Here is a 144,179-nt window from a genome sequence, read left to right as displayed (position 1 = left end):
AGGTCATGCAGGTAAACAGAATATACTTTGTGGAGTGTGCTTCACCATGCTTGAATTCATTTTGGCCAAAAGTATGGGTGAGGAGTTGGTCAACCTGACTCAGTTTTGGAGGAGTACTTTGCTTGTACCAGATTTCTCCACAACTTTATTCATGAAATGTCTTTTCTATTTGATGATGTAAATCTGGTGGTGGTTCATCCCTCCATCACAACCTAGAGGAAAATTACACCATCATCCCTTGTCTTGTCCCATCACAACATTGTTGCAGGAAGTTATCTGGCCAGGAAATTATCAATCCTTAGGGGGAAAAAAAAAATCTTAAGCACATGTTCTCAATATTGGAACCTACCATGTGTACATTTGATCTGTTTTTCACTCCTTGTGCTGGGCTACAGTCTTTATTTTCCAGACAAGATTTGGGGTGGAGCCAAGGTAACTGAAAAATCACCTAAAGCTCTCAAATGATGACTAATGGGTGATAGTATTATGCTTCAGACACAAGGGCAGTTTTATGACAGAGGTAAACCTTGTCTGTGCAGGAGACACAACTCTTTAGGGGCGTCTGCAGGACTATCAATTAAGCTACCACATGAAATAATGGCCTTTGCAAATACCGCCACTTTCTTCTACAGCTGCATGTGATCAATGTTAATCATTTCATTTAATGTAGTGCTGGAAGGTGAAGGGGAGAACAGGAGCTGAGATAGAATTTAAGCCTCAATTTGTCTATATCAGTGGTTGGCTTAGAATATAGTCTTAATGTATTTGTGTCAGTTAATAAATTGCTATAAAAATTTACAATAAAATTGAGTTAACGTTGATGGCATATATCTGAAATCTATACTAAGACATATTCTTACACTGTTAAAAATTAAAACTGTATAGGAAATAGTTTAATCATCATGAAAAAGGTCAAGATTTTATAATCTCTTCCCACACCAAATCAAGAAAAAAATTAAGATCTCAAGAATATGCAGTACAATACAGCTCAATTTAAACAATTAATTCAATGGCATAATAAATTTCAACAATGAACTTATTTAAAAGGTTTAACTTAAACATTCAATTGAAAAATTATCAACTAATGAAATTATTGGTTCTATTGTTTTATAGACAGAGCTTTGTTTTGCAATTTTTTAAACTGTCAATTTCTTGCCAAAACAGAATCTTCCACAGGAAGTGGTTGTGCTCGAAAATCATGCTCAACAAAGACCTCTATGTTTTTCTGCCCAAAACTACTATACACAATATAGTCAAAATAGAGCTTAGAAGTATGACATGTACATAAATAAAAAATGCTAAACATTAGTTCTAAAACCCAAACATCAGCTATGGACAACAGAGGAACCAAATCAACTAATTACTGGTCTATGATGTCCAGTGAAATGATGAAAAAACCCCAGCTCATGACTGAGGCATTCGTCTGGCTCTTCACCTTCAGTGGAATATTTATTAAAAGTAATTACTCCCCAGAAAACATGAAAGTGACTTTTTCTTCCTCTTTCTGGTGAAACAGGAGCCCATGTGGCTGAAGCGTCTATGCTAGACTTCCTCACCACTCCGTACCCTTTCTGCATATCCCCAACACGTGCTCTCTTCTGCCGCAGATACTCTCTCATACTCAGCTCCTCTCAGCACTCCCTGTTTAAATGCACACCTACATCGCCACTCTTCCTTATCCTGTGCTTCTTACCTCTGCTACTGTTTGAACTATCAGTAAAAAACACAGAGCTGAAACTTGCTTTCATTAAAAGCGGGTGCTTTTTCCTAGTGAAAAAAAGAATTATTCCCTTTCAAAATGGCTGCTGCTTCCCACTGCCTCTAGCAACACTGATGCTAAGATATGTATAAAGACAGAGGCTTCCTACCCTGAAAGAGGAAAGGGTTCTTGGAATGATGTTCGTAAAAAGGAATTAGATGTTGAAATGTGTATCTGCTCAGATAAGTGTAGTCATAGATTTATCCTGGCTGTACTCCAAGCTAGGAAGCTGTGCGTGTGCTTTGACTTGGCAGCCAGAGAGGCAAATTAGAAGAGTGTTAACACACTCTGCTTTTCAGCTTTCTGCTCCAGGTACAGCTCTAGACCAGGCTGACTCATATTTGGGAAACTCAGAAAGAAAGATGTGAGAATAGTAGGAGTATCTGGTACAGTTGACCCTCGGCTATGAACAAAAAGATGTCAAGAAACAAGTTCCAGAATTAAAAAAAGCCCCTGATCTGGAAGGAAATTTATGGCAAACCTCACTGTAATGCACTTATTCATAAGAAGCAGCATATTAGCATTCATAAGTAGTATCACGTTACTATTCATAAACAGCATCATGTCATCTTAAAAGTAATTAAAGGAATTTAAGTGGTGAAATTCTTAGAGTTTTAACATGTTAGCTGTTAGACAACTTAATGATAGCAAGAACTGTGGCCCAGCTTTGATTGTCAAGTTGTAAGATAGTGAAGATCTCACTGCACATGCAAATGGGGACATGGGTGGGACGTGACTTCAGAGGTGACAAACAGCAGCCTCAGAGTGACCAGTCCTCTTAATAACATCCAAGATAACCCCACAGAGACCCATCCTGCATCTAACTTACCTGGGTGGCCCTCAGCTTGATCATCCTCTCCTCTCCCAGTCCTTACTACGAGACATGGAGATCTGGGAGGCCTTAGATCACTATTCCTCAACTATTCCTTGCACATTCTCTTTTCCTCTGCTACATTAGTTTCCATGGACATAGAGAATAACCAGCAACTCTTTACATATTTGAAGTTTATAATCATGTCCTTTTCCTGTCTCTTTTCCTTATGGAAAATATCTCATGATGCAGTCTTGCCTGGAACTTGAGGTGTTTCAAAATCTGGATTACATTCATTCTTGTGCTTTTGCACCTAGAACTGAACTCAGTCCACCATCTAATACCTTGTTTCATTAAAGATACTGCAGTTTTCCTGCACAGCAAGTATGTGCAGCAAGATTTCAGTTCCCCCCATACCCCCCTTCCTTTATTTATTTTTTTTAAATTCCTTTGATTAATACATTTAGAGCTCATGGTGTTTAAAAAGAAAAGGACTAATTCTGTGCAATGGAACTCTAAATACAACTTTCCCTTATTTAAAACTCAGGCTTGGGTTCTCTGGGAGTGATGGCCTCTTGTGTTGTTTCCAGTTGGGATGCTTAACCTACCTCCTACTTCTAAGATTAAGAGGCAGCCAAAGGTACACCCACTACCTGGATGAAGCAGTATGATGAGCAACTGTAAGCATTGCTCAGTTTAATCCTCTTGACCTAAGGCTGTCACTATATCACTGCAGTTACACCTAGCTAAATAAAGCACATTGCAGAAGCTTAGTTTCTTTTTCCCAGAGCAGAACTGGGTGCAAGCTGGTTTACCAAGCATTGAAAGCAGACTAAGAGGTAGCTAAGAGGAAACGTGGGTATATGCCTAACCTTTTATCTTTTTCTTGCTTTTCTGTGTTCTGTGAGTGTATGAATCCATGAATGAATGAATGCATGAATGCATGAATGAATGCCTAAAACTGAGTAATTTTTACCAAGTGTGCTGATCATAGGCTCTTTGATAGGGAAATTTTTGCTTTTGCTGGGTATAAGTAGATCCATAATGCCAACACTGCTGAGAATACAGAGCTATGGGACTTCAAGGCTTCATCTTCTGTGATGGCTGAGGGAAAACAAGCCTGTCACTTAATGGATATCCTAGCAGGATCTAAAGCACAGTTTGTCATGCAACCATACCAAAATGCTTGGATTTTCTGTGCCAGACACTTAAAAGAAAGCTGGGCTAGTTCGTATGTAGTCCATAAATATCAGATTTCGCAGGAAATGCATAAACATCTTTCTGAGAGCTACTTGCCAGTGTGGTTTTGAATAATACAAATATTCAGGTTAAGCACATCAGATGCAAAAACCTTCATGGCAGAGAGATAATGGTGAGATATGAGAGCAGTGTCAGTGCTGACTCAGAGCTGCATGCAGTATGCAGCATCACTGGGTACTCCACAGAAGCAGATTAGCTGGTAGAGGCACCACGCTCCCTTCTCTGGATAACACACACAACTGAGACTGTCTAATGCAAGAAATTGAGCCCTTCCATCCCCTCGGCAACCTTCCCTAGAGATTGTACATCTCATGTTTCCCACTGAAAACAGATTACCTCCTCAAGTCCCCTTCCTTCATGTAATATTAGAACTTTTCAGGCCGTGTCAACATATAAATGCATCACTAGAAAGAAAAAAGATAAATAGAAAAAGTTATTATGCTTACCTACCTGATCTCCGAACATTAACAGTTTTGGTTTTGCAGTTTTCTTTTCCCAGAAAAACACAAAATTCAGTTTTTACAGTTGCTTCTGTGGGTGGAAGGATGCAAAAACATGAGTAAAACTGGCTTTCTAACAAATGTTCTTGAGTTTGGGTGTATTTTAATGTCTTTTAGGAGTTAGACATTCTCCTAAATTTTACTTTGTTGTTGAGCAATTCATGTTTTCTTCAGTACAAGATGTACAGAAAAATAGTCTTTAGAGCTGAGCTTCACTGCCTCAGCCATCTTGAGGGATGCTGTTTTATTTGCCTTTTTAATATATTAAACCTTAAAGGATTATTATTTCTAGTAGCACTATAAACATGACAATTTCTCTGTAATGCAGTTTTATTAGTAGAAAATATGAAGACGGTTTTGGCAATGGTTGAGCAGCATGTGACTGGACAGCCAGTACAGAGAAGTCTATGATATATTGGCAACAACCAGAACAGCAAAATGGACACTGAAGCATCGATGGTAAAAAACTGTCTAAGCAAATAAATCTTCCATGAAACAATTATCATTAAGTTCAGACATTAAAAAATCAAAAATTTAAGAAAAATGTCTGGATTTGATATTTTTTAAAATGAAATCTTATTGCTGCTCTGATTAGAAATTAATTTCTGTATTGAAAAACATGACTTGTGAAACTTGAAGAGATCACATTATGGACCATGTGAGAATATATTGGAAGTAGAAAGGAGAATAATTTTGCTGTTCATCCTGCCTCAAGTCTAGAAAGAAAGAGTGTCTATTTTTGATCCAGTTGTTTACTGTTTACAACTAATGTTTTTTGTAAAATTGTACTGTATAACAGAAAACTAGAAGAGATGTGAGACTGTGTGCTTGTACGGAGGCAATATTGGCTTTCTTTAAAGACAAATCCTGTGACTTCGTTACCTTTACAACTTTAAAAAGTAACACAAATTGACAAGTTTCTAGACTCTACATTTCTCGCCTTCAGACCATGCTTTCCACATTATAGCTCCAGCTTAAACATTTACATTTGCTGCATACGTGTCAACAAAATCCCTGACAAGTCTGGTGATGAGATGGGAAGAATGATTCAAAGGGAGACTTCAGTGTTTTGAAGGTGCTAGTATTTACTGTTAGCTTCTCAATTAGAAAAAGACATATTTCAGTCAAATTGTGAAAATCAATTTAATCGTTTTGTCATTATAACATCTGTTTCTCCTCTATGATGGAAATCTGTCCTCTATTCCAGTTTTGTGAACAACGAGAAACAGGAATTTTAACAGCTTTTACACTTGCATTAAATAGCAGGTATCTGGAGTGAAGATGGAAGAGATACTGAAGATCTAACAGGCTCACATGTAACTTAAAGAGCTGAGATTAAAGTGGCCTATTTAACATAAATTTTACAACAAAGTAATACAAAATTGTAGCAGAGGTTTTCAAGATTCTTTATGGGTGTTCTTCTGTGTTTATTCTCTTAGCCACCAAAAGCTTTTTATATGGATTTATATGTAAGTTGTTTTTTTTAAATAAAAGTTTTTATGGCAATTCCAAGTTGTCTGTTTTTATTTAAACCTCATCAGAGTGTTCCAAAAATAACTGTAATGTAAGTACTTATCAGAACTCCAACAACATAATTCAACATTTATTTCAAGTACTATGTAATAGTGGACAGCCGGAAAGTCCTGTATTAAGTCTTATTATTACTCTAACATTTTTAAAATTTGGGATTTATGAAATTTGAGAATACACAGGACATCATCTACTCAATTAACAGAGCCACCTTTTCTTGGTTGTCTTAACAGGTTTGTTCAACCATAACATCTCCTGTAGTATCAGTCTTAACAGGTCAAAACTTATCATCCAGAGATACTCTTGAAAATAGAATCAACATAGTCCCTGTTCACCATCCTTCTTGAAGATGAAGAATAACTTCCTACTTTCACTCCCACTGTGCAGTATGAAGATTCTTCTTTGTTTACACAGTGCCCAGAACAAAAAGGCCCTAAACTCAGCAGGAGCCTGGTAAGCAGTGTCAGTAATAAAGGCATGTCAAAAGGCATTTTGGAAAGTTCATTATTAAGCTGCACTTATGTCCCACCTTCCATGGAGATTTTGTATAGTCTTTTATAACTTTTGTATATAAAGAAGAGTGGGAAGAGGGGAAATCAGCCCACAATTTTATTTGTTGTTTTATCTAATGCTGAGTTATTTTGGTTTAAGTATCTTGAGATTTCACTGCACTGCAAATACAGTGTAGGAAATAGAGAAAGATGGAGAAAAAACTGTGCAGAGAAGACAACGATGAGAGAGAGTGAACACAAAACATTTACTGAATATGAGCTTTTTTTCTATTAAATTGTGACCAATTTTTAGACTTGAATCAGACTGAAGAACTAATTTGGCTATGAACACATAGATACACAGACAGCATAAAGTGAGGCAATGGCTTCTTTCCTTGAAGTATCCTCAGACTAAATAAAGTTCAGTTTGGTAACAATAGAACAGTACAAGAAAGCTTATACTTCTCCCCTGAAGAATTAAGCAGTTCAGAAAAAAGAATCCAGGATGCCTGAAGAGACCCCAAGTCTAGGTACTAAAAGAAAAACCTCCATTAACATTTTAATTTCTGTTTCTTAATCTAAGAGGCAAAGTTGGAGGAAAGGCTGGAGGTCAGAACAGAAGCTCTTTCAGGCTTACAGCATCCACAACAAGAATATACAAGTTTGGAAATGCACAAAAAAAGATAGGTTTTCCCCTTGCTTCTTTTTTTAACCTGTTAATGAAAAGGTGTCCCAGTTTGAGACAAATTTGAGAGGAAACTGATTTTTTTTTCTCTCAGAATGAGATTGCAGATCTGCATCACTGCAAGTTATTGCTTGAACGTGAGTAAGACCTCTTGAAATAAAACCCAACATTTCAGCTAAGCAGCTTGTTCAGTTTTGGTCCACACGTTGCTTATAACACTACTTAACCTTGGTTTTAATGCAAAGCTAGAATATATTGCCTACTTTTATCAAAAGCCAAAAATAACACAGCACTCTGTATTTTTCTGTGCAAATATTGTTAAAGCTGGGAGAAGAAGGGAAATAAAATTGACCTGAGCAGAATGAAAAATTGTGCTGCAATTAAAAAGACTCTGCTGTGGTAGAGAGAAAAAATAAGAAAAGGAAAAAATACAGCAGCATGTAAGAAATAAGCAGCAATTAGTGAATGAGACTATTGCTGCTTAAAATTGGTATTTAAAACTTGGAAGAAGATCAAGCAACTTTCTTGTAGCATTCCTACATTAACATGTACAATGAAACTTCATATCAGCAAATTGCAGCATAAAGACGTTAACGTGTTATGCTACCATAAAATAGCATGAAAAAGTCTTAGAGGGAAAAAGAAAGGAATCTGGGGGAGAAAGGTTTCTACAGTTACACAAAATTATTTATTTTGTCTCATGTGTATTTGGCAATGAAGATTTAAAACTTAACAAGGACTGCTAGTATTGCAGCTAATCTTCTAAGCAGAGGTACTTATATTACTTAGGTTTCTTCTTATTAATGTTAGAATTCTGTTATTACATAGAAAGAGACAGACAAATCCTGTAGAATAACAATATGTTTCCTTAAAAAGTATATTTCTGGTAAAACAAGAATGCTACTCTAAGTGTACTTCATTGACTTTTAAAGTGTTAAAAGTGTTCTCTCTTTCAGAGCTAGAAGTTATATTAATATTAATCTAAAATCTTCCCAATATTTCTTTTGCTTAAAACAACAAAAGTTGGAAGAGTTCAGTTACTGTAATGCATAATAATACACCTGTCTTCAAAATGTCTTTCAAAAATGTTATTCTTTGAGCTGGCAAAGCCCCCACTCTCTCTGGAAATTGTTTCAAACCCCATCCTATGTGAAGGCCAGCTTTAGCTGACATTTATGTGATTTCCTTCATGGACATTGTAGGGAGGTCACAGACCAAAATCCAAGTGTTTGTTTTTCATTCCTAATAGCAGAAAGATTTTAAACATGAAGCAATTACTCTCTTCTTCAAGAAAGGTAATTTATCTCTTCCCTTAGCACAGTCAGATTCTGGAGACTTGCCACTTCAATTCTCTCAGATTTTATAACCCACACTACAATATTCAAATAAAATTTTATTGTATTGTGAAAAGGGGAGGGAAGAAGAAAAACTGTGTTAGCACTGATTGAAGCTGAAACTTCAATCTGTGAAGGTCAGGGAATTCAAAATAGCTTCTTATATTATCTTTATCCAGCTTCAGTGTGTGAACATATAAAAGTTTATTTTAAGACAGCTGTGTGTTCATGGAACAAAATTCCTTTTTAAGTAGTCTGAAAATAGACTATTTTCAAGGTGATCAGGATTTCACTTTCAAAAAAAGTATGTAAAATGTGATTGACTTTTCCTTATAGATCATTATGGTAAAGCTGTGTGCTCCTTGCCCGTGTTGTTTGATAGGGAAAATTGGTGATGCCCAAAATAACTGACTCAAGAAAACTTAGACTTGTTACTAAAGGTATTAACAGTATGATTTCCAGTAAAGCCTGTAGAAGCCAAGATTGTGAAATCCAGACAACTTATTTAAAATGCACCCTTTTTTCAACTGTCAGCCATCGATTTGAAAGGTAGCTAAACTATCTATTAAGTCATCAAAGCAAATCGAATGCCTCCTGTCTTAGCAGTTCCAGTGTCTTCCCTAAAATTAAACTTTTGTACATTCTTTAAAGACCACAGTAATCATGTCATTGCTTTTGGACATAATGTCCAAAGCTGAGCATGTTTTAAAAATTAATCCTATTATTCTGTCAGACATCTCTCTCCTTTCATCAGTTGAAAAAATGGCCCCCCATAGAGAGTCAAACCTTTTTTTATTTTATCATTTCAGTGCTAGCTACAATTAACTTTGTTATTTTAAAGAACTTACCCTCTTACTGAAGAGACCTGAAGAAAAAAAGTCTTCAGTTAAAAGGACACCTACTGTCAGCATTGTTAGTCTTTTATGAAAATTGCCTCATGTTGTGCCTTTTCAATTTAATTTATTTTTTGTGAATACAGTATGTAATTCATACACACACATGTGAGTGGCTGGATCACTGAATAATAAATATTAGACTATTTTCTGCTGTAAACAAATTGATTGCCTATAGCAACATGTCGCTTCTCGACTGATTAAGAAAAAAAATAACCACAGGAATCTTTAACACAGAAACTTCAACACCAGCCAGCTGTCCAAGTCTAATCACCTTGGCTACATGTAATAATGTAGGAGAGAGTTCCTCATGCTCCATTTGCTCAGAATGTAAGAGATACTTTCAATGGAGTTGAATGAAAATTAGGCTGAATTTAAGGAATTAGGATAAATCCTGGCCATAGAGGATTAAGGCAAGTGAAGGAGCATCTAAAGGGTAACTAAAGTACAGTACAGTAGAGGTCATATTATTCATTCCTTGCACTTGGGGTCAGAGAAATGGCAGATTCTCAGGTTGTGACCAATTTAAGAAAGACATTTAATGGAAGTCCATGGACCCACTCCTAGCAGTAAATGTTACTCGAGCTTCACCAAGGAGAAGCAGGGTTCAAATGTGACCATTTGAGTATATGCTCAAAATATTCACATCTCCTTTTTTTTCTGGTGACCTGTGGGTTTTATTAGCCAGTTCATCCTAACAGCAGGATTTAAAATTTCTGATCTTTTTTTTCTCTATACAGTGCCTGATTAAACACAAAAGGAAACTTAAAGGTTTTATAATCGAGTATTACCAATTGAAAAAATTTGGTCATAAAGGTAACAATGTAATCGAGGTGCAGATTCCCTTATCCAAGATTGAGACCTTCCCAGCTTCAAGGTTATTAATTTTTATGGTGATTACAGGAGCAGTTTTGTTAGTTCTATGTTGGCAAGACACTTAAAAAGACATTGCTTAATGCTTGTAGTGTAACATAAACAATTTTTTTTTTTTTTTTTTTTCTTTTTGGGAATTTATTTTAAGATTTATTTGCTGTATAAGGATTAATATCTTAATCTCTTTTCCATGTACTTCTCCACCAATAAAGGGTAACAGAACTGATTGTTACATAGAGATCTATAAAACTATTATGGTTGTGTAGACAGATGACTGTATTGGCTGGCCAGAGTCCTATTTCTGATTCTTCCATCCAACACAAACAGAGAGTAAATGGGTTTGGTTCGTTTCTTTTTTTTTTTTTTTTTCTTTTTTTTTTCTTTTTTTTTGGCAGGGGGGGAAGAAATGTTTGGTTTTGGTCTTTTTTTTGTTTTATTTTGGATTTAGATGAATCATTACCTGGGTGGAGTGCCTCAAGGTAATAGTATTATTATTTCATTTCCGTTTGGTTTGAAACAAACAAAATCCTTCATTTCCTTCATTGATATCATATTCAATATTTTGCATTAGGTGTTTTCTTCAGACCCAGCATGACATCAAGAAAATGAATGCTGTCCTTCAGTTGACACTGGCAATATTTAAATTTTTTGCTAGGATTGTGCAAAGCATTCTTAAAATGTATTGGCACCATATTCCATCATGACTTCATATAGCTAGGATAATGTACATTATTTTGCACTAAACACTGACATAATTCTAGTCAATGGGATTTTGCCTTGTAACAGTACTTAATTGGTGTAAAACCACACTGACTCCAACTGCTTAAATGATCTCACTAAGTGGCATTGAGGTTAATTTTAATCTTGATTCTGTACTTCTGTGGTTTATGGGGCTGTGCCCAGTTTTTAGAAAAGAATGAGCTAGGGGAGAGCCACAGCAGTCAATAAAATAAACTTTCTCAGTACTATAATAATACTTCCTGGTACAGGTTTTAGCAAACTATAGTGGGTAAAAATCATCTGAAGAAATGCTTCACATACACCTTTGCTGCACCTGTACCTGACCGTACACAAGATAAAAACCATAAATCAGCTTCAGCACAGCAATTTAGCAATATCAAACCCAAGTGGGTCTGTGTCACTTTAGGCACCAGCTGAGAATAGTCTCACAGTAATGAGACTATTTTAATGTTAACTATCTTTTCAATTGTGCCAGTCTGCAGTCTGAGAAAATGCACCATGGTACAATGTTCCACCACATACCTCTATCCTGCATGTTTGGGTTCCCAGCACATGACAGTCCCGGAAGAAAAGAATTCCAAACTTTGATTCAGACTTACACTCTCCTTGTTTTTTTTGATCTCCATTACTTTTGCCATTTCTGTTTATGAATTGCTTTCAGGACACTTGACAAAATCTTGAATAATGCTGAGAATAAAAATCTTATTTATACAAATAGGCTGTGCCTTTGAAACAGGAATTTAATAGCAGATGGATACCACCATGCAGTGTACCTTCAGATGTCATGGTCATCCGGCTCATGGAAGAGGTGCAACAGGCTCCCTATGAATTGCATTGTATAGTTGCATTCCCAATATCATCAGGACTTGTAGAGGGATGTATACGACTAACTTTTACAAGGTTTCAAGCCTTCATCTTTCAAAATCTTGATCTACAGGACAAAATATTTTTTCGTGTTGCCATAGGACCTCATTATTAAGGAAGGTCCCCTAATAATAATGTGGAAACATCAACATTTCCAGGAACTGGGGTTCATCTTCAACAGTGTTCAAAGGAAAATCTGTTCTCTGGATAATCTAGATATTAATGTCGCTGAGAATTCACACCTCACTAGGGAATATCTGATTTATTTTCAGTTCTCCAGCATATGGTGCTTTCTCTGTGTTCCACAGACAGCAAAAAATAATAGTTTGGCTTAATTTTGCTTACTTTAAAATTGGAAAATGCTTTTGGCCCACTTATGGTTAAATGCTGTATTTTTCCGAAGGATATGTGGAAAGGACTGTTTTATTCAGAAGAAAGGAAAGGAGGATTAAGTGATTGCTGTGGGAAGGTCCTATAGTCAATACTTGAAAAGGTGCTCCCCACAGTGACAGCAGCAAAGCTTGGGGCCATTCTGCCCAGCCTTTTGCTGAAGATTTCCATTGGCACAATTTTCCACTTATTTTCTTTATTTTGACCCTTCCTGACTCTTTTTATCCAGTTTGATTCCTTGGTCCTAGCGTAAGAATCTATTTGCTTCCCAGTTGTCTCTTTATAGCTTTCTTAGAGCAAATATAATAATCCCCCAAACAGATCATTTATTCTTTCTTTCTTTTCCTGTAGAGATGTCTGCTTCTCAATGGAGAAAAGGTACCTCCTTTATGCAAGCAGCAGCATGAAAGAAACATCCCAGGAACTTGGAGACCCCTCTCTATAGTATCAGTGCCAACAACATAAAACAATCCTTTTCCCCTTCCCCCACAGTTTTTGGGGAGCCATTCCCAGCTAGTTATCTACCTTAGCTTCTCATTTGACATCCCTTGAGAGGCTGAACTATATTGGAAATAATTTTCTTCTTCCTAAAGCCTCTGTGACAGCAGCTGGTTGTTTAACCAGGAATGTGTTAGACTGGGGACTAGGCAAAAAAAAAAAAAAAAAAAAAAAAGTAAAAAACAGCCCTCAATTTCCTCAATTTGAGGGTTGCTACTACCCTTAAAGCTGTTTTTACTTTTTAGGATGTTACCCAGAGACAAGACTTTCCTGACAGATAGAAGGATCTTATTCAAGACAGACAGTGGATAAACTGGAAAGATGAACAAGGGTGCTCTTTATCTTTTCCTCATCTTACTCTCAACCATAGATCTTTTCCTCATCTTACTCTCAACCATAGATGCACTCTAGCTGCTGGAAGAGTAAAGGCAAATACCAAATATCTGAACAAGCTCAGAAGATTTTTTCTTCCTTGGAGTCTTTGTCCTTAGTTTTCAGTTCTTTTTTACTATACCTGCAAATAATTAGCAAATACACTGTAGAATTAATAGCATTCTACGATAGCTGTTTAAAGCCAAGCAATTTTCCATGTCATACGTGTCTGGATTTTCTCTGTAATGTGATTTTGGCTTTATGTTATGGAGCAGATCACCTTGAGTGCCACCATGCAGCACATACAGGACAACCAGGAGACCAGGCCCTGCCCATCTGAGCTCATGAGAGCCAGGTGCTGCTCGACTGGCCTGATCTCCTTTTGTGACAGAGTGAACCGCTCAGTGGAGGAGTGGAAGGCTGTAGACATTGTCTACCTTGACTTTAGAAAAGCCTCCGACACTGATTACCACAGTATTCTCCTGGAGAAACTGCCTGCTCACGGCTTGGGCGGGTGCAGTGTTCACTGGGTGAAAACACCAAAACTGTTTGGATGGCCAGCCCCAGGGAGTGGTGGTGAATGGAGTTGCATCCAGCTGGCAGCTGGACTCAGAGCTGGGGCCAGTCCTGTTTAACATCTTTATCGGGACTGAGTGAATCCTCAGTCAGACTTAAACAATTCTATGATCCTATTAAAATACTGTCTCCAGCAGCAAATGTATTGCCAGACTTTTGTTTCCCTAGCACTCTTTGAGAAGAGCCAGTACTGTGAGTAGGGGTGTTGAGTCATTATATGGATGTGTATGGAAAGTGGGAAAAAGCCACTGAAAGAATTAACCATTTCCAAAAGTTCTATGTTGCTGCAGTCCAGGCTGAAGTTTATGGTGTTTACACAGCATCCTGACTCTAGGGAAGTAACAGCAGTGAGAAGGAACAGATGTAAAGCAAACTAATATGCACAAACAAATCTCCAAGCCAACCCAAGGCCTGTAATTTTGTGCAAAGTTACAGCCAAGGATCATATCAATTGTGGTTTTGATGGATAACTAAACAGTACATAACTCTGGTTTGACACAACTAAGATCCAGACTCCTCACAACTGTGGTACATTCATCATCATAAGTCCTCTTCTGTTTTTCTCATCCTTCAGTTCTTTTGCTGCCATCTCTTAGCCACTGACACAAGAACTCGTATTTGAGGGATTTCGTCACTAGTTCTGAATGCCTTTATATGTTTACAATTTACTGACTCATCTCCAGGTGGGATTAGACATTCTTCTCTTCAGAAGCTTAAGATATGTTCAAGCAGAATCAAAAGGGACATGGCTGCTTTAACGGATATGGAAACTCAACATTATTTATCAGCACTCCTGGCTTCCCAAGGATATTTATTTGCAAAGGCAATCTGGTGATGACTCCAAATCAGTGTCAGGAGAGAATACGGAGAGATATAAAGTGATGAGCGTGGGATGGAAGTGGAAGACTGCCAGGAATGGAACTGCAAAGAATGTATTTACAAAAGCTTCAGTGCAAAGGAAAATGAGGGTTCTTCCTGGCCCAAGAGCAAATACTGAAGGGTGTGTTTCTCAGCAAAGGATATTATTCTGGGAAACTGGTTCTGATGGGGGGTCACCTGGTAACCAAAGCAAGGGTGTGATGCAAGGGTTAATATGATCACTGTATCTGCTAACATGGGAGCACTGAGTAGGAGTCTGGTACATGTATTACTTCTGTTTTTCAAATTACTACAGCTGGTGGTAAAATACAGCACGCAGTTCTAGTACCAGCATTTCAAGCAGCAGGTTAAAAATTAGAGGGTCAGGGGAGAACTGGAACGTTTATTAAATTATTGGGAACTATGTATTTAATGAAAGACTCAAAGACTTTGATTTAGTTAGCTTAATGAGGAAAAGCTTCATCTTATCAAAGATAACTGGTCTGTTCCAATACAGTGAAAAGACACATGAAAAAGTTAACTCTTTCAGTGCTAAAAAAAGTAACAAGAGTGAATGCCTAGAAATTACACAAGTTAGATAAACATAGCTTACTCATTAGTTCCCTGGAAGGGTTTAAGGCCAGGTTGGATGGAGCTCTGATCAATCCGGTCTAGTGAAAGGAGTCCCTGACCACTGCAATGGTGTTGAAACTAGATGACCTTTAATGTCCCTTTCAACCCAAAGCATTCTATGATTCTATGACATTCACCTGTGACATTTTTAAAGAGTAACCATCCACTTAGTACAGGCAACATTAGACTTTGCAACACCAGCAATTTTTAAATGAAAATTTGAATTTTTTGTAGAAAATAATAAATGTCTAATTAGGCAGTAACTTCTGCTTTGTTTCCAAAGTAACAATTTGAAGGCAAATCACAAGCATGCAGGAAGAATGCCTGACAACAAATTATGTGAGGCATTTTCAGTATTTATTTTTCTCCAAAAACTATTCTTGGCTATGCAATAGCCGTGGTACAACGTAGATACCACGGCAGTAGCACAAAGCTCAGTGCTGGATGCAAAATCCTTCTGCAAATCAAAGTGAACACAGGGGTGTTTAGTCTGTGCTGAGCTCCCTGCTGCTGCCTGCAGCTCAGGAGCTGTGAACAGATGAGGCTGTAGCACCAGCTCATAGTGCACCCTCTCTACAGTGGTTCAAAGAAAGGCCTAGGTGGAAAAAATGTCTGTCCCTGACTTGTGAAGTAAGACTTCTCACAGAAGAACCACATTTCACTAGGAAAATATAACTAGCAAGGCTTGCCACTCTAAATCAAGCTTCTGTGTCTGCCTCAAAAACATCCCCTTGCTCTACACAAGTTCTTGGCCTTGTTAGGAAAACTACTAGGTAATATTTTTAAGCCTGTGCTTTGATGAAGTCCAAATAAATTATTTAAATGGCCCCTTCTGACTTCAGAAAATATATAAAAAAAACAATGAATATGATCCATTAGCAGCGGAGAAAAAGAGATTTTATGTTTAAAGCCAAAGAACTAAAGTCATAGATTTTTTTGATTAGCTAGTTAGCTGTTTTCAGAATCTGCACGTGTATTGAATTGTGATCTTTAACACAAAAAATAAATTAGGGCTACAGTTAAAAAAAAAAAAAAATCAATTCTTAACTTCAATGCCAAAATACTTCTTTTGAGACTCTCGGAAAAAAACCGGACCAACTTTCAAACTTGAGAAGCCCTGAGGAACTCCCACTGACCCTGAGGTGAGAAGCAGCAGAGGGGCGTTTATAAGCAGGAAGAACACAGATTTAGGGTTCTGACAAAGGAGCCCTGGCCCATCTTGCCACGGCAGTTGTTAACACCTTAACCCAAACAACGCTCCCACTCCGCAGCCTCAGAGTCACCATGCCACTGTCTAATGCACCGGGGGCACCGCTCAGCTCTTCAGCTCATGTCGCTGCTGGAGCATCTCAGCCAAGAAAATGGTGAAGAGGCAGACAAGCACATGCTCCCCGCTTCTCTTCCCAGCTCTGACGATGGAGACCTCTTGGGAAGAGACACGGTGGGCAGCTGTCAACAGTAGCAAACCATGGTGCCACAGGAAAAAAACCCTTTATTTTTTGTGGTTTTGTTCGCTTTTGTTTCAAGTTGCAGACATAGCTTTGCCTGCAGAGATCAGACTTTTCACAGGATATACCTGGCACTGTGAGGACAAAAACCCAAGTCTCCAGGCTGCCAGGGATCTAATGTAACCAAGGCAGAATACTCTTCCCCTAGGAATAAATCTTTAGAGACTTCCTAAAGTTCAGGTTAATGACATGGTCTTGTAAACTCAGATAGCATTTGGGGATGGTTTAGGCTTCCATTGCTGCAAAATATATAGAAGATCTGCAAAATTTCATTTTCAAGATGAAAGCCGTTTTTGAGTCATACTAATGTAAAAATTATTCAAAAAGTAGGAGGATTTTTTTAAAAATCGTCAGATTTTTCTGCAAGTATGCAAAATATTTCTCCATGGCTACTTCACTGCATGTCTAATTTTAACTTGGACTGAATTTTTGCAGACAAATTGTAAATGCTCTTAATAAGAGAACTACTATTATTAATATGCTTATTGATAAAAACAATTTTTCAGATGCTTGAATCCACGATTCCCTAACCTTCTAATTGTTCTAAACTTCTGAATCCTTCTGCAATTTTTGAGAACATTCTCTGAAAGGGGAGCAACAAACTCATGAATATAGACAACCCCTACTCTCTCTCCCATGCTTAATCCAACAGGAAGTATTGGAAATCTCAGAGCATCTCTTCCATACTCAAAATAAAGGACACTGACTTGTGTTATGAAGATGGCTTGTTTGGAGAATCATTGCAAAACAGCAGTTGTTGGGGGAATAGGAGGTATATTGGATGCAGTCGGGTCTGTCAGGGGATACGGCTGTGAAACTCTTCTGAACTGTAACAACATAATTTTCAGATCTGTAAAAATGCCAGATTTTGGCCAACTTCAACAGCAACTGAAAAAGGCACAACCTCAATGTAAGAATCATGCTCCACCCAAAGTTAAGCTCTCTGCTTCAGAGCCTGGAGTAAAATACCTGAAATGGCAGCAAGAATTTTTCAACAAAAATAAAATTACACATTTTCCCTGATCTCATTCTTCTAAAAAAGACAAAGAATTTTTCTGAAGTTTTCAAAAAGCACTTGGCTTGAAACAGAATTAAAACTTATTAACTAAAATAAAGAAAATACTACAGTAAATGAAAATAAGATTTGGTGGAAAATATTAGACATATTTAAACACAGGTGTTTAAAATTCTATTTAATAATGAAAGTGACAATCCACATGACAGATCTTACAATTTTATTAAAGCAAATTATTAAAATTTCATTAAATTAAATTATTTTTTGTCCATGCTGGCTTACTACAAACAACGTGGGTTACACTTTCTTAATTTTTATTACCAAGAAGTCAGGAGCAGTAGTATTTATCTTTTGTAAATTTCTTTGTTTCTTATTGTAGGTGTTACATATATACCTCTTCACAGAAGTCAACAGCTTCATTCACACCCGTGAATTCTGGTTATGGCTAAAGAGGGAGTCTGGGACTCTGCAGACTGCATAAATCAGAAAAAAGTCTAGACCTCTGATCCCAAGACAATAAAATTATTACTTGATATCATTGGAAAGCCAACCAAGAAAAAGGAAATACTTAATATCATAAATAATTTTAAAAGTATTTACTGAAGCTAGCCTTTTAAGAAGCAAGAACCCACTGGCCTGATCAATATGAAGCAGCTCTGTGAAACTCTAAAACTTTTTTTTTTTGTAGAGATTAGAAATCATCATATGCCCTTGTTAGAAGTCATCATCCTTTCAGTCGATCATCAGTTACAAGTCGATCATCCTTTCTCACACCATATGATTAAAGCCTTGTTCTGGAAAAGATTTTTTCTTTTTTTTAAGATATCCCACTGAATAGAGATGCTATGCTGATCCAAAGGTCTCTATCTTGATTTTCAATAGAAACTCTCCATGCCAAACAGCTTGAAGGCAGTGGGCAGTGATGCTGAATGAGATTCCTGGAAGAAAGTAGCACAAGCAATCAGCTTGAGTATGTTGATCCCAGATCTTCACACTAAGGGTATAAACATGAAGCCAATTACACAATATGCAAATATATTGTATCACATCTGGATTACATATGCTCAGCTTCTTCTCCGTAGAGAAATCCTTTACAAAATTCATTAGTAATTAACAGAAATATAACTATGGTGACAGATACAATTTAGCTACCAGAAAATGGAAAAGAAAACCCTTTTCTACAAATCATATATATATATATATATGTATGTATGTGTATGTGTATACACACACACACACTTATGTATATCTCAATAAAAAGCAATTAATGCTGCTGAGGCTTGCTAAAGCAGAAACAGATCTGTTGTATGCTACATTTTTCTATCCTAACCCAGCTGATTTTCAAATGTGAGCATAACAGCACACTAATGCTGCAGTTGTAGTTACCTTTCCATGTCTTTCATTGCCTTGATGTAAGAAAAAACTGGAAAAATATATAGAGCTATGCATCTTAAGTAATGAAGGGCTAGAAAAGCCCACCAGGATAAACTGTTCAAGTTCTGTAAGGAATTACAAGATACAATAAAATAAATATTACTTACTTACTGCTAAGACCACCTTTTTTCCCATCTTTCTGAGAATACCTACCTAAATAAAATGACAATTAGAACTTTTTGAGGTTTTAGTTCACATAGGTGATCAACATGAAAAAGCATATTAAAAAACCTGAACACTCAGACTGAATAATTCAGTGTCATACTTATTTTACTAAAGTTAGAGAAAGACAGCAGCACTAACAATAGCATTTAAATTATTCTAATTTTTAAACCATTTAAGCTATTTTAGTTTCTGTGACACTAGGGTTTTTTTACCCACTTGATGCTATCTATATAAAACTTCATTCTTCTTGACCATACATGATTATTTACATCCTAAAGCAATAAATCATTTTCATGTGGTGCCAACAACTAACAATCTTACTATTGAGAAAAATCTCCCTCCCCTTAGGAATTTCACATGTGTGAAGTTGCTACGGAGAATATACAAATATGCTCTTTCCCCACTGCCTGTCACAGACTACTCAAAAAAAATCTGGAGACTTAGGATGACAACAGCATCGAAGTTTAAAACCACTGTTTAAAAAACTTGGATTTTTGTTTTTATCGGTACTTTTTTCTTTTAGAAGAATTTATCTGGATTAGCTGATGGTGTATGCAGCCTTTGCGTCATAGTAAACTACATTCATTGCATTTTCCACCATTGTGATAAAACTCATTAATAAGCATTGGATGTCCTCAGACCCATTGATTGTGTGATTTGGTATTGAGGTTTTTTTTAAACAAATAAAAGTATTTCTTCATATGCCATGAAGAATACAAGAAAACTGGACAAGAACTATTATGCCCTTAGTACTTTTGCTCAATGCATTTACACTTCCATCTTGTAAATATGTAGACATAGGAACAGGGGTTTGCATGTGTGCAGTGTAACTCACTAAAATCACATGCATAAATGTCAGATAAGAATTTAAACTGTCAGTAAAGTACTTAATTTGTACAATTTGAGTTGAGATGAGTAGTAGTGGCAGTACCTGGCAGATTAAATGTAAAACTAGATCCACAAGGGAAAGGGTCTCCTTTTCCAAAATATTTGAAGCCATAAGCAATCTAGTATGTTCCAAATTGAAAGCATTCATTTTTTTTTACAGAATTTTTATGAACCTTAGGAATGAAAATTAATTTGGACAAGTTGAAAGAGAAACTCAACTCCATGACTAACATGGGAATTACCCTAATCCTCTCTTCAACTCAATCATGGAATTTTAACAAGGTTTTTCTGGAAGCCCTTGAGATCTCCTAGCTTGAACATTAACTTGTGTCCACTATTTTCATGCTAGTTAAAACACATAAATGCAATCTGAGGCTGAATTAGGAGATCAACCCTCTGAGTTCTAAATCACTTGTTTGAATCTTAGCCAGAAATTGCCAGCTTGCTGGCTTTTGCATGATATACATGAAAAAAGTTGATGATCTCATCTTAGCAGCAGTACGAACTCTGAATTTCCAGCTATGATTACTTAATGCTAGATTATTTCTGTGTGGGAAAAAAAAATAAAAAGGTGTTCTCTTGGGTTTTTGCTACAATTAAGAATTCCCTGATGAGTCATTCATGTTGGGAAGCAACACACAAGATTCTCCTCTGCTCTGCTCTCCCAAACAAATGCCTCTCACCATAAAGAGATGTGGTGCAGAGATTATACCTCAAAAGGTACTACACACCCTGGCTCTCTTACCTCTTTATCGCAATACCCAGAAGTAGGGAACTATGAGACAGAGGAAACTTTTGGTTTTAAGTAAATGAGGGAAGCCCACTGCTTTATTCAAACTTGTTCAAGGCTAGAAGATTCAGTAAAATGATGTTGGTGAGAGCAATTTTTCTGCCAGTGTTACTAATCCTGCCAAGTAAATTTAAAGGCAGCAGTAGAACCATAAGAAGCATCAGCCAGAGCTCAGAGCTGGTAACTTTCCAGATATGCTGCAGAGCCTTTAGTTTTTCAGGCCTTTAGGGATGGATGGGTTGAAGGATGTGAGGGGCCAGGCTCATTTAGGTGACAGGTAATTATTCTCATCGGACAGCTGGTTTATGGAGTAGTTTATAATGTGTGCTTTGCATTCTGTAAAACACTTGTAAAAGTGAATAAATGCTCAAATACAGCCATTAGCAAATGCTAATATTTTGCCTACCTATCAGAAAATACAAACAGGAATCCGTTACTCGGGGAAAGTTACTGTTTCATAAGCAAATCCAAGCATTTCTCCTTAGAATTGCTAAAAAGACCGAACACGTGCTCCGTCAGGTGCAAAACCGGGAAACTCGTCCTTGTTACAGGATATAAACATCAGCTGTGCCCTTCTTGCTTATTTTCCCTCAGGCTTTGGCTAAATTTTAATCCAGAAAACTCATGACCAGCCGTAGTTTCCTCCTCTCCTTGTTCTTCACAACTCTTGGGATCGGTACAATTGCACGGGCTACAACTTTAAAGGGGGCGCGGGCAGGGAAGGGAGGGAGGTGGCGGCGGGGGGGTGGCTGCTGTGCTAGTTGAGGCTGCCTCTTCTCGGCTGAGTGTCATTTGGTGTTTAAGCCTTGCAGGTGGCGTCTGGCTCTGCGGGTGCCCGGGCTCTGCTCTGCCCCGCGGAGGCGGCGGGCGGTGCGGCTGCGGCTGCAGGCAGCGGCGAGCGCGCAGCAGCGCCGCGGCTCCGGGGCCTTCTCTCCCTCTCCCCTGCCTTGGGTGCGCAGCTGCATCGCAGCTCGCGAGTGACCGCTACTTTCAATCCCCAGGCTAATGAAATCAGCATCGTGAAAGCACGTACTTACCCCGCCTTTCCCCGACAAAAATACAAAGGCAAATCCGCTGTTTCCTTTCAAAACATTGAGCGTGACAGTTTGCATTATTCTCTAACGGGGGGTGGGGGGGATGTTGGGAAGAGTATTTTTCTTGCAAGTTCGGGTGTAAAGATGCTTTAAAATAAATAATGCACCATTTTGAATGAACGCTTCATGAGATTGCCTATGGGCCAATGTCTACGAATCCTCCCCCTACTATGTCCCAGGATGAAAGCTATGATGCATAGACAGAAAACAACTTCGCCAACTATGGGCGAGCGAAAATCCGTGCCAGCTCGGCAAATGACCCAGCACTTGGTACTTGCTTCTGTAACTGTTCGCTCAGCAGCACTCCCCAGCTCCGTTCCGCACGCTGACATTTATTTTTGGACCCGCGGACTGCGGACCCAGCCACGCTTTTGAAAACATTCGCTAATAAAATTCAGCAGGTAGTTTAGAAAAAGAAATACGGAATGAGGGGGACGGAAGGTGGCTAAAGGGGAAAAAAAAAGAAAAACAATAGGAAAAAAAAAAAAAAGAGGAAAGCTAAGCAGTAACAGCTGAGCGGAACTTGCCGAGCCTACAGCACCGGGCGGCGGGCAGGGCCGTCCCACGGCCCCCGGGCTGGGCACCAGCGGCGCCCCCGCAGCTTCTCGCTGCACCGACTGTGCCCTACCGAGCAAGGCAGGGACGGGTCTTCCTTCCCCAGAAAGTTCTCGCCCCCCAAACCATTGCAGTACACCAAGTGTGTGGGTTGGAATTTATTTCTTTCCACCGCTCTTTAGCTGTTGGTGCTGCACGGTCAACGGGCGCTGCCGGCTGCCCCGCTGCCCACAGCGCCCGCTCTCCGGGGACCGAGGAGGGGCAGCACTATTCGCAGGCACAGCGGCGAATTTCCCCGGCGCTCACTGTGCCGTGCCGTTCCCATTGGCCGTGCGGCCGGCAGGGAGCGACGGGAGGCGGAGAGGGAGCTGCCAGCAGCAGACAGGCAGGCAGGCAGGCACCGGGCGAGCGCGTAGACAGGCGCACGGCAGGCAGAGGCTGCTGGGGTATTGTTATCATTGTGCTTCGACGGAGGGCTTTGCCTGCAGGGGGAGGGGTGGAGGGAGGAGAAGAAAGAGGGAGAGAGAAAGTGCGGGGCGAGCATGCAGCAGGGCTGGGGCCGGCGAAGCGGCGGTGCTGGCGTGCCTGGGCTGAGGCGCTGAGAGGAGCCGCCTGCCCGAGCTCGCTGGGGGGCACCGGCGGGAGGAGCGAGGCGGGCACGATCCAGGCTTGGGGAAGGCTGCCAGGCGAAGGGAGCCGCCGCCGCACCGGCCTCGCAGCAGCAGCAGCGACTACTTCTTTCTTATCTCCCAGCCTTTTGTTTGCCCATCCTCCTCCTCCTCCTCTTCCCTGCCCACCCTCTGCACCGCGGAGGGGGCTCGGCCGAGAGACAAGCAGGCTGACCCAGAGCTGAGTTTCACCCATCCTCCGCCCCCCGCTCTCTCTCCCTCCGCTGCATCGCTGCCCATGAGCTAGAGCGGCAGCCGGCTCCGGCAGGCGGGGGCAGACGCCGACCGCAGCTCCCGGCAGCTGCCGCTGCCCGACCCTCCCCGCCGCTCCCCTCGCCCCGCTCCGCGGGCTCCAGCCGCGCTCCGGAACTGCTGGGGGCCGCCCTGCCGCCGCCCCTCCTCGCCTCCATGTGCCGGGTAGCGGGAGCGCCGCCGCGGATCCTGCCGCCGCTGGCGCTGATGCTGCTGGCGGCCCTGCAGCAGGTAAGCACCGCCGGCGGGGAGCGGGCCGGGCTGCGGCTCTTTGTTCCCCTGCGGGCGGCGATGCCCGGGGAAGGCGGGAGAGCCGGGGGGAGAAGGGGGGGGGGAAGACCAGGCAGGTTGCAATTCGTGGTGGGGGTCTCGGGGAGGGGGTAGGGGAAAGCGGACCCGCCGCCGGGGTGCCCCGGGGTGGCTCGTGGCCGATCGTGCAGAGCCACCTGCTCGGGGCAGCCCCGCCACCGGGCTCCGCGCCGCCGAGAGAGAGAGAGAGAGGAGGGAGCCCCCTGCCCGGGGCCGGTTGAGAGGGAGAGGGTGTTCCCGAGACGCGAGAGGTGATGGGGGCAGTGATCCCCCCTCATTCCCGGGAGAGCAGGTGCCGCGGGACGTGGGGGGCAGCTGGCCGGTACCCTCGCGCCTGGCAGGAGCACAGGAGCTCGGCCCCGCCGCCGGCGCGGGGGACAAACTACCGGAGTGGGGGACGGAGCGAGCATTCCCCACTCCGTCCCGCGTCATGAAAGGTGTGATGAAGTGCTAGAGAGGTGCGGGGCAGAGAGCAGCCCCCGCGCCTCGGCTACCCCCGGCTCCCTCGCCCGCTAATCCTTTCCCCGGGAAGAATTTAATCAGCCTTCGCCTGGGCGCTGGGCTTCCCCACCCCCTGTCGCTAACGGGAATTTCCACTGGGACGGGCTCGGGCCCCGAAGTGTTCAGTTTATTATTATGAAAGTCCTGCTGCTGCCTCCCCCCGGCGGCCTTGCCGGGGCGCTCCGGGAGGGTGACGGACGGGGTCCCGGGCAGGTGGTCGCGGGGCAGCGCTGGGCACCGCCAGTCGCGGTGTGCTCCCAGTGGGGCGCAGAAAGTGGAGGTCTGGGGCGAGATAGGAGTAACCGGGCGGGTGTGGGGAGGACGGGGAAATGACAAAATGGATCCCATAGGGGCAGCAGGGGCAGTGCCCGCGGGGTGATGGTTGGGCTCCCCTCGGGCGGCGAGGAGTGTGCGGAACGGGAGCGGAGCCGGGGCACCCGGTGGGTTCCCCGTTCGTTTTCTGCTGGCTGAGCTCGTATTCGGCGTGGCGCCGGGGGTGGAGAGGGCGGTAAGTCCGAGGACAGATGGCGCAGATCATCGCCTCTTAATGGTATTTACGATTGGGGCATTTCTGTCGGGCCGGGGGAGCGGGTTGAGGCGAGGCCGGCGGCGGGGCCGGGGTGCCGGGGCGGGCAGGGCGCCCTCCCGCCGCGCCCGCAGCGGCTGGCGCAGGGCAGGGGGAGGCGGCAGGCGCAGCCACTGTCCATGGTGCGGCCCCGCTGCCTCCGCCGCACCGGGGGCGGGAGGAGCCCGCCCGGCCTCCCGTCTCCTCTCCGCTTCTCCGTCTCTCCGACACTCCTGTCCCCTCACGGGGTCCCCGGGTAGTTGAGTCCTTCACGCAGTTTCTGAGGCGCTCTCAGGGACTGATGACTTGCACCAGGCGAGCAAGGTGCTGAAACGCTGCTCCGCTGCAGCCGGGGATTTTCCCTTGAGTCCTAGGAGGACGCGCGGCCGGGTGGCTGGCGTGACACGGGAGTGTCCGGCTGGGCATGAGCGGCTGCGTGTGATAGCAGACACCCTGTTCAGAAACTTGTGTGTGCCACTTACCGGCTGTTGTTGTTTTGGGTTGGTTTTTTCGTGTGGCTTTTTTTTTTAAGTCCTTATGTGCTGTTTACTGTATGTGCTTTCAGTTCTGTTTAGTCTTCCTATCTCAATAAATCTTTAAAGCACAAAATCTGCAGTAAGCTTTTATTCCATCTTTTTTTTTTTTTTCTTACCCAAGACCGGTTTGAAATTGAAGCACAGGCTATGAATTAAGGACAGGAACTAGCCGTGTTGCTTTTACGTATCACTCAGTGTCACTGGCACGTTATGGTTGGGGAATCCAATTTCCCCCTTGTTTGGGTATCCATTAAATCAGGTTAGGGTTGATTTTTAATAGGGTGTAACAAAATCGGAACTTGAGTATGAAATCAGATATATAGACCTGTGTCTGTACAACACGTTCATTTTAAGAGCTCTTTTTTCCTCCCCCCTTCTTCCATCATGCATAATGAAAGAGCCTTCACCAGCTAGATGCATTGCTAACTTTTGTCCCCTATTGTCACACCTTCTGCTTTTGGTTTGTAGGAGGTTATTTGTATCGGGTTCTTCTGAAATGTTGAACCTTTTCACTCAGTTTTTCCTCTCTGCACCACAATCTATCTGCCTTTATTTTCTAGAGTTATTAATCAGTTTGTTATTTGTTAGTGGTGTAGAAAAGCTGTCATTATGGAATTACTTGAAAGATCGTAACTGGAGCCAGATTTTAAGGGCAGGTCTGTGGATGTTGTTTATGCACAGGAAATACGGTTTAAGAGTTTTGGCAGTGTGTAACCTGCACAAGAAGGAAGGGAGTAAAAACTGCACTCCGTTTTTCTGGTTAGCATATCAGTATGAGTCTGGGAGTACTACATGAAAAAAATCCTGACAGAAGATAGGATGGAAGAAGTGAATCTTGTTTTTCTGGCTAAATCCACAATTCCAATCCAACGAAGGAATGGGAAAGCCAGTATGAGTTTACAGGAATGAAACTACTATTAGGAATAAACTGGAACACAAATTAGAAATCAAGTGCTCAAAAAGGAAATATATTTATTCAAGTAATCTGATTGAGTCACTACATGGATGTTGTCTGTTTCTAAATCAAAAGCAAGTAAACAATAAAGCAGTTATTGGAGCCTTTTGAGCTTAGGCGACTGGTTTGAATTCGAATTACGATGACAGAGGACGTAAGTTATTACCCTCTGCAGGCAGTTCTGGTCTTATTCCAGGTCTTAGCGAGTGTATCCAGGTGATAAAGCTACTACCCTAAATGACACTCCTGTCAAGCTGCCTCAGCTGAGAATCCGACAATGGCATTGCCTGCTCTACCTCTCTAGTAATTACCCCCAGCAGCAGTAGTCTCTGGCAGAACTGGGGTGAGGAATATTAGCGTAGTTTTGTGTAGAAACAAGCAAGATCCCCTATTGTGGGTAAATCTTCTGTCTCTCACAATATAGCTGTGTCTTAGATTTATTTTTTTTATCTGTGTAAGCATGAATTTTACAGCGTCTCTGATAAATGACTCCATTAACAGACACCAACACCACTAACTCCTTTCAAAGTACACTGAATGTAGTGAATTGAGTGCCTTTTGTAACACGTTCATAAACCCCTGACCAGAGTAGTTATGTGGAGTATCTCAGGCTTTTTCAATGTAGATCTTCATGTTCTGGTTTTGTTTTGTCTTCAGAGGCTCCATTGGAAAAGTTAAATGTGTGCAGCAGAGAGCTCGCCAATCCTTGTCTGTCTTGTCTAAGTGATAGTAATAACACTGACACATCCTCAAAATTCAGATAATTGCTGAGCTGAATTTCCCTGGATATTAAACTGAATGTATTATTTAAATATATTTTGTTAAAATACATTTGAAAAAACTCCTTTTTACATCTAATATAGGACAGATAAGGTTGTGTAATTCAGTGAGTTTTTTGAATTTAAGTCATTGGTTGACAGAACAGAAGATAATCAGATTTTTTTTAATACATAGAATTATCTGGGCAGGTATTCTAGCAAGCTCAGAAATACATATTCTGCTTATGAACCAGAAGGCATATATTCTTATGTTGTCAATCTATGTATTTTTAATAAAGGTGTGTTTTCTAGAGAGCCTTCTACTGCTCTCTCTCTTCCTGGGTAGTACTGCTACCTAGGCGTGCAGCTCAGTGTGCTGGAAAGATGAATGTATAGTCTTGGTACCAGCTTTTAAAATATTGCCCAGAATTACCATATTTTTGTACTACATCTAGTCAAGAGTGTGTAATTCAAAAACTTCCTGTTATTTTCCTTTCTGTTTCTAGAAGGTGAAAGACTTCCCAGAAGCATCATTGGAAGAACCCTGTCGTGTTCTATCTTTGCTGGGTTTCATTGATGCTTTTATATCAATAATACAATTTATTACTTCTTTTAATAACTGAGTACTAACACATGAGACAGTTTAGTTGTGACAGAATTGCATGTTTATGTTTAAAAATAGCTTGAGGAAGCTGTGAGTAAAGTTATTTTTACTCAATACAGACAGTATTGTGTAAGGGACTTGTCATGTGGTAAGGAATAGGAATTTTTGAATGGCTTTTCCTGCTTAACAAAGTCATTTACCAGTTAAACTCTCTGTTTCTCATTGGTTTTGTAAGTGCTTTTTTCGGGCAACAAAAAAGTTCAGAAAGCTTGCAGTAGTTTCAGTAGTTACCAGCATGCCCATTAGGATGAGAGTGTAACTTATTTCAGACAATGTACACACACAAAACCAAGTCTGTTCCCAAAGGCTGTGCAATGTCTAACGTTCCCTGGAATTTTTATTTTAAATTCTTGTTGTAAAGGGTAGGAGGAGCCCACAGTGGCTTTACGGAGTAGCCTGTGTGCTTCTGTTAACCCAGTAGCCCCAGCTGTGCGTAAGGTTCAGTGAGACAGATCAGTCGGATCTACAGAATAAGCTGATGATCTGACAAGGATCATTGAGTCCAGCTCCTGGCCATGCACAGCACTGTCCCCAAGAGTCTCACCATGTGCCTGAGAGCATTGTCCAAACTTTGTGTGGAGAGTAATGAAGGCAAAAAGAATACTTGACATCCTTTGCAGGAGCGGTGGTAAAGCACTTCTCTCTTGCCACTGACTGAGACTCTCTCGTTGGCCAACAGTGGCATACAATGAGGTGAATCCTTGGCCAACTGTGGCATACAGTGAGGTGAGGAAAGAAACATACATTATTGCAGGATTAGTTTAAGGAAGATCTGTATTTTCCTCAAGTGCATTTGTAGTTTGTGATTGAGCTGAGAGGGACCTTTTTCACCTGGGTGTTGGACCATGTTGCTGTTCACCTTGAGAGGTATATAATCCAAGTGTGCATGATTCATCATTTGATTTGATCCTGCACTTCTTGCTGAAAGATCATGGGAGCTCTGTCTGAATAAAGAAGTGAAATTAGGCTTTCTATTTTTAAATGACTTATGAAAACAGATAGCGTATCAGCAGCTTCCAAGATGGAACGTGATTCACTGCCAAATCTTTTCAGCATTTCACTTAAAGTATTTGGTTTTAGTCACTATTTGTATATTTAATTAAATACCATGTTTCCAAAAAGTGTGTTTATCCTCTCCTTTAGGCGCTCCTTGACATATTTAAAAAATATATTTTTACCAACAGACTCCTCTAGGGACTCTCCCCTTCCTTATAATTAGCATATAATTATCACCCAGCAGCTGAAGACATAGTTAAAATTTCGCCATCTCCCCAAAGAGGCCTTTCAAGGCCTCCCCCAAAGGTCAGAAAAATGCAGCATCCTCCTGTATGGAATAGCAGCAGTTTTATGGGCTGAGATATTCAGTGTGAGCAATACAATGGCTATTACCAAATCAGAGAGATGTCATTTCTTGTAGAGAAATTAGAATGCATGGTCAAATACAGGATCAATTTTTTTAAAGTTATTATTAAAACAATTATTAAAACATAGACACACAGAAATTTTAAGATATCCTTCTCTGAGCTGTGGCTTACCTGAAGAACCATGTGTTTTGGAAGATGCAGCCTCTCCTATGTTCTCCTAGTTGAGGGAGGGGGAAAATCCAAACTTCGATCAGGAGTTTGAGCTATGTAGGGTATGCTAAATAATTGTTGTAATATTTAGTAGAGCAAATGAATATTATCTCTCATTGGGGGTTTACAGGATAGGCTGTGAACGTGGTTTGTAAAGCTGGGCTTGGAACAGATGCCGAGCCGGGCTTGGTGGTGCTGGTGGATGAGAGGCTGGACATGACCAGAGAGAGAGACTTTTTACATGGGCATGTAGAGATAGGATAAGTAGGAATGGCTACAGACTGAAATCCAGGACGTTGAGATTAGTTACTCTTCACTGGGGGCATGGTAAGGCAGTGGAACCAGTTGCCTTGAACACTTCCAGGGATGTGGCATCTACAGAGATGTTGTAGATGCCCTGTCCCTGGACGTGTTCAAGGCCAGGTTGGATGGGGCTTTGAGCAAGTCCCACTGGTTTAGTGGAAGGTGTCCCTGCCCATGGACAGGAAGGATGGAAATTTATGACTTACATGGCCCTTTCCAACTCAAGGCGTTGTATGATTCTGTGAACCTTTGGTGGTTTAAGGCAAGTTACTTTAAACCAGATAGTAGCATAAAAGCTGTAGATTCTCTTACTTGGGGAAGGTGCTTGAGAGCTCTGAGTGTTGGTTTAAAAAATAGGATTTTCTGATCTAAAACCTTGTTCACAAAGTAGATCACTGATTAGAAGTGAAGATGGTGTAACGAAAGCCCTTTCTGCTGTAACTGAATGACCTCTGGGAGGATGTGGCCTGGCACCCACTTTGGAAGCTTTTGGCTTCCAGAACAATTTGAATGAAAGGCACTTTTATTTTTCTCTAGTTGCACTCTATGGTTGAAAACAAATTGTACTTGACTACTTTTGCTGAAGTACTGAGTACTGTGAGAGTATAAACTGTTGGCAGCTTTGTTTGCGGCAAGTTGAGGATTTAAGAGACTTGCTGAACATTTTGAATTCTAGTATGCTAAAGCTTTTTGGAGATGTTTCTGTCATCCAGGGTATCTTTCTTACTTATGGCAGTAAATAGAAACTCGTTACTAAATAATACTACCTTGTACAGCATATCCCATTGTGTCAGATAATGTCTGTACACAAAACTAAAAATGGACAGAACAATCTCTAAAGTTTCTGGAGTTCTCTAGAATCTAAATTGCAAGTGAGTGTTGGGTATCATCCTGGCTTTTGAATTAATGGAGAAACACCCAGTCTTTAAACAGAGTCTCAAATGTTTCTATAATCTGTGCTTAAGTTGAATATTACTGTGGTAGTTGTAAATGAATGTTGGCTATTAAGGAGGAAGAGCTCAAACACCCCATTCTTGCTTCATCATACATATAATTATGTCAGACATTGTTTTGAACTTCACACAATAATGTCCTGTGAATTGGCTAGACTTGGCAATTGGTAACTGTACTGTGTTCAATTACACTGCGTAGTATGATATTTTCTTTGATACATACCCCGCTTGGTTTCTCATTTTACTACCTAGGCTTCTTTTCCTATGGGACTAAGTTACAATGATTACAAAAGAAAGCAGTCTTCCAAAAACAACTTGCCTTGCATTTTGGTACAATTGTTGTTAAGAAATCTTGTGTAGTAGTACATGTAGATGCAAAGCAGTAGATGCAAAGTAGAAGAGACTTGGATATTTCAGAATGGTAGCTACTACTAATGCCAGTGGTGTATGGCATATGCTGAGGAGGTGGTGAGATTACATTTTGAAATACATGTTTCTTTAAATGGATATTTACAGATATTTGGAATTTTAAATTTGTCTACTTTTTTTAAAAACAATGGAAATTGGTTATGAGTCCAGATCTGTCAGTACTAGTGAAGAAATTCTGCCTGGCTCAATGCTTGTTTTAGTTAGAAACTTGTCAAAACTTTGAGGCCTGTATTGTTAGAAGACTTTTACTGGTGGTATTTTGAAAAATATGTAAATGCAAATCCCTTAGAATTATACACTTGAGATTGTAAACAGGTTGTTAATGGTATTTTTGGTTTCAGGGGGTTTTTTCGGTGGGTTGTGGTTTGTTTTGTTTGTTTGTTTGTGTTTTTGTGGGGGTTTTTTTTGTTTGTTTGTTTTTTGTTTTGTTTTTTGTTTTTTTCCTTTTTTTAAATCAAGCTGGAATACAGCTTTGGAATTAAACCACAGTTTTCATATCTAGAGATGAAACTAAAGTAACAGAGGAGCAGGATGTCAAAACTGCAGGCTTAACTGCCTAACTATATCAAAATGGTGAATTCTTTTAATTGATTGAATAAAACAGTTTTGACAGAAGACTTCTAATTTACATCATGTTGTTTCATAATTGTCGTTTTCCTGTTGCATTTATATCTGAGATCTACAGTACTGAGTTTATATGCATGATCTGATACCATGTGTGACTATCTCTCTAGCATCTGGAGATGGTAATGCTTATCACTCATTTAGCAGTTAAAAATGGCTAAACAAGTCCTAAAGCATGAGGAAAGCAGAATAGTTTTTTTAGAAGTAGTTTTATTTTGCTGTCACAAAGTCTGATAGTACTTGAGAGGAGAATTTTCCAAGTGCTGAGCTTGTTTAAAGCTTTGTGACTCCACTGAGCAGGTTTTATGTGGGTACAAGCTAAGGTAATTGCTTTCTGTCTTAGAAAGATGGGTTTTTTTAAAGTAGTGGCCTTCTGCAGATGAATCTACAAGTAATACTATCTTAAATTTGAAAGTGTCTTGGGAATTGTACTAATCACACAAAATCCTGTAAATTATAATAATGTGTGCCATAATCTTCACTAGCTTTTGCCTTTTGCCCCAGATAAGGGGATAAAAATATTTCAGCATCCTTCTTTTCTTAGTTAAAATGGTTTAAGTCATGCAGTACGCTTAGGCTGAACTTAATGTGACCCAGTGTGTCTGAAGTTGCAACTTCTACTTAATTCAGAATGCTTAACACAGGGTGATTAAGAATTGCTGAAAGTTTGAATTCTTCCTTCCCTTGTGTTTTTATTCTGAAACAATCTTTACAAAGGGCTGTTTTTGGAGAGCAGAGTAGAGTCTTTTGTTTCTGGATAAAATTGATGGCTGCAAATGAAAGAATAAAGAAGGCTCTCTATTCATGTTCCCCAGCCTTTGTTTCAGTAAGCATTGTTTCAGCTTATAAGAACTGTTTAGTACATATAGATTACTGGAAAGGCTGAAAGATTCCCAAACACATTGGTGCAGTCTTGTTAAAAATCCTGCTATCTCGTCAGCTGCCCAACCAGTACCTTTTTGTTTCAAAGATACCATGGAAGATTTTATTTCCTTTTCCATCACATTACTATGAAGTCACCTTTTGTGTAGTAGTTTAAATGAATCTTACTGTTTTTCTTTCACATTATGGAAACCTTACCAATCCTGTGATTTGAGTTCTAAAGCTGAGGAAACTGGCTGGTTGAAATTTTAGTTATTTTTGATTTGCCATCTTTTTATCTTAAAAACTCAGTATATAAATAGACTGCTGGCACATGGCTACAGATCTTGGTTCCAGTTTTGTAGGGAACATGGTTCCGTGGTAGCTAAACTGTTGCTTCATTTGCTTTCTCTTTAGGGTCTCCATATAAACGTAAAAAAACTAGTTAAGCAATTGTACACAGGTGAGATACCCATGTAGATCTTAAATCACAACAGTTTAAGTTAATCTGAAAATTGATAATTACAAATTCTCTTACTGAGCGCATACCTGGATGGTGCATTAACTTGCGAGTTAGTAAATTTTAAGGTTTTTTTGGTTTTGCTAGTGTCAGTGTTGAGCTGCACAGTTAGGATACTGTTGGTGTAAATGCAGTGCAGTGGGTTACAAATGCCTCCTTGTATTAATGATAAAACTGTTCAGCAGGGGTTGACATGCTGAGTTTGGCCATGTTTGTCAGAGGAGAGATTACACTTCCACCTAGTCCCTTTCCCCTGAGGAAGCCCTTGTTGTTTGAGGTGCTCCTGTTAAAGCATCTCTGCTTCAATGCTCTATTTCCCTGAGGTTACTAGGGTGAATGGGTGTAACACCATTATCTCCCCTTTCTCCCTCCCTTTTTTATTTTTTCCTGCAGGGCTTTCTTTGCAAGATGCAGGGATACTTATATGGCCTTGAGTAGGTTTGCTTGATGGACGCCTATCTGGAAAGCAAACAGGAAAATCTAATTTAAGTCTTGATCAGATTTAAGTATGATATAATCACACAGTTGCTTGCGCTGCCCAAGACCATATACTACATCTGGGCATGCATGTGGATAGGCCTTTGTTTGGCATGTAGAGGTGTTTGAGATTGTGTGGGAGTGGTTGTGATTTCTTGGCTGTGTCTCAGCCCAGGCTGCAGTGGGAGCTGACCTCTCTGCTGTGTACCGTGTGAAAGGGGTTTGCCAGTATACAGTCATGTGGCCACATGTAAGGTGTTCCATTGTCTTGTGCAGTACTAAAATGAGACAAAACCAATCCACTGAAAAGAAATCTTAGTCCTTTGCCACAGAAAGTGGTGGGTTGTTTTTTCTTTTCTTTTGTTTTGTTTTTTTTGTTTTTTTTTTTTTCCTCCAAACAGGCAACTAGCAGTCCTGGAAAATAGCTTTCCTACCAGAATTATCTTCTGAACATGGAAGACTACAGTACAAACAAGTTTCCAAATGCTGTGGTATATTTCTTAATGGAAAAGCATTTATGCAGCTCTTTTAAGAATTTGATTTGAGGGTAAACTTTTTTAATAAGTGAGAGAACAAACAGTTTCAGTGGCTCAGCTCTTCCATTGTGCAAATTTAATGAGCTACTCTCCTTTTAACTTAATGTCCCTTTGAAATAGGAGTTGCATTGGAAGCATTTGGCTTTATATGGTATCTGAACGCCAACAAAAATGTAAGTTCTGTTAAGCTATTGCAAATGTAAGATTTTGTCTTAGTTTACTTGTTCTGGTGCAGCCTCACATAGAAATATTCTGTGTAAAGCATTTTACACCAGTGGTTGAAGTGATCCCTTTCAAGCAGTCTGGCTGTGAAAAAGTTGAGATGTGTTTTGTGCAACATTTATTTCCAGAGGAAGGAATGTTTTTGTTCCCTTTATGATTCCCCTTCAGTCTAGATGTCTGGTTTAGTGGAAATGTTCAGTTGTCAGAAAAATCAAGATGGTGTATTATTTAGATCTTACCAGACAAGTGGGATTTGTTCCTTCCATTCCAGTTATCAGAAAGATTAACCCTTTGCCCTCGCAGTCTTAATTGCAGTCGTTCAGAAACAAAGATTCTGCTTGTACAAAACAGCAGTAAAGTGTAGTATCTGCCAACTGGAATGTTTCTCTGGTGAATGTGGGTTGCAAGTATTACATACATTTTGTCTTGTGTTTCAGGCACCGATAAAAGCAACCTGTGAAGATTTGACATGCAAGACTGGATTTCCTGAAGATGTTCACAGTGCAGTAGTGTCAAGGAGTGTACATGGAGGACAGCCTCTTCTCAATGGTATTGTTAGAAAACATATTTTGAACTTTTTTGTTTCTTCTAGTTGTAGCCATAAGTCACTCTGGAGCATTTTCATCCTTAAGTAGGACACAAACTCTTTCAGGAGAGAACGTCAGCTGCTCTGTGATTATTTCTTGATCACTGTCATAGGACTTGGAAAATCAGTTGGCATTGGTGGCAGCACATGCACCTCTGACTGTAATTTGAGAACACTGAGTGTTGCAGAACTTCCCATTATTATCCTCTAATTCTCAGTACAGCATTCACACTGACATTTCTTACTACCACTGACAATATGTATGCCATTAGTCTGTACTTACAGCCCATGTATGTAAGGTAAGGTAAGGAAAACTTCCTTTTTGCTTTACCTCTCATAGAAGAACTGCAGTTACAGCCAGTGCTAGTGCTCGTGTTAGTGCAGAGATAGTTCTCTTACTGCTTTTTCATGGCAATCTGAGGAGAGACACCTATAGGAAGCAAGTAGTGGGATGGGCAGCAGCATGAGACAGTGGTTGTCTGTGAGCCCCGGTCAGTGACCACAGCGCTGCAGGCTCTGTAAGGAGGCGTGCCAGGAGAGGCAGGATGGTGTCAGGGCTGTCTCAGGGACAGTGCACTGTTCTCTCACCCTGGCACCTACCTTCATCCAAATGGCACGGTGCCCAGGCTGGGGATGACCTGCTCGATGAGCACAAGCCCTTTCCTCCACCAGGGATGCCCTGCAGTCAGTACACCTGCCCAGGTTTGTCCAGGTTGGGAATTCAGTTCGCTGTTCCTTTTGTGTCTCTATTTTGCAGGGATAGAGTGGGACAAAGAGGCAGATCCTCTGAATACTTCCTAGATTTCCCAGCCAGTTAAGTTTCAGTATACAAGCTTGCAGAAATACAACGTTTTTTAAAAATCTGCATTAATTTATCTGTTTTCTGAACCGCTAACATAATTTTTTAAATCTAATTTGGAAATCGTGGAACTAAGAACATCAGTTTTAGACAGTTTCAAATACAGCTTAAATAAGGACTAATTTAATTTAATTTGTTGTTTCTTTCACATATAAATTTGGCTACACAGTTCGAGACATTTAAATGAAAAAAATTCTAATGAGACTGCAAAACAAATGAAGTAAAAGCTGTAGTCTTGATTTTACATGCTCTATGTAGCAGTCTCTCGTTAATTATATTTTACAGACCTGTTTTGTGCTTTCTTAGAAGTATAATGGAAACTTGAATGCAGGATGAATTGATTAGCTTTAGTGTATTTAAACTTGAGTTATTAAAGCTTTCTCTATTCAGTTTCAAGAAAGTATATTCTACCAGCACAGACTTTTCTTTTATGAAAAGATGGCTTAGAAATTTATGTATTGAAGTAAATGTTCTGCCAATTGAGAAAATAATAAAGAGGAAAGAGAATATTCCTCACTTTTCCACCAAATGGGAGTTAATAGATGGCTCTTCTATATACTTCTGTAATAGACATCAGCATGAGAATTTCTTGGTATGTGATGAACAAACACAGGCAGGGTGCAGAAACTGGGATGCAGAACACAGTAGCCAAATGCTTTCTAAGGGCTCTGCCTTGAAACCACCAAATGTTTGTTACAGGTTCACTGTCATACCATCAGTTCTCTTGAAATGGAGATCACACAAATTTTGAGATCTACCCTGTTCTGTGGAAGTTCTCTTTACTTTCTATGGAATCAAGGCTGTTTCTGCAGTTTTTCCCATTTCCCACCAGTTAGGAGCCACAGCAGACTGGGCATTAATTGTCTGTTGTCGTTGCTCATGGAAACCTGATGATAATGTCTGATCAGCTTTAACTGAGTCTGAACTAGTAACACAGGATGACAAACTGACTTCCTGTCTCATTATTCATCCCAGTCCCACAGTCCATTCCCTTGCTTCTCAGAAGTGAGTGAAGCATGACTGTTGGTTTGTCCTTGAATGGTATTAAAATGCATAACATTTTAGGGAAGTAGGAATTGGAAACACTGTATGAGGCAAACGGTATGTATCACATCATATCAGCTGGTTGAAAAATGACCTGGGGGAGTCTTTTTCCTACTGCTGTTTCCTCAACTGAATTACTGCAGTGGTTAATTCTTTTGAAAATTTTGACATGCTTAAAAGCATATAATTTGCTGGTTACACATAAACATACAGTCCATCATTGCATAGCTTTGACTTAAATTTAATTACACTGTCATTTTGAAATACTATTGTTGTCAAAAGCCTATTTTCTGGTTATTAAACTAGATTCAGATGATGCTGGAAGTTAAGTATAGTTGCATGACATTTGCTTCGTAGGGATAATCATGTGCCTGATTCAGATCTCGGCCGCCTCGCCTATCTAAATGCATGGAATTATTTAAGTTGGAAAAGACCTCTAAAACCATAAAGTCAATCCATTTATCCAGCACTGCCAAGTTTACCACTAAACTACGTCCCTACGCACTACATCTGCATGTCCTTTAAATACCTCCTAAGATGGTGACTCCAACAATGTCCTGGGCAGGCTGTTCCAATGCTTGCCAACCCTTTTGCTGGAGAAATTCTTGCTAATATCCAATCTAAACCTCCCCGATGGATGGTGATGCCATTTTCTTTTGTCCTATCACTTGTTTCCTGAAGAAACGACCAACCCCCACCTCATTACAACCTGCTTTCAGGTAGCTGTAGAGAACAATAAGGTCATATAATTGGCCGTGGCTCACTGATCCTCTGTATTACTTGCCTGCCCTCCAGCAGATCAGCATTCCTGCCCAGCTGAGGTGCACTTAATCCCCTCATCCCGATCATCCAATCATCGATAAAGATATTGAACAGGACTGGCCCCAGCAGTGAGTCCTGGGGAACACCACTGGTGGCCAGCTGCCAGCTGGATGTAACTCCATTCACCACCACTCCCTGGGCCTGGCTGTCTGGACAATTTTTGGGTTTTTACCCAGTGAACTCTGCACCTATCCAAGCTGTGAGCAGGCAGTTTCTCCAGGAGAATACTGTGGTAATCAGTGTCGGAGGCTTTTCTAAAGTGTTGGTGGACAGCATCTACAGCCTTCTACTCCTCCACTGAGCGGTTCACTCTGTCACAAAAGGAGATCAGGCCAGTCGAGCAGCACCTGGCTCTCATGAACTCAGATGGGCAGGGCCTGGTCTCCTGGTTGTCCTGTATGTGCTGCATGGTGGCACTCAAGGTGATCTGCTCCATGTCCTTCCCCAGCCCCTAAATTAGGCTGACGGTCTTGTAGCTCCGCAGATCCTCCTTCCAGCCTCTTGTAGCTGTGCATCGAATTTACTCACCTCTGGTCAGCTGTGACCTCCCTGGTCATCCAGGACTGCTGATAAACAATGGAAAGTGGCTCGCTGAGCACTTCTGCTGGTTCCTTCAGCACCTTTGTGTGGATCCCATCTGGCTCCATAGACTTGTGTGTGTCTAAGTGATGCAGCGAGTCACTGAGAATTTCTCCTTGTGTTATGGGGGCTTTACTCTGCTCTCTGTTCCAGTCTTCTAGCTCAGGGGCAGGATACCCAGAGAACAACTGGGTTTTTATGAGTGAACCCTGGCAAAGAAGGCACCAAGTACCTCAACCTTTTCCTCATCCTTGGTCCCTATGTTTGTACTCATATTTGATAAAGGATGGAGGTTCTTCTTAGCCCTCCTTTTTCCTAGAAGGATTGTTTTTAAAAATTGTCTTTTAATAGTAATCTGTCACCAGATTATGTTCTACTTGGGTTTTGGCACTTCTAATTTTCTCCCTGTATAACCTTGCAATATCCTTGTAGATACTTACACTAGTTTCTGTATGTTTTAGAGATGAAGGCTTTCATTTTCTTTGGTTTTGTACATTGGTACCACCAACACAGAGGCTTTATGGACATCTCAGATATCTACAGAGTAATTTGACCCTAACTTGATGCTTTCTTGGCATCTCCTGCCTTGTTTACTTGCTTTTGCCTAGTACATTGGGGACAGGCTTCTCCTAAGTTCTTTGGCCGCTGTCTTACCAAAACTTAAATAAAATTAGAATTATCGTATGACTTGTTGGTCTCTGCATTCCATTTGTTACGGTAACATAGGATATCTGGCTTTTAAAACACTACTACAAGGAATTTTCTTGCACTGCACTATACTGTATGTTTTTTGAGGAGGTTTTTTTTTCATTCTGTGTTCAGGTGGTACTTGTTTTTGATGGAGGATCAGACTTGTTCCCATTGCATTTAAGAATAATTCATAATGGCTTTGTTCGTTCCTTTGGCTAGGACATTATGACAGCATCTACTGATTTTTAACTTTTGTGCATGAGGGCATGAGAGGCAACTACAAGGTTCTTGTCCAGGTGATCAGTTATCCCAGTATGTGGAAAAATTGGTGAAGCAATGTATATCCAGAATAGCTTAAATTGGAAAAAGGAAAAAATGCTCCACATTTATTAATGGGGGGGTGGGGGGTTGAGGAAGAGAACAAGAGCTGCCCTTGTTGCCCTTGGTTTCAGGATGAGGAAATGGAGAAGATGATTGTAGTTGAGAGGTCACAGAAGCTGGAAGCTTCTCCTTTTGTAGGCTGTGACTGAGCTGTGTGGGAGGTGACCTGCACCGTATAGACTGGCCCCTGTTGCCTCCTTCTGGCATAGTGTCACAGTTCCCCATGGTCCTGTGTTCCCCTGGAACAGACTTTACTGGTCATACCCTTGGAGGCTCTTTGAAGCTGTTACTTTACAATTTGTCTTGTACAATATCTGGCAGGTCTCACTTCAAGATACAATACTCTCAGGTCACTAGATACATTTAAGATAAGTCCTATAGGCCTAATATTAAATTGATTTACTAGGTTTGACATGTTATTTCACTTGATACCAGTAGCTTCATTGAAATAACAGTGATTTTTACCGAGGAACTAGGTGACCTCAGAACTACTATCTTAATTTCTGTAAAGGAGAAAAAAATAATTTCAGAAGCAGAATTAAGAGAAAGTTCACTCATTGCTAAAAATTGTCTTTGGACAACCATGGAACTACTTGAGCCCCCAGCTCTTTTAAAATGTAATATACTTTGAAATGTTTTAGGACTTAAATCCTCCCAACATTTAAAAAAGAAAATAAGTAATATGCAAATAAGTCTCCAGTCATCAGCTAATAGAAGTAGATATCTAACCCAAATTGAGAGCACAGTACTTAAGACTGGTTTCTGTAAATACAATGTGATTACTGTTTGGAGAGCCATAAATAAGATGTAGTATTTGTAGAAGAAGAGGTTAAGTCAAAAGGGAGTTCCATTTAATATATTAAATGCCCTTGGTTGCGCTGGTTTTATCACATTTTTGTAGTTCATCCAGGGAAAAGTACTTGTGGCAGTTTGATATGTCCAGCATGTTTATCTAATCTTTGTTCTATATCCTGCAAATTTCAAGATACAAATAAAGCTTTTTCAGCTAAAATAATTCACCTCAAAAGGTTACTTGAATGGTTTGCAGAATCATTTTGTAGAGATTATTATGCTGATAATTACTGGAGCAGTTTCTTATCTCTCAGATATGTTATTTTAACATTGTCTGTCCTGTTACTAAATGCATGGTTTTAGTTTTCTGCTAAGAAAATTCATTCCTAAACCATTCCTTTGAATGCTATATAGCTATAAAATATTTCTAAGGTCTTTGTGTTGCACAGTGATAAAGAAAAAAAATAATATGGTGTTGTTGATCACAGAGATAAGCAGTGATTATGGATGATAAACACTGCAGTTCATTTAAGCCACAGTAAGCATCAACTCTGCCAAAAAAGGCATGCTTATGCCTTCCCTCCTTTGTGAGCCTGGTACCAAGTGCTCATGAAACCATTAAATGAGCGGGGTTAGCCAATTTATCTGGGGTAAACTTTCACTCCCACTCCTTTAGACTATTTTTCTGAGTGACCTTGTAGGCTCAGGCAGAGCCATGGTGTCCCTGCTGCCTTCTCTCCTCTAGCAGTGAAATGCTTAGAGAATAGTGTTTGTTTTGATGCTTTCAAAGTGAGTGGCAAAACTTGGTTTTTTGCATTCCCACAGACTTATTTTGTAGTTTACCACTGAAGATACCAATTGGGCTCAACCCAGAAATGTGTTGTTGTTGGTAGTGTGGCCCTCAGGCATGGCCTGGTGGCTCAAGAGTAACTTGACATTTTTTCATGATGTAGTGGAGGGTTACATGGATGCTGTCTGTCCCAGGTGAATCTGCTTGGCTTTGTTGCTAGTGTTGTTTTATTATTCTCCATATACAAATGTCTACTATCAGTTAAGAATAAAATTCCTTTTTAAAAAAGTCATAATGCTTAAAACTGAAGACAACAGCACATCTTTTAAGGTGAATTAACTGTAGAGCCAAGGAAACTGTTCTTAGAAGAATTATATTTTCCAAGAGGGAAATTAGTCTTTACCCAGGAAAAAAATGTTGGCTTTTTCTTTTTTCTTCTATTAAAAAAAAAAAAAAAAAAAAAAAGTAACCGCTTTGTTTGAAGTCTCCTTGCCTTAAGCAAAAAGACAAGTTGACAAGTTCCTTCCAGGCAGACAGCCAAACAGTCTCAGATAGATGGGGTCTCTCTATGAGCTGCTGGCAAACTGGGGAAAAATTGTTTCAATTCTTCCCAAATGTATTGTTTTCTGAAATTCTTTTCCTGTACTCGTCACCCTGCCCCCTCTTGCAGAAAAAGAAAGAAAGAAACCACTACAACCTACCATCCCCTTCTAGTTACTCTTTTAAGCCTTAGTGGGAGTGAATTTTTTTTCCAGAAGCTTCTGTTGTTAAGATCTTTTTTCCCTCTTGAGTTATGCTTAAGAATTTGTAGGTTTAATTTGTCCTCTTTGAGAAGCAGAGTAAATTCTATTGCTGTTACTTGGTGATGCTGTGCCTTGTTGTTTTATTGTCTGTTACAGTTGCATTCCAGTTCTTGGTTTCTTGTCGTTTTAATCCTTTTCATCTTCTTTTCTCAAACAGTTTTCCCGTTTGTACTCTTTCCATAACCCACAGCATCCTAAATTCTCCAGTGTCAGTTTTGAGCTTGCTGTCCTGGATTGGAAGAGCTGCTTTTGTTTGCTTTCACTATGCTAGCACAGTACCTGTTTTGTGATACCAGTTGTCTGTTCATGTACCAAGCTCTTAATCTATTCTTAGATACTTGTCCCCTGAAAATTAGAGCTTTCTTTTGCTGAAGCAAGAGACTGCTTTTCTTGAGATGTTGTTTCCTTATTCCCTTTCACCAGCTACTCAAACATGGGTTATATTCCAGAGTATATAAATCATATATCCACCTTGCTGAACAGTGGCAGTATTCCTATTTGAATGGTGACTTCTTTTTTCTTTTTTTGCCTGACTTGTATGTAATACCTGATTTTATTTTTGAGTATTATACTACTGACTGTAAGTTGGTATCATCTCATTTCAAGCTTGTATGTTGAATGTTACATACATATAAATGGAAAATAAGCATAAATAATGAAATGCAGTGATGTTACGAATGTGTACAAAGGACTGTTTCAGAGACATAATTCTGTTATCCCTTGGTGGACTGTAAAGCTATTGTGGACTTGTATGTAGTATGTGAATCAATTTGTATATACAGTATCAAAGAATTTATGACTCAAGTTCTAGGTAAAAAGGAATTCTAAAAAAATCTTATAGAAATGTACTAAACAAAACTTCTACTTTTCATGGAATATTTTTAATACAGGTGAAAATACAGTTTATAGTTCAATCCTAAATAAACTACTCTGTCCAGTTTTTCCAAAGAAGAGACATGATTCTCCCTTATTCCCTGGAAAAGTAGTGCTACTTCTGTTTCTCGTGTAGATTCTTGTAACTCCATCTTGGTAAAGAGAAAAATACACCTACAGAGAAATTATATAAATCTTGAATGGTTGCAGTGTTCTGGGATCTGTAAATTGCTGTTTTAGGTAATTAGTCCAGTTCAGATAGTAATTTCTGTCTGTAGTGCATTTACTTGGAATGCTCTGAATTAATTAGTACTTATTCCCTTTTCCTATATTCAGCTAGTTACTTGTGAGGGTCTCAAATGTAGTGTCCTTTCTGTGCAGAAATCTCAATTACAACAGCAGAATTGGTGGCTGCCTCACTAAGCTCTGAGTGTGACTCAATGAAGGATAGCAAAGGGGATGTTTCTTTCTGCCCTCTGAAGCTGGGTCTAGCATTATAGTCTTTCTAACACCATTTAGTGTAGCTTTAGTTCAATTTTAAGCTATACCATCTGGCTTTGATTCCCAAGGGGCCATTATTTTTCTTGGAATCATTGTAGTTAGAGTGTTCTTCAGTGCTGACCAGTGCTCTAGGGAAGGCTGGGAGGAATAGTGGCTGCAAAGCTGTGCAGAAAACCTCCCCAGACTAGGGGAGGTTTTCTGCAAAGGTGCCCCTAGGTATGGGTGATTTATTTAGTAACAGAAGGAAGTTGCTGTTGCATGCAAGAGCTGCATGGGGAAAAAAAAAAAAAGATTTTTTGTGTGGTACATTGGTATATGGAATACATGGAACAGAAACTCAGGTGAAGCTTTCTATGTTAGTATACATAATAGGAGAAAATGGTATTCATAATTAGGAATTCAAATTGTCACTTAGGACTACAGTACATCTTCTGTTGACTTGTCATTTTTCTAACTATCCAAAACACGAATTTACAAGAGCTTCCTACTGAACTGATATTACAGGAAATATCCTTTATTGCAAAACATATTGCCATACTAAATACAGATAAACTCCTCTAGTATTTAAACACTTAAAAACCAAATTAAATAAAATACTACTGCCTTGAAGACTTGGATGTCAGTCAACAAATCCCAAGTATGGTTTGAACTGCTCTGATTTTGATTGAATGCAGTGAAGTAGATTTATTGCTTTTGGTTGAACTTGGGACACTCAGTGTGAGGGCCCTTTTTTTTCTGGAAATGATAACTTTTGGAAGAGTTCACTTCCAAGCTTTCACAGTATGTCCTATCCATCAGAGCTAGCTTTGCTAAATAAACTCAGGACAAAGGAGGAGCAGAAGGAAGGTGCAAAAAAACAGGGTCAGATTTTGGATGGAAAGGAAATTTGCTGGACTTGATAGTATCTTCTAATTAGACTGTAGAAGGAGCAACTGGCCTTTGGTACCCTGTAAATCTTTCCAATTTAACACAGCACAGATGGTTTTCTACTCATTTCCATATGCCCTCACGGGTTGATGAGTCCTCCAGAGGGTGGGGAAAATAATGTTGGGGGATAAATGGAGTGAAACACTGGAGTGCGAAATGGAACTGAGGAAAGGATGGAAGCAGAAGAATCCAGGTGATGAGGGATGATGAATGGAGGGTGGAGTTATGAAGCTGGGTGTTATTCAAGGGGGAAGGGAAAGCAGAGGTTTTCCACAACCCTAGGAAGAGCAGAGAAACTTCACATTAGTTGGAAGAGGAGGCAGAAGCAACCCAAGGTAAAAAGGAAAATATCTTGGAATTCTTTCAGATTTCCTCATGGCATCCATTTTGAGCTGGCCATGGACATCCGATACCCACCCTAAGGGCAATGCTGAGGACCCAGTAGAGCTCACCAGTATGAAATAAGTGAGCATGTAGTGCTGGGGAGCTTTTCTAGGAGAAACCACCAGGCCTTCTTTACACCAAAATGGCAGCACGGTATCCCACATCTTCCTTTTTTTTTTTTTTATTTTAAGCTAAAAAACATAATTATGCCAAAATGGCAGCACAGTATCCCACATCTTCCATTTTTTTTTTATTTTAAGCTAAAAAACATAATTATCTGAGTATTCAGCCAAGATCAGAACATGCACAAGGAAGAGCCTTTTGAGGATAAACTGATCTTACAGCCAGAACATTAGGTTAGCTAGAGTACCTACAGCTGCACATCATGACTTGTCCACTGTTTTGGAGGAAACATTGAGTTTGAGCTCTAAGGGTCTATCAGTGTCTGTGAAGTGGTATTAAAACCCACTGCTGCTTTTTTGTTACAGCTGATTTGGTACCACCAATTTTTTTTTCATTTTTTTCTCACCTTGTGTATCTATACATGCAGTTTAAGTGCATATGAAAACACCAGCCTTAATTAAAGCTAGGAGAGGAGATACCCAAAATGTAAATCTTTCCTGTTACTGCAAATGCATTACAATGGTGTGGCTGCAGGATGAGTGAGTTTGATCAGCAAGTTAGTGCATCACAAAACTGTTCCTTCTTTTTCTGGGTTCATCTCTTCTGGGTCAGGTTAGTTGTTGATTTGCTGGGATCTGCTGTGGAAAAGGAGATAAATTAGCGAGAAAAGATGTGTGTCAGTGGTGATGAGATAAAAGGAGGTCATAACTGAATTAAGCTCCACTGTGTTAAATTCTCTGGTAGGTTTTTTTCCACCCTCTTTCCTCTCTGCAGTGCTTTCTTCCTGCTGTTTTAATATATTCCAGGATTGGGCAGTGAGGATCCCTTGCCCTTGATGGCTGCTGCATCCCAGCGCTACCCAGGCACAGTAGTGAATTGTGACGACGGTTCTTAGCTGGGTTGCAGATGACAGTGAGCAATCCCATTAACCTACCAGCCTGGCTGCAGATAATCCCGGAGAACCAGGGCGCCCAGTGCTGCCCACGGCTGCCATCCCTCGCCCTGCTGGCTGCAGCTCCTGCCTGTAGGCACTGATGCTCTGGGAAGAGGAGCAACATGGCTCAGGTGCATCTTCTCCTCCTCTGAGCTGCCTGCAGAGCTCAAAAACTGGCCCGATTTATTTTTTTTTTCTTCTTTTTTACCGTCTGCTGTGTTTTGGCAGACCTGTGAGCTGTGGCAAATATTATGATCGTGTCTGCTTGCCTGCAGCTCTTTCTTGCACACTGTGCTGCTTTTTAAGAAGTACATTTTGTTTGGTTTTGAAAGTTAATGGCATATGCCTCTCAGGTTGTAGAGAGAAGGAATTATTTAAGGCCCTCTGTGAGTTCCAGTTTAACATTCTTTTAAATAGGAAAGTCAGAATCCCTAAAAGCACAATTTATAATATAAAAGCTATCAAAATAGCAGTGCAGTCTGTTAAAGTGTTTAAAAATTTGATTCGCTGCAGTTTAAAATGTGAAATAAATGTACATTAATTGTTTTGAATGGAGATGAAGATGGTGTTTGAAGCCAGTTTTTAAAGGAATTAGTGAGATAGCACTGCAGTTAATGGTGAAGCACTATTTTCCTGTAATGGGCTAAGCAATGTTCTCTAATTAGCTTGCAAATTGATATTCAATACAAGTAAACTGGCAATCAAATACAAGCAAAACGTCTATGTAAGTAGACTATGACGTCTGCATTTAGCATACCTGTATCAAAATTATGTGTGGGTAAAGGGTAAGCTCTTAGTTGTTTTCAGCATGGAGCTTTTATTAACAGTGGCTCACTGGTTACAGTAGGTAATTTTTTTAATTTAAGCACATGAAAAGAGGAAAAATAAGTTCCTTTTTTTTTTTTTTCCACAAGTGAGTGGCTTTTAAACATTAGTAACATAATACTGAGTGTGCATAAGTATTTTTACTGTCTTCATTTCTTCTGTTTTTTGTCAACTAGTTGTGCACATAAGATTTGATACATAGCTGAGTCAGTGGAAGTTACTCTGTTGAGTTTTCCTGGATTTGGATCATATTTATGTTCTTTATTAAAATTATTGCTATATGGTGTAGTTACTTCATTTTCAAGCCTTGTGGCAGCAACTGGATGCATAAGCTTTTAGTGGTGTTTATGTTGTAAGGTTTTCAGTGGTATGTAGTACAGGTTCTTAAACCTGAATGCCTGGCACAAGTAGGTTTCTACAAAGGAGAATCATAGGATGGTTTGGGTTGGAAGGAACTTAAAAGACCATCTAGTTCCAACCCCCCTGCCATGGGCAGGGACACCTTCCACTGGACCAGGTAGCTCAGAGCAGCATCCAACCTGGCCTTGAATACTCCCAGGAATGGGACACCTGCAGCTTCTCTGGGCAGCCCATTCCAGTGTCTCACTGCCCTCACAGTAAATTATTTATTCCTAGTCATACAAAAAAACTGGTGCAGAAGAACTCTTGCTGGGAAAGATAAACAAAAATCACACATTAAAAATTCGGTTTTCAGGGTATTTTTAATGTCTGTATTTTCTAATCTATAAAACATCTCTCACTCCTTGATACCTCACATACTGATACCTTGCTAACTACCCTCTGTAAGAATATTTTTTACTGACGGAAGTGTGAACTGTATCAGCAGGTCAAGTATGTGGCTTTATCAACCACCAGTACTCCTTCCATCAGCTGTTACGGTGTTTGTTTAGCATCATCTTTTATGCTAAAAGTTCTTTGGAACATACTTCCCTAAATCAAATTCTTGTCACTGTGCATTCATTAAATCAAATTAATGTTTGCATAGATTTAGCTTTCAGTGCTGATTATTATCAGAATTCTTCAAGGGGGGAAAAACTCAAACAAAACCAAACCCTCCTTGTGTTGAGTGTTTTCTGTAAAGCAGTAAGCAAGTATGCATTTATACTGAGAAATAATACATCAGTGAAAGTCTTTGACTTTCCAGTTCAGTATGTGCTTTTCTGTTCAACCCAAATTTTCCCTTTGCAGTGCTTTAGTGCATGTATGTGCTTTTATAAAAAATTGATCAACTTGGATCTCCGGGGATGGTTGGTGTGCGAGTGTAGGTCGCTCCGAGGTCACAGGTTCAGATCAATCTGTCATCTGCATCCAGTAGCCAATAACTTATAACTGCTTGGTAGGTGATGCAAAAGGAGCTTTGGTTGATTTGGTTTCTTCTGAAGGAGTCTCTGTTGAAAAGGTACTTCCTACACAAGAGCAGAAATACTGCTGAAATTAGTGGAAACTGGGTCAGCGCATGTGGGCAGGGAGTGCTCATGTGTATGAAGGTAGCTGGAGAAGGTCAAGATCACAGTGCTTTCCTGACTGGAAGAGAGAAGCACTGAAACAGATGGGAATTTTAACCTCTTGAAGTGCATTTTGCAGAGCTGTGATATGTTAGGGCAGTAGTTTTAACAGCTTGGGGCAAATAGCACATCTAGCATTTTAGGTACTGCAGGTGTTTTTGCCTACGTGTAATTGATTCAGTATGTTTGCCAGAGCTGGAATGAAGTCTGCATGACGCTGAAACTTCAAATACAAATTAACAGCAAAAGAAATCCCTCTCATCCTTACCCTGTGTGTCACTACCTGCACTTCTGACCATGCCAAGTCTCATTTAATTAAAATCTTCTTGTGCCTGTGTGCCAATTAATTATTTAAGAATGATATGTGTCATTATTTATAAAAATGGATCTTTTTTCCTCAGAGAAAGTGATTATATCAGTTGTTACAGCTGCAAACGATCAGGAAGTTATTTCCTCCTTCCAGTTTCTGAAACAAAGTCTGTAATTTACAGATGCATGCCAAAAAGACAACATAGTGTGGCTAAAATGAAAGATTTTTGTTAGCCTTCAGTGAGTTTGCTATTTAAAGGAAGCAAAGCCTACAAAAGCACAGGTGCATCTGGCTTTAGGAAGCAATTTTGCAAGAGACATCCCAGCAGAACATGGCTGTTCCAGTCTGCTGGGCAGGTTATGGTGCAGTGATGAAGCCTGGCTTAAGGTGGCCACTGTCTCAGTGTCTGTGGGTTTTATATTGCAGCTGATTTAAACCAAAAAGAAAAGTTATTGAGTCCTAACAGTATTGAGTTTTGTGTTCCTCACAAAACCCAACAATAGTATACAAAGATTCTTAATTTTTTGAGCCCTGTCTATCATGCAGGACATAGATAAAAAACTGAAGAAGCTATCTCCAAACATTTGTTCCTGTAAGTGACTATCAACTTTGAAAAGATACCTAAAGTGTCAATAACATTGCTCATTTTGTATTGCATACTTTATGTTAAATTTGCTAATTTTGCCAACAGCAAAAAGTAATTTAAAAAAATATCATATAATAATTGTAATAATTGTTTTATTAACAAAATTATAGTATTAGACAAGTCTTTAGAAAGACCTGGAGATACCAAGGGGACAGTAGGGTCTGTAATACTCAGTATGGGACAGACAGATGGTTTTAGGTTGTTTCAGAGTGTGCCCAGTTAATTCTGATAATGTGATTGGGGGATTAATTCTCATTTATGCACAGTCTCTTTGCTGCCTTTCTGAATGCATGTGGATGAACATGGTATATCTCATCTTTTTAACTGATGCACCTACTAAACATTCAAAATACGTTTTCCTCACTATAGTGAATATTAAAATTAAAGTTTATCTTGTAACTAGCTTTTGCTACAGGCTGCAGAATTTTGAGTGGTTCTGTGACTTGAACCATCAGCTGTTCGGAGCCCTTTGAGGTGGATGTTGCAGGTTCCAGGCACTATCTGTGGTTCTTAAAAAAAAAGTTGACTCTCCGTGATTGAAAGACCTAAAGAGTGCTGTCATGGGGGATATTGAAAATGGCTGGGAAGATTAGAAGACCAGTTTGGAAGACTGAATGCCCCAATTTCCCTCATTTCAAGAGTAACAGTTCCCCTTACTTAGAGGGTATAAGAATTGCAGACCAGCATCAGCAGCTCCCAAATAGAGAAGCATATCTTGCTAGTGAGAGACAAACATAAAACAGATGCACATTAAAATAGGGTTTGCTGATAATAGTCCTGCTTGTGGATAACAGTCCTACTGTGATAACAGTCCCCACTCTGGGAGAGTGTCTTACTCTCCCAGACCCAAATGCATTGGGAAATTCTGTGCAGAAGCATTTGCATTGCTGTGGATAAGGTGGCTTAATTAAAGTTTGGTCTCTTGTTTTTGGTTCTGTACAAGGTAGTAGGACCAGAGAGGGGTGGGCTGAAAAAGGTGTTTTGATGAGGGACTGAATGGTATAGCTTTCCTGATGTGAGTCACACCCTGTATGCATCTTCCCTGGTGACAGAGGAGCTCAGGCAGATGTTATTTTTCAAGTCTAAGGTCTAAATCCTGTATCGGAACAAAGTGATCTAAATTACCATGGGAGAGGGCAGTCCCACATCTCTTCCTAACCCTCCCCAGAGATCCAGGTGCGTGTTTTGCACTAGTTAGAGTGGTCTTGCAGCCTCAGTATGAATCAATGCATTGGTCTGATCACATGGCAGACTTCTTCTGAAGTGAAAGAGAAGTGGTATTCCTGTGGATCAGCAGGATGACTGAACTTCTCCCATAGCTGCACTGCAGTGGCTTCTGGGAAAAGAGGGACCATGGGCTGCAAGACCACATCTTCTAGCAGGATCTTGTGCCTGAATCATTTTAATTGTCATGCCAGAAGTGCATCCTAGCTGTGTTTATAAATATTGCTCATTTTTTACTGAGGTATTCATCTCTCACTGGCCAGCCATACTGCTTTGCTGTCCTTTTAGATCTGCAGAACCAGGGTGGTTGATTTGAGCATCTAGTATGCAAATCAGATGACCTTTTCACTGTGATTATTTTTTTTGTAATGACTGTATAAATCATGGATATTTTCACCATTAGCTCAAGCCCTTCTGTGAAATATGAGAACGAAGTGCAGCATTTTAATCTTCAGTCTGTCCAGTCTCTCTGCCTGCCTTCCCACACCAACAATCCAGCAGTAAACCCCTAAGTAAGCAGCAGTATCTCCAGACAAGAAGAGTCACAGGCTTATTGCAAAGATGAAATGAATCAAACAAAGCCGACTGCTGTAGTTGTAAGTCGTTTTTGCATGCGATCCCTGTTGAACTCCCTTTTGTCACCTGGGGTGATGTAAAACATGACAGTCTGCCAGGGCTGCTTCAGGGGCTTCAGTGGCATTCTCAGTTCCTCAAACTCTTCCATGTGTAGAGATTTGAGGGCTAGCTCTGCTGGAGTCTCCTGCTGTAACAGAGGATGCTGCTGCCTCGGTGTAGGCATGCTGGCTGTCTGCTGGAGGCTGCCATGCTGCTGCAGGGCTGGTGACGCAGGCTGCCTGTCTGCGCTGTGCCTCGGAGGGTCAGAGCCTCCCGTGAATTATCGATAAAGATGTGCTGACACCCGGGCAGCAGCAGCAGAACTAGAGCAGCACAAGGATGTGCGTGGCTTTCTGTCAGGCCGTGCTCGTCGCTGTTCTTAGCAAAGTCAGGATCTGGGGTTGGAAGTATTTTGTGCTGCTGGGAAGGCAAAAGAGCCCCAGGGCTCTTGATCACACGGACCTTGAAGCTGTCTTCAGGAAATGGTCTGCAGTGCTTTCTGTAGTAAATTCCTCTGGTAGCCATGCTTGCTGCCCTCCTGCTAAGGCTGAAGTCTTGTTCCAGGTGTATGTACTGTGGGAGTTGGGGTTAAAAATAGACACATTCCCCACGCCTCGTAATAATCAGTTTGATTAAGTTTGGGATGAAAACAACAGGAATGTTTTCTTTTAAGCTGAAGGCTGTGACTTGTTTTGGACAACACATCTAAGCTTCCCATTAAGGGAGGAAAAAAAAGCAAACCCGGGAGCCTTGTAAGATATCTACTATGAAGTCCTTTAAATAGCACAGTCTATCTCTCCTCTTAAATTAGTGGTCAGCTTAAAAGTAATTCATCAAAACCAGTGGATTTACATAAGTATGTGGTATAACAAAGATAAAAACTAGGTCTGGAGTGTCTGAGAATACTTGAAATTCAAGGCAAATCGGGCTAGTCTAAAATCAACCACAAACTTCGTAAGCTTCTAGTATTTAGGGGTTTGGGCTTTTCATTGTTTTTTTCATTTTGGAATATCTCAGCTGGAAAAGGGAAGTTCTGTAGATCTGCTATGGATCTTGCATTCTATAAAAGATTTAAGAGTTATTTTTATGTATCTTAAGTGAATGTTATAGGGAATGACAAGGGTGCTGGTTTTCTCTTCAGGGACAAATAGGGGTAAAGGCGTATCTCAAGATTGTTGTATGTGATGAAGAGAATATATTGGATGGTGTCAGTGTGTTTCTTCAGATAAAGATTTTTGATACCTGATTTTATTATAATCTGACCCAGTGATCCGACTTTTTTGCTTGTACTTAAAACTTACATATTTTCCCATAAAGTTGGATGTTTGGTAGTACCTTTTCTTTTTAATTAGAATATCGATGTGCAGTTGTGTAATGTAAACATCCAAAGTTATATTAGTATTTCCTGCTGGTTTACATGGATTATTTTTTTTATTTGCCCTTGACTTGTAATGAGCCTATGAGCTACCAGCTATCTGTGTGCCCATGGGCAGATCCCAATTCTAAAAGTAAAAACTGACAGCTGTGTCCAGAGGGGGCTTTTCAATGCAACACAGTGTGGCTTTGCCAATAATTTTAATTTTTCTAAGCAGACTTTAAGAGGCAGGGGAGGCTTTCATTGTTGAATCAAAAATCTAATTAAGACATTTATTTTTTATTAATTTTTGTACATCTGAACTATTTTCTGCTCTTATGAGAAAATTGTGAAAATAAATCTCCAGTATTTAGACAGATGCAGCAGAGAACAACCTCCTTATCTGAATTCAGTGACTGCCTGCCTTGCATGGGTGAATACTTGTCATGGTACAAAACTTCAGAGCTAGACTGTAATACTGAAAAAAATAGAGCAATTTTAAGGAGCATTAGGAACTTGGAAATGTTCAGCTTTTCTGAAATGCTATGCAGGGTACTGAATGTGGATATTACATTTTAAAAGAAGTAATTGTAATACACTTGCAACATTGCACCTATTAAGCAGAGATGAATAAATAGCTCCTGATAGTTAATATGCATCTCGGTTTTATTGCAAGTATTCCACGTGAGGAAGGAGGAGAATACAAGAAGATAGAAAATTATTTGATTGAGTTCACCATGGGCTTTTGTTTTATTCCAAGTCACAAGTTGGGAAATTTGTGACATGATAAAACATGGAAATCTGTAGTTCCTGCATACTTGCCATTAAGATTGGTTATTAGATGTTGTTTCTGTAACTTTTTGTACTTAGGTAAAACTGCAGTAAATGTGAAAATATGGGACATTTGTTTTTCTTAAATGGTAAATGCAGTACATCAATAGCAATTAAATTACATAGGCTCAGCTCTCATTAGGTGAATTGTTTTGGTTTTTTCTCCTTTACATTCTTGAAGTGGCAGAAAACAGTGAGATTTCATCATTTACTGTTGGTACAAAAGCTGCATTCAAAGCTTGAAGTGAATTTTGCTTTCTAGAAACTGGTGGTTAATACCAGAGATGATTTGTGCCATGCCATTTGTGCTAGACAGCATTTGTGAGCTGATTCTAGTATAGGAACTTCCCAGAGCTGCAGGGAACATCATACTTTTTTTTTGGGAATCCTTTCACTTTCTAGTCATTGATGCTGTAAGGAGGAAGAGCCCACATCCTGTTGTGTGTCACCAGAAATGCCAAAGGTTTGTAGGTGATTTCGAGGTTGAGTGCTTGCTTGTAGAAGAGTTTGGATGGATGATTGCCACTGGCCAAAAGGGTCTGTCCCTTTGCTCAGCCACCCTGCTCGCTTGAAGCATTTACTGAGTGCTTTCTCCATCTCTCTATCGTTATGCTTAAAGTCTCTCATCCCTAAATTTCAAAAGTAGTAGTTTTGGGTATTTAGAAACACTTTTAAAGCGGTATGACATTGAATTAGGCAGGAAGCACAACCTTGGAGGAGCAGGTTTTTTAGAGCAGGATGCCAAGAATGGTTTAAAAAATGTAGAGCAGTGTTCATAGTTCGGAGCAACTAAGCATGAAAACTTCCCGGTAAAAATCTTGAGATTGGAATGGGCTTTTCAATAATGCAATAACTCTGCCATCTACTAAAGCCTTTGATATTAAAAAAAAAAAAAAACAAAACAAAACAAAAAAAAAAAAACCACAAAAACACCCAACAAAAATCTGCTGATTTTATGTAATGTGTTTTGCAGCCTTTGTCTTTTGTTTCATGCTGTTGGAAGGCCCAGTAAGCAATACCAGTTATTCACACCTAGTCCAGTTTTTCATCTCCCGTGGTGATCCTTCCCTTCTAAAAGGGTATCATCATTGTATATGGGGGAAGAGTAGCATGTGGATTAAAAATTATCTCACTAAAGTAAGTGTAAGGCTTGTTGGAGTACCCCAGGTTGCCTTTACTGAGATGTTTTCTCCTTACATGTCCTAAGTCATCACTGTTTGTCTTACTGGTTGGCTTTGCATCATTGGTCAAGGTAGCTCCTGTTCTGCGAGTCTGAGGGGCTGATCTGGAAACCTTTTGTGTTTTGTGCATGTGGGAAGGAAAGTTTTGGGTTCAGACAGCTCTGAATGGAACCACATGTACTAGGGAGGCCTTGCTTCCCGCCCATGGGCATGGTGGCATTTGTGTGCCACAGGGGTGAGGACAGTGGGTTTGCTGAAGTGCAGAGTACCGCCAGTTCTACCAAGCAAGGCTAATAATCTCTGTCCAAGGAGATCACAGCTGTGCTCCACCCTTGCGCTGGGAATGAAAGCACAATAGCAATCTTCAAAGTCTTGGGAGACTTGAGATTAATTTTTTAAAAATGCATTTTAAAAAAGAATAAAAAGCAGGTATCAAAGGTGGTCTCTATATTTAAGAAGGGTCTAGCTATAGGATAAGCTTCCAGAGACCGTCTGAAGTAGAACAACCTTTAAAGAAAAATAAGTCTTTTCAAAGAGCAACTCTCTGTTTCACCCAGAAGAGACAGTGTAAAGAACCCTCACAACAAAGTTTTCTTACATATTTGGGTGAAATAGTCTTTTATAAAGATAAGTAAGAAAAATGGGGAAATACTCCTCTCCTCAGCAGAGGCTGGAGTTGAAATACTCATTGAAGACAGATTTTGGTAACTGCTAATCTTTTGCAGGCAGTATTTTCATTGTGGGGGAAGCTGAGGATGGTGGTTTAACCTTTTACTTTCTTTTTCCTTTTCTTTTCTTCCCCTCTATTTTTTTTAGCCTTTATTAATCTAGTGTTAGGTTTTGGAGAATGAAGATTTTTATTGCTACCAAGTACTTTCTGTTTTTTGATACGATTCTTACAATTTTGTCTTCATTTTCTGCAACTTTAGAAAAAAATTCTAATGAGTGAATTCAGAGAGAGACCAGAATGTGCACATGCATCAAACTTCTCTTTGAATGCCACAGATACCGAGGCTATTTCGGGCAAATGACTTAAGAGGTGTGGCAGTGAGCTGATGGCCCTTATCTCTGGCTCACCTCCGTGTCAGATCTGATGGGACCTGGGATGCAGAATGTGTGCTGCATTCCCAGATGCTGTCCTGCCACAGCTATGGGGAGGTCAGATGCTGGAGGCACCTCTGGCCATCTGCAGGCAGCTCCCAGGATGGTAATATAGCAGAAGGTATCTAAGGTATCTGTGGTTTATTTTGGTCCAGTGACTTTGTCCACAAAGCAGAGATAGGAAAATCAAAGAACTGCATGCCTCCAGGAGCCTGTAGTGGGTGTGATTTAAGTTATCTGTAGGGGACATGCTGTTCCATAAACTTTTGTCATATGGATTCTGGACTCTCTGGTAGATCTAGAATTAGTTGGTAGTCATTATTGCTTCATGCATTAAGTGAAGATGTAAAAGTGAAATTTTCAGTCATAAGTAAGACATTAAGGGAAACAAGCAGTGCAGATTTAAATGTTAAGTACTTTTAATAGCAGTGAGTAGCTGAGCATGTTTCTGTGGGCATCCTTTACAGCTAAAAGAGGAAGAATTGGGGTCAAATCCTGCAATGCTGGATGAACTTACTTGTTTCTCCACTGCCAGAGTCTGTAAGATAGAACAATCAAACATGCAAAGGTGGCACAAAAAATACTGTTAAAAGAAATAAAACCCCTTAATTAAAAAAAATCACAGCAATGTGAGTAAAAGTCTCATGTTTCCCATTTGTGTGTCCATCTATGTAAAATAATGTAGATGTAGTAATTTAAAGTTACCAGACTGTTAAGGGGGTTTTTTTTGTCTTTTATGGATCCAGGTTGCTGCTCAAATATACTGCCTGGGAAGGTGGGGGTGAATGACTTTAGAATGTTGTTTCTTATACCAGCTAAACACTGTTAATTCTGTAGAGCCTTCTTGGATGTTCCATTCCCTAAAAGAAGGCAATGCTCTCCATTTCTCATTGCTAGACCTGTGAACCACTGGCAAGTATGGTTCAGAGGTCTCATACAGAATTAATACATGAGGCAGTTGATGTTCCACTGCATTAAAGCAAAATTGGTCTTCTATCAGCTTTTACACTCCCCAAGAGCAAAGAGGCTCGAGTTGACACACTTCCTTGCCATCTGAAATCTAAATAGGGATGTTTGTGGTCAAGAAGGAAAGTTGAAAGGAACATGTCAGGGGTTTAAAGTTCTTTCATATTTTTCTAGACAGAATTTTGTTAGGAAGGATCTTTGTGGGGATACTTTTTTTGTTTGCAAAGCTCTCTGACAATGACAAGCCCTGGGTAGTGCAGGCTGTCATTATTGCTATCCGTGGTCTAACCATTGCACAGTATGCACATTTTGTGATGTCTGTAATCTTCTGACAGGCCAGCGCTGTTGAAATGCCACGTAAAGTTCATTCCATCCTTTTTACTAGTTAGCTGAATTTTCTTCAGAAAGATGGTTTTGCTTCGTGGCAAACCTTGGAAGACATTCTCTGGTGTTTTCTGTATGTAAGAACTAATGACAGTGTTACAAAAATAGCCTCAAACTTTTGTGTCATCTTGCTCCACTTTTCATTTATTTTCAGAGTAGTTGCACGTAGGCTGAATTGAACTTTTTAACTTAAGTTTGCTCCATGCAACAAGAGGCTCTGGAGTTACTTGAAGGGCTCACAAATCTGTCTTCCCTATACTTCCTCTATATCCATACCTCACTGAAAACAGGACCCAGCCCTACCCCTCTACACATTTTAATCCTGCTTTCCTAAGTGCAGACCCCAGCATTGCTTTTGCCACAGTTCCTGCTGTTGTCCTCTTCTGTATCCCCAACCTGCTGAACCAGAAAGGCCTCATCTTTCAAGTGTGTACCTCAGATGCACCTTTGCTTCAGCTTTTTTGTTCAGGTTTGAACAGGTTGCCATTGTCACGCAGCAGCTGACAATCTCCTTGTGCATATGCTCAAGTGGTGGCACATCCAGAAGGTGGCAAACTGAATGCTACCATTCATTGCTAGTTCGTGCCAAAAAATTTGCAGGTGTAAGGTACGTATTTGAGTGCTATTTCTTGTGACTGGATCACTCAGTGGATAGACCTTTCCATTCTTGCACAGTTTTCCCATCTTTTATGCAGAGGCCTGTGAAGTGTGTATTATTGGGAGTTGGGATATCAAGCCCAGGTGAGTTTTGTGTGCTGAGAACTGATCATCTCATAGGATAGTGGAGCAGGGATTGGTTTAATAGTTACATGTAAATGCTGTAGTGAAATTATTCTTTACATGACATGGTGTGCATTCTTGAGAGTGTAATAAAAGACCAGAAGTTCAGGAATTACATAGCAGAGAGGTCTAAATGGCTCTGCAGGGATAATGAGAAGTTATGCTGCAGTTTTCTCCTACTCTCTTGGGATGTGGTGCAAGACCAAAGTTAACTCATTTTCTCATAAGCCCTGTAATTTATCAAGTTACTTAGATGTTTGTGGTTTTCCTTTGTAGGATGCCATTCCATGAGATGGCAGTGCTCAGAGGGCTGTGCTCATTCTTAAAGTGAGATTACAGGGTGGAGAGAGGTGGCACCAGTTTAAAAACAGAGAGGGAAATTCTGTCTCCACTTTTAACTTTGCAGCAATGATAAGGCTGACTAGACTGAAGTCAGCCTACATTTTAAGCTGGTGATATGGTGGGGGAGGACACTCTTGACTGGTTGATTATACACCAAAAATATCCAACATGACCAAGATAATACAAGTTTTGAAAAGTTTTTAGATAAATACTGTACATTCTTATGGAACAAACAAAGCACGAAAGTCCAATCACCTTCGTGCTCATTTTAAAAACCTGATTTTTTAGAAAATCTGGATTTAGCTTTGCTGTGGGAATCTCTTCTAATGAGGTAAAAGGTTTGGGCAGCAACTGTGTGGTGAAGGCCTGAGCACCAGTCCACTTGGGTGCATTGGCACTGGCAGAGCCCCAGGCATTAGCAGTTGCATTTCGGCTGCTGCTGTTGCAGCAGCTGGACCTGTTTAGCTGAATACTCTGCCTGTGTCTTTCTTAAGAAGAAAAAATCCACTCAGACTGCAATTAGGACAAAAGTTCATGAGCTCATATGTTAGGAATGAATAAATGTCCAGAAGAAGTTTATACGTACAGATGTTTTGAGTGTCAGTAGCTTGCAGGGCTGCTTGCCAGGAAGGGACCTCTTGGTCAAATGCCAAGGCTAAAGTGTTAGAAAATGAGTCGGTTTATCTCTTCACCATTTGTCATGTTCATTGGACATACATAGGTTTATTTTTTTAAATTAATTGTCTAGCAAGACCCCTCTCTTCTCATATTTTTTTCTTCCCAAACACCCCAACCCCTTCCCATCAACTGTGGGTTTTGGTTTTGTTTGCGGACTGAAACGGTGCTAGAGAATTTTGAAATCGCTTCAGTTAAAAAAAAATGTATGGATAATTGCATTTAATTAATAGCAGAATAATATGTGTAGTTTAAACAGGAAGTTCTTTCAAGATAAATCTTGTCAGTAGCTACAAAAATGATACTGAAGGAAAAGCTACAGAAGATATTAAATTTGTCTTGGTCTCCTTTTTAATTGGCAAGCTAGCCAACCAAAATGCACAGAAAATTTTTTTGCTTAACCCTTCCACTAAAGTATGGCCTCAGAATGAGGCATCTGTAAACAGTAATGTTTGCCTTTGTGCAAGTGGGCTAAAGACATAGGTTATATGCAGTTCTGGAAACATGCATTGATCAGTGTACATATATAATTGTCCATGGCATGTTTTCATTGCATAAGAACTAGAAATTTACAAACAAGCACAATTTCCAATACAATAAGATAATTTTCTTAAAACTAATTTCTAATTGATGACAAAAAATAATGATTCTTGGTGAGTTTCTTTTACAAACTATTTTTCACTATTTTGTATTAACTTTAGAAAAGATGGAAGGTTGAATTTCTTTAATGATTTGTGTTTGTAAAACCATTGTTTGCACAAGCTGTTGGTTTTCGCTTTTTTGTTTTTAATTAACCTTTATTTGAGTTTTGTGGTGGTCGTTTTGACACCAGATCATGCTTTCCTCATCTACATCAGCTATTTGGACATAAGCTTCTTGGTTTCCATGAAGTTTTGGGAGGTTGATTGTTTTAAGGCAGTGGCTTAGTATGCAGTAAGGAGGTGGCCAAAATGCCATGCTCTGTGGCATTGCAAAAACTTTTTTTTTTTTTTTTTCCCAAGAACAACCTTGAAATGCATAATGTTAGCTTGGGAAAGCATGGATCTATTTGACTGAAGACCCTTCCTCCACACTTTCTTCTCTGTTCTGTTGCAAATCAGATAATCTCATTTCTGATGCTGCTCAGAGTTCCATAACATAAATCTGAGTAGTCTAAATGTTCAGCTGTATCTAATGACTTCTGTGTACTTTTGAACTGACTGCATAAATTATATAGTAGAAGATTCATGCACAAAATATAAAAATACTGAGTAACAGTAAATGGGGTTTGTGGATGAAATTCACTCCATGCAGATGGCTCATTTAAGATGCTTCTACTTGACAGCCTCTGCCAGAGGTATGTTTATGGGAGGAGGGAGGGTAGTAAAGGATGAAATGTAATTTTGGCACTGTCTAAAAGGACAGTAAGTAAGCATCTTACTTGACAGCCTGTCTAGATTTGTGGATCAGATAACCTGGGTGCATATCTTTTTCCTAGTTTTCCAATTGTATTGGAAGCTGCAAATAAACATTACTTAATAGAAGGAAAAGTAAAATAATATGAGTTTTGTTTAAGAACTTGGTTGTTAAAGGGGGCAGTAGTCATATTGAGGAGTGATCACATGGTACTGAGTGCCATCCCTCAAATAGGGTAAAATCTAAGTGTTATCTGGTGTGTGGAGTCAAGGGATGCTCTGTTGAATAAAGATTTAAAGTTAGACTTCAAGAAAGGAAGTGTAAATTCTGTGAACTGTACCTAAATTAAGAGAAAAACCAGAGGGGATGGTCAGAGCAGTCTGATGGCTGTGCTCTGGGGGAGCTCTGGGACAACATCTTGTGATAAAACTGGCAGGCAAAAATGATTACATTACTTGTCTAAATAAAATTGACCTTAGAAATAAGTTCTTTTTCTTTTTTTTTTTTTTTTTTTAGCAAAAAGCATCATATAAATCTGACATTATTTGGGCCCTTATTTATATTTACAGCTATTAAGAGATAACTATCACATTTAGAGGAAAGTAATGATGTTTTCTCCTTCTAGACATAATTACTGTAAGCAGCAAACATCAAAGGTCAGTGTTACCAGAGCATTCTTTAAGATTTTCAAACAAGCCATTATCAGTTAGGAGGCTATATACTGAGTTGAAAGCTGTTGTATATGTAGGATTGAGACAGAGTAATACAAAAAGTCAGCAGAGGATGCTCCGTTCTGTTGTCACCCTAAAGTCAGTGTCTGTGTGCATGTATTCTCTACAGCATGTCTGTAAAAATGGCTTTGTACTTCCTGGTGTATTGTTCAGCAGTGAGATGTGCCTCAAATATGCTTACTGTGCAAGTTTAATTATGTTCCCTCTAACTGCTAGTCTTGCATTTTCAGTCTGGAACCTAAGTTTAAAGTGCATTTTGCTTTATCATCTTCAATATTAAATGTTGTGTGGATTCATCTAAGCCTTTATTTTTGCAGCTCTAGTCCTGGCAGGTTTGCCCAGTGGAGCTGTTGAGGCCGTACTGGAAAAGATATGCTGTATACTTATAAATAAAAAAGATATGCTGTATACTTATAAATAAAAGAAATTGTTTTCTCTTGGTACTTACACCAACCATCCCATCATCCTCCAAAAATAATTTTGCTTAGCGTTCCCACAGGTGTATTGGCTTCTTACATTTGGCTCACAGTTTACAATCAGTGTATAATTTGTTCAAGAAAGGTTTTTTTATACTAAGATGCTATAATGCCATTTCTCACCTTTCCTTTTATATATAACACAAAGGTGTCTCCTTCATCCTTATGAATTGTGTATCCAGTGATGCATTTGTATATTTGTTGTTTGGGGCTGTTTTGTTGTTTTATTTGGGTTTTTTTCCTGGGTGATTAGGTAACTTTTCTTATTTTTTAATAGATTTATTTTTGTATCTCCCTCTCTAGTTTAGTGAAGCTGAGAATCACAGGCCCTTTCAAAGACTAGATGTAAATTTACTCTCCCAGAATGTTGTTGATGTTGCTAACCTTGAACCTTAGCAGACACCTTATCCTTGATCTTGTGGAGCTTTCATGAGTGAAACATAGCTGAAAACCTGCTCTTTTTCTTTCCCCCTGATAGTTTTTTGAATCCGATGCTGGTTAGAAAGCTGATCTGAGGAAATTCCTACACAGAATTACAGGAACTTCTGGGATTTAAGCCTTTCTGTCATCTGCTCTTACACTTGTTTGGCACATGCCTGAATATGCGGGTTCAGCAACCTTGCTGTTTTGTCTCTGCCCTGTGCATTGCAATCTCTGGAAAGTGACTCATAAAATCGTTTTATGGATACTTTTCAGATGCTGATGTAACTCTTACTCACCACCTAGAAAAAGCAAAAAATGATGATAGTCATATCTCTCTCACATATTTTCTGTGGTAAGGTGTTCATCCCCAGAGCATGTCAGAGTATTGCCTCCAGATTCTTCTGGGGAAGTAGGTGGGGTGTTTGTTGTTGTTTCATGGATTTATTGTGTGTTTTTTATTCAAGTGTTTTGGGTTTTTTTTAATATTTTAGAAGGATTTTCCAAAGGATTTCTTATTTTGCTATTCCAGTTTATTGATTTTTTTAAAATTAAATAATTGATTTTTTTTTTAAATTAAATAATCTCTTGGCTAATGTCCTGGTTCAAGAAAAAAAATTCAGTTAGGAGGAAATGCCTAACATCACCCCATGACAGCCAGTGATAAGGCTTTCTAAATCCATGTTTTATAATTCCTGCCATACCATCAAAGCCCATGTGGAAAAGCACCAAGACTGCAGAGAAGAAAACAAATCTGCAGGTGAACACCTCAGCCTGGCTTCTGTCACATAGGTTGCAAAGAGCTAAGAGCTGTTCCCACATGAAAGGCTATTTTTTTATCGGAGGTGGTGGAAGGTTTTGGAAGCTACCAGAGTCAGGGGAAGTGTTGCTCTTTCAAACATAACTGCATGTTAAGTGATTCTTATTAAAGACTCTTGCTGATATTGTGCTTCCATTGTTCCTATCTTCACAGGCTGGTGCACTCTTGGCACCCTCACGGGTCATGCAGCCTTACAGAATTCCTCATCCTCCTCCGTATTATGTGTCCTTCAAATACTTTGCAGAGGATATCATGCCTCCCTCAGTTGTTGCTTCACTAAGATATGTGAACCATTATGTTCAGCTCTTTAATCATCCAGTATTAGTTGCTCTTGCCAGGCTGCTTCTTATGTTTGTTGCTTAACATCCTTTTGGTTTGTCTTTTTCCTTCTCTTTTTTAGACTTGGACGAACAACAGATTTGGAATACTGTTAGGGAGGATAATAGAATATGGCTAATAATCACTAATTTTCCTGTCTCCAGTCTTTCTGGATGATGTGGCTGTATGTTCTTTTTTCTTACTTTATGTCATTAGAAGAGGAAAGTCATCTTTAGTATTCCATTGGCTTAAAAAGTAGCACTTGCATCCTTTGGTTGCAATAAATGTAAGGATTTTTTTTTTTTTTTTTTTTGGATGGAGGGGAAATTGATGTAAAGAAACATAGCAACTTGGCCATTAGTGCAGTTATCAGAGAGGTGGTAGATTTGTAGTCCTTTTGTAGCTCTATTTTCTTGACCTGGTAACCAGTAGTCACTTTGTACATTTGAATGGTGTTCTTAAAACAAAGATCAAGGAGCAGTTGACAGAAGAAAAGAAAGAACAAAAGAAAGAAGTTATTACAAATGTGTAAATAATGACAACTCATATTCCAGTGAGAACTGGTAAAATTTTTACACCAAGTTATAGAAGAAATATGTATGATTTACTGCCAGATATTTTATGTCAGACAATTAAAATTATTTAGGAAAGCTGGGTATCTGAAACAGAATTGGAAATCAGATCAGTCTGGGGAATTGTCCCATCTGGCAGATGTCTGCAAGAAATCATTGCAAGCAAGGATAATTTATTTTTCTTCTTTCCCCCAAATTATATATGCTATTCCAAATTTAACAGCAGCCCTCTAAGAAATATGTGGTTTGACTTTCATTGTTCCCACTGTGAGTGCCTGTAAGCATCATTGAGGAAAGACAGATTTCCAGACTGAAGCAAATAAAAGGATCATTGCCCTCCAGAACTGTTATTTGATAGGTTAAATCTCATAATCCCAGGTTTGTTTTTTTTCTGGTTGAGCAGAATTATTGAGCAGCCATGACTTCCTTGTCTCTACAGCCAGATGACTTGTATGAGTTCTGTATCTCTATAGTTGCAATGAGGATAGTTATTCAATTGCTATGATTTTTGCTTCTTGTTTGTATGGTTTAGGAAGTCTCCTGTAGATGTGTTAAGAAGCTCTCTTACCAGGAGGCTGAAGTTTGTTAGATGGAGAGATAGATGTTCAGTAGAAAATGTTTTAGACCCCTTCAAAAAAGGCGGGGGGGGGCGGGGGGGGAATCCAACAGCTGCTTGTTTTTGTGTGTTCCTAGCTCTTTTCAGATATCCTCATGCCCATTTTATCCCTCCTCTGAAAACTGACTTTTGGACTGTGAAGGAGAAAAAAAAAAAAAAGGTTGAAAAAGCTGTCATTATGTGTATTCTTTTTGAATTTTTAGCTTCCTTTCTGGAATTAGTGCCCCTTTCCAAATCCTGTGTTTCCTCTTTTGTGACTTGCAGTTGGAATATGAGAACATATAATCACTGACTGGTAGTTTGCCCTCTTACCAGCTTCAGTGAGTAAAGTAATACTTTAGAACCCTGTTGGAAGTACAATTCTAAATGTTTTGTTCATCTATAAAGATTTATTGGTTTGGGTTTTTTTTAATGTAAATCACCAGATACCACAGTTTATGCAAAATATTTTTCCCTATGCTTGAAATGGACTTGATCGGATGTTAGATGCTGGATATTTATTTATTACTGAAATAATGCTGTTTAACAAAGTGTATTCAGGATAGCAAAGGTTTTTTTGCAAGCATACCTATTTTCTTTGCATGGGAAATAATTTTTTTTGGCTTTCTACAGCATGATTATTTCCTCTTTTAAGTTATTGATACTGTATTGCATCTACTACCATATGGAGAGTAGAACAGTCCCTTATAGTAAAAAGGTGACTGATTAGATTTAAAATTATTTCATCTATCAATCTTGGCTTCTTCATAATTTTTCATACCTGGAAGAATAAATTCTTAGGAAACTAATTTATATTATATGAGGCAAAAAAAAAAAAAACCTGGTAAGTATGGACCATGTGAATGAGAGTAGTTTCTCTGGAAGTTTGTTCAATATTTCCAAGACAAGAGTTTTTCATAATTATTTTTTAACAGTCATGGGCACATCACACTAGCTCTGCACAGAGGGGAGAGAACTAAAGAACTACAAAAATAAAAACCTTCAGCAGAAGTTTGGAGTAGTTTCTGTGTTACGAAGACTAAATTCCAGTATAAATAAATGGTCCACCCAGTAGTGAGACAGTCACATACCTAATGTAATAAAGACTGTTATGCTTTAAAAAAATCCTAATCAAATAATACTTAAGCTAGAGAAGAACCTTCCTTGGATACTACTTTTTTTTTTTTTTTTTTTCCCTATAAAACAGCAGTGCAATTTTAGAATTAGTTTATTGTGTTCTGTTCTTGTTCCCATGCTGGTGGAAGTCATGCTTAATTTTGGCCAAAATGAAATACTGCCTTTATTTGTCTGCATGTTTTTGCTTCTGAAATGAGCCCCAGAGAGAACCATGTATTACGCAGTACATTTCTCTGCCTCAGTCATAAACACAATGTTTCTTGCCCTCACAGTATCTTCAGGACTTGGTCACATGAGGAATTTTAGCTGGTGGTGGAACTGTGGGACACTTTAATTGTGACCCAGGATTAATACTGTGCTCTGCAGTACTGTGAAAACGTTACTCAGTTGAGTCCTGTACTCATCAAATGTGTACTGTGATGTGAATTTTGCTGTGAAGTCAACAACACATTCCCTTTCTGAAAAGAGGTTTTGCATGTCTCTGTTAGTATAATTATTCAGAAATTTTACAAAGGAACAAAAAAGCCTTTGATTCACCATGTCACAAAGTGTTGAAATAATGTATTTTTAAATGTGTTTAGTGTTACATTTCAGATTATTTCCAATTTTAAGTTGGGACCTGTTAGAAAGCAGAGAAGATTGGATGTTGCAGTGGTCAATGTTAGCTCCTTAATAAAAACCTAGATGAGCATCTTAAAAGCAGTATTTGGGTTTGATACTGGAAAAAAAATTCATATTTATTTAATTTTTCTTTTAATGTTATCATGATGGTAAACTTCTTTGCACAAAATTTATTACAATTTCACTATGATTGAAAGGAGAGGTAATATTTAAAAGATGGATCTGGTATCCAGCTCTTGGATCTTGGCTCTTTACTGTGTGACAATGTAAAGATCTGCAAGACACCTCTTGCTCTGTATAGGAAAAGTACATATTTCCTTCTTCTCAGACATGGAAAAATGCATTGGCCAGTTTTGGTCTTCAGAGCATTTTCACATTTTCTGATGAAACCGTATTATGTCACGATAAACTAATACCACAATAAAACCCCCAGCAAAATGGCCCCACTGATGCCTTTGTAAAACACTTAATTTAATCTATTTGAAATTCATTTTGTTTCCTAAAGAGAAGCCTTATAAAGCAAAGACTTAAGGATGTGGAAAACAACACTGATTTTAAATTGAAACTCCTGTCCTCACGTAACGCTGTGGCAGTAGTGATGCACACATTTTGCTCTGCTGTAAAATGCTGCATCCATTATTTTGTGAGTTGGGCTTTGGCGCAGCTGCATTGGGGCACAAATGCAAAAGAAAGGAATCTGACTGAGCAATTAAAAAAACCCTTTTGTAGAGATGAGTCTTAAAACTAGTTCTCTCCAGCCTGAATTTTTGTTGCTGTTATTGTTCCTTGGTTGTTTGCTAAGTATAGGAACAAAAGGGTTTATATATCTGAGTTAAGAATAGCATTTCTAAGGTGGAGCAAATAACTGAGAATTAAGAACTTGGTGTTTGGAAGAGCCAGCAGAAGGGCTTCCCATTTGAAGACATCTATTTAGAAAACAAAATACAATTTTTTTATCAGTGTTCCATCCATCTTTATCCATGTTTCAGAATAAAGTTTCCCATAGATTTGCAAGTTCTGCTTTTCTAGTCTGTTAAATACTAGACTACATTGCTACATGAATAAAAAGACTTGAGATTTAAATTGCAGAAATGAATTCTATCTGGCATGTTTGTCTACATTAAAATTTCATTCAACACTGCTCTTAAATTTTAGGAGTAGATCCTTGTACACAATTGAACTTTTAGCTATATGAGAATGTAGGCTTTTATATTCAGTTCTCATAGTGAAGGAAAGGTAAGATTCTCACTGGTCTAGTATAGCATATTAAAGCAATCTGAGTTTAGCACAGTAATGCCATCCATTGACATGTTGTCCATCTGTCAGGGTTTTCTTCATAATTCAGTTTACATGTATAAATAATGAGTAAAAAACGTTGAATTATAGAGCAGAAAATAATGTGGATGAAATAAATGTTAAATCAAATTTATAATTATTAAAGTTCTTTGCAAATATTGAAGTAGTAAATTTTGTGTAGCTTTGTTGGTCAAACTTCTTTTTTTTTTTTCAGGTGTAGAGTCATGCAGTCTGTGATGCACTTACACTCTGCTTTTTTGTAGAAATACTGTGTATACTATTTCAAAAATATCTCTTCGGACAACTGTGCACTGGAAATTTCTGAGAAAGCATGGTGCACTTTAGCCTAAACCTTGTGCTCTTAGCAAACAGAGGGGTCTCATCAGCAAATTTCCATTTCTGTGCTGTAGCTATGCGCTCATATTGGGGGAGAACAATTCTGGAAACAATGTTTCATGTTTGGTGTATGTTTTTATTAGCAGTTTCCTTCCCCCTTGTCTTTTTATCTGCCCTGTGTACTTCTCCAGTAAAAATGCATTTTACATGCAAATGATAAAGGTTGATGATAATCAACCTTTGCAAATCCATTTGACTCAGTTTGAAAGGAGCAGAACTGGAATGATGGAGAAAAGAGGAATGGGACCCTTGACAAACTCATGATATGTGGTTCTTGGTATGTTGTCTTTTTTTCTATATTTATGTATAAACAAAAATAACATGTGGGGAAAAGAAAAACCTAATGTCTTACTTTTGGTGGTTAGGTTTAAAGAGAATGTGGTAGTTTTACGCAGATACTCATGTTTGATTAATCATATCTTTAATTGATTGGGAACTTGTATTGCTTCTGAATGCAATTCCACTTGCTAACTTAGCTCATTACCAGTATTTATTCAAGTGAAGATTAGTTTTAATATACTGGGATATGCTTAAATTGTTTTCTTTATATGTTAAATTTCTTTGAAAAGTACGTTTAGTAAGCCATTAACATGGAAGACTAGAATAGTACATTAACAAAATGAATGTTTGACAAGCATGATTCTTTAAACGTACATTGTTTTTTCATTTCATAAGGTTGTAAAATTAAAAGTGCTCTTAATGTTCAGTTTCAACAAATGGTGCTTTTATTCAGTTGAAAAATAATCACCTTTTCTTTCTCTTAAGCAAATTAAATATTTTTACCAAGTAACTAGATTATTAACTTAATGTGCCTCAGTTATTTTGACTGGCATGAGAGGAAAAAAAACTGTGTAGGTTTTGCTTGATACATTAAATCTGTTAATACCAAAAAACCCCTAAAAGTTTAAGCAGTAAATTGTAATTGCATTAATTTCATAGTAGAAAGACTATGAGCTTTGGATTTTGTCTTACGAGCACAAGTTTGTGCAAAAAGAGTGATGTAGAGGGACTGGGGACGTCAGTCAGAACAGCTGAAAACTAAATGCCATGCCAGTTTAAGCTGTTGTTCATGACATTTTTAGAAAGGCTGAGTTTGAAGTTAGAGGCAACAATATATATGGAAGTGTAAGTTGCTGTGGGTAAGGTGAAAATACTGACACAAAGGCTAATCCATGAAAGTTTTCATACAAACTGGATTTCAATATCAGTAATTTTAGTCTAAAATTTTATTTTGTTTTCCCTACTTTGCATTTTAGGTGAACTACAGATAAAAATGAGTAGGTGGATTTATAACTATTTATGTATCACTTGACATCAGGCATAGTAGTCGAACATTAAAGAAGATTCTTAACCTAAAGTTAGTTTGGAAAAAATAGTTTTTAAATCTAGTGTTACAACAAGCATACAGAATTGTTTTAATACAGTGATAATTCTCAGTCTTTATTGCATCTAGTAGCCCACAAAAGAGTATATATTTGTAATTTTTTGTAAAACTAAGCAGGGAGGCCCAAGACCATGAAGTAGAATAGAAACTTCTTCTTTCATGGATCCATTTCTAGTTGAGTGGATGTGCAGGTGGCAGCGTCCTTTTGACCACGCTTCCAAAGTTACGGTATCTCATACGGACTTGGAAGAACAAAGTTGTTTAAGACTGTAGGTTGACGATCTACCTGGTCCTTCTTAGGCTGTTTTCTTGTCTTTCAGCTATAGTAACAAATTAGTATTTGCATACTCTGTGCATGGTCATTGCTGTCTGTATAATTTTTAAAACATGACGATGAAAATATGATAGAAGAACTTGCCTTGTCTTCTGAGATGGATGATATGTTGGTATCTTTATACATTTTGCTTTTTTGTGTTATTATGGTTCAATTCACTGGATCAACAGCAGCAGCAACAGTTGCTGCTTTCGTGTAGCAAGAAGCTTAGTTTCTTTTCTTACGTTTTTGTGCATGCTTTTGTTCCTGCATAGTTGGTTTCTTTGATAGCCTTGGTTTACCTCATGGTGTCTTGGTGGTTCATCTTGGATCAGCAGCAGAACTGCTTTTTCATGCTGTTCTTTGGGCAGATGTGCAGCTCTTTGTGCGCCTGCCTTCCAACTTTCATTCCGCCTTTTGTCTCTGTGGCATGGAAATTGATCCCTCCTAAAGGGTGCTGTCAAATTCAGTCAGGGAGAAAAGGATACCCTCCCAAAGCTGGAGGAGAAAAACAGCGGGTCCCTAAGGATAAGCCTGTTTCAGCATGGCTGCATAGCTAAAATATTGAAGCTGGTGGCTCTCTGTGTGCCATCTTAAGAATTTGTCAGTGTGAATAACCCCCGACCCTCCGACTGTATGCAAAGCAAGGCCTGAATAACAGCTTTGTGCTGCAGGAACTTAACATGTGGAGCTGGACTAAAAGCAGGGTTTCATTGGTTATTTCAGACATTTAACATTCAAGTCTCGTAAAAGAAAGAGGCTCGTTATGACTCAGTTCCGTTAATTAGACGTAAATTACTGTCTTCAGTGCCTTAACACAAGGGGGAAGGTAAGGGGGAGTTCTGCAGGACCAGAGGATGCAGAAATTGCAATTAGATGGGGGCTTGGGCTGGGAAAGGGTGGTTGAGCACAAGCTCCCATTGAGCTCGGGGGCTCACACTGAACAGTGTGTGCAAGGACTGAAGTCAGAATAATCACTTTTTAGCCTCCACCCAGATTTGTTGTGTTTCATTCCAAGATGACTGGTGTGGCTGACTCTGAATGATGTGATGAACAGATGTAGTTCATCTAGTAAAGGTTTTATTTTCTGTGGAAAGCTTTAAGCAATCTCCGTTTTAAAAAGGCGATTAGCCTTTAATTCTTAAAAGTTCAAAGGGACATCGAAAGTATTCCCTGACTTCTCATGGTTCTTGGCATAGCCATGGGCTTCTCATAGTATTTATCATCTCTTTATCATGGACAGGCTAAAAATATTATGCCTGTTACATATTGTCTAGCATAACCTGTCCCGGAAATTCAGGGTTTGAAGCAGAATTGTAGAAGCATTAAGGAGATAAATGAATTTGCATGTGTCTCTGTTCAAGAAGAGGTAATAATTTGTTTTAAATCTAACAATTCTTATATTAGATTTGGTGAGTTTTATTCCATTGCTTTCAAAATTAACCGTTTGTAAAATATATGACTTAAAAGATGCTTTAATCCACTAAAAGGGATTTCTAAAAAGCATTTTGCAGTTGGTTGATTCAAATTCAGAGATGAAAGGATTGCTTTCCGTAGTGTAAACATGGAAATGTTTATTGTCCACCTTGACAGTAAATAGCAATAGCCACATTCTTTCCTCTCCACTATGATTTTGTCCAGTGGCTGCATTAAACAAGCATCTGACTCAACAGTAGTTGTAGTTTTGTTCCCCTCTCTAGAGTTGAATTCAGAAGTAACATACAAACATAACATCCACAATGGAGTAGTAGTCGGTTTTTTGAGAGACTGATAGAAATAGAAGTACTTAAAGCATAATTTCATTTCTCTTTGAATATTAGTATCTAACGAGGAAAAGTTAGCTGTAGGGACTTAATGACAGGGCAGGCTCATCGGTATAATACTAACACAGTGAAAAATTTTTTGTTCCTGCATTGTTATCAGTCCAGCTGTTCCATGAATACCTTTTAGAGCTGAGCAGTAAATCTGCCTGTAACTTTTATGCTGTTTCTCTAAGAACAGTTTTCTGTTCTTGTGGTGATAATAATGTTGGTAAGTAGCTAGGCTGGTTATGTGTAGTGAAGCTGGGATTTGTGGTCTTGCCTCCTGATGATTAGGCTTTCTTTGTTCCGCAAAAAGCCATTGAAGTATTAATAAAGGCTAAAAACAGCAGGTTGCTCAGAAGCCAACACAGCGAGGAGCAAGGGGCAGGCAGGGGGATGACAGAGATGGACTCGTATGTAAATACCAAAATGTAATTTCAGGCTTTTCTTGTAAAGAAAATAGTATAGAGTTTAAAACCTATAGTGAAATGGTCAGTTTGATCAACTGGAACCTAGTGTATTACAGAATACATTAAAAGAGTTTACCAGTTGGAATGTCACCGTTTGAAATGCAGGAAACACAAATGTTACATTTCTGTAAAGGCTGTTGGTAAAGAAAAACAATGACCCGCTCCACTCCCAATTCTTTTTGAGTTTGTTTTAATTGGTACTCATTTTCTAACCCTTGAACAACCTTTGAAGCAACAAGCTAAAAAAGACAGAAAGAGTTTCACAAACATTAATATTCCAGAGGCAAAGCCGACCCTCAGGCCCATACTTATCTGCAGGCGTGTTTACTTCTGTGAGTGCTCAGAGTGACTCTTACAGCTATGCTATTGTAGACTTCGAAATCCTGAACTTGTGAGGTGTCCCAGAAAAGCAAACAAAGTGTTTTCTTTGAACAAAGTGAATTGTTTTGTTCTTATCTAAAACTGCTTGGCTTGTAAATCCCATTTTAGCCTTTTCAGTTACTTCATCGAGTTGATAGGGAGAAACATTGTGTTCTTCACTATGCAATCTTACTCATTAACTGTGGTCACTGTAAATCATTGTCAGAGTGACAATCTGTTAGTGACAGGATGGAAGATACCATGTTCGCCCATGCAGCTGGAAGGGCATGACTGTTACCACTGAAGGTCATTTCAGAATGCAGAAGGAATAGAGGATATTTATTTTAGACAATTTTTGTATGGCCAGTGTGAAACGTGTCATATATCCAGGTTGTAAGAATGCTGTCTGCGGATAAGAAACACTTCATTTTTCTCACTGCAATACTGCCAGATGAAAATAGCCTTATAGATGTTATTGATGTGATTCTTTTTTGAGGCAGGATAGAATTCTGTGCTGATTCTTGCTGCTCAATCAGTTTACCATATACACCATTTAGTGAAATGCATAATAAATAAACTCTTATGAACTGTGTAAATAATTAGAGATCCAAATCCTCTAGCAGACCTAGGAGTCTTGCTGGAGCACCCTTTATGTCCTTCATGTCCTACCTTCTGCATCATCTGTTTTTAATACAGTGAAGTACATAAACTTAGTTAAAGTCTTACATAAGCTTAGTTGAAGTCCATAGTTATGAGACTTCTCTGCCAGCCTGGTACTCCTGTGCCCTGGTGTATGTTTTTCTCCTTCCTGTTAGTAAGTAAAATAATGACTTCTGAAGAGGTTGAATCAAAGGAATTAAAAACATTATTAGAATAAATGAATTTTATAAAGAAATCTTGTACGTAAAAGATTTTTTTCCTAGTCTCCAAGCACAAATAGCAGGGACACTTCTCTCATACATATTTGGATGGACCGCCTTCCAAGCAACAGATCTTCTGCAGTTAGATATTCTTCTAGAGTGTGTGTGATCTCTTCCACCAGCTTCTCTGAAGGGCTCAGCTTCCAGCTGCTAATTTCACTCCCAAATGTGCTTAGCTTACCTCAAATCTCAGAAATTCTTAAAGAGAAGAAATCCTCCTTCTCTAAAGAAAGAAATGTATTTAAGACTGGCTTTTATAATACTTGGAGTGCAAGATCATGTATTTGTTAGCTAGTTCTGAGCAGCTGGTATTTTTTGGCCTCAAGTGGTGCCAGAGGAGGTTTTGATTGGATTTTAAGAAGAAATTCTTTACTGAAATTGTTGTCAAGCACTGAAACAGGCTGCCCAGGGTAGTGGTTGAGTCACCATCCCTGGAGGTGTTTAGAAGACATGTAGATGTGGCACCTAGGGACATGGTTTAGTGATGCACTTGACAGTGTCATGTTAATGGTTGGACTCAATGATCTTAAAGGTCTTTTCTAAACTAAAAATTCTGTGATTTTAAACCTGGATGGGTCCTGATTGGGGAGTGCCTTGTTACAGTTGCTTAAATTCACAAATTTTTTTACCCGCTTGGACATTTTGAGAGAAATTGTGTGTTTTCAGTGGAAAAAAAAACCAGCCAGCCCTTAGTGGCATCTCTTCCCCATTGACTTCCTTTGGTAATCACAAGTCCCTTTTTTTCCTGTAAACATATGAATTAGAAACTTCACACCATCTTCTAACTGATGTTTGTTCACCGTGCTTTAGTCCTAATAGCTTCCCTGCCGCTGCAGCACTGTCAGGCTGTACCAAGAGAGAAGCAGAGCCTCCATGAAGTGCAGCCAATGCTCCTTGGGGAGCTGTGTGCAGTGCTTAGTGACACAATGTCCTTAAATTTCAGACTTATGCTTGAAGGGTTTATCTTTCACAGGTTGTGGGAAGCAGAGAAGAACATAAAGCAATCATCAGTCTTTCTCTTTGAGCATCTTCAGATTTGGATGTGGGTTTGTTGGGTGCTTCGTTGGGACCACAGCAGGAGCTGGTGGCACAGTTGGCTGACAGCTGCTGAGAGCCAGTCAGTGAGCGCAGTCAAATAGCAAAGCAGCATCCCTGTGTATGCAGTGAAACTAAATGCATCACAGGCTAACGACAAGAGGAACCTTATATTTTTTATCTGATTCATTATTCTAAGAATTGCATTGTAATCTCTTCTTTCCAGTGTTAGTTCCTGTCTGCTTCCATCTGGCACATCTTCTCATATTAGGCCTTGCGCCCTTGTTTTTCAGTCTTCCACTGTTATTTCTATTGCTGTTTCATACTAGGCTCATCACAGTTTTCTTCAATGGCCTATTAAAGCTTCCCTCTGTATTCTTCCTGCTCTGCTGGTCACTGCTGAACAATTTATGGGAAGCTTTTTGTTTGTGCCTGCCAACTGCAACGCACACTGGAGAAGGCATTGCTCCTCGTCAAGAGGCCGTGCTAATTGTGATCCACACTGGGTGTATCGTCAAGGCTATTTCAGATCCAGGCTAGGAGCCTTTGCCAGGCCAGCTGGTATCCATTCGAGGTCGGGTCTGGTGTCTGAGTCCCCAAGGGACAAGTACTCAGATATCTATCTATAGCTCAGTGAAAGGATTATATCAGATCAGAGACTTTTGAAAGACTGGACACCCTCAAATGCTAATTCTCATCTAGACTATTTACCTGTAGGCAGTCTCAGCCTCAGAACTGTAAACAAATATTTCAGTAATTTTTCCCTCTGGATATATTTATGTATAAACCATTTCTGATATGTTCTGACTCTCTCTCTCCTTTTCAGAAACACTGCCTAAAAACAGGCTCTTGTTTTAGTCCAGTTAATCTTACTTAGAACAAATCTGTTTCAGTGTTACATTATAATTTTTTATCAAAAAAACCCCAAACACCAAACAACCACAAGTGCAACCAGAAAAAGCATTCTTCTTCTTTGTAGGTGGCTGGCTGTTCTTTGACTTTGTGGAAATACTTGTATAGGTGGATTAGACATTTTGAAAATACAGTGTTGGTGGGGTATGAAGTTTTCTTGTGTCTTCAACTGATACCATTTATCATCAGCAGTGAGTATGTTTGCTGGGTAGATGACACCAAAATACTTTTATCATTCGAATATGCCCTGCAAAAACTCATTTAAGCCATTTTCACAAGTCTCTCTTTGTTCAGTGCAAGGTCTCCAGAAGTATCAGAAGTGATGTAAGCTCGGAAAGGAGCCCACTCCAAATGTACATCTAGAACCACTTGATCTTTGATCTTAGTTTGCTGGTGGTTTGCACGTAGCCCAGGGCAAATCTTTTGACTTTGTATGTGCGCCTTTCTTTGGCTCCAAAATAAGAATACTTGCCCAGCTGAGAATAACATTGGAAAGATTTTAAAACAAAAAAGGCTTTGTCTGTCCCAAGTTTTGTGTCATTTTTAAAAAACTACACGAGTTGACCTAATGAAAGATACTTCTTCATCTAAAACTTATCATTCATTGTTAATCCTTTAGTCTGTGTTGTCTGGGCTCTGGCTTCTCCAGTGAAGAGTGAGTTATTTTTAGATGGCAGGTTTCCCAGTTTGTCTTAACTCTTTAGCAAAGCAATTTGTCTTTCAGTTGAGTACAGAAAGTGTCCAGATTACGAGACACATTTGAATTTGCTACAGTTGGTTGCAAGGAATTCTGCCGTCTTCAGCTAGTTGTTCTTGTCTTTAAAATGTTTACATTTATTTGATAAATTGAGTAGAAAATGGGGTAAAAACATGCCAGATAATTTCTGGAAGTCTGCTTCTGAGGATCCCCTGAAGACAGAAGCCATTATATGAATACCACATCAGCAGCATCCCCATGTCAAGGACTTAAATTCACAGTTAACTGAGGGCAGAGATAAACAGCACTCGGTGTCCTAAGGCATTGTTATGAATCCATATATATTTAATAGAATGTGTGTGTAGGGCATCCGTGTATATATAAACAACACAAATGTCCTAAGATACAGGAAAACCTGTTACTTTACATTCTGAATACATTCTGCATTTTTATGTATTCCCTAACAATATCAATCTTGTTAAGGGTAAGCTGAAATTCTGAAAATACACTAGCTGATGGTCCTTTTACAATATATGTGAAGTTCTTTTATGTGTCTAGTCCTTGTCTTTGGATAAAGGCCAAAGAAAACATTTTTAATGTAACAAGTTAAAGTTTCAATTCTCTTTTATTCTTCTGTTCTCAAAATGGAAATTGAACTTGTAGTATCAATTACAGATAGTCTTTGAAAAATCTAAGTTGTTATGCAGTGTTATTAGCAAATTTTGACTCTCTATCTGAGAATTTCTAAGGGAGGAATGTGAGTACTTTTGAATAAGTGTAGCAATAACCTATATATTTTGAAGTCTTAGATGTTGAAATAATTTCCAGCCATCAGAAACTTGAATGACTTTCCTATGAGAACTGAAGTGGTTCTGAGTCTCTTGAATAACTTCACAGGCAACCAGATCTCTCCTGTGAAGTGTATTTAGTTGTGATTTCAGCTGAAAAGGAACTTTTCCGACTTTGTGTTATGAATGTTGCATTTAGAGGGAGGGAGAAACATTTAATTGTTAATGTATAGTTTATTTGACATCACTGAGTTTAAGCAGTGATTTACCCCCAACTTCATGAGTTATGCACACCTATAATTTGGAATCAAATTGGAAGACTGTTGATTATAGAACTAGAATTCCTGTTGCTTCTGCTTAGCAATCTGTTACGCACACAGTCAACATCTGTAATATTTATTATACACCAGGATTCCCATTTTGTTTTTCTCCCTCCCCATACATATTTGCTATATGCTTGAGCTTTACTCCTCTGTTCCTTCCTGTACAGTAAGATGTCTGTGAGTATCAGTGGGAGTAGAACAGAGCTGGCAGTATGTAATTCTAGTGAACTTCTCTCTGCTTTGGTGACACAATCCCACAGCAGGAATACAGGCTTGTTTTGCATTTCTTTTTGCATCTGCACAATAGAGAAGGGATTTAGCTGAAGAAAACAGGGAAGGGATATAATGCACAGATTTTAAAAAGTAAAGGGAAAATGAGCTAGAGGAAGTAATGTTCAAGTATAGTATTAAGAGCCAACTCTGATGTGTTTGAAGTGATTTTTCTCCTTTGGAAGCAGATGACTAAATAAAACAATCAGTCACAGATACCTTCTTAAGTGTCTCCTACCAAATTTTTTTATCCTGCCAGTTTCTACCATAGGAATAGCATGGACGTAAATACCAGCTAGAGCTATGAAAGCGGTGTTAGCAGCAGGAGAGTAAAACCTCAGTTTTTCAGCTGATGTGAAAATATACTGAGATGTGTATATTAACAATCCAGGACTGCATCTCCACAAGGATTTATACATATATCCAGTCCAAAGCATATGAGTATTTGTAATAATACAAATTATTTTAGTGGTTCAGGCTTTTTTTTTTCCAGTCAGGCAAATCCTACAATTGACCCCATGGTGTTTCATATTAGCTAAGGCTGCAAGATATGTTTTTTGATTGTGTAGTATAATATTTTGTGTGTTTACATTACAAATGTCATTCTTCCGTGATGATGCTTTGTTCCTATAATTCTGACTTTATCTGTTACAATGAAGGTTTGCCTTTGGAAATTGGAAACAGACTTGTGGTTATAATTGTATCCATAAACCATGCAGCCTTTAGTGCTCAAGTCTAAATAAAGGACAGAATTCTCATAAAACAGAGTAATGGAAGAAAGTAGCTTTTGCTGTGAAAAAATTAGAAAACCTGTTCTACGTAGTAATAAAAGTTTCAGTATGTTACTTTGCAGGTATTTATTGTGGTCATTGATATTGTGAAAACTTAATCTATTGGCTGATTATTCCAAATACAGAAAATATACAGAGATTTATTATCCAAATGTGAATAGGTTCGCAGAGCTTCACTCTCTTTTATGATGAAAGGAAGGAAGAAAATATTCTAGGTTCTGATTTTTACAGCTGTATTCCTTCTTGTTCCTTTTAGGTTTTGTTGTATCAGGACATAATAGGCGGGTCAGCGATAACTCTGAAATTTGGTGGTCTTTGTACATAAACTACATAAAGCCCAGGCCCTTAAAAATGTTTCGGTAAACTGAACTGCAGTGGTTTTGAGCTGGGGCAGAGAGGAATGTGCTTTGAAGAACAAACCTCTAATTTACTGTTTCCCAGATTTGTTATGGTAAAATAATTTTAATTGACATCCAGTATGGTATGTCCACAATGGTACAATTCAGCTATCAGTAAAAGCATATTATCTATTCAATTTCACTTGCCTGTAAATAAATATGGTAGATCTTAATTACAGTTTGCCTGAAAAGTAGAATTAGAACTTTTAATTTTTGATTTCTTTTTTGGTCTGGGAGTCAAGAGGAGATTTTTTTCTGTGTGGTTTTGAGGTTTTTGAATTGGATCTAGGGAAAGAATTCTTCTAGGTAGAAATTTCCTTACCACGAACATACATTGTGGTCATTGCCGAACTGTTTTACTAAATGCCCGTGGATTCATCATGTAAAAACACTTTGTGCCCCAGTTCCGAGCAGCATTTGAGAGCCTCCTCTAACAGAATGAGGTAGGCTGCAGATAAGCATCCAACCTGAAAAGTGATTTTGATGCAAAAGCATACACAAGTGCCTTCTTTGTTCATCCTCTGGTTGTTTTTCCTGCCTGTTGGAATGTGTCTCTAGTGTGATGTCACAAAATGGATATGATTGTTCATTAATCTCATGCAATATTTCACTTATTTTAAAAATAGAAGTACATGGAGAAAGGATGTTGTGTATTATGTTCTGCTTTGCTCATCATCATCAAAATCACATGGCTGTGTTTTCTGAGCCTAGTCTTTACTGTTGGCATCAGTGTCTGAGATGGTGATAGCACAGCTTGACTATTTAGTTCCTATAAACTTCACAGCAGAAGTCATGATTCCATGAGTGCAAAATTCACTTGTATCCATATTGGAGGACCTCTCTGTGGCAGGAAGGGTTTTAATTTTACTAACTGAGGCAATAGAATATTTTTTTTCCTCACAAATCATGCTGAATTGTACTGTCACAGATACTTCAGGGATGTGAAGTAGCTACACCAAGGAATAGGCTCTCCAGATGAGAGAGATTCTGTCTTAATATTTGTCCTGGTCTGGATATGCCTTAGCTATGTGGTGCCTGAAATGAGATTTGAAAATCCATATTGTGGTATTTATAAATAGTTTGATTTTCAGTGGTCCCAAAAAACCGCAGCTGCTGTCAGCAATTCAGTTAATTCAACACAGTGTTTCGCATTTATTGACAAAACAAATGAGGCAGAATTACCAGAGCTGGTTGTTTTAGCATTGCTTCATTTCTTAGGCACCTCTGCTGTGGAAATACACCAGTAGCAATTGCTCCCATCAGGTTGAGTGTCTTGCATCACTTGACCCAGGTTTTCTGCTGTTGTCAGTCAGATGTATGAGAGGGTAGCAATTATCTACTACAGATACACAGTTTTGCGTAAAGACATTGAGAGAACCTCTAAGATGGTGTTGGTGCTGATTATATCAATATCCTTTTGTAGGATAGGTGCCTATTTCCTATCTATTTTATAGCTCTTCTGAAGAGACTGGAAAGGCAAGGAGTTATCACCTATCCGTGTAGCCTCACTGCTTCCCTCCTCTTCAATCCCCCATACAGACAAAAGAGCGGAGCAGTATGAAAGAAGAGGAGTTATGATGTGGAAAACTACCATTTTTTTCCTGCTTCACCCATCCTGCTGTCAGAGCTAAATGTTGATATATCATGCACAATTTTCAGTGTACTCACAGAATTTGAAAGTGGGCATATAAAACTCAGCAGCCTATGAAATCAGGAAATTTATAAACTTTCATGCAAGCAGGTGGCCTGTGGCAGGGTGAGATCTTCCATCTCTTCTTGTGAGAAACAGTTACAGCCCCTGCACTCTATTTGCAGGTAAGAAGTCGGTATCATGCTTGTCCTGCAGGAAGTTAAGATGCGGAGAGAGGGAGGCAGACCCCTTGCAGCAAAGATTGCACTATCAGCTAAATAGTCACACTATCCAGCTAGACCTCAGTGTTACAGTGCTTAATTCAAGGCTTGATAGATGCATGTGACTCTGTACCTAAAACCAGTATTTACTATTATAGTCATGGCATCCTCTGATGTAATCTAAATTGCATTATCAGTGAAAAGTATTACAAATTGAGAAGATTCTTGTACATAACGTACATACTACAGTGCAATATACTGACTAAGTGCTATCTTCTTACAAAGCTAGAATCTGACAGTCTAGTATGGGAGTTAAATTTCAGTGTTACAAGACTTACTCCGTAATTGGAATAAGAAGCATTCACTGCTCATGGTCTCTTTAAAAAATAAACTTCTGTCAAAATTCCTTCCCATGCTTACCTCATTTACACTGAGATAGAACTTGGAGTTTTCACAGTTGCAGCCTAAATGTCACTAGCCATTTCTCTCCTAGTTACCTCAAGGTACTTTGCTGGATTTCTGCTTCAAAGTTTAGAAGGAGCCTAGCAGAAGAGCAGTTGAATAATTGGAGGAAGCCCCCAGAACCGCTCCAGGGCCCTTGCACAAACCAGGAGAGATGGCTTGCTTTATTTCTCTTAAAGACCCTTAGGTAGAAGGGTTTAATGCTTGTGCAGGGCTAAACCTTCAAAGTGAGCAAACGTGAGTCTCATTTGCTAGCTTCCATGTGGAAGGCTCCTGTTCCCTGGGATAAAGGGTACTCTGAGGCTGCATGAAACTCCTAAGCAAGTGCAGATTTCTATCTCAATAAGCTGGTCCTGCTGCCAGCATTCCCCACATACCCATCCCAGGGAGGCCCTCCTCCGTAAACTCCACATGAAAGAGAGCAGACTAAAAGCCTTAGAAAGTGCATCCAGCTTTTTGTTTCCTTTGTCATCAATACAGTGTGTTCTGGTGTCTCCAAGACAACCATGTCTAAAAGGCTGACTGCATCTTTCACTGCTGCTCTATAGCGAGCTTGCCGAGATTGGCTGTGAGGGCCAGCCTCTAGCCAGTTTTTATCCATGTGTTTTCTGGGTAGTGCCTAAGTTACTTTATGTACTTGCTTTGGTTTCAGCTTTATTGCAAGAATTAAGCTTTGGTTTATCAGATACTGATTTTAAAGATACTGTTTTGGGGTTGTCCCAGCTCATCTTTCTTTGAATAGTTGTAAGGAGCAGCTAGGATGTTCCCAGTAACGCGTGCAACAATGCTGGCTTTCTTTGCATTTCGGGTCCATTCTGCATCTGATAATAGATGCCTTCCTGCCACTGAATAGAGATGTACTGAATCTTGCGTTCTGCCTGCTCTTTTGTTGCCCATGTGTGCTGCCTCCTTGAATGATTACTCGTTTCAAATTTAAGTTGAGAGAGTCAAAACACCTGATTTTCTGATTTCTGCATAGTTGTCAGTTTGCAGATTTGCAATCCCACAAACTTGGGAGGAGGAGGCGAGTGCTCACTCATGGTATGTGTTCTCTGAGCAATGTCATCACAATCCTTTCCCAGTGTTCAGCTGCCCCAGATCTGTGGCCTCTGTGTCCCCTTCTGTGTAATGTACTTCTCTGCCACTTGCTTAGTGAAAACTGGCTAATGGAATACGGTTCCATGAGGTCAGGGGCTTTGGGATTACCATTGTTCTGTTTCCTTACAGTTGTCTAGGAGAAGCGGAATCCAAGGAATGTTTCTTCCAGCTGAAGTGAAGAGTAGTTAAAGATAATGTAATTACTTGTGGTTTACAGCTGCCACAGTCAAGACCACCCCTTCCCTGTCATGGGCTTTGTCAAGGTAGTTAGCATGGTTAAGTATATGCTTAACTCTTAGAGCAACCAACTGTTGCTATCACTTTCCACAATGTCTGAGACCCACATGCTTAGACAAAAGAAAAAGAAATAAAATTCTCTAATAGCAATTTCCAGCCTGAGCAGTGGCAATTATCTTTTCTTGGCAGCCTCAATGTACTGTAAAAAATACATTGATAATGTACTGTAAAAACGTGGAGATAAACATCTAGATAGATAGCATTTATATATGTTGGGAAATCTCCAAATGAATGCATCATCTTTAATAGTGTTTGTTGTAGGCTATTACTTTATTCGTATGTCTGAATCTAGTATCTTAGAGATAAAATTGATTTCTGCAAGCACGGTGTTGGTGTACTTTGAAAAGGATAAGCAAAGACTTGCCTGTAGACAGTAAGAAAGGACTGTGTGAGTAAGACAGTATTGGTGGAGGTAAAGTCTGCAGTGGAATGAAGGAGAGCAAGCTGTGGTGCCTGTGACCAGGGCCATGTCTGATTTGGCAGAAGAATTCTCCCTTGCCTGCATGCAGTTGGTGAGACCAGTCATATATTCCCTTAGCACTGTGTTTAGAAACATTTCCTCAGGTTTTTTTTTACTGGGTCTCAGCAGAGCACTCAAATTGAGAGGCAAGAGAATATGGTGCAAAGGAGGAGGAGACTGGCATGCTCTTCATGCTTTGGCAGCCTTGATTCCCACGCACACACACAACCTCCTCCTCCCTTTTTTTCTGTTAGTCATCAGAAATTTTAGGAAAAGCCACAGGAGCAAATCCTCCATTGGGTGGTAAGATTCCAGACATCAGAAAATGTGTTGGAGCTCCTTTTCATTTCCCTAGGATGCAGTTTTGCAGTGCTCCTGCAGACCAAACCTCCCAGATCAATATCAGTGTAGTACATAGAGTTTTCTGGTATCTACTTGTTTCCCTTTAGCACTTTGCAAACACAGTGACTACTCTAGAAAAGCTGGCTTTTGGTTGTTGATATTTTTATTTATTTATTATCAATTTGAGATGCATGTTCAGAAAGGTTTTTTTGTTCAACTTTCAAATGAAATCACGAGTGAAGACTCATGCATTTTTCTGTAGTAGTCTGTTCAATTTTTCCTTTCTTGCCTCATTTAAAGCAAGAATAAATAATACCAAGATTACTTTAATGCTTTCAATCTTTGAGGTGGTTTTTTGTTGTAGTTGTTTTGGTTTGTGTGGGTTTTTTTTTTTATTTGTTTTTGGAGTTGTTTCAAAACAGAATGAAATTACATTTCCAGCAGACACCATCCAAGAGTTCTAGCTGAGCAGTAGAGTAAATAACACCTAAAGATTGGAGAGGTGAGAGGACACGTGACTTCTAAAATATTTTTGTGGAGACTTAAATTTTATTTTTAAACTTACAAGAACTTAAGGTTGATGTGATTGGTCTTTAACTATTTTAACAGGCTGTGGCTGGTTGGTTCAGGTTTTCAGGTCTTGCTTAAATTCACTTAATTCACGTTGGTTAATAATGTGGCTACCATCCTTTAGTTGTTCATTTGCACCATAAATAATTTGTTTCATGCATGTGTAATGTTTTCATTAAATTGACAGATGTGGGTGGGCACTGAGTTATGTAATAATGAAGAACTTGAAACTATAATTAGTTTTAATCTACTGCGCTATCAAAATAATCTGTAAGTCAATGCACTTTTCTCTGAGTTACTGTTCTAAGTTGCATTTAATAATCACAATTCATAATCTTAAATTTTTGATCATTTCAGAATTTCATGTTTGATATTTTCATTTGTTTCTCTGTAAATGGATCTGTATTAGCTGAAGTCACCTTCTTCTATGAATGTAATAATTTACAATTGACTTCAGTTTTAGGAGTTTTGACAAAAAATGCACCTTTTCCAAGATAAAGTTTGGGGGGAAAGATAACTGATTATTTCAGGTTAATATGAAATTATTCCCTGTTGTCACCAGCTGTGTTACCATTTCTTATTTTACATGTACTAGTGGTTCAGCATAAGCTACACAATGGCCCACAAATAAACTTTACAAATCATGCTTCTATTTTTATCATCAGCAATGCCTGTAGTGGGCTCTGTCATTTTAACTTCTGCCTTGCTGTAAATAAAGCTACTTTTCAGCCATATATCGCTTCCTTCAGCTTGCCATGAAAATCTTTAGCCTGAGAGAGATTTTTCTCGTGAGGAATCTCTGTGGCATTGTGGTTTGCTGTGAAGGTGAGGGCAGATTCTTGCTCCATTTGTAAACCTTTGCAAAAACAGCTTGCTAAGTGGTTTTGGAGGAATTTGTTTGCCTGCTTTCTGTTTGCCTTTGAACTGGCATGCTTAGCACTCTTGCTGGACATGTTATGTAGAATAACTGGGGAGGGAGGAAAGAGGGGAAAAAAGAATGTGTGCCACATGTAGCATAGAATTTGGCCGACTTGATAAAGAAACAGACCTAAGACTGCTGTATTTTCCCTGGACACCCATCAAGTACAAACATTTTTGTAGCTTTCACTGCCCAAGGCAAGCTGGAAAGAATTGCCACTCCTCCTAGTCAAAAGCCACTTGCAGAGTAAACGAAATAGTCACTAAACAATTTGGTGCCCTTGATATTTTGCTGACCTGTGTGACCCCGCCTTGTCCCGCCTGTATGGCACAGCTGTGCCTGCAGCAGCGTCACTGCGGAACTCAGGGCTACAGCCTTTGGGTGGCTTTGATGTCCTGCTCCTGAGCTCCGTGTTTGTGGGTCAGGGCATAAATTCCTCATCTGAGCAGAGACTGAGATGGCTTCTCTTGCCTTCTGGGAAGACAGAGGTTTGTATCACTTACAGGAGGAGCAGAAGCTGCTTGTGTGTAGGCTCAGATGGTGCTTTCCCTGTCCGGTGTCCAGCGCAGCTCGGCTGTGGCACCACAAGCAGTGGATCCTCACCTCTTACCTTCACCTCCATCTGCAGGGAAACTCCTCCTGTTTGACCCGGGAGTGATGTTCCTTGGGGCTGCCCAGTAAAGCAGCATTCATAGAGGCAGGGATAACCTCCTTCCCTGCCTCCTTTACTGGATGGTTTTATTTACCTTGGATCGTGTTTTATAGTAGCTGCATTTGAAGCCCTTAAAAAGTTTGGGTGTTGTTTTTATTTGAATTTATTATTTATTGTAAGAAAAGGAAATAGTCAAACCATTACTATATGTGCATGATGTTTATGAGCAGATGAGAAATGCAGATTTGGTCCACTAAATGTAGTAAAGTACTATATCAGGAAACCTAAATGTACCTTTTAAAAACTTGGTAAATTTAATTTTGGAAAACAGTGATAATTAGCAACACAGCATTAAGCACTATCAAAACTGTGTTTAGTTCTGATGAGCCAGTTCTCTAATCCAAAGTTATACATGTTTGTTGACCAGGCCTTCTAAATGTTTTTCAGACTCAGATGAAAAAAGGAAAGGACAAAGCCACCCTTTTTTAATTTAATAAGAGAACTCTCAAATCTCAACCATCTGCAGCTGATGACCACAGTGAAGAAAAGTATCAAATATTAGCAAATATTTAAAAAAATAAAATGTGCTACATGACTTGAGAACACATTGTTAGGAAAAAATGCACCCTTTCCATTTTCATCTAGAGAAATTAGATAGCTTTTTTGATCTTAAACATCTAGTTTTTCCTTCAGATAAATGAAAATCACAAGCTCACCTCTGCTTTTGACCTGATGAGACTGCAAAGAAAGAATGGTTCTCTTTGACAAGAGAGGAAACATTGACACAGATCATACTCATTTATTTTTTCTAAATAAAACAGCAAAAATTTCAGTACATAGTTTAGGTGGTGACAGATTTTCAGGACAGTGTTTTGAGGGTAGTGTTGTGTTCCCTCATGCATTTCTTAATTACTTCAGTATGACTTCAAATTTTTCTTTACATACTTCGGTGCTGATTCCTGATTCCTTTGTAGAAGTTTTATGAACTTAGGTCTTGCCTGCTTTTTAGAATTAATTTAATAATTGTTTTGATTTTTTTGTAAACACAGCATGAGTTGTGTTTGCTTTTCATCCATCATTAGATAGCAGCATCTCTAGTTATGATGGGGAGAATGCATTTGATAGAATAGTGGAAAGAAGTGAAGTGTCCAATGTTGCTGTCCCCTGAAATACTGAGTTAAGCTTTCTCAGGTGAGGAAGACATTTTTGTTTAAGACATTGCTGTTTGTCTTGTCTCTGCCACCCTGCACCAAGATTTTGGGAAGACCATTGGGTCTGCTATCTTTAGAGACTTTTCTTACTCTCTTTCCATCTTTCCCGTTTGGGAGAATGATAGAACAAGCACCTACGTGGCAATAGAACTGTCCTGAAAAACAGGACACATTTGATGGCAAACACCTCTCAAAGACATGTAGTTGAAAAATGTGAAGGCAGTGAATAGGGTTGTGTCATGTGTAAGAAGGTAGGCTAAGAAAAGACGTAGTGGAATCAAGCTGTGTTAAGGATATTATTACTGAAATAAGTTGACATTGCAGTACTTGGCGAAGGTGCAGAAATCTGCTGGATCTGGAAGTAAACTACTGTAAAAACAGTTGTGTAGAGAGACACGAGTCAGTTGAATGTGATTTGAAGACAGAACTGAACGCAATTACTGATTTTTGTTATGGGGGCTTGTTGAGAGTAGCACAGATAAATCACAGCTTGGTGACTAAAATTTCACGTCTCAAGTTCCTCTTGTTGCCTTGGTCCTCAAAGAAAAATTGGAACTGTATATTGGAGACATCCAGCAATAAAAGAGTTATGGAACAACCATGTAGATTGATTATACCATTTGTTTTGAAAATCTGTAAGTTATAGCTATAATGTACAAAATGCCAGCAGATGTACATTAAAAATGACATCTCTGAATTTATAAAATAAAAAAAAAATCCGCACTGTAGTGAACTTTATAAATTTTTAACTTCTAATAAGGAACAGCAGCCATGTTGTGTGCTTGTGAGCCAAAAATCTGGTTAATTTTCCCCAAATGCCTTTCTCCATACCCAGGGTACCGTATGTATTGCATTTGTGGCATCATGTGTATGTTCCTTGATTTTTTTTTTTTTTTTATTTATGACACTACTAAGCATGAATCTGTTAAGAACTTCACATGAATGTTATTATTTTATGACATCATAGCATGTTGCCTTTTGTAACATCCTTAAGTTATGTACACAGTGCCACAAGGATTATTGAAAAATGGACTGGACCTCAAAATGAAGTTCAATTTTCAGTGGCTCTTTGCTTTTCCTTGGCAGCATATCAAAGTAAAGTAATAACATTACAGTGCCAGTATTTTAAAATGTAGCTCAGATGTTTATTGTAAGGTCAGATCTGTTCCGTTTCACTTGCTGCTTCCTCCTGCTGTGGGAGAGGCTGCTTTTAGTTTGCAGAAATCCATTTCTCATGGGAAGGTGAGCTTTAGATACCATGATCTTGAGCCCTGAGAGGCAAATCAAAATAACACATCACTCATTTACTGTAGGCATTGCCGAACTTAATAAGAGTTGTTCTGAACTCCTAGTGCTCAACTAAGATCAACAGATCAAATTGATTATATTGCTTGCTAACCTGTCTGATTACCTCATCAAAGTGTTCCACCGCCATGTAGACTCTCCCCACTGGCAGGAAGGTCTTCAGTACAAAGACTGTGAGCAGCCTGTCCAAACAAAGCTGAAAACATGGTTCCATGTGTTCTGGATAGTGCCTTTTGGACAACTACTGAGCCTGTGTATGCAGGCTCTCAGGCTGTGTTCCTTGGGAGCCTCCTCCTGAGGGTAACTGAATTCCTCACCTTTACTATAAAATGGGGTAGGGTGACGCGAGTATGGATCTATGTTCCAGTTAGAATGTGCACCTTTTAATAGAAAGTACAAAGTAGTGGAGAATGTGTGCACTGAAATTACTTGAAACTAACAGAATGCATTTAGCTTTGGGGGCATTTTTTTTTTATTATTTTCAGGGTGTGCATGTGCAAGGGGACAGTTGATTTGTAGCTTTTTGTGGTGGATTAGTTTGTGGATTTCGGGGTGGGTTTTTGTTTTAGTGGAGGGGGTTTTTTGTTGTTTTTGTTTTGTTTGGGTGGTTTTTTGTTTTGGTTTGGTTTTTTGTTTGTTTGTTTGTTTGTTTTCTTTTGGTTTGGTTTTGTTTTTTGTTTTTTTTAACTTCCTAGAACACAGCCCTAAATCCTAGTGAAATAGATCCTGAATATCGCTGCAGAGACTCCAGTCCTTGCACTGGCTACACCTGCTTGTAGATGGCTGTCAGGTCCCTCAGACAGAGGTGAGAGGAGAGAGCAGTTTTTTATCTGCTACTCACGAACGTCAGACTCCCAACATCTGATGACAGGTTGCTATTTGATGCTCTGTAGTTTTGTTTCAACAGAATCTCAGTATGCTGTTTCACTGAATGACTTTGTGTTCTCCCTGTTGGTGACACTGTTGCATTTACAGACCAAAAGCATATTCACATGCACACAAAGACGCATCTGGAGTATAGTATTAGAGAGGAACAGTGCATCATACACCAAGAAAGGAAGGAATTTTGCCATGAGTAACTTCAGCAGTCTTTTAGATAGATCATGAATCTGCTTATATTAGCCATCTAAGCACAGCATTTCAGTGATTTTTGCACAAGATGTTCCTGGTAATGCTTGTCCTAAGGAGAAATATCTCTGGATCAGCAGTCAGTACTGTAGAACACATTGGATAGTATTTTCTGAAGTATACAGCAAGCATAGCATGGCTTTCTTTATTCCCTTTGCAAACTGGCATTGTTTTTGGGAAGAGGAAGTGAAAAGAGATGCTTGTTCTCGTGAGTGAATGCCACAGGTGTCTTTCTGAGGAATTCAGACATTTGAGGAAGATGGAGAAGAATACAGATGGCAGTTGAAATAGCCATTGAAATGTTAAAATGTTTATTACAATGGGGCTTTTCCATTCAGATTCCTTTTGGAAATGAACATTTAGTATTCTGGTAAGCAAAGCAAGAAGGGCTTTCTATTGGAATAACACAGTACTTGGGTTTCTAAAGGAAGATTTAGTTTCATTTTTGTGATGGATTGATTCTGCAAGTTACTGAGTGTTTCCATTGTTCAGGTATTTGTATGGTGTTTGATTCATGTAAATGTTAGAAGTTATCCAGTTTTCATCTTGTACCTAGGACTCCCTATCAGGGAGCAGTCCTCTTATACCAATTGCTGTAGAAATAATCCCCAGACACTTGGGATGCAGTCTGGGCATTCAGAGGGTGTTGCTGTGTAATCTTTGCTAAGGAACTTAGAATGTTGTGACTAATAATTGAAAAATGAAGACTGCGTAGAGTGCAACAGCTCAGTGCTTCTCAGCAAAATAGTCTTGACTCAGACAGTAATAGGTTAATTGCCACATCCAGAAATGAATCCTAATGATTCCCTCTAGGAGCCATTATCACATGTGGGGTTTTCATTGAGATATTTATAACTGTAATCTTTGGTCTCAAAGCTTGTGTAATTGTTGAATCCAGCAAAGGGGTTCAGAAAGGTAATACCCTGCTCTCATCCTTAGGCTTTGCTAAAAGTAGAATTTTCAGTTCTAGTTCAATCAGTCAAGCCCCTGCTATTTTCAGGCATTATTCCAATCTAACACAATTTGAATGTCAAGTGTCTTGTGTTTTGTGCTCACAAGGCCCACAGGAAAGTCTAGACACTAAAAAAAAAAAAAAAAAAAAAAAAAAAGAGCTGCATTTATCATAGGAAGAGTATCTTCGAATATATCAGAAGATTCGTCTTTTTCTTCTCTGTTCTTCTGTGACTAGACTGAATCATGATTGTAAAACAAGAGTCTGTTCAGCCAGGTCTGTCTCTTCTCTTTCCACCTGGAATAAATTGCATAAATTTGCACAGCATTGCTTTGGCATAGAATCCTGAAGTACGTCTTAATTTTGCAGTACTGAAAGTTCCCTCTTGAATGAAGTCTGTATTTCTCTCATTTGTCTGCAAATTGTATCCAAGGATTTATTTTCTTTTTTCCCTTCCTATATTAATCCTGGTACCATGTTGTGCTGCTGTCACACTTGTCTGCATTTTGCTAAGAAAACATTTTTTTAATCTGTTTTTTTCCTGGTGTAACACCTCTTTTATTCCTGTCAATTCTATTACTGTCAATTTGAATTTGAGGGGATTATCTGAGCCTCGTAATTTTGTAATCCCTCACAAGATATTAAAAAAACCGGTAAAATATCTTGAAGGAAAGTAGCATCACTTAAATTTTGACTTACACTGTGTCACATGTACACAAGTAGCCTCATGTTGGTCATTTTAATGAGTTTGTATTGTATGGTGCAGTCAAACATGAAGCAGCAGTGCTACTTCTGCTTGCAGCCAGTGTTTGTCTAATTTACCTACAGTCAGGTGGGCCTTGCATGAAATAAAAAAAATCATTTGAAAAGACTCAAGTCTGAGGTCCTCACTCTGCAGAATGGCACAAAAAGTCCAAGTTTCTCCTCCTCTTTTGTTTTTCCTTTTGTGCTGTTGATACTTGGTGACTTTGCAGGGATGGGTGGTTTTCATCTCATTGAGAATATGGTTTGGGTAGTCACCGAGGAAGACAAAAATAACTAATACTTTTTTGAGAGCATTCATCAAGTGCCAGTCACTAGAAAGTATTCCAGCACTGGATTTTTTTTTTCTGATCATTGGACTTATTTTAGCTCTTGAGGAAAAAATATTTAATGTATGTACTAATTACTCTTCGCTCCCTTGTGTGGGTTGTTGATAACATTAAGGTTTCCCTATGATGTTGCATTGTTTTAGGTGAGCTTCCATAGTCAGCAGGGTCAAGTAATTTCCTACATATTTCTAATTAAATCTAATTCTAATAGTAGTGGTTCTTCATTTATTTTTAAGTCATCTGCACACATATATTGGACTGAGGGGGAATGTGAGGCATATTCAGAGAGTTGCTATGACAAGATTCTGTGAACAACCCAAATAATAATCTTAAAATATGTGAGATCAAGCATTTTCCTGATAGTTCCCTTGATACTTCCCCCTCTTTAATGGTAATCAGTTAATTAGCATGTCACCTTAGCTATTTTAAATGTTGAAAGCAACACAAAGGGAGTGAATACCCATTTAGGGGTTACTTTCACCCACAGGTACTCCTTCATAATAGGACAGACATACAACTTTTTTGAGTCCTCTGCTTTGTTATGAGCAGCACTACTGTGGCCTGGCTGTGAAATACTCTGTACTAGCCTGCTCCAGTCACCAAGAGCTTTTTCTGAATTTTAAGGTCAGATATCTCTGTTTAAGAATAATAATGATGAAAACCTGAGGTCTGACTAGATACTATTAAGCTGCCTTGCCAACTAGTGTTCTGCCCGAGGCCTACTGGACATGATCCAGTGATGCTATAATCCGTGGGATTTATGGTTTTTATTGCTATCTAACCACATCAGTGTAAATAGTGCTGGGCTGTCTCTGCTGTCCCTTCCACCCCCTTTGGCAACTGGCAGGCTTCTTGCCCTTGTTTAATACAAAAGCACAGTGTTCAAGCGGGGTATTTTTGCACCGTTATCCATTTGCTAAGGAAATGAGCATCCCTGTGGTACAGGGTGCTTCTGCTCTGCGATCAGCCATGCCTGCTGTTTGCTGTGGGGATGCTGCTGCAGTTGTGTCCATGTCCATTGGCTGGAAGGTTCTCCAGGTTCCCCCAGAGAACAACAGCCTTTGTCTTTCAGCAAAGAAGTGGTGCACAGAGCTGTCACAGTAACTGGAGTATGACTAAGGACCTTTTAAAAGTCATAAAGAATAATTGCAGCTTTGGAAAATTAGACCGTAGTATGCCCAGAGGAGTGACTTGTGGGAGGGTGACAAAAGCCACCAGTGTTGAGCAGACCAGACAGAGGAAGGAAGGAAGCAGGGGAAAATCTGGGTTGGTGTTTGTGGAGGGTCATTGCATTCAAATGTGTGCTGGTTTGTGAAGCTGAAAGGCAGGTTTAGGGAGAGTTGTCCCCTTTCCCCTTGAAGCATCCATGGCCACATGGGAGAGACTGCCAAAGTGATCTCAAGAAACAGGTGGTGTCCTGCGGTATGCAGCAGAATACAAAACATTAAGCGGTCCCACATCTGCTTCAAGACTTTTTTTTAATGGACTGTTGAGAGGAGTGCTGCCATTTTGTCAGTGCTGGGGATTTCATTTGATGCAATGCAGTTCAAATAAAATACTCAATTCTGCCTGAGCAGTCCTGTAATTTAATGAGAAAAATCCCTAATTTTATTTTGTTGTATTTATTTTCATGGTGAGAAGTGACACATTCACTAAAAGTCATATAAAAGTGACTTTTAGTGTCAGCTAAAAGTGATATATGCTTCTCTCCTATGTTTTGTTGTTGTTCCTAAACCCCTTTTAGTGTGGGGGCTTAAGCCACTGTTTAAAGCTGCTGACTGGTTGAATTTATAAAATAGATCATCACCTCATTTGTGGCTATGCACCCATTCGATATTTCAGCAAGTTCTGTTTTTTTACAGAAACTGTAGGTGCCTGGGTATTTAGTTTGTTAGTTAATTTGTTTATTTTTGTAAAAACATCCTCTGATGATCTTTTTGCCTAGGCGTGCTCCAAGCCTAAGCTGCAGCTTGAAATTAGCAGTGCTTTGATACCTCAGCACCTCTGTCAGGAGCACAGTTGAAAGAGGGGACAGGAAAAACGGGAGCATCAGGGAAAAAAGTAAGTTTCTTTAAACTAGAAAACAGAATGCCTGGAAAGGCAGGGAGAAGGAACAATAAAGAAGAAAGAGAGGAGAGCTAGGAAAAAAAACCCTTGAAACCTGAAGCCTAAAAGGACTTCAGGCCAAGAACAGTTAGCACAGAGAACATACAAAAGCATCTATTCTCTGTTCTCACTTTCCTTATTGCTAGTGAGGGAAAATGAAAAAAAAAAAGAGCTAACTTTTTTGGCATATTCTAAAGATAGAATAAAAGGAAAAGCAGCTTATCCAGTTTTTTACTAGATATTTAAGTCATTACTGTAGCACAAAAACTGCCCTTTAATTGCTGCACCGTAATTGTAGGTATTTATTTCTTATGCTGCTTAAGGTCACATAAAAACGAATAGAGGTAAAAATAGGTTTGTGTTAAGTGCCTCAATTTTGAAACCATTTTCTGCTAGCTGACTGCAGAGACAGTACTTTCCCTTTAGTCTCCTGGTTTGACTGTTCAGTAGATACATTTTTTAATTACCAAATTGGATTTTAGCAGGTGTAGTCAGTTGATGCATTATGGGTATAAGAGATTAGTGTTTAATCCTTCTTTTTATTACTGTGTAGAATGGTGTGCTTGGGAAAGTATTAAAGGTGCATTGCATACTCCAGAGTACAGAAATGACATTTATTACTGAGTTTTCTTTCAGCTAGCATCATTTAGAAAAAAGCTGGTGCAGAACTCTGCAGGGACCTATAGGCTCGTCTATAGTGAAACTGTCTTAAACAATACAGAGTGGAGGGAAATGGAAAGAAACCTTTTTGTGTTTTAAAACAAAAGCAGTTGTCGAAATACAAGTACTTTCCCTCTTTAAGATGATTATTCTCTTTTTCCACATTTTATTTTTTCTAAAATAAATACAAAAGGGATGTGAAAAGCACAGATCTTTGTGCCAATGAGTGGTAGAGGCAAAGACTGAAAAGGGTCAGTGAATCAGATATAATTTGGACTCTGTTTGAGATACCAGTCCTGTGTTTTGCTGATGGCTGGTATTCCCGTACTGAAAAGCTGCAGAGGATTTCTATCGAATAGAAAGAACATTATCCCCATTTTCATTCTGGCATGCCTGTTACGACTTTGTTCTGTAAACAAAGAGGATTATGGGAACTGGAAACTAGATGGCATTTTATTAAAGAACTGTGTGAGTCTTTCCGTGTGAATGCAAGAATTAGGCAGTCTGGTGATAGCTACCTGTGAAAGAAAATACTTTAAAAATAGACCTTAATGTTTGAATTATTAGGGTTCATAAGGAGGCAGTCCTCATGAATGTGGGAAGGAGCTTTAATATTTCCCAGTTGTACCTTGCAACAAAATACTTTAAAAGAAAAACTTTCACACTAATTGTACAAATTAAGAATGAAAAAGAATATGTTGCAGAAATACAGAGAGGGAGATTTGTGTCCAGTGTTCTTCTGTCATGTAGACTGCCAGATTGCTTTGAAAGTGTGTTATTTTAGGAAACATACATGTTTATCTATCTACAACTAGTAGTCTCAGGAATGGGGCAGGAGCGAGAATTGCACTGAGTCATAGTTTGGTAATCAGTACAAATTATTTTTACCAGCATAACATGCAACTTTTATAAAAACTTAGGGTTTTTGTACAGTAGACTACTTAACATCCTCTTTCCCCAGAGTAAAGTCATATATCAGTACAGGGTTTTACCTAATGCCTGCTGCAGATCACTCAAACTGCTTTCAATTAATGAAAAAAGTGTACAGTGTGAATTAAACCTAATTCTTGCAAATCGCCTTTCCTTTTCATTATTATTTTCCTAACTGAATAGACAATTAAGCAAACAGTTCAGCATGGAAAAGTGGGAAGTTGAGCTGCTATTAGTCAGATCATGAAACACATAAAGTTGGTAAATAGCTTGAATACATCCTCAGATTCTCCTCAGTTGAAACCTTCTGATGTGACACTTCTCCACCACTTGAGAGCTTCATAACCAGTCTTACCCATGAAACCAGCCTGTAAAGATGGTGAAGACAAGTGTAAGTAGGATTTAGAAGCAAATGGGCTGTATTTGGCCCTTAGTAAGTGGCAAAACTCCAGTTGGGCTTGCGTGACCTGCTGAGCCCTCTGCTCCAAGTGGGCTGGGGTGGCAGAACACAGTGCTCAGCACAAGGCACAGGTTTTCAAAAGCAGTTACTGAATTAGCAGGCTTTGGTAAGTAGCTGTCTTTCAACAGCCAGCTTTCTTTTCAAGTGTCACAGCTTGGTTAGTCCAGCAAGGCTCAAAATGAGTAGCACTTTGAGATTTTTGGATAGTCTGGAGTATGGGATAAACTACAGGTCATAAATAGAAAAGCAGAGAAGAAAAAGGGATTGGGAAAAATGACCAGAAGAAACTTTTAGAAACAGCGCTGTGTATGGAAATATCTCTAAAGGATATAATGACAAATGGAATTACAATACAGGTAGGGAAATGCCACTGCCTAAAATAACTTGATTATATTTCATATTTATTTTGACTCAGTAATTTCCGTAGCTAATGTTCTCAGTTTGCAGATGCAATCAACATTTTTCTGGCTGATGTAGACAACCCATATATCAGAAAATCAGATACTAAATAATATTTAATAAGATTTCAAGATGGTTCCAGGAAGTTCTAAAATCAGACCAAATTTAAGGGTGGTGATGGAAAAGGCAAGTTAGAATGTATTTTAGTTCTTTGTGTTTATAACAATTCGCCAGGATGTCAAAAGCCCAGTTCTTTTGAAGGTCATCTATAATTATAGTAAAGGATGTCTCATGGGCATTACACATGCCACTCTAACAAGCCATGAACTGAAATACGAGCATGTGCACTATGCCAGTAGGACTAACAGATCATCTTACAGATACAGAAGTAACCAGTATGAATAAATTACTAATTTATTAAGTAAGAGGGGGGCGGGGGGGGGCATTATATGGGGTTTTTCATATAATTTTCTCCTGCTTCTCTCTCTGAGAATACTTTTTAATACAGAGTGTCCTTGGAGAGTGTTCAGCTATTAAATATGCAGATGGCTAGACAGTTCAAGCAGAATGTTTCCATATAGTTTCTCCATCTGTCAAAGGTAAAAGTGGTATCTAATAGGTAGTTGTACCTAAGATACTTTCTTATTCTGTTTATTTTGTCTGTTGCAATACGATCCCAAGTGGATTCAATAGCTGCAGGTTTTCTGTTTTATGATGCACACTCTTAACGGTATTGCTGAAGTACATGTGTTGTTAGCACTTGGCATTTGTTGCAATTTTCCATAATGTCTACTTAAGTGAGCCTTTGCCTTGAGGTTGATGCTTAGGCATTGAGAAGAGCATTCAAGAGGAGTAGCGTTCCAACAGATTTACAGAAGGAAGCACACTAGTGTGCTTGTATGCATGTGGATGTTATCTGGATGTGAATTGAATTATTTTCCAAGTGCAGAAAATCCAGATGGCAAACTCAGTCTCACGATCAAAACGAGTGATGAAAATTCTGTATTAATGTTTTATGTTGCGCATGAATATATACGTTCATGAAATATTGTACGGTGGGCTATATTATTAACAGCAGGGTTTTTTCCCTCAGTCCTTGTTTGGATCAAGTAATTCTGATGTTATTTTCCTAGGAAAAAAAAAGCAGAAGCAGCTTGTCTATAGATACTATGAATCATTCATCTCCTGAGCAGAAGCAGCTTGTCAAAGAGTGCAAACCAACATGAGTAGCTGTATTTTATAGATACTATGAATCATTCATCTCCTTAGACCTGAGCAGGAGTGGTGGTGATCTCTAGTGCACTTTAAATGAATTTGCATGTCTAGTTCTTAACGTTTTGTACACTACACGTGTGCATATGTTGTAATTACTTCCATGCAAGAGTGTTAAACTGAAAGCTTCCTTTAATATCATGGAGCTGTAGACTTTCATTTTACAATGTTGTAGTCTCAGAGGTCCTCTTTATTTAATAGAATATACTTGCCTTGGTTTTAAGACAAGCAAAGACTCAAATTAGGGTATTAATGGTCTTTTGTTGTAGGGTGTAATATTTAATAATAATCATATGCTAATACTAACTACAATTTTTCTTCTGTTGAAAGACCCTACATGTATAAACCTTGTGCACATCCATATTTTGAGCCTGTGAACTGAGTGCATTTTTTCCCATGTTGCATATTACTGCTTTTATGTGACCAAAAGTATTATCTTTAAAAACAAAACAGTTATCTTTGAATTTGATTGAATACTTCCCAGGGCTTTCAAATAATATACTTCTAAAAAGCAAATACTTTCAGAAGGTGCACAGGATACTCAAAAATACTTAAAAATCCATGAGTTACTTTTACAGATTATGATACTCTTATCTGATCATTTATGCAGGGTGGTATTAAAAAGCAGTAAAATCAGATACTTGATGACTCTTTGTATTGCATTTAAAGTAACTAAGATTCTGCAGATTATATCTAGTTAACCTTTTTTTAAGTGGAAAAAAATCTGTGATTGATCTGTCAACATAAAGTGACTTGTGGAAAGTATGCCTCCCTTTCCTGTGGTTTTTAGAAAAGAACATGGTTGCATAAGCAATCATTATTCACAGTAAAAAAATATATTTCCTGTAGCATTTTTGCAAAAAAAAAAAAGTCTTTGCCTGAAAACCTACTGTCAGAAATCACTCTTTGTTCATACTAGTTGAACACTGAAAAATGAAGCAAAGTGATCTAAATTGAATTTACAAGACTGATAACCATGTGGTTGGGGGGAGAGTAGCTACTGCACAACCTGTACTCTGTCAAGGGAATTTAATTATAGATGGTTATACTTGACTATAATTCGTTAATGTGTGCTCCTTGCAAAGGGAGAATAATTCTCACATTGACAATTTTATATGTTTTTACCAGGATACTGTCAAAGGAAGGGATTTTCATTGAATTTCATAATACACAGTCGCCTGGGGGAAGAATATCAATGAAGTGGCTAGCAGGCTGGGGTTTTTGTTTTATTTTTGTTCTGCTGGAGTCTGTATGTAAGGAGATTGGGGGAAAGAAATCTTCTTCTTTATGAATTTGAATATCTAAAATAGGAGAATATTCTGCTACTGTGCAATAGTTAGGAAATATTTTTTAACAAAATATTGTTGTGTTATCTTGGTCTTTTGTACCATAATGACAAATATTCATTTTAGCTTTCATCTTTTTGAGAAACAATAATGATCAAAGTTTAGATTAATCATTACTCTCTTTCCCACTTTTGTACTTTCTGGAAGTCTGAGAAGAGCCAGAGATAGAGCTAGCTTTAGAGCTGTTTGTCCTTTTGGTCAAGACACTTTTTTGAAAAGCAGATTTGGAGAGCAGTTGTGGCTGAGATGAGATGAGAGGTTAGCAGAGGCACAGAGCTATGGGTTATGTTGCTGGCTGGTGGTTTTTTTGGGTTTTTTTTACTAATGTGGACTGTTTCTGAGAGGTTTATTTGTGAACAGTGGTGGCATTTTAAGGATGCCCAGCTTCCTCCATGCTTGGGGTCTGGGTCATCTGTGCCTCTGTAACCAAGTACAAATAGCACTGTTTAACAGTCCAGTCATTAAATTCTTTTCTCATTAAATGTAGTGACTTTGGAGTAAGCTCTTCTTGGACATCTTTTTATTTCTGTGTTGGGTAATACAGTCTACTCAGTCTAAAGATGAGCCAATCAGAATTACAGAATTAGGACTGTAGTAAGTATTTCTACATACTGGAGTGGTTGCTTTAAGTAGTAGCTTTATATTCTTGGCTTAGAGTCATGCATGTTCTCAGCTGGCTGTTGCATTTCAACCTAGTGTTGCAGTGAGCTGACTCAAGCTGCAAGGCCCATGTTGAAAAAAGGAGGGGGTCAATGGGATGGTTAATATCTGAGAACTGGAACTTCTGCCTGCCAATTTTCTCCTCCCATGTGACCAGAGGATGCCATCTTCTCCAAATTCTGCAGACCTGTAGCCTGTAGATTATAGGGAAGGAAGTCATTGTACCTGATAAAGCAGGTAGGATGGACTTGAGGATCCATAGGAATTGCTCAAATATATGAAAGCTTACACGAGGGGCTGAGTATTTACTAGAGTTTTAGAAAACCACCCTCTTCACTTATGAGGAAGACCAGAGGCAACCTCTTCAAGGAGGATGACAGGAGCAGCCCTGCTGGTGAGGCTTCAGCCTTTTACCCAGGACTCAGTGCTTTGTGGACATGGCATGCTCTTCTCCTCAGGGTGAGGCTGGCCTTTCACAGGAAAAGACCTTCAAACTCTGGGATCTGAAAGAGCAGTATCCCTGCCCTGTTCAGCAAGATGTAAATTAAGAAGGTTGATGCTGTATCATTTATTTAGAGTAGTGTTGTGCTTTGTCTCCTTTTTGTATCTGATGGACTCCTAAAATAGTCTTCTCTGTCAGGAGAGGGCAAATGGGGGATTCTGGATAACTGAAAGGGGGCTGTAAGGAAAGAAATTTAGTCTATCATCTGATCATCAGCTTGGTGCTTAAAGTTCAAATACAAAAAAGTATGATTCCTTTTACTACTTTCCTGAAAACAGTGCATTACAGAAGAAAGCATATGATGCATGACATTTAGTAGTGATTTTTCTTGAGAGGGACCTTTAGGTTTTGAAGCTAAATAGTTTTTGCATGGTTTAGCACAATATAAAAAGTGCAATAACTGAAATGAGGCATAAAGCCTCATTTCATCTTCATCTTCACTATGTGGATTTCAGCACAACCTTCATAATGGTATTTTGCACTTCCATTACCCATACAATCAAAATATTTCATAATGCTTTGGAAACATTAAGGAGTGATCATTGGTTATAAAAGCACACTTTCATTTTTTAACTTATTATTATTTGCAGTAACCCAGAAGATAACTGGTGGTGAAAAGAATTGGGTAGAGAAGGCAGTAACCTGTTGCCAGTTCTGTTTTGTGAACAACACATCATTATCTCTACATTCAGTTTTACTGACTTCTTTTTCCATAGTGTGTCTTTCAGACACAACAAAAGGAAGGAGGGAATTAAGCAAGAATAGATAATTCCTAAGTAGATAAAGGGACATGTGTGGTACAGAATACAGCTTAAAAAAATCCAAACAAAAAAAACCCAAAACAACCAGACAAAAACACAAACAAACAAACAAACACAAAAACCCAAAGCAAAATAAAAACTCAAGGTCATTAACTTAAGTTTTCTCTGTGAGGCATTTACTGCCTCCTTTATTGTGTCAATGAGGGACAAGGAAACTCAGTCCCAGAGCTCATAAGTAATCTTCCTGAGATGGCACAGCTGAATCACAGGCTGATTTGGGCACAGAATTTAATTTTTTTAACATATTTCAGGGTTTCCACCTTACCCCCATTGGCAGAGGGAGCATGCTGGAAACACAGTTGTGTTGGCAGTTATGGTTGCAGTGTAACAAAATTTTTTGAGTGTTTTTAATGAATCAACTTGATGGATCTTTGCAAACCTTGAGATATGAACCCAACTAGCAACCGACTGAACTGTACCTTAGGACGTGGAAGGAGATGGTTTTCTTGCTGGTGTTGGAGTAAATTTGAGGGAGGGAGGCTGTTCCTGACTAGGGTTAAAATCTCTGCCTAGCAGTCCACAGAAAAATATCATTGTTACGTGGCATGTACTGACTGGTAAAATAAAGTCCTGACTTACAACTGCATGTGATAATAGCAGCAACAAGTTACGTATCTCTGCTTTTGAGTTTGTTGTTAGTGCATTTGATGTCACAGTGAGTTCAAGTGGGCCGCTTTTTCACTTTTTTATTGTTTGCCATTTTATGTCTGTTTTACAGTGAGGTTTCGAAGCTGTGACGGAAACAAAAAAATACACTTTGGTAGCAGTGAGCCAGAAGATTTCAGAGTAGGTGAGGATGGTGTGGTCTATGCAGAGCGAAGCTTTCAGCTTTCGGCAGAGCCCACGGAGTTTGTCGTGTCTGCTCAAGACAAGGAAACCCAGCAAGAATGGCAAATGAAGGTGAAGCTAACCCCTGAACCAGCCTTCACAGGGGCTTCAGAAAAGGTAAAACAAGAGCTTAATGCAGCATGTATAAATGCATCTCCACAAAGAGGCCTAAAAATAAGGGTTTAATTTTGCCTGTCATGAACCTCTCCGTGAACCAGCTTATTGATGGACACCTAGTGCATGCAAAGCTGGAGCTTTAGAAGGAACTTTGATCATCTTTTATTCTGTAGTTTTGCTAAGCCATGAAAAGACATGCCTATTTAACTGTATAGGATTCTTTGTGTTTGAGTTTTTTGTTTGTATAGCTTGAGATTTATACCTGAATTTAAGTCTCACACAGCCATTTCTTTATTTTAAATTGCTTGAAAGTATTATAGTATTTATTCAAGCGGTTAAATATAACCGCAAAATAAACAAATCTGTGATAGAATGCATCAGTCACATTTATTAGATGGGAACTGTAGATTTACAGCAGTAAGTAGGAAAGCACTTCTGGCAGGGAATATTGGCTTTGTCTTGTCCCGTCATAATCAAATTGGAGATTGTAAATTATTCATGATTCCAGCACTACTTGGTAAGGAAGATAGTCTCCCTCTGCTGGAAGCTGCCATAGGATAAACCATGTACTGTAACAAAAATCAGACATAGCAATATGCAATTAGCAACGTATTTACTTTAGAAAAGCATATTAGGTTGTTTACCTTTTTCTGTTATATTACCTGTTGCCTGCTGTTTCTTGCCTTCTCCTTAGTGAAGGAGAAGTGCTTAGTTTACAGATAAAGAAGAAAAATTTATTCATAGATTAACATACCTGTAATAGGTACACATTTAAGCATAATTTTAAAAGTAGGTAATGTGGTTATGCAATACATTTTTCCTGAGAACACACTGGAGACCACTGCTGTGTAAACCTCAGTGATTTGTTTGCTTACTTGGTGATTGTGTTAAATCTGCTAAGGCATGTTTTACAATGGAAATACTGTCATTTTGTTCGTGGAAGCATAGTAGAAGAGCAGATGCTTAGATGTGCCAGAGCATGCCCTGTTTATTCCAAAGACACTAGTCAGGTATCCTTACCATCAACAGAATGTAGAGGAGTAGAATCTGGCCTTCAGCTGGGCATCTGTCCATACTCTGCAATGTGGTTGCTGTGATTAAAAAAAAGTTACTCTTTTAAAAGGTTCGGAAGATGTTTTTGTTACCCTGTTTCCAGCCTAGCTGTGTGTGCTGTCATCCAAAGGATGAAATGACTGCAGATCCAGAAGGGAATAGGAAGGGAATGTTGACACCCAGCAGAGATTAATGCCCAGTGTGTAAAGTGGGTCATCTACTGCATCCATCATGGCTGACATAGGTTTAAAATAATTACAGCATTAATTCTATGGGATTTAATAGGGTCATAAATATTTGAGACATTCCTTACCAGTAGGTATTAAACTTCTCTTGGAACTCAAATTACATTATAGCACACCCAGATCTAAATTTAGGGTACAGTAGCACATTACCTGAACTGAAGCTCTAGCTAATGAGAAATACATAAAGGCATACTATTAAATTCCGCAAAATATTAACTACTTCTTAGAAAGTGTCAGAGAGTTTACACAGTAGTGCCATGTTATAAATGGTTTATAATTCCCTTTCTCTTCCTAGTTAAATAAGGAAAAAAAGGGTTCTTACAATTTTGCAGTGAAGTTGTAAATGATATTGGTTATTTTCAAACTGCACTGTGAATGCAAATAAAACAGTTTGATGAACACGGAGGAAAGACTGTCTTTCAGTCAATTATGTAATTGTACCTGAGTTACTTTATAATGTCTGCTAGTAATTCTCCTTCTAACATGTGCTTAATTTTATCTTGTACCTGGGAAAGGACCAAAGGAAAATTGAAGAAATCATATTTCCATGGCAACAATACAAGCACAGCAGCCCTCTGAAGAGGCAGAAGAGAGACTGGGTTATTCCTCCAATCAACCTACCAGAAAATTCCAAAGGGCCTTTTCCTCAGGAGTTAGTTAGGGTAAGGAAGTTAATAGAAGTGTGGTTTCTGTGTCCCTCAGAGAGCTCTTGAAGAGATTTTGTGTAAATGATATCTTGTTCATCATCCTGACATTTGTCAGAGTCCTTTGGGTTGGTTTCTTGTTGCTGCTTGTGCATTGCATGCTGGGATGCATCTGATTTCCTGGGGTTTACCTTGCTCCTGTGCATCTCTACTGGTGGAAGATGACCTTGTTTTGGGTGGTAAGTGTGTTGAGGGGTATCTCTGCTGGTTCAGGAGTTCTCCAGTCTCCTGCACTGGAATTCTCTCTGTGGAAAATGGTGTGGGAGTGAGCAGGAAGCAGAGTGCACCAGGAGACCAAAGGAAATTGTATCTGATGGGGTGAGGACAGCAATCCTCTCAGATCTGTCTCAGATACAGACAATCTTCCACAGGATTCTGCTGCCCAGAAGTGGCCACTGCAAGGATCCACTGCAGAAGCCAGCCTCTTCTGGGCTGGCTTCCAACCATGGTACTGGCTGGTCATGATCAGTGTGTTGGAACTTGGCAGAACATTAGCCCAAGTTGATAGGACACAGTTTCACTCTGTTCTGTTTTATGTGTGCGCTGGTGATTCAGCTGCTCCTCACAGATACACTGCCCTTCAGTTGTTTCCTTGGAATATGAAACAAATTCAATGTTTAGGCAAAAATGGTGAGTTTCTAAAGAGCTGGCCTGTCATGGGAGAGAACCTATAGCCTGGGCTAAGAAGGTATAGGAGAAGGGGGAAAACACAAACCAGACTTTTAATTTCAGGTGTAATTTTATGATACTATATATTTTCTCTAAGATCTAAACAACTCTGCCTAAAGCATTTGCTTGTTTTTGTTTTAACACAGTTTTTATTTTGAGAAATAAACAGGGATAATTTTACATTTCTGAATATCCTTTGACCAGTTTCTAACAAAGAGCACTGTTAAGAACTTCAGACTTTATACCAACGCTGTACCATTTCCACAATAATTATTTTTGCACGTACATCTCAAGGAGCAAGGAGAAAATAAATAGAGCTGCTGCTTGTCTCAGCAGCAGTCCCATCCTGCGCTTGCTTGTAGCTAATGTAAACTTCATCTTTTTTGACACACAGATTAGGTCTGATCGTGATAAAAGCCTTTCGCTGCGGTACAGCGTGACTGGCCCAGGAGCTGACCAGCCTCCAACAGGCATCTTCATCATCAACCCCATCTCAGGACAGCTGTCTGTGACAAAGCCTTTGGACCGGGAGCAGATTGCTTCTTTTCATGTAAGAGTTTAATTTGCCACAAATCAGATTATCAAATTGAAGATGAACATCTGCTTCAAACACGACTTGAGCAGCCAGCATTTAGTTTTGTATGAGATATGATTTGAGGAGTTTGTAGCAGATTTGTATTTATTGTACTTAATAAGGCTAACTCTTACTATATTTAAGCAGCTTAAATACATTAACATATGTAAACAGTGATTAAATGTATTTAGGTAAAGCAATTTTAAAAGATTGAAATCTGGGTACTGTGGCTTATATTTCAAGTACAGGCCATTGATCACAGTCTCCACTGAATTGTATACTTTCCAGAAGTTTATTTTTAATTCAGCAACTTAAATTAGGATGTGACTGCTATTAGAATTGCAGCAGCTGTGATTTGAGAAATGGATGGAAAGAATAACGTACCAATTTTTATTTTAGGGGCAAATCTAAGCATTTTAATAGAATTGTAAATCAGGCCTGTCAGCTTATGAAAATTATATTCTTTGCTCTAAAGAAATTGACAAAGTAGACCACAGCTTCCAGTACCAGTGGAAAAGGAAAGTTGCAAGGAAGGCAGGGAGAGCAGGCTGTGACCTAAAGTTTCTTGTGCTTTTGGCAAACCATGCTGAAATCACCCAGCTCCTGGAGAGAGTTTTCCAGCATGTTGTGGATTAAAACACTCCTTACCTTGTAAGGGTAAGGCTCTGGGGAGCCCTTTGGGTGCTGCTCCCAAACAGAGGACGCAGCAGGAGGCATCTGGGGGGGAGGTGGGGGTGAGAGGCTCTCAAACAACAGCTCTGGCATCTGTAAGATTTTAACTGAGAATTTGACATTGGTAACTCAGGATTTACTGACTTAGGAATTTACATTTATATGAGTCATTTCCAGAGTGGTGAGTTAATAATGCTGTCTTGCTGCTTTCTAGAAGTTTTGTAGCCATAAGATATGTGTGTGTCTATATATATGATGGGCATCAGCAGGACTGCTATAGGAGAAAGTTGCTCTTTTCCCTAGCAATGGCCATACTCTGGCCTAAATACACAGATTTACATTTAAATCTGCATCTTTTTAGAGAATGTTTTCTAATAGTCATTATTAAAACCACAATTTTATAAGCCAGTAGGCACTAGTAGCAATCAAAATCACATTATCTAAAATAATTTTATCAAATCAAAGAAGGAAGTCTGCAACTTAGAATAGTTTGGAAGTCTGAACGTCAGTCCTATTAGCAACTTGGAAATTTATAAGGTCGATATGAGAGAGTAATGGCAGATAAGAAAATACACTGAGGTAAAAATGTCTGGCCTGAAACTTCCTGTCACTATTATTATATCTATTTGCACCTGTACATTGTGCAGATTCTAATACTTCAATGATTTTTGCAGCTGAGAGCACACGCAGTGGATGTAAATGGAAACCAGGTGGAAAATCCTATTGACATTGTTATTAATGTCATTGACATGAATGACAATAGACCTGAATTCTTACACCAGGTTTGGAATGGGACAGTCCCTGAGGGATCAAAGCCAGGTAATACATGGGCTTTTGGGAGGCAGAGGTATTATTTTGAAGTATCATAATTACAGTATCATTTTGAAGATGTGATGAAGGGAGTGCCTTCAGACCTTGTAATAGTTTGAAAGGTGTCTTTAGTATGATGAGCAAAATCTCAGATCCTCTATCTTCGTATTTCATCCTATTTTTAATGCACTTTTCGGCATGCTGGGATTCATTTCCAAAAGGCAAAATTGCTGTGTGCATGAACTAAAACCAGAGGAAGCTTTAAGTGTGTGACTTCTGGTTTATGGTTTTCAAAATCCTAATTATAACATCACAGTTCTTACATTTATTTTTATGATGGACATTGATGTTCATTTAGTTGACAGGTCAGGGTATAAGAGACTTCTGAAATGTCACTAGATACAGTTCTAGTTCTGATTCCCAGAAGCTTTGCAGATACTGGGATTTGAAATCAGTGTCATTTGAATTCTTGAGAAAACCTAAGTGTTGTTCAGATCTCATTAAAATTCTAATCAGCTCAGACTAAAGTTTGCACTATGGCTGAAACCACTTCCTTAATTTGTCAGAAGTGCAAAATGAAAGGTTAGCACCAGAAATGTGTTTTCTAACTGCAGTGTTTACTTGGCATTTGAGATCTATCTCAAAGACTTTTGAAAGAGTATTATTTATATTGATTTTCAGTCACTATCAGTATGTCCACCAATTCTGAACAATAAGTATATTTCCTTTGGCCCAATTAATAACATAAGTACCTAAACATGAGATATTCTTTTGTTACAGAAATGTTATTTGTGGCAGAGCTGTCGGGTTTCACTGTTTATGTAGCTTCTTCAGTTATAAGCAAAACTAGTCTTTTATAAACATAGAGTATTTTTATCTCCTCTTATGTATTTTAATTGCACTGTTGGTGAGTCTTGATTTTAGCCAGTTTGTTTTAAGTAAAGAAGGAATGCACAGATTTTACCAAAAGAAATATGTGCTTTGACCACTGCTTGTAAAGTGATCTTGTATAATCTGAGTGTAAACTGTTTATATAACATCAATTATTTATCCTGCTGCTAGGGACCTACGTGATGACTGTTACTGCCATCGATGCTGATGATCCCAACGCCCAGAATGGGATGCTGAGATACAGAATCTTGTCACAGGCCCCGAGCAGCCCCTCTCCAAACATGTTTACAATCAACAACGAAACTGGTGACATTATCACTGTAGCAGCTGGGCTTGACAGAGAGGTAGGGCAGGTCCTAATCCCGTGGGCTGGGTTGCACTTAATATTGTAAAGATGCACGGCTCAGGGTGGTGGGTGGTGGGTGAGAGGGTGGACATGAGCTGACAGTGTGCGCCTGCAGGCAGTCATATCCAGGGCTGCATCAGAAGCAGCATGGCCAGCAGGTCAAGAGAGGTAATTTTCCTCCTCTGTTCTGCTCCTGTGAGACCCCACCTGGAGTGCTACATCCAGATCTGGGGTTGTCAGCACAGGAAATAAGTGAACCTGCCTGGAGCAAGTCCAGAGGAGGGGTGTGAAGATCATCAGAAGGTGGGAGCACCTCTCCTGTGAAGATAGGCTGAGAGAGCTGGGGCTGGTAAGCCTGCAGAAGAGAAGGCTCTGGGGGGACCTTATTGCTGCTTGCCAGTACCTAAATGGGGCCTAGAGGAGAGCCTGGAGAGGGATTTTTAATAAGGGCATATAGAGACAGGACAAGGGGAGATGACTGTAAACTGAAAGCAGCTGGTGCATTTAGATCAGATAAAAGGAAGAAATTCTTCACTGTGAGGGTGGTAAGGCAGGAACAAGTTGCCCAGAGAAGTTGTGGATGCCCCATCCCTGGAAGTGTTCAAGGCCAGGTTGGATGGTGTTCTGAGCAAACTGGTGTAGTTGGAGTTGTCCCTACCCGGGGCTGGGTGTCTGCAACTAGATTATCTTTAAGGTCACTTCTAGTCCATACAATTTCATGATGTTGTGATATATTTCTCCCCCTCCTCAGTCTTGACTTACTCCCTTTCTTCACCCTGTTGACACCGGTTGTTTTCCGAGTCCCAGAGTACAAAAACTCAGAGGAGAGAAAATTAGTTTAGGGATGAAAATTGGACCTATGTATTCCATACATGTACTTACTCTTGGCTGTGTGGGGTCATGGAAACGATCTTGTCCTGTGAGTCTGTTTGTTCTTAAGAAACAGATACACTCTAACAGATACACTCTAAAGCAGAGCAATGCAATAATAATAATAACAACAAAAAGAAATAATCTGTCAGTAATTCATTGCTACGTGCTGAGCCAGGTCCATCCTGTCTAGACAGTTCTTCACTGTGCCCACCACTGGAGAAGGAGCATGCCAGATCCTCTGCTCTGATTCACCCATCTGTGAGGTTGGGAATAAAAATATTTCCCTCCCAACTCCAAATCTGTCACACTAACTGTGCTTTTAAACCACTTGAAAACTTCACAAGAGATAAGCACTATTTTATAAACAAGCTATAAAATCCTAACAAACCTCTTTTTAATACATCTTGTTTCAACTTCTGTATTACTAACCTCATTTTAGCTCATTAAATCCAAAGTACTGGATTTGCTGTTCATCTTTTAGCTGCTTGTTTATAGTTATTTAAAATGGAGAATAAAAATGCTTTCTGAAGTTCTGTGTTTGCTATTAATATTCTGATGCATTTCAGTTTGAAAGGGGCAATCAGAAGATTTGAAAAGCTAAACAGACTGTTAGATATTGCAATTAATTTTTGAGGTTTTATTAACATTCATTCTATTTAAGTTGATTTTGACGAGAAGGGATCTGAGCAAAGGAAAACCCTGAACTTTACAGTATTGCCCTATTAAATTAAAAGAATGATGGGCAGCTTTGCCCTTGTTTTTAAAATCCCCTGGTCGTCTTTGACAGATGAACTTTCAGAAGGACATAGCGATAATTCTTGAGGTTTTATCACTTGGTGACTAGCTATACTGGAGGGATTTAACTCGGAAGAAACCAGCTGCCTGTGGAGCTTAGACCCTCACATTAACAGTTGGAAAAGCCTTGTCATTCACCATCAGTTTTCCTGATGGATCACTCTGCTGATACCCAGATGGGTATATATAAACATTTCTTGAACATGTTGGATATTAATGATTAACGTTAAATCATTCAAATATTAAATTAGACTAATATGAAATAAAATGGTTTCCTTCCCAAGCTTTGCTTCCTCCATTTCCTGAGTCATTTTGTGGAAGTCAATTAAATTAAAATCACTGGGAGTCTAGAGAGCCAAAGCTGAATGGTCTGTCAGTGGGCTGGGGAGTGCCTTGTTGTCCATGTACCCCAGCTGGTGTGCCCACTTCTGCCTTTCCACTCTTTTCCATAAGTCTTGTCTCTCTTTATAAAGCTCTAATTAAAGTCATAAAATACTAGAAAGAATTTTAAATTCTTAAATAATGTGACACATTTTTTATGGGAGCATAAGTGTTGTAGGCATTAAAAAAAAAAAAAAGTGGTTCCTCTGATAGCATTCCTCATCTGCTGGTATTTTAGATTAACATGCACAATGCATTATCTGTGCTAACATGCACAGGAGGAGATTTGCTTAGGTAAGGAAACTCAGCTTAAGGCAGAAGAAATCTTTCATTTGTTATCTCAAAAGATGCTGTTTCATGAGATCCAGCTGCTCTTATTTCTTCCGTTATTGCTGTGGAATTCACTTCAGCATTAAAACATCTGCCTTACTGCTGGAGGTGCTGAAGAAATCAGGCAGGGTACTTAAATTTACACACTGGCATTCCTGCCTCACGTGAGGTTAATTCAGTGAAGTGCTCTTTTATTTGGCTTGTGTTGAAGTGGAAAGATGTGAAGTGATGAGGTCTGCGTTCTTTCTTGAAGCTGCCAGTTTGCTTTTAGATGTGTTGCTGCTAAGTGTCTGTGCAGGCTGCTGACACATGCTCCATGGCTTATTCCTGGCTGCTTCTCAAACCACAGTAAAAAGAGACCCACCTCCCTTAATTTCCCCATGCCTGGAAAGTTGTGCTTGTTGATTCTGAAATTTCACTCTCAGCAGTTGTTCTGTTTTATGTGAGTGCTGGGAAGCGGGAAAAAAAAATAAGGAACTAAACAAAAACACTGATTTGCTGCCTTTTGGGGCACTTTCTGGGGAAGTTTTTAGTGTGCTGGTTCTGTTGGAATTAAGTAAGATGATTGTAAGGAAGCTGAGTCTCTGTGTAATAATAATGGAGTTTCCTTAATGAAATTTGCTTCTTGGGATCAATGTATTAAGACCCAGATGAATCAGAAGCACCTGCTGTTTCAATAACATAGAATCATATGGCAGTGAGATTTGCTTCAATACTGCTTTAGATTTTATTGCTTCACAGTAAGTAAAGTATGATTTTTTCCTGGATGAAACTAGTAAAAGCATTTCTTTGATTCCCTCATGACTTCTACTCTTATTGGTGTCATGAAGGAAACCTTTAAGCTGTTTAAAACCTATTGAAGGTCAGTTTGCAAGTATATTTTTCAAGCCAGAATTCTCATACATCTATGTATATATATTTATGAATTATTAAACATGTATACTGCATTTCTGTAGACTTAATACTAGTCTTGCTTTTTTAAAGAATTGTGGGATGCATATTTGTGCAGTACACATTTGGGGTGTCTTGTAAGGGTTTCTGTGTGAAAGAGGGCATGAGCATAAATTGTTACCTTCAGTGGGAGATAAAAATCCATAGAGCTTATTTTACAAACTTTCTATTCCGTGACTCATTATTCCTGCTTGGAAATGTGCAAACCGTTAAACCTCTCATGTCTGTCTATCGTACTGTCTGGCCAAAGTTTGAAAGAAGGCTAAATACTACCAGTGGAGTTATCCTTGCTTATTTTTTGTATCAATACCTGTAATTCCTTTTTGTAAATGTTGTTATTCTAGGGGTGTCCTCCTTAGGGTCAGGAGTTGAACTCTCTGATCCTGATGGGTCTGTTCCAACTCAACATGTTTCATGATTCTGTAAATTGTTTCCATGAGGTGTAATCTGTCATATACCCCACTCTTTAGACAGTGGAAAAAAATAGTGTACCAAGTGGGGAAAAAAAAAAAAAAAAAAAAAAACACCAAAAAAAAAAACACCATAGGCCCTTCTTGAAATAGTTTTATTTTGCCAAAAGGTTTTTGCCAGTGTTAGTAAACCCTTTGTGAAAGTGCTGTTTCAGAGTAATAGCAGCTCCTTATGTTTGTGTCCTTTCTTTTGGGAAGAACTGAATGGTAACACTTCTCTGCAAGGAAGGACAGTGAACTGGAAAAATGAGGGAGCATGCACAATATTTGAGAGCAATGAGTTAAAATAAACTTTTCAGCAATTCTACACGGAATACATCTTTATGATTTTTTTTCAGGCTGAGGTCAGGTCTCTGCCAGGCGTTTCTGGTGCTTAGGGACCCTAGAAAACATCTTTATGATTTTTTTTTTAATAGAACCTTGTCGATGTTGTTTTAAGCAGCTCACCAGGCTGAGGTCAGGTCTCTGCCAGGCGTTTCTGGTGCTTAGGGACCCTGGCCGCACTCCAGCCGTGGGGGGGAGCGAGTGCCCGGCTCAAGGGCTGTTAGCAGCAGTGGGGGGAGAGGGGCCCCATGGCTGCCATAGTCGGCCAGGGTGTTTAACATTTATGGAAATAGCCCATTTGGTGCTTCCCTCCCCCTTCTTCCCAGTGCCCTTACTTGTCTCTGTTGGCCTCGACATCTTTGGTTTCCATAGAGATCACAAGAAGTTGCAGCAGCAGTTTTATACTCATGCTTGGCTGAAACAAAACCTTGGCAGTTGTGGCCGTTTGGCCGACAAACCTACCTTGGCTCAGTGTTCTCAAATGCTTTTGAGGACTTTCCCTGTTTTAGTATAAAATGCACTCTGGCTCTCTTCGCCATTTGAAAAGCATTGTTAAACCTGTGATCATGCATTAACTGTCTAAAGTGGTTTGATTTATTAGAGTAGGAAGCAGTCAGCCTGTCCTTACCTTGATGAAAGAAGGACTTTGAAGAAAGTCAAACAGTAGTTCAATATAAGCAACCTGCTGCTCTATTCCTGTGGTACAAACTTTGCTCCTGTCATTTTGGGTGATGCTAACTAGAATAAACTGTGTGATAGGCTCCATTGCTCAGCAGAGTGCAATTTTTGGGAACACCTGCTGTCCTATGGTAATGTTAGTTTTGTCTAAAACTTATGTTGTCATTTTGTGTTTTAGAAAGTACAACAATATACATTAATAATTCAAGCTACGGACATGGAAGGAAACCCAACATATGGTCTTTCAAACACAGCAACTGCTGTCATCGCTGTGACAGATGTCAATGACAATCCTCCAGAGTTCACTGCCATGACTGTAAGTACAGGATAGGAGTTACTGAAGGATGTGCATATTTATAACCCTTCTCTGTTTCTCTCATTATATTCACAGACAGTAAATATTTATTACTTATTAAATACCATACTGGCAGGCAGAATCAAAATATGTGCAGAATATATATCCCGTACATGCTGTGCTCTGCTTTTGACCAAAAGGCAAAAGCTGACAAGGGAATCAAGCCATTGGTTCTCTGGGTGGCCTCAGGTAAACTTCATTAGATAAATTGTCAGAGCTCCAGTGAGGAGAGATGGGCTGCCCCACTTTGATGAATGTTCAGCCTGGTGTGCATTGCATGCTCCTCCAGATGAAGTGAAGTGTTTCCATGGATTTTGCAGTTCTACGGGGAAGTACCGGAGAACAGGGTGGATGTGATCGTGGCGAATCTGACGGTGACAGATAAAGACCAGCCGCACACGCCAGCGTGGAACGCCATGTACCGAATGACCGGGGGGGACCCGACGGGCCGCTTCACCATCCTCACCGACCCCAACAGCAACGACGGGCTGGTGACTGTCGTGAAGGTGAGGCGTGCTTGCCTTTCAGAGTGTTCAGCAGAGATGGAAGAGGTGGGGGAACACTGAACGGGGGAAATGTGAATTCCTGAGGCCAGCATGAATCTGGAATAAAATTGATGCTCCCTTTCTTGTGGAATCTAGTAATCTGTCTCTTCAAATGTTATTTTGCCTATGCTATCAATAGTATTCCGCCTGCTCAGTTTTAAAAATCAGGCTAGGTTATTAGAAATTACAAATCCTGAATCTTCTATTTGCTAAAAGTTAGAAATCACTCTGTGAAAAAGTGTCTGCTTAGTATTTTCTGCTAGTCTAAAGAACAACTTCCTACCTCCTCAATTAGTAGGCATGCGTGTTGTCTGCACATTTTATGTCAGGATGTTCCATTAAGGAACAGATACAGGCAGTCAAAGCACAATCAGAGAGGAAAAAATGATAGGTGGGAGAGTACTTCTACAAGAGACATTTAAAGACTGGCTATTTTTAAAACCTCATTTAAATACCTTTTATGGAATAACCTGTCTATCTTCATTCTCTAGCCAACACAGCTCTGTGTTGAGGGATGACTTATTTCAAGTGATAATAACAATGTGATTCTATAATTAAACCTGCCAGGCAGTAGCCACCTTTCCTCATGACCCACTGATAAAAGTCTCATCTCTGAGTTGGCCTGCTCTGGTTTTGGCTGATCCATTTCAAAGTCAAATGTGTGATGCCAGTAATCCCATTTGGAAATTTAAAAATTCACTTTTCCTTTTCTCTCTTTCTTTTTGTTTGTTTTGTTTAATTTAATTTTGTTTCATTTTATTGAATTTAGTTTTGTTTTATTTTAATCCTCCCGGTATCAAGGTAGCAAAAAGATACAACCTACATGCAGCATTAATAGTAATTCACACTGGGTTTTTTTAAGAACTGTATCTGGTTTATAACTGCTCATCCCCAGAGGTACCAATTGTTGCATTGCAGTCTTCCAGGAAGAATTATGTGAGTGTCTGTGCTTTTTAGCACTCCTTTAAGTGCCCAGACATGGGAGAAGTTGGAAAACTGCCTACAGTTTTTATTGGCAGTGCAACAAGTTGATCTGTCAGCCTGTAATAAAGATTAGATTGTCTCTTGTCACTTACTTCATATTGTCACATGCCAACTGCCCCAGTAAGGTACAGGGTTTTCTTCCAGTCTGGGATCTGTGTGAGCAGTACAAAGGGAAATCCTGTCTCCAGGAATACCTCAACCCTGTGCAGCATGACAGAGGAACTCTGGATTCACACTGTTTTTACTTCTTCTTAAATTGGACTTCTGGCTTAGTGAGGAAATCTCCAAACAGAAGGTTGTCTTCACTAGGAAGATGGAAGCTGTAGGTATATCAGAAATCAGGTTGACTGGGATTACCAAGAGTCTTTCTAGTGAGATGGCAAGGACATGAGAATCTCTGATCTGTGGGAATAGCTATAGTCGTGAGCTTGTTTGAAGGAAACTTCCATCCTTCTAACAGAAAGAGGCAGCTTTCTGTCCCCAGGAGAGATCATCAGGAGGCGCATGTGAATGCTTGGCACAAAGCTGGGAGCTTCTTCATCAATTTGTGATTTAACTGTTCATTTCCTCATTTCTCTCTAATGGCAGTACCAGAGTAAGTTAAATGCTGGAATGGTGAGGTTTCTAGCACTTCTGACTTCAGAACTGCTGCTGCTGCTGTGTGCAGAACTGAAGCCGCCACATGCTGCTAAGCAAAACCCCGGCGCATGGGCTTGTGTTGAGGTGATGATACTGTGCTCTCTTCAGACTCTGTGCTCATTTTTGAGAAAAGCAGTACAAGTAATCTTCAAAAATGTGCTTTAAACTTAAAATGTGGTTGTGTGTCCATTGCTGCTGTGAGTAAACATTAACACTTCCTGCTCTTTGCTCTTCCCAGCCTATTGACTTCGAGACCAACAGGATGTTTGTGCTTACCGTAGCTGCGGAAAATCAAGTGCCTTTGGCTAAGGGGATTCAGCATCCTCCTCAGTCAACAGCAACCGTGTCCATTACAGTCATTGATGTGAATGAGAGCCCGTATTTTGTTCCAAACCCCAAGCTCGTGCGTCAGGAAGAAGGGCTGATGGCTGGTAGCATGTTGACAACTTTTACTGCTCAGGACCCAGATCGTTACATGCAGCAAACGTCTCTAAGGTCTATATAAGCATTTTGGAATATCTGTGTTGTGGAAGGGGTGGGGAGCAAAGAGGTGACTTGTGAAATGACTGCATTTACCACAGCACACAGCTGTCCTGACACCTTGTGTGGGTTTTGTGCAGCTCTCTCCGAAGGGATTTTTGGCTGTAGAGAAGGTGACCTCACCAGTATTCGTAGATACGTAAACCAGGTCATTTTCTCATCGTGAGTCCCATTCCATCAAGATAGAATTCAGTTCTGTGGTAAAGTATTTGTTCTATCCCAGCAAATTCAGTCAGAACAGACACGTGCTTCTGTGAAGTAAGATCATTTGCAATTAAAATTCACCAGTAATTTTCACATGGCAGTAAAATTGGATTGTTGATGAAATCTGAAGGGTTTCCTTTTCATTTTTTCTCCATTAATGCAAAGTAGTGGTGTTATCTGTCTGTGACTTTTTGTACTGACAGCTAGGATCATAATTTGATGATAGTTTTTCTTGTGTCCAAAACTTTTCTAGATGAATCTCATGTAAGACATGGTCGTTATTTGCAAAGATAAGGCTGTGACTGCCCATGGGTCAAGACTCACCTTATCCAGTTTTTTTTTATTTTTTTTAGCTCATGTAGAAGAAACTCCAGAACTTATTTTCTATCTTTCCTTCCAAAATCAAGATTATTGTAATTTTATTTTCTCTTGATTTTTGGTTAGCTGTTTGTAATACTTCACACATTTCTGGACATAACCATCATAGCAGAGACAGCATGAGGACTTCAATACTAAGAGAGCTTGCACTTGATTAATGTCAAAGAGAAAACTTACCAGATAGAAGAATGGTTTTGAAAGACACTTCTCTTTCAAGATGAGAAACATGCAGTAAAGCCAGGGCCTCTGAAAATGAAGTGATACTGAAGAATAGAACAATATGAGTTAGTGCAACTAACACTATCCATTTTTACCTCTCTCATGCTCTCAGCACTCTGACAATATGAAAATTAATATGAATAGCTCTGTAGGTGTAGAAAAACCAAGGAGGATCCTGACTGAATATTTTAATTGAGGCTGAGTATTAGTGTTATATAGTTTGTGGTAATTATATTATTTCCTCCAGTTACATGATAACTTACAGGGCAAGGCACTTCAAGAATTGAAATGCAGGACTGGTTTTAATATGTATTTCCAGGAAATTTACTGACAGGGCTTGATAAATGGAAATTTGTAAAATGCTATCTTCAAATTCCAAAGACATGTTCAGAATACAGATTAAAATACTAATGCTGTCATTGTTGTCAATATTTCTGTTGGCAGATAAATAACACAACTTCTGATTAAATACACAGGTACTCAAAACTTTCAGATCCTGCAAACTGGCTGAAGATTGACCCTGTTAATGGACAAATAACTACTACAGCTGTTTTGGACAGAGAGTCAATATATGTGCAAAACAATATGTATAATGCAACATTTCTTGCTTCTGATAATGGTATGTATCAATATTGTGTATTTTTTTCAAAAAGCCTTTCATCTTTAGTGATTGAATGGCATTCAGTTTTACTGGGGCAGAAAACAGGATATGCTTAGAATACATCCCGTTGAAAATCTGTATTACCATCAGACTGTGTATAATTTCCCAGCTACTTGGGAAATGGCTGAAGAATAATTCTCTTGAGTTTATAGAAAAACATTGTCTTGGTTACATTAGTTGAGTTGACAGAAAATTGAAAAAGCCCTGCATGGGAGTGTGGTAGGTTGAGTGAATGCACAGCGTGAGTGGGCTTTATGGGGAGTAATGTGTCATTGGAGGGGCTGTGTATTTTCCCACATTCAGGCTGCAGCAGTGCAGAGGGAAAAGTATCTTTTTGTTGTCAGTTTGTTAATGACAATTAACACTGCTCAGAAATGAGTCCTTTGATTCCAGCTGGAGTGCTGTACTGTTCATAGCTGATAGCAGAAGGATGGGCAGGCACAGGGACATTCTCACATTAGAACGGAAAACTGAAAGACTGGGGCTGTTTGCCTTGGAAATAAGACATGGTGAAATTTTCTGAACTGTGCACTAGATGAACTGCTTCTATACTTTGGCTCTGTTCTAGAGAAAAGACATAAATGCCACTGGAAGATTATGGGAGGTGGAATGAGAACCATTGCTAGTTATACTGAAAAATTCAGTAACAAATGATCACATCAGTGTGTGATTCCAGCTAGGTTTATGGAAGCATCACACATTCAATATGGATGGCAGGAATGTCTAGAAATAGCATGATGAAAGTCAGTATTAGAAAGAATTTAAATAGCACTTTTATGGTAAAGGGTGATTTTCAGCCTTCAAAGTTAGGAAATACTTTGTCCAGAGGACAAACCATCCCAGTTTTGCACCTTCTTTGAAGCCTTTGATGTGGACCATCTCTGGAGATAAACTGTCTGTCTGGTCAGTGAAGTGGGTGAGTCCGTGATCTATGGATCTGCAGTTACTCGCTGAATTTTGCTGAGTAGGGCCATTTTTCTGAGCACAGACTACATAAGAATTATTGTGTTAGCAGGACCAGTGACAGTGTTAGATTGGTTTTGTAAAATACAGACTCTCAAAACTGAGGTAAACATAAAAGTGTATTGGTACAGCTTCGTTTAAATAACTTTGCAGCTGGAAACAGGATTAATGCTATTTCGTTTTCTTTTAGGAATACCCCCGATGAGTGGAACTGGCACACTTCAGATATACCTGCTGGACATCAATGATAATGCCCCCCAAGTGCATCCAAAAGAAGCCACAACTTGTGAAACCCTGCAGCCTAATGCAATTAACATCACTGCTGTAGACCCTGACATAGATCCAAATGCAGGCCCGTTTGCCTTTGAGCTGCCTGACACACCTGCTAGTATTAAGAGGAATTGGACCATTGTTCGAATTAGTGGTAATTAACGTTATGGAAATGTTCATAATTCTAAAGAAACTTCTGCAAATATCTTCTCTTTGGTATTATTTCACAACATACATGAGTTTGGTTGATAGGAACAAGAAATCACCTTGGTGTAAGTTCCCTGGAGGACAAGAAATTTTAAGAAAGAAAAGATGGTCACAGCGGTCAGGAAGTCTGTTACTCTGAGTGGCACATAGCAGTTTGAGCAAGACGTTAACACTGAGCTGAAACATGAGCTATTTTTGGCAATGCTGTTTTAATCCCATGTGAGCAATATATTACTTTTTAACCAGCACCTTATTTTCACACACAGGCGATCACGCCCAGCTCTCCTTAAGAATCCGGTTCCTGGAGGCCGGTATCTACGACGTGCCCATAGTGATTACAGATTCTGGAAATCCACATGCATCCAGCACTTCCTTGCTGAAGGTGAAAGTTTGCCAGTGTGACTTAAATGGAGACTGCACAGATGTTGACCGGATTGTTGGTGCAGGGCTGGGCACTGGCGCCATCATTGCAATTCTGCTTTGTATCATCATCTTGCTCAGTGAGTAGATAGCTCTCTTAGTTCTAACTCCTTTACTCTTGTTTTGCAAGTACAATATTACATTTTAGTATCAGGTACCTTGAAAAACATGGGGGAGTTGTTAAAGGCTCAGGTCCAGGAATTGTGGCTGCGTGGTTCAGTGTTTTGGACAAGTATGAAAACTTCCTGATAGTACAGGATTTGGAGTTGGACAGAGTACAGGCTAGCACCTGTTTGGCAGTCAAGCCCTGCAGTGGGTTTGTGGAAGAGATTTTCCATTTATACCCAGGACACTTGTAATGTTACATCAGTGAGTAGCCAGGTTGAAGATGTGATTAGTCCCCAGGCTTCTAATCTGTCTTGTGCTGCCAGTACTGTGCAATTCAGTGCCACCCATAGCAGGTAACAGTGCTTTTAAGGAGTGCTCTGATGTTACTACTACTGGGCTTCAGATTAATGCAAGTAAGAATAACTGTTGGAAAGTAATACATCACAGCCCTTCACGTAGGGCCTGACAAGAAAGGCAGGTGTTGCAGTGATGTGTATGTTTATTTTATTTTGTGTAAAGTGCACTGAGTAAGAGAAATGACTAAAAATCATGAGTAAGTGTCTGTCCAGTGTAGTAAATTAGATAATTAGATTAGCTAGCTCTCCTACACATTATAGTTAACTGATTGCCTATTGTGGTGGAACACAAGGGAGAGATTACCCTGGTCATAGTACACTATGCACCTGTATTTCTGTATTTCTAACACAGAAAATTATGGAAAGGCGTAATTAAAAAAAAAAAAAAAAGAGCCTGGATAAGCACATGATTCTGCACAAGCACTCAGTGTGATTACTTTCTTGATAGAAGATACTTTTTAAATGCTAGGTATGAAACTAACAGAGCCTTATTGAAGGAAAGCTTTCTTTCTGAATATGGTGGTTTATGAAGCACAGTCTTTCTTAATTCTTTTCATGGCAAGTTTATTTTGCAGATGTGGAATGGATTTGTTACTTACAACCTTGAATATGTGATTGATTCCTAAACTGAATTGCCTATAGTGGTCTGAGTTGAAACATCTCTTGCTTAAGCTGCCTTCTGTCAAATTATTAATTTTAAAAAAACCTTTACCTTATCCAGAACAGTCAAATCCAACTTCATTTTTTTTTCTTTTTTTAAATCTTCATATTAAATTTCTACAATTTTTATGGCTGTAGTTCAGAATTAAGGTGTGGTTTTGTCTCTTCCATTTTTGCATTACAGTTTTAGTTTTAATGTTCGTGGTATGGATGAAACGTCGTGATAAAGAACGTCAGGCAAAGCAGCTCTTGATTGATCCTGAAGATGATGTGAGGGATAACATTCTGAAATACGATGAAGAAGGAGGTGGAGAAGAAGATCAGGTGAGGAAAGGTTAATGGGTTTTATGTATAGATTTACACTTCTCACTGCACTTTATTTTGTTTACATGGAAACACTCTGGTAGGTAGATAATTTTTACGTTAAATACTGAAGGCAGTAACTTTAAATAAAACATTGCTTTCTCTTTTTTTTTTTTTTTTTTTTTTTTTTTTTTTTTTTTTTTTTTTTTTTTTTTTTTTTTTTTTTTTTTGCCATTGCAGATAAACTAATTGCTTGCCATTTGGATAAGATGTAAAAACAGTATCTTGTCCTCCTGCAGTAAAAGCATTCTGACCAGATTCCAGCTAAAGCTGTTATATTTAAATGAAAGTTAACGTCCAGTGTCATTGCTGTCTGTAAACTTTCCTCACTCCTTGTCTGGGAACTTGTACAGCAACACGAGTGCAGGGTGTCTAATATCATCTAATCCAAATACAGCCCTTTCTTGGTGGTGGGTGAATGCCTTTCTAGATAAATAGTAATGTTGGCTATTGACAGATTTGCCACCGCTGGGATTTCAAGCTTGGAAAGCATTTGGGTTTCAAGTAGCTGTCAGGGCACATCTGTGTTTATTCAAATGCTTTCCCAGGCAGGTGCCATATGCATTTACTCTCATGTCACCTCTGGTTGAACCACTGCTGATATGTCAGAGGACTAGGAGTGATGTGTATATGCTAAGAATAGTGTCTTTTCCCCCCTCTCTCTCCAAGTTAGTAGATTTTCAAGCAGTGTGATTTCCTTCCTTCAGAGGACGTTTATTAAGTGCTTTATGAACGTGACAAACAGCAGATTTATGCACATTATCAATGGTAGAAGTGAGTGTAGTAATTACAAAGAGAACAGTGCGTATAATAGAGTCTGAGAAATTTTCCAGTTAAAAGCCTTGAAAAATTAAGTGCAATTCTTCCACACATCCCCAGTCTCAGTCATCTGGCACTTGAGTTATCTGAAAAGTGTCTCCCTTCACTGGTACAGACCTTCATAGTTTCCTTCTGCTCATTTGTTTGTTCATCTGAAATTTGTGTTCCCCTTAGTAATTTCCATGCTTCCTGCATTTCCCCAAGTACTGTTCCTACTTCCTGGCTTTTCTGCATTATGCTCTTCTTCGGCAGTTTTCAAAGGAAACTTCAGTTTATGCAGTTTTGGAAAAATGCTTATGTTAAATAAAGTGAAAACAACCCTTTGAGTCTATGCATGTATTCCAGTTATTTGTACATAGTTTCAGTACAAGAACTGCATCCTGTTCGTGCATCTGTTGTTGTACAGAAGAGTTGCAGTCTTAAAAGAAAACTAGGAAAACTCAGTCCTGTGAGAAGTAATTTTTCAGTTCACATATTCCCAGCTCTTGTTCATCCTGAATTCTTTGGAGGATCTGTTCAGCAATTGTCATGGATCTTTGATTTTTAATTACTGTCCAGACAACCCTCAGGACAGAAGTGAGTTAGGTGCTCTGAGTATAGTCCGTTGGGAAGCCATAGGTGATGGCAGGGTAGCGTTGGGAGGGTTGTGCTGCAGATGAGAAACATCAAGCATAGTAACAGCGTACAGTGAGAACAAAATGGGAAGTCTCTCCCATTCTGCCCATCCTGTGCTGTGCTCCTCTCCAGCTGGCAGTGCTGTCTTTGTGAGAGGTATAGTTCGGGTGGTGTGGCAGGAGTGAGTGAGGCATCCTGTGAGTGCTGCTGAGATTGGCGCGATGTAAACCAGCCGTAATCGCGGCCTTTCGCCGGCAGTGAAGGAATGTGCTGCACGCAGACAAAGGAGAACTGCAAACGGGTGGACTGTCAGGAAAACAGTAAGGAATGTGAAATTAGGACCATTTCCTCTCACAGTGGACATAGAAAGCATCTAAACCTAGAGAATTTTAAGGGCTTTACAAAAGATTGAATGATTTTTAGTGACAAACCCCCTTCTTACTTTCCAAAGATGCATTTTAAAGCCACAACTGCGATTTAATTATCTTCACTGCAGCCACTATGTTCAAGTACACAGGTCCCTTTTTTGATCCATTGACAATAGGCCAGTCTCTGGGGGTCTAAAACACCCTTGCACACGAAACGTAGAAAACCTGTCCAGAAAAGAACAGCTTGTATGAAGTGTAACAAGCTTCTGTGACCATTTCTAGTGTAGCTAGTTTTATACCACTAGTAGGGAAAATGGGGGGAGGTTCTCCCATAGCTTCAAAGCTAGGAATTCGTTCCTATGCAGAATGGATGAAGAGAGAGCACAAACTTTTCATCTTATTTTCTTGTCTACAGTGGATGATGTAAATATGTTCTGTCTTGCTTTTCAGGGAGATTGTTTTACTTTATTTTGGTAGGCATTTTTTAAAATCTAAATTCTTCTTGTACTTAACTAGATGGTAATAATTCTTAAGATTGTTTCTTCTTGGTTCTCTCCTGGCCCCCCTCATCCCCTGTGCCCAGAGGAAAGAGGGAGAATTATCCTTCATTGGGGTTTATTTTGTTTTGCACACATTTTATGTGAGATTTCAGAACTTAGAATGCAGAGCTTTTTGAATGTCCCAACAAGTTCTCTGTGAGCAGTAATCTCATTTTTGCAAACCACGGCTTAGCAAAATACTGCATAAGCAAAGCTGCGCGCAGCATTGTGGGCAAAAGGAGTTGGCTAGAAAGATCTTTGCATTTTTGTCAACATTAATGAAAGTATTCAAGTGTCGAAGTGAGTGTTCTAAAAAAGTGGGACTAACATCAAAAATGTATTTTCAGAGTGAGGCCTCACAGGGTAAAGCTGCCACTGTTCTATTAAAATGAAGAAAAATTGCTTTGTGTCAATCTTGGATCCATAAGTCATCAGTAAATTTCAGGAAAATGCTCTGCATCAATATTAACTTTTTTTATGGTGCGCCATCCCTAAAATCCTGAGCGCTGATTAAACAAGCAGCTTCAGTACACAAGGTGACTCAAGCACAGAGCCAACCAGCGCAGGGTGCATCTCATGTGGTGAAATAAAAGGGAATTTTAAAGCCTCTTGTGCATCTCAGTGAAAACAGTATTTTAAAAGTTTCAGACATTTTCATAAAAAGTAAAGTTACTTTTTTTTATAGACAGCAAATTACTTTTCAAAATCACTTGCTTCTCTGAAAGGACAGCTTGAAGATTTACCCTGTGTGGCCTGACATTTCCAGATGTTTAGGTTATTTGAAGATACGACTGTTAGGGCTTGAAGGTAAGTGATAGAACTTAGATCTCTCTTTATCCTGAAACAAATCAAACTTGGGATGTTTTTATCTTAAAATACTTTATTTATTTGAGAGGTTTAATTTATTTATTTTGAAACTATGCGAGTTGGGTTTCTTAGCTGTCATGGCAGACCCAGAAACTCCTAAAACATGTTCAGCAGGTTCCTTTCAAACTCTCTGTACATTGTAGCGGAGTGATGTCTCCTGTAAGAAATTAGATGAGTTCAAATTCCAGCGAGTTCCTCTGAGTCGTAGCAACTGCCAGAAACAAGTTGGAATTCTTCTTTGGTTTTGTTGGTGTGTTTGTTTTTTTCTTTCTCCTGTGCCAGCAATTCCAGGGAATTATGAAGTGAAATCTGTAATAAAAGAGCAGTTTAGTCCTTCATGAAGGTCTTCTGTTAATCCCATCTGGGGCCATCTTGGCCTGCTTTGTTCAGTCTGACAGACTGAATGCTTGTCAAGAAAATTGAGGATCTTGAATGATTCATAGTTGTCTTCTACCCTGGCATGATGTACACAGGGTCGTGTGGTCTCCACAGCAGCTGAGAAAAATGCTATTAATTCTCTAAGCCAGAAAAGCTTTTGATCTGTGGGTCATAACTGAAGTCAGCCTGCTCACCCCCGAAGAGCATTGTCAACACTGGAAATGTTTTGGACTTTTATCACCTCGAAAAAGCAGGCTGAAAAACAGGCTCCAAAACGTTCACAGCACTCCTGTCGTTCCAGGCAGCAGCTGTCTGGGGATAAGGGAGGAATGAGATAAAGAAGTATTCCAGATAGAAAGCTCTGGATTCTTCTCACAGTTCTGTTTACTATTTTGTACTTTCAACAATTGAGCTGCCTGACTTTGAGGAGATGGGCCATGAGAGCGTTTGAGTCAGCATCATTCCACAGAAGTCAATGCGACTGGTTTGGGAAGGGGAGAAGTGTTGGGGTCGGGTTTTTTTTGGTGTTGGTTTGTTTGGTTTTGTTTTGTTTGTTAAACCCTGGTATTTTGGTTTTTTTTCTCTGAAATTGTATCTGAACCTTAAAATCTTGGGGATGGGGGACAGTATAGTTTGTTACATTCTGAAACAGAAAGTTCAAATTAGGAAACCGTAGTGAGTGCCTCTCTTGATTATTAATGAGCTCATGATCCGTAGCTTGTAGTTGTTCGGCAAATGGGGAGGTGTGAGGTGCAAATGGTGAATATTCTTTCCTGATCTAATGTGCTCTGAACTTGTAACACCAGTCTCAGCTCCAGAGAACCCAAACCTGCTGATGACTGTGTTGAAGCACTTAGCACGTGTCTGCAGCATAGCTCGCGCACACAGCACATCACAACCCATAACCATCACTAACTCATTTTTGTCACATATCTCGGGCCATTTGTGTGACTTACATCAAGGTGGTGGGTGCTTGACTGGGATATGTGCAGCATATGTCAGCCTCATAACTGTGATACATTTTTTGTTCATCTAATTGCTATTGTATATGTCTCATTGCGCAAGATGATTCTCTCCTTTGAGTTCATTTCTATAATGTTTTCTGAATTTTAACAGTACTTGCTCATGCAGGTAGTCTGTTGAAGCAAGTTGTCTGAGCAAGTGGGTGGTATGCTTTTAAAGTATTGCAGATGAGCTGTTTTGAACATGTCGGATAATCTAGCCCTCAGATCTTTTCGGCACAAGAATTTCAATGCAATGATTTTACTATTATTCAAAGTAGTTTTCTTGCTGAGGGGTCTTCATTGTCCTTCCTACATGAGGGTGGGGTTTTTTTTCCCATTAATCAATAGCTTGCTTTTTGTCATATTTTGTACATATTTACGTAAAGAGAGAAAATAGTAACATTTATTTTAATGGTGTTAGTCACATTAAAAGTAAAAAATGAATGGTTTATGTGTGCAGAATCTAAATTCTGAACAGAAATTGCTCCTTTATGAAAGGGTAGCTGTGTTCCAGCATTTATGTGTCATAGATAAAAGCAAAATTAGGTAATCCTTCTGAATTTTTGTGTGTGGGTTTTGCGGTTCTTTTTCATATCGTCATAACTTTCTGTATGCCCACATTTTGAGATAGCATTAGTCTTCTGTGCTGTGTCTTTTTACTACTTGTTGTAAACATTATAATGGTCCTTACCTACTCCATGAACTTTATAAATCCATGTGACTAGATTTTCTTTTTCACAGCCCTGTGTGTTAATGAGATCATTTACTTTCAGTTTTTAACCTTCATTTTGCATTGCATTAAGAATAGAACATGTTTTATGTTCTGAAATTTCAAACATAATGAATGAAATAAAGGTTGCTATGATATTCCCCATGAATATACAATACTGTAATTAAAAGGTAGTTATTTCAGGGATTGTGTTTGCTTACTAAGACGTTAGCTTCACTTTTTTGAATAAGTGACTCATACAGTGCTCCTGTGGAGGAATTACTGTCATTCCTTGGTGAATCTTTATCTCATGATACGAAAAGTAATGTTCTCGTAATTCCATTACAAAATTGTTTTATTTTATCATATCTAGAACCTCTGCCTGTTACTGCCTTGTATCTGCAGCTGGAGCTTAACTTTCACATTTTTTATTATAAAAAAGATAAGCTAGCTTCTTTGTTATCTTAAAAGTTATGAACTTGTAGTACTCCAGGTGCATCTATAATAAAAACAAATGGGAAAAGCAGTATGGCAGAAAGTAATCTAAAAGCAAGTGACAAAGGGCAACTGTTGGTGTAGGCATTTTAACTATCCTCCCACCTGCAGCCTACATCTAGTCAGTTCTCTATCTTTGCTTTTATTGAAGTCTCATAGTTTCAGGAAATGTAAGATTTAGGGGGGGTTATAATATTTTGCAGAACTCAGTATTTTATGTGAAAATTTCTGATAGCATTTTGGGGTGATGTTTGCTGGGTTTGGAGGTAGAATATATAGCAGGATTGATTTTCACTTTTTTTTTTTTTTTTTAAGATTTCAGTGGGAGCATGCAGGAGTAAAATATTTCTTTCCTTACTTCCCCATCCCATTTCTCTGTTGGAGTAGACAGTAATTGCCTTTGGGACAAAAAGGCAAAGCAGAACACGTGTTTTATCCGAAGATACTTCAGAGTCATAATTAGTTTTGTTCTCTACAGAAAATAAAAAAATGAGTTTATACTAAGGTTCCATCCTCTAAAAGGGGCAGGTAGAATTCAAATTTCTGCTGCTCTTGCTTTATATGCACCTAAACCACTGCAGCTGATTGTGTTCAGTGAAAGACACTTACAGGTCTCACCATCACATTAAGTCAAAGTGATCTGCTGACAGTTAAGTTGATTATTTCTTGCGTGGGGATAGAGCTGAACTTCCATATTTCTTTGCAAAGGGTGCATCCCTTGAAAATGAGAAACAGGTATAGTGGTTTTGTTACATTATTCATGTGTCCAGTCCTATGTTCATGCCTAGGCAAAGCTTTCATTCTGTAGAAGGTGAAAACCCAAGTGCTCCCTAGAAGTGTATCACACACAGTCTCATGAACAGCCAGGAAATAAACCAAGAGCTCCGAGACAGCAGAGAAGCCAGAGTCATAAATCATTGATGAATGTCAGTCACATTCCAGGCACTAGGCTGTGATAGTGGAAAACTCAATTCAGATGTAATGTATTAAAATATTTTCTGAGTTTTCCTTTCTCAAAAAAAGTCTCTTCTGTCTCTCCATAGCATTTTATAGTTTTAGTTCATTGTGGTTTCATTCTGTTGTTTGCAGTTCTGCATCATAATGCTCCAGGATGCATTCAGATAAGGCAGTTAGCAATTACTATAAACATTTTTTAATTCGTTAGGGTTTTTTTCCAAGAACTTAAGTAAATCTCCTAATTTAGAACAACTAATGAGGATAAAAAAAAAAAAAAAGATGTTTCAGACGTCTTCTGCTGTAACCGATCACTGCTCTATGAGGGATTATTACCCAGGTGCTGTTCAGTGAATAGCTACCTTGCCCGAGAGGAAGTTGTTTAAGAAGGAGATTTTTGAAGGCTGCATTATCCTGTTTTTCAGTGGTTACTGGGGAGTGTAAAATGGCCTTTTCTTCTATTCAAGTTGAGATACTTGAACTGTGCTTTGAACTACTGTGTGGATGTTCTTAAAGAAGTGCTTTGGGGGGTTTTAGAGCCTTCTGCATACATTTCTGGTAATTTGTAGGTCTTGGCTACCAGATTTTGACATTTAGCACTCTTCACTGAGATTGCATGTTTCAGGAATGTAAGGTTTGAACTAATAATGGTTGAAGTCTTTCTTAAAGCTGTAAGAACTGAGTGAAGAGCTAATAATGTCAATATTGCAATCAACTGGGCAGTGAGATGGATTTCACAAGATGGAACTTCTGATAAAATGCCCTTCTAGCACATGAAGGTTGTCATTTCTTTAGCCACCAGATATCAAAAAGGCAACTATAGTTTCTCCAGTGATAACAGATCCCTTGATAAACAAGCAGAAAAACAAAAAGTGATTCAGCTTGCTTCACTTACATCCCTGTTGTAGAATGTGAGTTTGCTGTTTCTCTGTTGACTCTAGGTTTGGACTATCAGACTAGTCCAGGTTTCTGTTTTCTAAAGGCCTGAGTTTTTCTAGATGCAAAATAGGAGCAAACTTATATAACTTAGTGGTATTACAGTAGAGAAAAACTAGGTAGATTCTCTCTTTCATCAAGAATCCTAAGTTTGACAAGGAGAAAACTTGAACAAAACATCTGTTTTAGCATGCTCAAGTCCAAACTGAAGGAAGGGAATTTTTTCTAGAATTGCTGGAGTTAGGTCTAGACAGCCCTAACTAAATAAATACTCTGACAAAAATTGGCAGCCATATGAATTAGATACTCACAACTCTCGCTGAAGTACATTTCCAGTGGAGGCCCAAGACTTTTTCCCCAGTGAACTGCCAGTAATCCGTAAGCAGATTTTAGCTACGAACAGGTTATATGGGAAAAGACTGGAGCAAAACCAAAGCACTGTAGAATTGTGGTCCTGAAATTAAGAGTAAAAATGATGACCCAGAATACTGATCAAAGCTGTCTGTCCCAACCTATCCCACCATGTTTTGTTCTCTCTTTGATGTGCCAGTTTTCTGTTCAGCTGTCACTTCTACAGTGAACTATCTTAACAAACTCTGTTTGAGGCTACCCTTGAAGTCCATTCAGGAGCTTTAGGTAGTGTGTGAAAAGCTGTCCTGTCTGTGAAAGCATCACTGAGTGAAGAGATGGGACCTCAGCACCTCCAAACAGCTAGTGACGTGGCATTTTAAAACATTTTTTCGTCTTTTATTTTGCAGTAATTGAGTAGAGTTGACTTTAGACAGAATGTTGAAACAGCTGGAGTGGTTGCATGGTGCCTTTCACTCCGCCAGTTTGGGGAGGCGGTGGATGAGTTGGCCACACCCGGCTGGTGTGCAGTTAGTACTGGTTTTAGTGATAGGAGGGGTTTGAGTCCGAGATTATACATACAGTGGATCTTCTTTTCCCATCCAGACACTATTAGACCTGCAAGGTAAATTTCCTCTGAGAGAAGACTAAACGACAGTGTCATAAATTACCCTAGAAAAGAAAACCAAAGTGGGATTCCACGTAAGGACACGTTCTGCACTGCTGTTACCTCACAGATGGCTATCTTTGCTGACTTTTTAGCTATTAGAGTCTGGATATGTCTCAAACTGATAAATACATGCAAAAGGATGCCTTAGATGTGGACATAATAGACTGACAAGCTTGATTTATATTTCTGTATGACCACTAACCAGTGAAAGAATTGTATACAAATGTGTGTGGGTGGGGAAAAAAAATTACAGAATTGAAATGAACAGAGATGCTCTTCTGGTTTTAGTACATGGTTATTTAACCATACCAGTTTGAATTCCTCCACAATGAAATGCTTAGATTTAAAAAATATATCTATTTCATTTCTCCCTGTTGGTGTTTTCCACCTTTATCTTTTGGGTGGGTATGAAAAGCACTTGTGTTACATATTTATAAATTCTAAAAAGTACATTCTTCTCTGTTTGATAGGATTTTCTGATAGCATGTCTCTAAACTATTTTGATTTATTTTATGTAATAAAAAGGGAAAGGATAAAAAGTTCTCTTCTGTTTTCTTTTCTCTGATTCATACTGCTTCCTGGAGATCACTTATTATTCTGTTTGGTACATGAAGTACCGAAGGGTAGGAGTTAAAGCTCTGCCCCAAGGAACTTGTAATCTAATTAAAGCATATGAAACTGCATTCTCAGATCTCAATGGAGCTGTTCCACCTTTTTTGACTATATATTTGTGTGCAGTCATCTGAGAACCCAAGTAACAAATCAGAAGGTGTAGTGGATTTGATAATCAGTTACAGTTCTCCCCACAAACTACCATCACTGCTGTCAAAAATAATTTTTCTCCTGTTGAAAAGTCTGGGTTTGGGGTTACAGGAGGTCATAGTCTCAGAAAGGATCTACATCCCATGAGATAGCAGCAGCAGTGAAAGCTTACACTCCTTCCCTTAGGATCCAGTAAGGAACTAATAAAAATAGTCTGAACAGACAACGTCCAGCAAGTTGAGATCATAAATAAGATTTTTACCAGAACAGCATTGTTGAAAAACTAATATTTTTGATGGATAGAGTAGCTTATTTAGGATGTTTATAACTGCTTGGATTATTTGTGAGGCAGGGTATCTGGCATACAGCAGAGTTGGCATGAGCTCCCATCTGCTGATAATTCTTGAATGGCTTTTGTTTAAGCCTTGAAGTCCAGTTCTTTGTTGTGCATTCTCACCAATGCCCTGTGTAAAGGCATCCTAAAGCATGACTTCCTTCTAGACATGGCAACAGTGAGGAGAATTACAATGATGAAATGCATCACACTGTGCAGAGAGAATTCAGGAATATCTATGTTCAATGCATAAACATTGAACTAATTAAATTTTTCACATACATGCATACTGCTTATTGGAATTCATACTGCTATGCTAACTTCATCAGTCTGCCAGAGTTTGAAACTGCAGCATCAAGTACTTAATGAACAGATTCATGAGTAATCTCTAGAAAGTGCTTAGAATTAAGGCCAAATCTGAGGAGCTTTGTACTTCTTATGACATTTTTCCCCCTTTGGCTTTCATATTATGGAAGCCACATAAAATCAGCAGGGAGTCTTAAATTCATTCTTTGAAGGTATTAGAAAATACTGCAGAACACTGTGCTTGCTTTTTTCTCTCAGAATGTATGTTATTTATTTTCTTAGAAAAATAAGAGTTGGATTTGGCATCTTTGCTCTATGCTGTAAATCATCATTACTAGGTAAAGCGTTTAGTCCCTTAATAGTACTACTCAAATCCCTGCTTCTCAAGGGAAAACTTATGAGAAGCTTTACAAATCTGATGGAATAGAATCAAACCAGGAGATTCAGGGAGTATAAATCAAATAACATCCTGTTGGTATGCAAATAACAGTGTTATTGACTTACTCTCAGTAAGCATTACAATCCTGAAAACAGGACTTCTGGTGAAATGATACTTTGCATTTTCCTTTTTTTCCTTCTCATGTTTCCCCCTGACAGATATTGTTTGAAATTCTGCTAACGTACTGTGTCTGTTTCATATTTTGCAGGATTATGACTTGAGCCAGCTCCAGCAGCCTGACACTCTGGAACCAGATGCCATCAAACCTGTTGGAATCAGACGTCTTGATGAAAGGCCAATCCATGCAGAACCTCAGTATCCAGTGAGATCAGCTGCTCCTCATCCTGGGGACATTGGGGACTTCATTAATGAGGTAAAGAAGCGAAAAAAGGTTTCCTCCTAAGATCTGATAAGCTTTTATATTTTGTTTATTCTATTCCACATGAGTAGCTGTTATGTTAGAACATAATAACTTTTTAAAACTTCCTTAGACAATTAAAATTGTCTCACTAGACAGAAATAAATACGGTCTTTTAAAGTGCAGACAATTTTAATTAACTCATTCGAACAGAAAAGCAAGATATATCAATTAACTTCTGTGCATTCCTATTAATTATATTCATAGTATGTTATCAGCAGCAACCACAATATCTCCAAGCAGGATTATGCAATGGGTTGCAAGTAATAAACAGAGTAACAAAATTGTAGTGTAGCCTAAACTCATTTATTAATTCACAGTAATTTAATAATGGAAGAAGTTCATTTTCGTTCTCCTCATACATTACCCTTTGAATCCAGATAATAGTGGAAATTCAGTACCTTCAATAAGACCAAAAGAATTTCGTCAAATACGATTAGTGAGCAGGGCAGCTAAATTAAATGTTATGTAAGTGCTTTTAATACTTGTCTTGTCATAGAGCTTTCAGAGATTTTGCATTATCTTTGATTCTTCAATCTAATAAACGTAATTGAGATTCATACTATACCAGAGTACTGATAGCTCTGAAAGGAATTATCCTCATTATTTCTATCACTGGTCAGTCTTAAATAATTGGTATTTTGGTACTTACAATAGAATGTGTTTCTTGTGTTTGCTGGTTATAGGAAAAAAAGCTAACCCAGGATTTACTTCTATTTTTATTTTATTCTGTACTGAATTGTAGTAGTTAATTATTTTCTCTGGTTTTCTCATATCTTCTTTGTCAGCTGGAGCTGGACACATATTGCAGAGTATTGCAGAACAGTTTCTGCAAACGTGTTTATTCTTGTTTGCCTTGAAGAAAAGTCATGCTAATATACTGAAGTCTTTTGTTAGAAAGCTGCAGAAAATTGAATTTGTCCCTTTTAGGTATACGGTGATACAATTGTCAAAAAACTTAGAGGGGAGTTGACTAGCAGGAAATGTACAAATATTCTTGTAAGACGTATTTTAAGAGGCTCCAGGTTTTGCTTGCCTTACACTTCTAAATATTACAGTTATAATTGGCTTCTGGAAAATAGTGGAGACACAGGACAATAAAAGGCCCACATTGTCGGCCGAGGCAGTGTGCACACAAGAACTTCCTTGGGGTTCCAAACAATTGGAGATTCCCATCCTGTTCTCACACAGCTGTGGCCAGACAGTGCCCACCTGGCAGGCAGCAGTGAAGAACCCTGGTTTTTGTTGTTCTCAAAGGAGGCTCTGTAATGGAGCAAAGGCAGGGAATGGGTCTGATTCTGCTGGAAGGCCAGAAAGGGGCCAGAGGTTCTCTGGCCTTCTGCAATTCTTGTTCTTTTTAGCAAGCTGTTCTTGCAATATTATTTTTCAGTAGGTTATCACTCTTGAAGATGATAGGATCAGTGTGTACACATGGGGCAGCAGAAACATCATGTGCCGTCTTGATTTAACCCCGTACGTTTGTAATGCACTACAGATGAGCATGGAGTCGTTTTCTTCTGCTGTCTATTGTATTATATCAGTACCTCCCTTTATGCTTCCCCTTGCCATCCACCAAAAAAGAAAGCTTCTCCCAGCTATTCATACACAGTAAAATAATGTCATTGGTTAAGAAAATATATGGAAATATATATGAAGTTAAAGAAAACACGGCAATTTTCTTGTCTGCAAGTTAGCTCAGAATTAATTATATCCTCTGATTGAAAGGAGCTGTGTGAGGTAGTTTCTATGTTTTAAGGATTATATATTTAGCTTGTCTTCTTCATACTTTTTTTTCCTTAGGATTTTATAGAAATGTATTGTTTTACTGTGAAGCATTCCATCTAACCCTCTCTCTAGCAGACAGTAGCCACCCAAAGATTTTCCATGCTCTGTTTTCCCAGAAGACTGAGCAAAATGGGCATTTTATTTCTCTAAAATAGTGTCATCTTAATTTGTGTTTTCTGTAAAAATTTTCTCATGACAGATGTGATTCTAAATTGTCTGCTGGGTGTGGTGGAAAATGGGTCTGTCTTTCATAGGAGTATTCATTGTTACAGTTAAATTTCACAATTATCAGTGTCTAGAGCATAAATGTTCAGGCTGCACAGGTTTTCAGACTCTCCAGAAAATTGCACCTGCAGTCCTGGTGTGATTAAACCCAAGAAACTTGGTAAGTTTCTCTCAGTTTTACTTGAGGTAAATTGAAAAAATATCTTGAGTAAAGCCTGTAGCAGACATTTCTTAAGGCAGTTCCTACAGAAGATAAGCTGAGCTGTGGAAACAACATAGCAAGATAAGAAAGAGCAAAGTTCATATCTCTCTGCATCCAACTTCAATATTATTAGACGTAATTCTTCCCTTGGGCATCTCTAACCCAAACCACCCACCAAACTAAGCCAGTCCCTAGCTGAGCAGGGAGAGGCTGCTTTTGAATTGTCAGCACTTCAGTAGCAAAGTCTGCAGTAGCTCCTTGGTTTGAAAAGATGCAACACTTCTGGAGATCAGTCCAGTCTTTCAGAGGACTTGACCCTGTTCCAGGAGATGTGGGTCAGTATGGTCTTTTGGGATGCTGGTCTGCATGTGGGAATTAATTTAATCTGTTGAATGCTCATTAGCACCTAAGACATACAGACAGCATTGTTCAGATTAGCTTCTGAATTACTTCAACTTTTGACAAAAAATAACTATAGGTCACTGATTTCAGATACTGGAGGGTTTAGCTCCCATTGCCAAGCAAGCATGGGAATTTTCTTCTTATTTTCATTACAGAGTCACAGAAACAAAAAGCAAAAATTATCTAGTGGGTCATTTAAGTTTTTTTCCTTTTAACAGTACTCGGTTTCTTGTGGTATATATTATTTTCTACCTGTCATCCCTTGTACTAAACCTACTTAACTCAATGAGACATACGTAAGTAAGAGTATTTTGTAGTGTTCTGGTGACCTCTCAGTTGAAAAACAAGTTAGAATTACAATAAAAAGTCATGCATTTTTATAACACAAAGTTGAGATAGCATGTAGTAAGCTATGAACTGTTTAAAATAGGAAGGTTCCAGAGGTGTCTGATAGTAAAAATAGGTTTGCAGGCATAAGCTAAATAACCTCAGGGACTTCCTTGTTTTGTCTGTTTCAATGGATAGATGAATCTGTACTTTAAGAGGGGAAGGGAAAAACCTCCTTTTCTTCCAGTCCAGTGTACAAACAAGTCAGTGAAATAAGTCATGTGTTATTAAGAATCCTCTGTAGACTTTGTTTTCCATTTTGAGCCTTTCAAAACCTAACCTGCAGAGTGTGGAGCATAATTAACACTTAGAATAGTCAGGATTTGCAGGACAGTATAAATTAGACCTGTTTGAAGTAGTTTTTGTTAATTTCAAGACCCACCTATATTGTCCCTAGAAATCTCAAGCAAGTTATATTATGGTGGAGAATTTGTGGCTAAGAATATATTTATAATCAATAGAGGACATAGCCTGAGGTAAACTAAATTTAAATTTCGAACTAAAGGTCTCATCCCATGGGGACATGGAGGACCCTCAATTCATTCTTAGTAAATGGTTATTGGTACAGTGCACCTCCATGCAGAATGGACTCCCTCAGTGGTTCCAGATACAAACCAATTTTTTTTTTATTTCTCTGAAGGTCTCTGTTCTTCCTTTCCTTCTCATCAAAAGTCTGTTGAATCTGATTAAGTAGAAGGATTAATGAAAATAGAAGTATTAGGAATGTTCCATGTTAGTTCAAGATTTGAGAGGGTTGCTTTCCTTTAACTTGAGAGAAATGGAGAATGCTGCCTGTATTAAGGCACGTTTACTGTTGTTCCTCAGCCAAGGCGCTGTAATTTCTCCAATTCTGCCCCTTATCACCTCCTTAGTGAAGGCTCTACTATGTATATAAAAGAGGAAAAGGAAATAAATGAGTCTGTCCAAGGTCTCAAGCTGGCCTCTCTGTTGCTGTGGCTCTTCTGTGACTGCTTGTTGTGCCCTGATGGTGTAGCACATGTAAAGAAATGTGACAATTCACTGTCCCAGCAGGTTCCCCTGCTCCTGAGGATGTGCCCCAGAAATTCTGCTGTTGAATGAGCTTCTCACTCTAATGAAAACTTTGGGTTTTCAGATCAGGAAACTGTAAACCAAGTAACTGTAACAGCTCTGCTGCTCTGAGCACATCTGGTAAAAACTGAGATCTCTTTTCAGAAGTAACTGACAACAAATGCCTTGGCAGCAAAATCAGTAGAAGCCACTCCTGGCAGCCATGTATTGTCTTTTCTGTTGTGCAGATGCAGCAGGCCATGTATCCATACCACCTCCACCCACTGAAAGGGACAGCATAATAAAAGAAAGAAGGTGGCAATGCTGAAACCAAAGGGAGCTTCTGCACTGCCAGGGCTGTCTGGCATGCTGTAGAGCCCAACAACAATGTGCAGCAGTACACATCAAAGAATCAGCTTAGCAGAGGGAAACAGAAAACATTGTAATACTTCTTTCTCACTTTAGTATGTAACATGTGACAGAAATATAGCAGAAATCTTGTCATTTGAAGAGTTAGACACTGAGTTCAGTCATTACACTGTGAACCAGAAGATAGGTGAAAATGTCAGTGTAACTTGTGCTGTGCAGTTGAATCAATACTTCCAAAACATGACCCATAGCTACGTTCTCAGAATTAAATGGATTACACCGCCAGCACAGCCTTTGAGAAAGTGAATTTGTTAGTGAGATCCTATCTTGTAAGTCAGTAACTCAAAACCAGTTTCCTTCTCTGAAATGTTATCATGATAGCAGTAGCAAATTGAAAAAAAAAAATTACAACTTCCCTTTTGGAAAAACAGATGGAAAGAGGCTGCCTTCTGCCTTGTCATGGATGACTGATAGGTATCAGAATTTTTGCAGTGATGTAGGAAAATGTTTTGTTCACTGATTTTTTAAAATAAATTGGTATCCCATGGTTGGCTGGCTATTAGTAGGCAGAACTGCAGGGAAATAACATTTTGTCTCCAAACTGACTTTCTAAATGACTTTCACACATGGATTGCTGGCATTCGTACCTCAGCACTCCTTAACCTCAGGTGGTATTTATTCTCCTTCCCTGTCACCTGTGTTCCAAACACATGGGTATCTTGTCACCCCAAGCAGGCTTAAGGAAAGATCTGAATACTATAAGGCCAGTTACTGCCTAAGAAGTAAAGTTGTCTTTGTGCTTCAGCAGCAGCAGAAAATAAGAGAAAGCCTTAGAACTTGCCCCTTGGAAGCTGGATAAGGGATGTCTTCCAACACTTGAGCTGTTGCCTTTTCAAAATCTCACATCTTTTTTGCTTGTTATGGCCATCAGGTTGGAAAATGCCAGAGAGAGATAACAAGCATCACCAATTATTCTTATCTCGTAATTAAAAATTGCACTTTTAATGTAGGCTATTAATAACCTGCTTGATGTTGTTGTACCACATGAAATGATCATTTCAAGGCCAAAATTTGTTCTTGATTAGAGGTCATTAGATTGATAAATATGCTGGGCTTTTCCACCACTGATTTGGAAATTATTTTAGGTACATTTTGCACAGTTTTGAATTATTTAAATAGGTAATAAAGAGCCAGGATTCACTTCTACCTTATCAATGCCAAATGCTTTAATTAATGGGTTTAATATGTATGTACTCCATAATACATATTTGTAGAAGAAAAATCAGCTTCTGGTTCCATTTTGTCATATTTGGACAAAACACAGTTGAGAGTGAAACATACTTTTCTAAAACTAGAATATATTAAATAATGGGAAGGAGGCACACTCATTTCTTCAAATAAGTAGGAGTATAATAATGCCATTCTTTAAATAAATTACCATTAAAAATAAAACTGAATCCAGCACAAATATCACTGGTAAAAATTAATAGTGAGCAATTTAAAATCCTAGCACAGCCTTATGGAATTCTAAAAGATACATTATCCCCTGTCAGTGGCTGCCAGAGTAGTTCCTATTCAGAATGGAAGATCTTGAAAAAGTGTTGTTAATCCCATGGAGGAAACTATGAGGCTAAAAAAATACAAATCATAAGAGGGCTTTTTGGCTTCAGGCTTTTATATTCAGCTTGTAAATCTACCCCAGATAAGCACAGAGAAATTGTCTCATATTCTAAAGTTAGTTACTCATATAAGCGTTTAGGTTTGGACTTATGTAACAAAACAGAGAATATAGAGGCTTTTCTCTTGAAGAAGCGTGGTTCTTTCCTGGCTTTTCCTCTTCAGTTCCCCAGCATTTCCTCCAATTCAATTTGTGGTGCTTTTAATTTTGTCTATTCAACTCCATGGACTGGAAATGTAAAAATGCTGATGGCCCGCTATTTGTGTGTTGGTAACTTCAGTACTTTGAAATGAGGAAACAAAAACAGTCATCATCTTGTATTCAGCTTTGATGTCACTGTGTGTATTTTCTGAAGAGCAGGTGGATTTCATGGGTGGATGTGGCGAAACATAAAAGGCTTGAGACAACGTACCATATATTTTTCTCACAGCAGCCTACAGAGGTACATGAATTTGCAGGACTAACTAAATATGGATTTTGGCACATGCAAATGGACTGCAGGCCAGAAAAGTCAGCGGATATGCTATTGACCATGTGAGACGGCTGTTGAAGTGAATCTCTGCAAACATGCTTATTTCTCCTTCCTCATCTGTCTAACCATTCCCACATTGCCCATGGCACAGGTTGTGAGCTGTATGTCTTTGAAACTGTCTATTTACTAGCTTCAGTCCCAGTGCCATGACTCTCTCTTAAGGTTTTCTTAGGGCTGTGATTGCAGCTACATTCAAAATGTCCAGTGCTGCAGTGCTGGAAACCTGGCCGTTCTAAAAGGAGTTACAAAAACGTAAATACTGTTTCGCACTGAATGGCAGGAGAGGAAGAACTTTGTTTTCTCAACTGGTGCTTGATAGATAACTGTGCTGAAAATATTCCAGATATGCTTTTGTCTTGCTCTCAGATACAGAACTTTATCTTCTTTTCTCCCTCTCCTTCTTGCAGGGACTTAAAGCAGCTGACAATGACCCTACAGCCCCACCGTATGACTCCCTCTTAGTCTTTGACTATGAAGGAAGCGGCTCCACTGCTGGATCCTTGAGCTCTCTTAACTCCTCAAGTAGTGGTGGTGAGCAAGACTATGACTACCTAAATGACTGGGGTCCACGTTTCAAGAAACTTGCTGATATGTACGGTGGAGGTGATGACTGAACTTCAAAGTGAGCTTTGGTTTTGGACAAGTACAAACATTTCAACTGATATTCCCCAAAAGCATACAGAAGCTAGGCTTTAACTTTGTAGTCTACTAGCACAAGTGCTTGCTGAAGGCTTTGGCTTAGGCTGCAAACCAATTTGGGCTCCGTGGAATATCAGTGATCCAATGCTGTTTGGAAAAAAATATTGAGCTCAGTTACACTTGAATTTTACAGTACAGAAGCACTGGGATTTTATGTGCCTTTTTGTACCTTTTTCAGATCGGAATTAGTTTTATGTTTAAGGCTTTAATGGTACTGATTTGTGAAATGATACATTAAAGAGACAAAATATGTTGGGGTGGGGAGGAGTAAGGTGAAACACAATGTACTTCACAATGCTTTTGTTACATCGCATTGCTTTTATTAAAATAAGGAGATTAAAAATAAACAAAAAAATCCTCATGGAACAATTTTATTATCTGGGAGAGAGGACCATGAGGTGGAACAATGTACATTACTTCTAGTTTTAGATGTTAGGGGACTTTTTTCACTAAAATTCTAAAAATTATGCAGCTGGTTGCAAATAAAGGGAGTTTTCATATCACCAGTTTGTAGCAGAATTGATTTTTTTTTTCTTATGCTAGAATGTTAGACACATTTTGGTCTTAATCCATGTACACATTTTGGTTTTGTTGGTTTTTTTTTTTTAATTTCTAGTATTTTTTTCCCACTTCACTGTAAAAAATGGTATGTGTACATAATGTTTTATTGGCATAGTCTGTGGAGAAGTGCAGAAACTTCAGAACACGTGTATGTATTATTTGGACTATGGATTCAGGTTTTTGCATGTTTATATCTTTCGTTTATGGATAAAGTATTTACAAAACAGGTTGCAAACAAGTGACATTGATTCAATTGTTGAACTGTAGTTAGAGTACTCAATATTTTTTTTATTTTTATTTTTATTATTTTTTTGGTTTGGGGAGGGAGAAAAGTTCTTAGCACAAAAAAGTTTTACATAATTTGTACCAAAAAAAGTGGGGGGGAGGGGAGTTGGCCTGATACCGGTGGCACGAGAAAATATACAGTATGTTTTCGGGGTGGGGAGGTGGGGGGAAGGAGCTTTCAAACTGGAGAGACTTCTGAGAACAGCTTTGCCTCTGTATTGTGTACCAGAATATGAATGATACACCTCTGACCCCAACGTTCTGAATAAAATGCTAATTTTGGATCTGGTGCTTGGTTTGGCATTTTTTCTTCCACCTGAGCAGCCCTGACTACAGTAAATAAAAAGTACCCAAAATGTGTTTGAGTTCTGTGAGAAGTTGTGTGTGCTTCTTTGGCATTTCCTACTGCCGGACTGAAAACAAGCTGCATGTAAAAGAAAGCCCAGCACAAATTTGGAAGGCAAGTTCCCAGGTAAAAGCAAAGTGATCTGTGCTGGGAGTTCTGGGAATTCATAATTTTCAGTTCCTCAGTGATGGCTAGCTCTTTGATTTATGTGCATTATCTAAATAAGACCTTGAATCATTTTTGGCTCATTTCTGGGCTGACAGTTTAATGAATGTGTGATTATGCTGCAGGTTGCGTAAATAAATTGCAGATTGTGGCAGTCCTCTGCTGCCTGGACTTTCTTGTGCTGAAGACAAGCCCCTGCTAACCTGAGTGCACATCAAATCATGTCCTTCAAGGAGGTGCTTGTGGTCATGGAGCTCTATCAAAAAGCCCCATTAGGAGATTTGTCATTAGTAAACATGTTTCTGACATGTTACCATGATTTACTTGCAAACAAAGCAAGCACAGTAGGTTCTCTTGTCTTTGTTCTCTTGCTGCAGTCTGCTCAGGTTTAATTTAGACATTCAGACATTAAGGACCTAATTGTGAATGGTGTGAGCCTCAAACGAAGTACCATCAATGGACATGGAGGAGAACCAAGCTCTGGCAGGAGGTTAATCTGGGAGGAAAGCTCTTCACTGGTGCCACTTCAGTGCTTCCCCAGCATTCACACCATAATTTACATAATTTGACTTTGGGACATAAATCACAAAATCTAACTTGGGGAGTATTAACACTGCATGGGGGGTGTCTCCTTCCTTTTCCTTGCTCCTGACAAAAGGTAGCAATCATCTCAGGCTGGGATATACTGCTTCAACTTCTGCACACCTGGCTATTACTTGTATCATGCATTTGCAACTATAATTAATGCTGTGATATAGCCTTGCTTTTTGAGTTATGTGTCAAAGTTACCAACGAGCGCCATTAAGCTATTTCCAAATTCAATTTGTAGTATACAGAACAAAGGATGTAGATCAGGATGTGGAAATAAAGTCTGACCATGCATAGTTAAGTAAGGAAAACTTTCATAAAGGGCAGATTTTAAACTGTCAATGCATGTTAAATAAGCAGAAGACAGCTTTTAGCACAAAAAATGATGCAAAAATGTATTTCGAGCATAATATTGTTACTTTGAATGAACAAACTGTAAATGCTAAATGAACTTTATTCATTGACATTGAATGTTAAAGGACAGACTGGGGGAGAGATCTGTGAAAGATTTCCAGTCTGGGCTATAGCACACAATTTTTGGTTAAAAGTGGACAGAGAGGTCATCTTTTCTAAGCACTTGGCTGTTGTGCACAGCAGTAGGAGCTTTATCTTGATCAGACAAACAGCCAGCTCTACAGCTCCTTTGAAATGGTAGCAACAGTTCTCAGACCTAGTGATAGTTCAGCATTAGGTCTGCTGAACAGAACAAAAGGCAAGTGATTTTTATGCATCTCAGATGCTTATAGAAGAAGAAAAAAGTCATTTGAACTGATGACCTTTCATCAAGTTTCAGATGCATCCTTATTCTAGAAATGTGCAACCAGGTTTTGTACCCGTGATGCCTGTTTCAATGCCCATCAGAGGGCTGCACTGAGAGGAAGATGGCTGAATACAGTGTTTTTTAAAAAATGGACATTTTGGCAACCTAATTTGTAAATGGCATTTGGTAGCGGCACATATTACACCTGCTTTGCAGACACTGTATCCAAGGGAAGTTACTGGCAAGAAATGAGGCTTGAGCAACTTTTACCTTTCAGCCTTCCTGCAGTTTGTATTTTCTTTCAGTGATAGTCTTTCATAGCCTATATCCTTCTCAGCTTCACGGCTGATAAAGGTGAGGAAGGGTGGTTTCAGGAAATCAACATTTGAAATGGATACCGGGGCCTTATGTGTGGATGGGTCTACCCTACTGCATTTTGTCTGGGATTGCCAAATACTGATAAATATATGCTAATACTCACCCCATAACAGTCTGAAATGTACTCACCATGCTCCCTCCAGGTAGCTGAACTCCCAGCTGGTTATTTTGGTACCAAAGTAGCAAAGTGACTAAGAGCCACATGAAGGCTGCTGCTTGGGAATTCTCTTTCGACTTTACTTACCCAGAATATTTACATCTACTCTGCCATGGCCCAATGATCCAATGGGATCATTCACCTTAACACCCAAAGGAAAAATGTCTTCTGACAGGTGATGGGCCACACAATTCCCAAAAGGGTCTCTAAAACCCTTCTGTAGTTATGTTAGAGATGTCTCGTGTAAGCCACTGCCACTTCTTTCTTTACACAACTACTCCTACCTTCCTAAGGAACCTTCCTGCTAGCAATGGTAGCATGATTTTGGCAGATTTACCCTTCTGGTTCAGGAATGTGAAAACAAAGTTCCAGCTTTTACCTTAGTCAATATTTATTAGTCAAATAAAAATCAGAAAAGTCAGATGAATGCTTAAATGCCTAATCCAGAGTAGTATATTTTATACACAATTTTCAGACAGGGATGATCCAGATTTGTATGGTGTCCTTATTTTTTTATTTGCTCTGCATTTGCTTAAATAAATAAACTTTAATGTTTAGTCTCTCTCTAGACAAGGATCTTTCCTAGGAATTTCTTTAAAGGAAATTATCACAGGATAATTCCTCTTTACTTAATATATGTCACAGGAATAACAAAAATATTTCCCTTTAGCAACAAAGCCCAGCTGGGAATCGGAAGTGAGGAAGAAAGGCTAAAGAAAAAAGGCTAAGTGTTCCCCACAGGGACCCAGGGTGCTTTCCATCACACAGATAGAGAAAGAGCATCCCATTTGTTAGGGACCCTTTGATGAATCAATGCAAGACACTCTTCAGCCAACCTGTGCCTCTGTACTGGCCAAACATCTTTTTGGGTATAACTTCAGAGAACTTGGAGATGTCCCTTCTCTGGAATTCTCGGTGTAAGTGTTGCTTCCTGTCCGGCTGGGTTACATTCCAGCACTGTGCTTTCCCAGTTTTCCTCCTCAGTTTACCTAGGCAGTTGAACAGTGCCAAAACTCACACCAGGTTTTATGTAAACTTCAGTTTACAAGCCACAAAGAATCAAGGTCTTGAGTCTTGTTTTGGTTTGGTTGTTTTTGCTGCAGGCTGGAGGATGTGTTCTCCACACAGCAATAGCTGGGAAGGCTTTGTCTTCCTTTTCAAAGTTCAGTGTCCTGAACAGTATTTTACCCCCGAAACCTCTGTGGTTTTCTAGGACATCTAAAAATGCAGCATTTGCCAGTGATACAGTAGGCACTTATAATCAGATTTCGCATTTATGTGCTCTCTTGACATTTCTGCCACAGACGGACATATCCCGTGGTGACAACGTGACACTGCAACCCCACCCAGAGAGCTTTTTGGAAAGATCAGTCAGGGTGAGGTTGTGGGCATGAGCTCTCTGAGCTGCTCTCCTGTTGCTCTGACTGCAGAGAATGCATTCCTCTGTGTGTAACTGTTGCCTCTCAGAAGATTTACACCTAATTGCAGATCTCTTGCCACTCTTCTCTGAGCACAAAAAAGCTGCCCATGTAGGACCCCTGGAAAGCACCCACACATCATCATCTCCTGAATGTCTTGCCACCTTTACAGTCATTTACTGCCTCAACAAGATGGTCATTATTTTCTATTTGCTTCCATCTTTATTCTTCTCTCCCAGCTATGTTTTGGAAAATACCTAAGAGCATTTGTCTTTCATTAACAAAGGGAATGCACTCTGAATTTATGAATTATTCTTGTTGTTTGTTGCATTTCCCATCTAATATACAGTTTTTAATATATAGTTGGGGTTTTTTTTTAATAGTTTGCCTTCCATAAGGTAAATTCTACTTTCTTAGTTCTCTTGGCAAGGCTGAGAAAATGCTTCTGCTTTTGTTCCTGTTTCTACTTACCCATTTTCAGTTTTTGTAAGAATCTCTTTTGCTCTTGTTTTCAGACCTTAAATCAATATTCTGTGAAAAAACAGTGACCAACCTCTTCTTCTTTAAATTGGCTATTTTTTCCTCCTAATAAAGGACATGCTTGTAGAGTTCCTATTTTCCTGTGTTGCACCCAGGAAAATATTTTCATTGTTCACAATGGATTTTATTTATGACTATTGCTTAAAAAAATATTCATTTTGAGAGGCTTTTTTTTCAAGCACTAGTGCATTTTTAAACCTCATGGTGGTACACATTTATGCAATTTCATGAAACCACCTTCAGGTGGTTCACTCCCTCCCAAAGAGCCTAAATACTGATTCTGAAAGAAACACATTTTGCTGTGGGTATGAATAATGAATAGTAGCATAATGCAAATTACTTTTATACTCCTGCTCCTGAAGATAAAATGTGTTGATATGGTATGGGTATATACAGACAGACAGATCCATGGGCCCACCCGTTCTGGGTTCCAAATTACAGAAGTTTGATTATTACATTACATTTGTTATCTGCAGTACTGCAGAGTGAGCTTATAAAAACCCAGCTGTCTCTGTGCACCATAAATCAAAAGTAATGGCCAGATAATCAAAATTATGTTCCAATTCTAGAACATTCATTACTGGTGGCATTGTGTGAAGCAGTTATAAAAACAAGCAGTGTGCTAGGATGATTAGAGGGAATTACGCTAAAAATGTAGATTCATTGCTGGTATGTTTTGACTTGAAGTAACAAAGAGCAGTTTGCTCAGTAAGGGTATTTCAAGATAAACTGAGAAATAAACAAAAATTTATCTTTTAGCCTGACCTAGTCAGGAAGCAATATTCAGAGCCCTATCCTTCTGAGAACTGATTTTTCCTCATTTGAGCAAAATGAAAGTAAACAAGAAAAACTACCAAAAATAGTCAACCCAACCCTTAAAAACTCTTCATGGAATGGGAGAGGCAACTTCAAAGACCTGCTCTGCTGTCATGTTTCATAACAAAGAATTCCAGGCTATTGCCAAGTTTTTTGATCTTCCCATTTATTTGTGTGGCAAAAGTTCACACTGACTAGAGACCAAATTGTTTGACTGCAGAATGTCTAAATCTAAGCTCTAACTTAAAGTTAGTTACTTGGGTGTTTCCTGTTGTTCCTTCTTGGTATGACTAATTAAATACTTGCTGTACCTAAGAAAATAGTGTAACACCTGAACTACTATTTGGGATGTAAAGAAGCCCCAGCCCCTGCTCAGGAACTGTGCCTTGGTGTTTTATATGCTGAGTGAATGCCATTATCTTGAAACTAATGAGTTTCTTCATTAAAATCTCGTGGAAATCTCTAGATTTTATTGTGAAGGAAACAGTTCACAAATCCTGTGCATTTTTTTCACAAAATGAATTGTTTTCTGGACATTTCCACTCATCCTTCAGCTATTTGAAGGCAAGACTTAAATGGCAATAAGATTTTCATATGGGTTGATGGCCACAGGGAAACCTTTGGAGCCCTAGCCTTCGGGCTTGACCCTCAGAGGTTGGAAAGCAATTCTTTTTGCTGAATAGCAGTCCATCAGGTCAAGTTCTCATGAAAAATGTTTCCTCTTTGAAACTGAGTAGTGTCAACATATGTGCTGGAGCAGTGTGTTACGGGAGGTAAGTGAGGTGGCAGAACACAGCCCTTCCAAAATGGGTTCAGACCCAAAGCTCCTGCATCAACGGAGGTGCTCCCATTGGGGATGCCCCCCAAGCATTCAGCTCAGGGAAACGCTTACATCTACATTATTCCTGCAGCCATATTTGATAGCATTGGAAGATAAACAACCTTGAATCACCAGTAATGTATGCATGAGTACACTTCTTCTTCTAGAAAATAGAGACTGACATAACAGCTCCAAGTTGTTATCAATTATCGGTTGACTTCCTTTTGAAAAATGTGGTTTAATGACTTCACATTTTGTAGTAACTCACTGTATTCACTAAGGTGCTGTGTTTGCTGAACTCTGGACTGTGTTGTGATGACAAGTGACCCTGTTTAAATGAGCTTTTATAGAAATCTATTTCAGAACTGAATATTTGGAAGAGAATTTTGATGGCAATTTTGTTGGCTGATGATCTCAAAGACCACTAGACACTCAGACTTTTAGTAGCTGCCACAGGAATATCAGATCAGCTGCCATTCTGAGGAGAGGGAGAAGATGATGCTGTAAAATTGGATTTTAACACTGCTCCACTCATAAGTACTGTAGGAAAAAAACATAAAGTAAAAATCTGGGTCATGAGCTAGATGCTGTGTAAGTATTTATTGTAGGTCTGTGGGTCACCTGCACACTGACAGTGATCTTGCACGGATAGGATTCATATTAAGTCTCAAATTAAATCAGGCTTCT

At 39.1% G+C, this 144,179-nt stretch overlaps 1 protein-coding gene across 2 annotated transcripts; it reads left to right on the top strand.

The window, feature by feature from the left end:
- The first annotated feature begins 23,485 nt into the window (after positions 1–23,485).
- CDH2 (cadherin 2) lies at positions 23,486–137,788 on the top strand. Of its 2 annotated transcripts, XM_041477666.1 has the most exons (16): positions 23,486–23,668; positions 34,662–34,773; positions 99,525–99,751; positions 101,565–101,711; positions 102,817–102,972; positions 104,343–104,487; positions 105,541–105,713; positions 110,696–110,833; positions 111,193–111,378; positions 113,279–113,535; positions 114,858–115,000; positions 116,196–116,429; positions 116,749–116,982; positions 118,211–118,350; positions 129,141–129,305; positions 136,367–137,788. In XM_041477666.1, the coding sequence occupies exons 1-16, from the start codon at positions 23,594–23,596 to the stop codon at positions 136,571–136,573; spliced, it is 2,739 nt and encodes a 912-aa protein (XP_041333600.1). In that variant the 5' UTR covers positions 23,486–23,593; the 3' UTR covers positions 136,574–137,788. The 2 variants fall into 2 exon arrangements, with proteins under 2 accessions (XP_041333600.1, XP_041333601.1); XM_041477667.1 differs by lacking the exons at positions 129,141–129,305; positions 136,367–137,788 and adding an exon at positions 118,570–119,531.
- Positions 137,789–144,179: the final 6,391 nt, after the last annotated feature.

Source organism: Pyrgilauda ruficollis, unplaced genomic scaffold, assembly GCF_017590135.1.
Source record: "Pyrgilauda ruficollis isolate IOZ18807 unplaced genomic scaffold, ASM1759013v1 scaffold41, whole genome shotgun sequence".
Lineage (NCBI taxonomy): Eukaryota > Metazoa > Chordata > Aves > Passeriformes > Passeridae > Pyrgilauda > Pyrgilauda ruficollis.
The sequence above is the reverse complement of the archived record's forward strand: the minus strand, read 5'-3'. Positions and strand labels throughout refer to the sequence as shown.

Excerpts from the sequence above, each read along its gene's own strand:
- CDH2 (XM_041477666.1), top strand. The coding sequence starts at position 23,594 with ATGTGCCGGGTAGCGGGAGCGCCGCCGCGGATCCTGCCGCCGCTGGCG. Across the intron at positions 99,752-101,564 it reads TCACAGGGGCTTCAGAAAAG|GACCAAAGGAAAATTGAAGA; the intron begins GTAAAACAAGAG and ends TACCTGGGAAAG. Across the intron at positions 101,712-102,816 it reads TTCCTCAGGAGTTAGTTAGG|ATTAGGTCTGATCGTGATAA; the intron begins GTAAGGAAGTTA and ends TTTGACACACAG.